The sequence below is a fragment of the Bacillus rossius genome, assembly GCF_032445375.1.
Source record: "Bacillus rossius redtenbacheri isolate Brsri chromosome 4 unlocalized genomic scaffold, Brsri_v3 Brsri_v3_scf4_2, whole genome shotgun sequence".
Lineage (NCBI taxonomy): Eukaryota > Metazoa > Arthropoda > Insecta > Phasmatodea > Bacillidae > Bacillus > Bacillus rossius.
Genome location: NW_026962011.1, coordinates 32,894,901 through 33,021,652, shown reverse-complemented (window position 1 = coordinate 33,021,652; position 126,752 = coordinate 32,894,901). Strand labels below are relative to the sequence as shown.

Here is a 126,752-nt window from a genome sequence, read left to right as displayed (position 1 = left end):
TAATACTTTGATTAATTAAATTTATATATAAATATTAATAATTTATAATGCAAATATACATTATACATACTGGAACATAACCTAACTTATTTAAAGACAATTGAAAATAAACTTGAAAATGTTTAAACAATTTGTATCACTAATATTTACAATAAATAAATATTTTTGATTTAAGGGACCAGTATTCAAAATCAATCACTAAATTTCTGAATGCGACTCACACGTAGTTCCCCACCCGCCGCTAGAATTCGCTACCGGAGCAGCTAGGTCGACTATCGAATCATTTGATTTGTAGAGGAACGGTTAAACTATAGAATGAAACTTCTCCGATAAAAACTAAAAAGACTTGAAAAAATACTAAACCTCGGCTTGGACCTGATTTTTGACAATGAATTTTTAAAATACTGCCCACCTTGGTAAAATTCATTAAAATGTTAATGCTATATAGTTTCCGCACACGTTAGATGACTATAAGTTATTTAGTATTAAAGGATAGTTGTACTATTATAAATTTATATTTTTAATACCTATGCAAATTCATGGAAATTCATTTCCTAACAAACGTTATTAATTTAATATTACTTTCAGTAAAAAAAAGTAAGATACCTATAGGCCTACCTAGTAAGGAATAATTAATCCAATGGACTGAGATATGTATTTGATAAGATTATAGCAATTCGATAAACAAATAAAATGTATTCATATATCAGTTTAAACCACATTTTGTAGAATCCAGTTATATGTAATTTTAAAAAAGTAAAAAGTTTTCAGATGCCGAGATTTTAACCACGTTTATATAGTAATTTAACCGCTCACTATAACCAATGAATATATATATATATATATATTGTTACGATTTCCCTGCGGGTTCGCAAAGGATAGCCCAATTAATAGATTTTATTCCACACACAGTTTTATTTATTACCACTACTTGTCACTTACAATTAATCTTCTAAGATGGCAGATAATTAATTACATGTAAAGAAATGTCAATTCCCCAGTCACTCGTTTCACACACCTCGCTGGGCCGCACTTCCGGCGCAACTCTCGCCGCAGCACCCCTCGTGGGTCTCCGCCGCGGGACTCCGTCGCCGCACTTCGCCGCCGCCGTCACACCCTTCGCCGAGATCCCACTCGACGACTCGCTCGCCACTTCACTCGGGACTCCGCCGCGCCCGCGAATCTATCGCCCGGAAACTCCCGACTCCACTGATCTCACTCACTCCCTGCCCTGGAACCTTCGTCCAAGGACTTCGCCACTCTGCCGCACCCGCGGCACTATCGCCCGGAAACTCCGCCGCGGGAGAACTCCCCACTCCGACTCTCTCTCTGACTGACTCGAAGGTCGGCCCAACCTCCTTAAATAGCCCTTGGGTTCCCATCCAGAACAATCGGGCATGTCTCCGAGATATCGCGCGACCTTCGCCGTCGAAATGCCCAGAAACGCATCGTGAGTTCTCGAAGGACGCGGTGGCTGCTCTAAGAACGCCGATAAAGGCGTCTGAGTCATTTTATTCCGCAGTGCGGCCTCTTTTAAGTAACCCGATCTGAGGCAGGTGCGCGCTGCGACGGTCAGGATGTAGCGAGATAGTATGACACGAGATACCAGGGAGAGGATGCGGGTGGAAGGGGGCGCAGACAGGCCGAACGAGTGCGGCGATGCCATGCACTGCAGCCAAGCGCGATCGTAACAATATATATATATTAAATGCTATAACCAATGCACTACAAGCTTAACGGTAGATAGTGAGTAAAATATGTATTATAGTTGATGTAATACTAGTATCCTTAGGTTTTTGAAACTCGAAATTACTCTTTACAATGGCTATTTTAATTTACCAAATATATTCCAGGGTAGTTTCACTATCATAACTTCTTATTTGACACACAAATACATTTATGTCCCCTAATTTTTATGAAAGTTAACTTTATATGTGTGTAAAAAATTAAATTGTTTCATGGTGCGCGGGTATCGTAAAAATTCACTCTCATCAATTGTCCATAACGCGCCTAAATAATATTAACTTCAAAAACTTTTTTTTGTGGCCACCACCAAATTATTTTGTAAATATGGCTGCTATGAAATATTTTTAGGTGACGACAAAATAAATTTCTAGTGCCCACGTGCGCCCATTTACTGAATCAACAGTCACAAGAAAATTTGTCGTATTAATAAATAGTTTCGTTGAGACTATAATGTTGTGTTGTTTACACCAAAATATATTTTAGAGGGTCTATATGGACAAAATATTTGACGCGGTCAGACAGAATACGTGATCATTCAGTGTTTTGTGCGCACACAGTTGCAGTGTTATAGGCCTACTGTTGCCTCAGCTCGAAAGGTAATGTTTCTGAATGAAGCAACATGAGTGCTAATGACAATATTGTAGATCATGTAAGCAATGATAGCGCATCAGCTGTTAGAAAGGTTTGTTAATTTATTTTAATTATTAATTTGTAACAATCAATCACGTAATCAAAACCAAGGATAGTCTGGTTGTTAAAAAAAAAAAAAAAGAAGATGCTTGAATCTCGCTCTGGCGCTCATTGCCGATACGTGTTCCCTGGCAACACGACAGATACGCCATCAGTAGTTAATGTTGGCGCCGCACACATTCGCATCCGCCCCGTCCACAACTCTGATTGGACGCTCGCGCTGTTAATCAGTCACGTGGCTCTCTGCCGCAACGAAAACCAGCAAGGTTGCCCCGAGGGTTGGGGGGGGGGGGAGCTCGCGGATAGAGTTAATGACGTCATTACTGTTGTTATCAAAGACGAGGTAACGACGATCTTGGAGCCAAGGTGCGTGAGAATGAGGTTAGGTCGGCCGCCATGCGCTGTTGATGTCGTTCTAATCTCTGATGAGATGACGCAACTCGGGAAACTCGTCACGAGCCAAGATGCCGCTAGCAGAAACTGTAATTAATATATTTTTCCCTGTAACTTAACAATGAACACACAATGCATCCATGTATGCACTAAATTTGAGCTTGGTACTTAGCTTCACAAAATTTGCTTAAAATTTGGTATAAATTTAAATACATAGAACGGTAAAATATATATATATTTTTAGAATTAACTCTTCCGTGCGTATCGTGGTGACAGAAAAAATCTTTTGGCTAATCCCAAGACTGCCTGTCAGTGACAAGTAAATCAAAAAGGCGTAATAATTCACTTTAAGCATCGTGACACTTAATCGTATTGCGGACTCAATTCAGCGAGGTGGGAGAGGGTGAGATGGTGGAAACAGAGAGAGAGGACTGAAGGACACGGGAAGCCCTTCTATTAGTTCTTTAATTTGAATGCAAATTTCTTGTGTAGAGAAGATCCGGGAAACCCTATGAATATGAAGTATGGCAGGCTCTCGCTGAAGATGGCAGCAGAAATGCAAAGAGGATCGATTCTATGCTTGTAAACTGAGTCACGTGTGTGACTGTAATGAAACCCACGACCCGCACTATAGTAATGTATGCCATCGCCGCCGGGTTCTACCTTGTGATTGGCGGCCGTCTGCAAGAGAAGCCATCGCCTTATTTGGCCGGCTCGTTCCGGACGCGTTCGCTTCCGCTGGAGTTTCTGTGATTCATGTGTCGACAGCCGACACGTACCTGGGAGCAACTCAACCAATCACGAAGCTCAGTCCACGGAACAGTGTTTTAACACACAGCTAGTCTCCAAGTCTTTTCGCAAAAAAAAAAAAAAAAAAAAAAATAAATACCGACAATTCACGTGCAATACAATATAGAGACACCACTTGAAGCCCGCATTTTTGATGCACTGTGTTGTGTCCAGGAATTCTGGACGGGATACATGTAGAAATTGATGTTTTATTGGAATTGACTTGATGTAGGCTTTTGGACATACGCCATTGCTTAGCACATGTATGTCTGTAGAAGACAACTACAAAAAACCACAAAAGACAAAAAACACAAATTAAGCAAAAAATTGCTGTTGTCAGGATTTAACGCCACACAATACTCCACAACAGGAATATGGTCAGCAAACAAAGTAAAACAAAGAAAAATGGACAAACAGAACGAAAAAAAAACCCACAAATGATGACAGCACAAAAATACCGAACCCAAAAAATTCAGCACAACAGTTGAAACGAGACAAAAACACAGCAAAACGAAAAGACGAAACAAACACAATAGTTTTCCAAAAACAAAAAGAAAAGAGAAACGAAAAAAAAAAAACACAAATGATGACAGCACAAAAAAGTTGAACCCAAAAAAATTCAGCACAACAGTCAAAACGAGACAAAAACACGACCAAACGAAAAAACGAAACAAACACAACAGTTTTCTAAAACAGAAACAAGCGACGTTTCGGGTACTGCTATCTGCTCCCGTCCTCAGGCAGAGACGCAAATGGTACGGAAACACAGGTGCGAATTGTTTGGAACTGTTTTGTTTGAACTTTATTTTAAATAACATATAATTATTTGGTTAGTTATAAGATATAATTTATTCATTGTGATTCGTTTGAGACGGCACACACGCTGATGCGTGGACAGGGTCTGTGCTCTGTGGACGGTGGTGCTGACTGTGCAAGACGCACAGCGGCCAAGCACGCAGACTTGCGGACATCACCCAGTGCGCGGTGCGAACTGAGCGCGAGTCTGCGCGTGCGCGCGACTGCAACGTAGGGAAGTTTCGTGCCACGTGACTCGAGGGCAGGGCCGGATTTAGGGGAGGGCAACCGGGGCGAAAGCCCCGGGGCCTCCACAAACGGAGGGGCCCCCCACAATAGAGACTTCGGAAAAAAAAAATCTTTCAAATTCCGACAAGTAAACACTAGTAAACATCCTTTCCTTTGATATTTTTTTTTTTTTTCGCTGTTTTACCTTTACCTACAGTACTTTGTACATACATGATTATATTATTGTTAAATATTAACAGAAATATTCATTAACACTAAAATTTAATTTCATATAATTCTTGTCTCCAATTATATCTATGTATGTTTTTTTTTTTTAACACTAAGAGAATCTACTTGATTTCACAATAAATTATTTATTGGAAAACTCGACTGAAAAAAAAAATTGTTCATTTTATTTGTAAAATAATTTGGGGCAAGGAGGCCTCCGCTCCTCTGTTGCCCCGAGGCCTCCAGACCTCTAAATCCGGCCCTGCTCGAGGGTGTGACGACATGAACTTTGTGTCGGGGGCGTGCCTGGCTTGGGACATACGCCAACGACGCGGGGGCCGGAGGGAGACATCTTGGGCAGGCTTCCGAACCATGTGGACGCCAGACCTGCTGCTGGCAGCGGCTCGGTGTGTGTGTGTATGTGTGTTACGTACAAGTTGAACTTGGTAAGCTAAAGAGCAGACGTAATTGCGTTAAATTCTTTCCCTGGGGTGCACATCATTTAAATTCGGCTCCGATGCAGTGCTCAGCTCGGCACTCGAACCCACACGTGTCTTGCGAGTGACTGGCCACCAGGGGCGTAGCCAGGGGGGGGGGGGGGTGTTTTAGATGTCCAAACACCCCCCGAAATATTATATATATATATATATGTGTGTGTGTGTGTGTGTGTGTTTGTACTTATTACAAAATTTACACTTGTCTGGATGTTGCAAATGCACTTAGATGAAACTAAGAAAGAACCCTTGAGCCGATAACCCTTAATATTCAGCAATGAGTTTTCAACAGTGTCTCGTTAAAAATATCATAAAGTCGGGACACAAATTTATGTTATTTAAATTCAATATTTTAATTACGAAAGTCCTTAAACAGCACCAAATTGCACATTAAAATCAAAACTTTTCCGGGGGAGGGTGTAAGTAAACACCCCCCGAAAAGAAATCCTAGCTACGCTCCTGTGGCCACAGAGGCTGCCGGACACAACTGACTGTACAGACTGGTTCGACCGATGAAAACGAGCTGAGGGAAAAAAAAAAAAAAACTAGCATCTGTGAAAAAAAAAAACTAGTAAAACAAATAAGATGCTAATAAAATAAAAGTGAGATAAAAAGAGAAGACGAAAGAAAACTCAACAGTGGACTTACGACACTGTCAGAAAATTTTCATTTTTCGATTTACGAAGAATGTTGGTTACAAATTATCAAATTATCTTCGTAAATTTACGGCTAGGTTCGTAAATTTACGAACACTGAGATCACTTACTTAGAACATGAATTCAAGAGTATGTTCTTAGTATAACAAAACATTCAAAAACTGGTTAAGTCTACAGCAAGAACTCTCTTCTTTTGTCCCCTTGTTAAAAAAATAAACTTACGGTCGGAATTAAAAATACAGAGTTGTTTCTACAAAGATTCAGTTACTTGAAATTACCAACTCTTCGTTTATTTCATTGAAATTCTTCGTAAAAAAAAGTCCGTATATTTACTGTAATTTTTAACAGTGTAGAATGAGTTGAACATTGTTTAGGAGCTGAAAAGCTACTTATTTATTTGACAGGCGTGAAGAGCTAACGACTGCAAAAACGCTTCTGGACTAATTGAATAACCGGACGTTTCCCTAAGCGAGCACCGAATAATTTCAGTCCCCATCAAAGTTTGTTCGTCGGTATCATGTCCACATCGACGGCTCTGGTTATTTCGGATGCTTGGAGATGGGCGAGAGAGATAATCCCCGGGTGTGTTTCCCTGAGAGGAAGATAAACACGCTTTACAGAAACGCGCTGTCACCGGGACCAGGTTGCCTTGCCCTCGTATTTGAATATTGATAAAATCACACGTGGCTCTCGCCGGGACCCGAGCGAAAATTTCCTTACGTCCGCAACGTTTAAAATCGACGTGTGTTTTCTTTCACTTAAATTATCGCTGTTTTATTCCTCCGCGCGGCTCCTCTGCCCCGACATTACAGCTCGCAGAGCGCCCTGTTGTAAATATTAGCATTTCCCTCGTGTGGCGCGGGCGACGCGCCGCCAGAGGTTCGCGAGCTCTCCGCAAACAGCGCTGCTCTCTCTGTTTGCGCCAGGGAGGAGGGAGGCCGGCAGTTGCCGCAGCAGTCTCGGCGTCTCGGGCACAGGCTGGCTGGCAGCCTGGCGGGAAACGACGAAAGTTCGTTCTCGAAACAACCAGTGCCACCAAAAGAAATGCGGACAGCAATTTCAAAGTTCCCGCCCTTTGTTTAGTAGTTCGTTTTCCAGGGGTGCCCCCCCCCCCCGAACACTATGAATCACCCCCCCTTACCTAATGATGTCCCCCCCGGAATTTTTTATGCTATTTTCTCAATGATTTACTCAATGATTTTATAATATTATACCTTTTTAGTATTATATTTTATCACATTTTGCATTAATTTAAACTGATTTTCTAATAATAATTTTGGTCATATCAGGTAATATTTCCATCCTGAACCGACAGATAACTGCTTTTGTTGAGGAAAGTGCGGGGTTGCCAATTTGATTTACAAGATCCCTTTCAATTATCAAAGCACCAGAAACGTATTTTCACATTAGAAGCTACAATTATATAAATAATATATACATTTTTCTCGTCTTTTAACCACCCCCCCCCCCCTGAAATTTTAATGACGCAGTCTGCGTAGTTACCCCCCCCCCCCCCCACCACCCTTGTGGCCACCCCTGCGTTTTCTACTCTGTCCAACTCTTCTTCCGGAACCAGGGCCGGATTTAGGGGAGGGCAACCGGGGCGAAAGCCCCGGGGCCTCCACAAACGGAGGGCCCCCACAATAGAGACATCGAAAAAAAAACCTTTCAAATTCCGACAAGTAAACACTAGTAAACATCTTTTCCTTTGATATTCTTTTTTAGCTGTTTTTGCCTTTACCTACAGTACTGTGTACATACATGATTATATTATTGTTAAATATTAACAGAAATATTCATTAACACTAAAATTTAATTTCATATAATTCTTGTCTCCGATTATATTTATGAATGTTTTTTTTTTTAAATACTAAGATAATCTACTTGATTTCACAATAATTTATTTATTGGAAAACTCGACTGAAAAAAATTGTTCATTTTATTTGGAAAATAATTTGGGGTCAGGGGGCCTCCGCTCCTCTGTTGCCCCGAGGCCTCCAGACCTCTAAATCCGGCCCTGTACGGAACCATCCTTCTGTTTCCTGTAACCAACCTGTTTGTAATTAATGCATGATATGTTTTAATCCCGCATGTAAGTGCCCATGGTTTTTCCCTGTGTCTATGCAGGGCCCTGGGCCTTGGGCCCAACTTATCTAGTCTTAGTCTAGTATAGTCAGTGAGGGGAGTTAGTCATGGCTTAAACGTTGCCATGGCTGGCCAATCCCCTCCTAGCACATGGTGCATGCGACCTCTCCTGTTTGGCTTAAACCCTGCGTATAGGCTTCGGCCTGAGACGCACTTAGTCTCTCCCTAACCCAGACCCCTCCCAAACACACTTAGGTTTTAGTTAGGTTAGGAAAAAAAATTGGTTGTCTGTAAAGTCGGTTTACGGACGATAGTTTAACGTGACAACGTCATAACAAAACATTGATGAAATGATTGCATACTTTTATGAATAAAATTGAATCATTTTATTGAATTATCACTATTTTGTATGGATTTAAAGAAGGAGTAAAATGAAATCTACAATTTAATTGATAAATTTACTTTTATTTGCACTCATTAATTCAAATATGTTTATTACTTTAACGAAGAGATTATTTTAACTATAACTTTTATACATGTTTGATATTTCACTTCTTCCAATCCGTGTTATTCTGTTAAGGATAGGACGATGATAGGAAAAGTAGGAAACGAATGGGAGTGTTTCAAGTTTAATGTGCCTCGGTAAAGTCAAATCGATGGTTGTTCCAATCGAGTGGAAGAGAGATAGATGCGGCGCAAGCGTACAATGAGCGTAACGGGACACTTTTTTTCGTGCGTGCAGCCGGCTTTCATCGATTTATTAGACGTTGTCACGTCAAAAAACGTCTCGAGCGGCCCCGGGTCTCCCTCGCGGACCTCCGACGGGAAGACTCCGGTGGCCGTCCTGACCGCTCCGGTGGCCGTCCTGACCGCTCCGGTGGCCGTCCTGACCGCTCCGGTGGCCGTCCTGACCGCTCCGGTGGCCGTCCTGACCGCTCCGGTGGCCGTCCTGACCGCTCCGGTGGCCGTCCTGACCGCTCCGGTGGCCGTCCTGACCGCTCCGGTGGCCGTCCTGACCGCTCCGGTGGCCGTCCTGACCGCTCCGGTGGCCGTCCTGACCGCTCCGGTGGCCGTCCTGACCGCTCCGGTGACCGTCCTGACCGCTCCGGTGGCCGTCCTGACCGCTCCGGTGGCCGTCCTGACCGCTCCGGTGGCCGTCCTGACCGCTCCGGTGGCCGTCCTGACCGCTCCGGTGGCCGTCCTGACCGCTCCGGTGGCCGTCCTGACCGCTCCGGTGACCGTCCTGACCGCTCCGGTGGCCGTCCTGACCGCTCCGGTGGCCGTCCTGACCGCTCCGGTGGCCGTCCTGACCGCTCCGGTGGCCGTCCTGACCGCTCCGGTGGCCGTCCTGACCGCTCCGGTGGCCGTCCTGACCGCTCCGGTGGCCGTCCTGACCGCTCCGGTGGCCGTCCTGACCGCTCCGGTGACCGTCCTGACCGCTCCGGTGGCCGTCCTGACCGCTCCGGTGGCCGTCCTGACCGCTCCGGTGGCCGTCCTGACCGCTCCGGTGGCCGTCCTGACCGCTCCGGTGGCCGTCCTGACCGCTCCGGTGGCCGTCCTGACCGCTCCGGTGGCCGTCCTGACCGCTCCGGTGGCCGTCCTGACCGCTCCGGTGGCCGTCCTGACCGCTCCGGTGGCCGTCCTGACCGCTCCGGTGGCCGTCCTGACCGCTCCGGTGGCCGTCCTGACCGCTCCGGTGACCGTCCTGACCGCTCCGGTGGCCGTCCTGACCGCTCCGGTGACCGTCCTGACCGCTCCGGTGGCCGTCCTGACCGCTCCGGTGACCGTCCTGACCGCTCCGGTGGCCGTCCTGACCGCTCCGGTGGCCGTCCTGACCGCTCCGGTGGCCGTCCTGACCGCTCCGGTGACCGTCCTGACCGCTCCGGTGGCCGTCCTGACCGCTCCGGTGGCCGTCCTGACCGCTCCGGTGACCGTCCTGACCGCTCCGGTGGCCGTCCTGACCGCTCCGGTGGCCGTCCTGACCGCTCCGGTGGCCGTCCTGACCGCTCCGGTGGCCGTCCTGACCGCTCCGGTGGCCGTCCTGACCGCTCCGGTGACCGTCTTGCTTCGGCGCGACTGCTGTGAGCCTCAGCCGCAGCTTCGAAACAATGCTTCACACTGACTGGCGATTCCAGTAGCTCGTAAATAAGGACGTGTGTGCATTGGCGCACCCAGGGGGGGGGGGGTGTGTTTAAACCTTATCTTAAATCTTAAATGGACATTCCCAGTCCCAGCAAAATAGGTACGATGGTCTATGGGCAGCGCTCAATCGACCAAACTTTGTGAGATGTTTTCATGTCAGTGTACACATTATGGTGTTAGTATTACATTTGTAGTCTGCTACCGTAAATTACTTTAATTTTGTTACAAATTAGTTTGTGTTATATAAAAACTAAGAATTGTTTGTGCGCTACGTTCATCTCAATTTTTGTATAATTTTGGACTGTATTTAGCAGTTTTAACTAGACATTATATGTGTGAATTTTATACCCTTTGTTTTTACTCGTGGAGTGAACTTAATTTGTGTGTGTGTGTGAATGCACTAAAAAGCAAACCATCATTGTCAGTGATTTAAGTTGCACAGAATGTAGACTTTTACGCCTGCTATTATTCTCATGGTATTAAAATAATACTGATTTTGAGCGGACGAGACTCTGGGGTTGATAAAGGTATCTTTGTTTGATTCTTGTCTTAAAAAAAATTTAGTACCGTACTAAAAATTATTCTTTTTTCTACCAGCAGTATATTCAGTAATTAGATACAAAAACTTCTTAAATAGCACCAATTTTCACCTAGAAATCCAATTTTTCCCGGGAGAGGAAACCGGTGTTCCTTCATAAAAAACAAACTTCAAACCCCCCCCCCCCCAAAAAAAATTCCTGGGTGCGCCTCTGCGTGTGTGTGTTCATAATTCGTGTTTTTGTCGTCATTTTATTACAGAAAACGTATTTTTATCTTGTGTGAATTGTGATTGGGGGAAAAAAAAGATGGCTCCAGCACCTCAGGCCGCTCTTGGATCCGCCACGGTTCAGGATCTGCTTTAGGGAATAACCTTGAAGCCACGAGAACTAGCATTTACGAAGTTATTGTGATTATCTCTGCACAACCAAGTGATGTAAATATATATATTTAAAAAAAAATCTTATTGAGGTGTTTTTGAGAAAAATTAAATTAAAATATACGAACACACTTCAAGCAAAAAAACACTTAAGTATTGTATGGCGCATTGCACTGAAGTATACAAAGATAGAGCTGTCCTATCTGAATAAGCAAGGACTCGTTTGCACGTGATCATGAATACTTGTTCAAATGGAATGAGTAAATATACATGAATGAAGAATAATGGACACACATCATCGAAGAGCATTTATGCGTCGTATAAAACTTTCAAACCACGAAAAAAAAATACTATATCAGCTATTGTCAAAGAATGTTGCTGCTATTCTAGGTTTGTATCGTGTGTTTTTAAAAATATACATAAAGCATATATTTTTCAGAATAGATTTTCATGCTACATACAAATGATTAGCAATGGCTTAAGTACTGTTCGTAATTTTTCTTCCAGTTAACTACCCTCACCGAAAGAACATTTCAAAGAACTCGTAAAGAAGTTTGTTTTGCTAATTATTTTACATTCTTTTAGAAGATGTGCAAAACGTAATTATTTGTTCTGTGCGTAGTTCATTACCAGAATCGCAGCTTATTCTGAAGTACATTCCACACAAATGTGCACGGAGTTCACGGGTCTCACCGCACACAACGCTGATTAAACAGGTCCGAATGAAGAATCGGCTCATTCCTAGTTCCGCCTAAGTATATGTTTTGTTCTCGTCTCGGTTCAACGGCCCGCCGCAGAACGCATGGTAATTAGGGGCCGTTCGGAACTAATTACAGTTCGGGGCCGAAGGGTAAAAAAAAAAGACAAAACACTGGAAGCCGGAAAATAAATAATCACAACATGAAAGTACACATAATTGCTAATTGCGAGATTATGCTTTGTTCTGCCGACCAGAAAGAAACCACATCATTTAAGGCTTCTTGCTTTTTTAATGTTCGCATCTATGTCATTAGGGACTCGTTGCCTAACTACGCTATAACTAACATATGCAGTGTTATCTCGATCAAGCTATGTCGCTTAGGTAGCTGCACTAGGTCTGTTATAAGGGATACACTGTTAGACATATCCACATTTAATTTACGAAGCACATTGGTTAAACATTGTTCAGGAATATTCATAAAATTAAAAATATATTCGTGAACTGAGTTACTAAGTTTACTTTCTTTGAACATGAACTCATGACAATCATTTTGCAATTTTAACAAATTCTCAGAAATGTTTACATAACCCAGGGCCTCAGAACACCCGTCAGACATCATGTTTGTCCAGATATCCTGTTCCAGCCGCCCAAACGCCGCCAAGATGGCGGAACTGGCAAGCAACATGGTGGGGAAACTATCCGCCAATCAGTGCCGAGGGCGTGGCCTGGTGACAGACACCAGTTCGCAGCGCGCACCGGCCAATCAGAGGCCACGTCCTTCCCGCTGTTTCGCGCAGCCAATGAACGACTGAGTTGTACCGTGTGATTCGTCGCGCCATTTCCCTACTCGGATGTTATCTTTACCATTCTTGAAAAAAAAAAAAACATTATTTTGGCACGATTAAAAATAATTTCTCTGGCATATCCTATTGCAGGTTACACTGGCTGGCACAGAGAAACCTCAACAATGGGCAACAAATATGAACACACAAACACACAGCGAACAAGCCAATATCAGGTAATGTCAAAAGTTAAAATCATAGAAAGCACAGAAAATCCCGTGGAAGGAATTAGAAAAAGAAAAAAAATGTTACAGCACAGCCGAACATGGCGGGCTGACAACGAGAACTCACTTGCAACAAGAGCATTGAATACAGAGCACAGCGACGCATAGAACTCAGCGATGAAACTTAACAGATAATTTGGACAGCACAAGGCGACAGCGCGGGTGAACAATGTATTTTGTCGTTGTTTTGTACAGATACTACTTACTTCCTTACCATATATTTGGCGATGGAAACTAAATAACTTCGAAGAGAACACGAAGTACCCTTTTCTTATACCTAATGAAATACAGGGACAGTTAGCGGATTAATTTCGCGGCAGATATAATTCAAACATGTTTTACCTTCGTGCTGCTTCTGTGATTAGGTCACCGATTACCTGAAGAACTCTTAGTCGGTGGGAAACCCTCAACCAAGGACCAACCGACCTACAGGCATCCCATTGATCAAGTCCCCCCCTCTCCAATACCCCCTCATCCAGACTCTCTCAACACCTCACTCTCGCCATCCCTCTCTCACTCCCCATCATGCCTTCCTCCCCCTATCTCCTCCCCATTAACCCTCTCACAACCTCCTCTCGCCCTCCTCTCACTCTTTCTCTTCCCCTTCACCCTCACAATATCCCCTCCCTCACTCTCACCATCCCTCTCTCACTCCCCATCTTGCATTCCTCCCCTATCACCGCCCCATTAACCCTCTCATAACCCCCTCTCACCCTCCTCTCACTCTTTCTCTTCCTTCACCCTCACCCTATCTCCTCCCTCTCTCTCACCATCCCTCTCTCACTCCCCATCTTGCATTCCTCCCCTATCACCGCCCCATTAACCCTCTCATAACCCCCTCTCACCCTCCTCTCACTCTTTCTCTTCCTTCACCCTCACCCTATCCCCTCCCTCACTCTCACCATCCCTCTCTCACTCCCCATCTTGCCTTCCTTCTCTATCACCACCCCATTAACCCTCTCACAACCCCCTCTCGCCCTCCTCTCACTCTTTCTCTTCCTTCACCCTCACCCTATCCCCTCCCTCACTCTCACCATCCCTCTCTCACTCCCCATCTTGCATTCCTCCCCTATCACCGCCCCATTAAGGGGCCCGCCTCGTCAGGGGTGAATGTGTGTTAGTGAGGCGGGATGATAAGCGCGACGCTCGCTGGTGCTTCCAGCGCGGTATAGCCTCTAAGCGCAAGTCTCTGAACTGGCGCGCATTTGTCTCGTCGTCACAGGATAACTGTGAAATTTGAGCGGTGACCGTAACATTATATGGCGGAGAAATAAAGATAAAGGTGTTATGCAAGCCCCTTAAGTGCTTTCAAGAATCTGTACTGATTGTTTTATGCCTAAAAATTACTCTGAAAACACGCGTTTTAGGCATTTTAACGCTTCTAAAAATACAGTTTAAAATCTTAATCCGAAATTAAAGGTACTTTTCGGTCCTCAGCGAACTCTTAAATGCTATTCGTAAATAGGCCCCACTCGGATATCTTGAGTAGTTTTGAAATCGCGTTGTTTTTCCTGAAGCTCTGCACACCGTATGTGTGCCCAGGTAGGCGGGCCCCTTAACCCTCTCACAACCCCCTCTCGCCCTCCTCTTACTCTTTCTCTTCCCCTTCACCCTTCCCGCAACCTCCTGCCGTACACCCCTGCGTGTTGGAGCGCTGACGGAGACAAACACAGGGCGAGTCTGGGCTCCGCCGCTCGCCTGTCGGTGCTAACGGGTTCCGTTTCCGGGGGCGCAGCGCGGTGTTTGCTCGGGCCCCGCCGCCGCGGCGCTGATCGGCCGCCGCTAATTATCGCCGATAAACAACTGGCCCGCCGCGGGCTCCCGGGGGAGCGGCCACGCCCACCGCCAGACTCGGGCTCCCACGGACCACCTCTCGGTGCAGGTGGCGCTTGGGGACTCGCGGGGTCTCGCGCGCCAACTCCTTAGAGTTCACTCGCCCTTTTTGAGAAACTCACATCACTGGCAAGCCAAGTTAGAAATATCTCAAGTAAGACACCAATGAATAGAGAGCTGTAAAATTTGCGATTTCAAATCCCTAAAGGATAGACTCCATGATCCTCTATGCACCCGTGCAAATTACATCTGCTGATTGGTTACCGACTCGTAACACCTGTTGACTGGAATGATCGTGATTCGCTAATTCTTCTGTTAAAGATTTTTTTATTGGCCCAGAGTCCTTCAGATAAACTGTGGCCCAATCACTGGAACAAAATAATGTCAAAAGTATTTGGAATCTATCCTATCACGAAATGAATCCGCGAATTTTACAGGTCTCTACCAACGAACAAGGACATGTTTCCCAAGTGTGCACAGGACTGTGGAATCTAGCCTAAAAGTAATTGAAACAGCGAATTTTTTTTTCCAGTCCGTAACTATCAGCTAAAGAAGTGCCGGATAAAGGGAAACCCTGTCGAACCTCGCACTAAGTAAGCAGCCAATGAACAGCCGACATCAGCCCGAAAGTGCGGAGGGGACTGTAGAGTCTATCCTGCAGGTCACTGAACCCGCCAATGTTTCAGAGGTTTCATATCTCTGTTAGTGATTGAGGTACAGGCATCTGTACACACCCTGTAGACCATGAGCCAGTAACAATTTAATAGAAACTGTGTGACCCAATGAAATGCAACCCAGTCAAAACGATTAAAAGCCTCTTAAGAAATCTCCCTTAAAAAAATCCTGCATAATGAGATTGGCTCTGTATTATTCGTGAAAAAAAAATTGAAAGCTTATTAGACTACATTAGGGCATTACCGTGGTAGAGACTGTTTCCTTGTGCTGAAAGAAACCCAGCCAATCACTACACACATACAATGCTACAAAGTTTTAACACATAGCTGGTTCGGATATCTTTTCGCTAAAAATACACGGCCTTACTTATAAATACATTTATTCTTTATTTAAATTTTCCTTTCAGGAAGTTAAAAATTATAATTTACTTACGAGATACTTAATAGGTATTTATTGTATTTGTCAACCTAATTTTTCTTTCTTGACACCATGGGCTGTAAAAAAATGCACTGTAATTTCTTACCCCAGTATCGGCCACGAAGCAAGCTGCAGGGGCTTCGTTACGCAGTATAAGACAATTATGTATAGCGCAGTAGAGTCTAGCCTGGAGCCAAGACAATATGCAAAATAGACGTGCTCCGCCCCTTAGAACATACATAACTGCTTCAGTCGAAGTGCGGTGAAGCCCCAATCAAATTCCCCTGCGACGAGTTACCGTCGATATTTAAGATGAAATTTGTGTTAAGTCAGGATATGCGGGAAATAAATATAGCATTGACTGCCTTGTATGTTTGGATTGTCGCTGTCGGGGAGCGGCGGGGCACTCGACACTCAGCCATAGTGTCCCATTAGCGCGTGATTACTGCGGGCTTCGTCGGGGCCGAGTACACACTCGACTCTCCGCGGCAAGTGCGGAGCACGAGTGGCAGCCCGTGGCTAGTCGGGGATCACGACCAGAGTGCAGTGGCGGCTGTGGAGTAGCGCTGCACGCCGAGCAGGGCTTGCTCGCGACTGTACACTCCAGCATCTCGCATCAGCCACCAGCCGCCAGCCACCAGCCACCAGCCACCAGCCACCAGCCACCAGCCGCCAGCCACCAGCCATCAGCCACCAGCCATCAGTCACCAACTATCAGCCATCAGCCATTAGTCACCAGCCACCAGCCACCAGTCACCAGCCACCAGTCACCAGCCACCAGCCACCAGCCACCAGCCATCAGCCACCAGCCATCAGCCACCAGTCACCAGCCACCAGTCACCAGCCACCAGCCACCAGCCACCAGCCACCAGCCATCAGCCACCAGCCATCAGTCACCAACTATCAGCCATCAGCCATTAGTCACCAGCCACCAGCCACCAGTCACCAGCCACCAGTCACCAGCCACCAGCCACCAGCCACCAGCCACCAGCCATCAGCCACCAGCCATCAGCCACCAGTCACCAGCCACCAGCCACCAGCCACCAACCACCAGTCTCCAGCCACCAGCCACCAGCCACCAACCACCAGTCACCAGTCACCAGCCACCAGCCACCAGCCATCAGCCACCAGTCACCAGCCACCAGCCACCAGCCACCAGCCATCAGCCACCAGCCATCAGCCACCAGTCACCAGCCACCAGCCACCAGTCACCAGCCACCAGTCACCAGCCACCAGCCACCAGCCACCAGCCATCAGCCACCAGCCATCAGCCACCAGTCACCAGCCACCAGCCACCAGCCACCAACCACCAGTCACCAGCCACCAGCCACCAGCCACCAGCCATCAGCCACCAGCCATCAGCCACCAGTCACCAGCCACCAGCCACCAGCCACCAACCACCAGTCACCAGTCACCAGCCACCAGCCATAAGCCACCAGCCATCAGCCTCCACTCCAGATTCGGGAAGACATTGGACCCGTAACCAGAGACCATAAAAATTCACGGATTCATTTCATAATGGGATAAAATCCTAATATGTATATTTGCAAGCTGCTTTCACTATTGGCACATAGCTCGAGACTTGCGTATTTAGCGAAAATATCTTGAGACTAGCTGATAGTTAAAACACTGTAGCATAGTCTGTGTTCCGTTACTGGGCGAATTTTTCCCAGGTACATGTCGACTGTTACAACCCCGATCACAGTGATTCAGCGTGGAGGCAAACGCGTGTGGCTCGGCCAAATAAGGCAACGACTTCTCTCGCAGATAGCCGCCAATCACAAGGAAGAAACCGCTGGTGCGTGTCTACTTTGTTGCAGTCTAATAGGTAGAGACCTGCAAAATTCGCGGATTCATTGACCTCTAGGATAGACTCCACAGTCCTTTAAATACTCGCGAAAAATGACCCCTGTTCATTGGCTACTGACGCGTGAGACGTCTCAACTAGGCTGTCCGTAATTCGGCACTTTCTTGGTTTAGTGTTTCCCATTGGCTCACAGTTCCCCGGATAAAATGTGGGCCAATCGCAGAAGCGGTACGAAGGTATAGTTGTTTTGATGCTAGCCTATCGCGAAATGAATCCGCGAATTTTGCATGTCTCTACTAATAGGGTTAAGAAATTTTCGCGAAAAATGCTTGCGCCCCCCCCCCCTCCCAAACATAGCTTATAGGTAGGGACGCATCTTTCCAGACCGTACTCATCATCGTCTGTTGTGACCGCGAAGTCAACGAGACTCTAACCCCAGTTGATTGATTTGTTGAATGTCCGTTTCCTCTTCCCAAGACTCGTTTGTCAAAGGCGTACGCAGAATTTAATTTGTAGGAGGAGGGGGGCGAATTTCTTGCAAATTTTTTTTTTCATTTGTGGGAAGGTGATGTATTTTTTATGATTTCCGTATTCCCCCCTCCATCACCCCTCCCTTCGTGCACCCTCGTCGTTGTCGCTGATTGGCCGAGCGGTTAGCTAGGGTCTCGTCGGCGGGGGAGGGGGGGGGGGGGGTGCGGGGAAGTGTCGCGCCGAGGATATTGCTCGCGACGCGGGCGGAAATGAAGAGCAGTTTTCTCCCTCCACTTCCCCTCTCATCAGCCACCCTGTCCGTGGCCGGGACTTCATTTCCTGGACCGCGATGGCAGCTAACTTCGTGTCCGGCGAACGGCTTCCCCCTCCACTTCCGCGGCAGAGACGGGCGTAGAGGCAGCTCGATAGAACGTTATTTCATCCATTTTTAACTATTTTAATTTGCGTTCAGAAGGGAGGGAGACCTCTGTCCCTATATTCCCCCCACCAACCAAACCATTTTGGGTCCTCTACAGCACAGTGCGACGCGCGCTCTAGCTGCCTCGCCGCAGACAATAAATAAAAACAACGAAACAAGCATTTTTAAAAAGGCTGAGTTCAAGATGGCTGCCTGTCTGGGCCGCCAGACAGTGTGTTGAGCTTCAGGTGTTGACGCGCCATTTTCAAACAGCTTGATATTTATTCAAAGTGTCTGATTAAGTATATATCATTTAATAGCTACTGCACGTGCCTATACAAGTTTCGTTTTACGGTTTCGTATTTAACACGTGTTATTTTGGACAGTGAAAAGGGATAATATGGGATTTTTATTTCACGTATGACGATTTTAGGTGTGAAAAATTCTAAACACAGTATTGTAAGTGGTATATGAAAGTGCAGGTAGTCCTTACCTTTAATATCCAGCATCAAGTCTCATAGAGCCGGTAGAGTGAAATAGTGTATACCGTGTCTGTCGCGCATCATGAATAGAAACCCGGAAATTTCGCAGATTGTCTGGCTTCAGGGTAGGATTCAAAGTCATAGTTCTGCTCACCCATGTTTGCTTCCCCACTGATTGATTTCTTAGCGAGAACACTTTTGTCCTTCCTTGTTAATTGCCACTACCTTATTATCGCACTTCTCTTCTAGCTGGGCGTCGTTGGCCCACGGTCGTAGAGGGGCGTGTCCGAATAACTGCGGTCCAATCACGAACACAGACCGAGTGTGTGAAGTTTTGAACTCTAACTTGCGACTAAACCAATGCGCCTAATTTCCGAATCGCTTATCATGGATTTCGAACAATGCGTTAACATTAAGGGGGTGCCTCCCATTTCAGGTCAAGATTTCATATTTATATTAATCACTGATCAACTTTTAGACTTTTTCAATTGTTTAACTGTCACGAAATTAAAAATATAAACAGCCCATACGGTTTGCATAATTAGCTGCCAAAGTTACATTTTTAACGTTTTTGGGCTGTACAAATAAGGATAAATTAATTTACTGCTGAACTGAAACTTTTTAGGTTTAAGTGCAATGCCACTGGCTACTTCAAGAAATGGTTGGAAATTCTTTCAGAAAATATTAATTAATTTTACCTGGAATTTCAAAATTCTCAAATTTGTTATGATTTTGACAACCAAGAAACATGAAATGAGTTTTTGTGATAAGTTTTGTTTGCGAAACGGAGACCAGAAAACTGGTTCGTGCTAAAAGGAAAAAGTTTTGTCGCCATTCCCGACATGTAGAGGACCTCGGCGGAGCAGCTGATGACCTTCCAGGAATGCTTCCAGTCCTGGAGTCAACCTTGGCATGAACGCGCATCGCTAGCTAAGGAACGTATTTTGAAGGAGCTTAGTTCAAAATTGATGGAAACGTATTACTGTATTCGTAATACAATTTTCCGCTGTATTGTTTGATCACACCTCGTATTCAGTCACACTGTTGGCGCTTGGCACGCGTGTAACTAGCTGTTCAACGAGTACAAACATGCCTCATCATTTCCTCTTGCACATGATTAAGTCGCTTTTCCCAAAAGTATTTATTAATAATAAACACTAAGTCAAAGGGTTAAAGATTCTTTATTCAGAAAATACCAACACCTCAACATGGTAATCAAACCTTGGCTACCTGTTAGGTACTGCAAAATGCCTCAGATGGACATGTAATATCAGAATGTATCTTGTAATATCATGCTGTATCTCCATAAGAACTTGTAAAGACGGAACGTAACACCGCAGAGGTCAAGGGTCAACTCCCCTCACGAAGCAGGGGAAGTATCAGTGGAACTTGGTGGGGGTCGTTGCACACGAACCCTGGGAAGCGTTGCACACGCACACTTGATCACACGGCCCTCAAGCAAGGGACAAAGGGCACTCCTGTGCAGCATATATCAGAGAGCTCATCAATAGGGGCAGGCATTTTTCGCGAAAAGCTCTGAACTCTTATTAGACTGCAACAAGGTTTACCCGCACCTGTGGTTTCTTCCTTGTGATTGGCGGCCGTCTGCGAGAGAAGTCGTTGCCTTATTTGACCGAGCCACTCAGGACGCGTTTGCTTCCGCATTGAATTACTGTGATTGGTCTTGTAAGAATCGATATGTACCTGGGAGAAACTCACCCAATCACGAAACGCAGACGGTGCTACAGTGTTTTAACTTTCATCTAGTCTGGGAATCTTTTCGCGAAATCTGCATGCCCCTACTCTTCAACTAGTTTGTCAGAGTTCTCCCGGCAGTGCCGGGCAGCAGCCACTAGGGGAATCGTGGTAAGACATCCCATGGCTGATAAACACCTCTTGGAGCATCGTGGTAAGACAGCTCCATAGGGGAATCGCTGTAACGCTGTAACGCATCCCAGGCAGTGTGCGACGTTCGTACACTGTGTGAACTCTCGTCTGAATGTGTATAAGTCCGCAGCAATACGTACAGTGTATCTAAGTGATATTGTATAAAGAACTGTTCAACAAAACGACCTCACTACCGGCATGAATTGTCATATTGTGTTATTGCACTTTATTATCACACCCCCACACTACCTTCAAGCAATTATGGACTGTATGCATCTTCCCAGCCGCTCGGGATAGTACATATTTGGTGTCAGTTTTTAATCTCTATTCCAATTACTCAGTTATGTGATATTGCAATAACTTTGCATAGGTATATACAACAATATGAATACTAAACACTACAACAAATTGTTAGACCTACAGCGTCTTTTGTACACACTCCTCTCCTCAGGCTATTCATCCCTTGGCTACTTGGTATTCCCATTTGCTACTTGTTTTTTACAACCGTGGTTACAACTATTTAATGTCCCTTCTCAGTTAAATTTTTTTTGCCATTCTCTTCATCGCCTAAGACTTAATTTTACACTCACTTTTAATGCAATGCGATTTTTAATTGACTTGTTAATGCCTCTTACCACATACTACAAAATGTTTATTACATACCAGAAAATTTTTATTTTCAGCAGAAAATAACCATTTAACATGGAATACGTAGCATTTTGAATATTCCTTCGCAGTTATGGGAATAAAAATTAATGGTTAGGGGGGTTAGGATTGATATCGTAAAAGGTTTTCAACACCTCTTTTTCTTGAGACGATTTACAAATTTCTTGAGTTCTGCGGGAGTAGGTTACTAAAAGGTTCGGTGCAGTAGGCCATAGTGCTATTACTCACACTTTAATGTAATTCACAGCGAACTATAAAAACGAGATCTATTTAATCATTTATGACAATATTTTAACCAAACTAAAAATACGTAATGTTAATCAACAACATGAAATTCATTATGACAGGTTCCGCAACGCCACGGCAGACATCCTAGCCACTCCGGAAATAAACCACACATCTCACATATTTTCAAATCCGGGAATTTACTAAAGCGACGAAATTCGCAGTGTTTGTAGAACTTCGTCCAGTCGCCTAGTGTTCTATTTTAAATATTTTCTTTATTATTTACGATAAAAATGTTTTCCAGCACCAACTTCAAAGATGCATTCCAGCATTGGAAAGCTCTTTAGTCGGTAAGTCGTATTAGAGGTTTCAAACTTAATTTGTCGGGATGAACCTGAAGTCGAATTTTGTCCGTCAAATTCAGACTTATTCAGTATGTACGTCCATTCACCCGCATATGCTCGAAGAGACGCGAGTGGACTCACTTTGCCGCGGTGAATAGTAGTTAGACAGTTATCCTTACAAGTTGCGATCAAACACAGGGTCTGTAAGGTCACACTTTACTAACAAGTAGAGAGCGGCCATGCCTCGTTCGCCATTGTCCCCCCAGGCTAGAGACTGGAATAATTTCGTGTATCCATTTCGCGGTAGTCTAGAATTCAAGCAGCTTTACCTTTGAACTGCCTCCTTGATCGGCCCGCAGTTCTTGTGAAGGACTCTGGGCCAATGAAAAACCCTGGCAAGCCAGGTTAGAAATATTTCAACCAAGCAACGAACGAGGAAGGTACTGTTTCCCAAGTGACTGCGGAGTCTATCCTAAAAAGTAATTGAAACCGAGCATTTTTTTTCCAGTCCCTACCCATAGCAAGAGACCGGAAAAGTTCGCGGACTGAATGACCTTCAGGATAGACTTCACGATACTTTGCACACTCGGGCGACTGACTGTCACTAGCTCATTGGCTGCTTGTAAGTCGTCTCGACTAGGTATCCTGTGATTCGTTACTTCTACAATTGATGGTCTCTAATTGGCTCACAGTCCTCCAGATTAACAGTGAACCAATAACAGGATCAGCACAAAGGTATAGTTATTTGAAATTTGGAATATCACGAAATAAATTCCTCGAATTTTTCCGGTCTCTACCCATAGCTAATACCTAGAGACCGGAAAAATTCGCGGATTCCTTTCGAGACACGCTGGAATCCAATCTCGTTTAGCTTAATGCTGCGTCAGTGATTGGACCGCAATTTACCTGAAGGACTCTGAGCCAATGTCAAACACTCTACAAAAGAAGTATCGAATCATAAGAATCGCAGCAAACAGGTGTCCCGAGTCGGTAGCCAATGACCAGGTGATAGTTGCCCGAGTACATGGAGAATCGTGGTCATTGAAACCGCGAATTTTTCCAGTCCCTACTAATACCTGCTCTCATAATACCTATCCCAAGAGAAGCAGGGTTGCCACGTCGACCTCGGGTAACAACAGAGGCTCAGCTCAGAATAATTTCTTGATGAAGCACCCCTCGAGCAGCCGTCACTGACTGCCACTGGGCTATCATCACAGTCATGGCGGACCAAGGACCGAGCACCAGACCAGGACATCGGTAACCCCGAGGTCCGGCCGGAGTGGAGCCCACGGCCTCCCGTGTCGAAGCTCGTGTTGCTAGTTTATTACTGAGGGAGAGCACGTCAGTTGAGAGGCTATGTTTGAGATACTGCGGGGTCGCGGTTCACGTCCCGACACAGCCATCACGATGGCGGGAGTCCGTGCTGAAATGTTTCTTTGCCACAGGCCGAGGTAAGGGATTTCTTACAGGCGAGTTTGGCGCAGGGAAGCTGTCTGCCGCTGGGTGCTCTGGCGCAGCAACGGTGGAACTTACTACCGTGTTTATGAGGATGGACGAGAGAAAACTGAATAGTTAAGTGACTTCCGTTTGCAGAAAACTGAAATGAACAGCCCTTAAAGGAAGAATATATGAACACCATCGTAGTGAGGTTTACGGAATATGATGGTAAGGTATGACTGGGGTAACAGGGTATTTATTTTTGAGTATTTATAAAGGTTTACATTACATTACAAGATCTACATTTAATAAACCACATTTTCTTGTACGTTGTAATTTTGTTTGCTTTAAATTATGAAAGTCGTTATTATTTTTCTTATTACTGGGTATTGGCAGGAAAGAAGAAAAAAAAAGGGGGGGGGGTATTTAAGGTTAGAGTGTACAATTTATATATATATATATATATATATGCTTTATCTTCGTTCATCTTCGGGATCTTTCTGTTGCATAATACTTTATTTTGTGGGGAAGCAGTTAATATTCTAATGTTAGTTTCGTACACTTTACTACACAGAATTTAGAACACGGACATAAAACAAAATTAAGCATATTTCAAAACAAAATTTAAAACCAATAAGAGATAAATATTTGATATTTATTATTCAAAATCTAAACGTACTGGAAGGTTTAGCGTATATTTAATATTTCAAGTTAAATATCGTAAAATTCCTCCTTGATAACATTAATACAAATGAATGTGTCCTTTCGATCGAACACCATTATGTAACTGAACTAGCGGTTTCATAGTCTTCGCTGGAGCCAGAGTTATTGCGCGGAATAGTTGGGTAGCAAAGTAGACTTGAAGCACATCACTTTGATGGATTGGACTAAAGAGCTCTCAACATGCCCTTGACTATAGCCCGTCTCACGCTTTGATTGCAGTGCACGGCTTATGGCGCGCGCTGTTGCCACATCTCTAGAGAATGGAAAAATTTTAATTTTCATTGACCTCCATGATATACTACACAGTTCTCTGTACACTCGGGCAAATAACGCCATTTCATTGGCTGCTGACTTGTGAATCGTCTCAACTAGCTTGCCTGTGATTCGATAATTCTTTGAGGGTTTCCCGCTAGTCCAAGAGTCGTCCGGATTAACAGTATAATAGCAAAAGCAGCTTAAAGGTATGTGTGTGTGAAATCAAGCCTATCGCGAAATGAACACGCGAAATTTTCCGGTCTCTAAACAACTCTGACACGTTGCGAAGAAGTTAAGGGTCGTGTACTCCTTTGGAATTATGATTGTACAAGAAGCATTTTAAAAATCCATTTTAGTAATTTATAATGTTTTAGGCCTATACCTACCATCACGCTCAAAAATCTGTAATAAATCGCCTCTTTTTAACTTAAAACAAGAAATAATTCAAACACATTCTTTGATACGAAAATTGAAATGTTCACTTGAACAGTAATTAATCAATGCCCAGTACCTTCAATTTCCAATAATAATTATTGAAATTGGCAACAGCGCACGCAGAAACAAGGACAGCGCTTACGGCAGTCGGCGTGTGTTGGAAAGAGAGAGAAAGCGCGCAATCTAAGAGTGGGGACGCTCAGTGTAAACAAGTGGAAGATGTGACCTTGTTTGAAAGCGCGCCGGCAAGAGTTGTCTCTGGCCTGGAACTGAAACTTATCCGTTGAATGATCGAGGCAGTACTCATCTGTACGTCGTGGCCATTTGAACACAGACCTCGCTTTCGGCGAGACTTTACGTCCCGATAAAATAATTAATAAATGAACAAAGGCCTTCCTCGGACACGTCATGCGCGTTTTTAGCTGGCGGCCAGCGTTCAGGAAATAAATATACAGTTCTTTCCACTCCACCTGCCTCTCTCCCAAACCCCCCCCCCCCCCCTCTCCCAAATCACCGGGCCGCGACCCTTCATTAATCAAACAAGTCCGCTTCTCTCGCGCCTTCGCATCTTCAGCCCCGCGCTGGTCTGCTTCGCCGGCCGCGCGAGAGGCATGGAGTTGGTATTGGAAGTATTGGAAGAGTTAACATATATTTAATATTACAATTTAAAATTCGAAAACGGCCGCCTTGATTACATTTTAAAAAAAAAATGAGTATGCCCCATTGGTCGAACACCAACATCTAGCGGCGAAACCAAACTTACAACACTGATCTTCCCAACTTGTAGTAGAATTAACCTTAACCCAGCTTTATGAGCCGTGTCTTGTTAGAGCGGGATCTTAGGCTAACAGACGTTGGTGATTTATAGCATTGACTGGAGAAATTCATAAATCCAAGATGTATTCTATCTCTTCGCTCCCCCCCTCACCGCACTCTTCTAACAGGCCAAACAACGAACGTGTGGCGTCACTTCGCCTGTATTCTCCCTGAGTGTCGACATTCGGGAAGTTTGTTTTTAATAACAAAAAAAAAAAAAAGAAACATTGTTGAAGCGAGCTTTAGAAACATAAGTAGTAAAAAAAAAAATATGGGACATTCAAAAGCTTTTAAGATGGAACGCTAGATCGCCGCGGCTGTTGTCCTGTCCACGCCACTCAGGTAGTTCATCTTCCTGCCACTGTGTTCCCGCTGGCGCTACCGTGCAGTGCAACATTCGGAAGATTAACGACGTCATAGAGTGATTTTCATCTTTCGCATATGTTCCATCCATGGTTGTGGTTGGCCAATACTTCTTTGTAAACAATTTAAGATACGCCATGAAATTTTTTTAAATCAATATTCCCCGCGGCAAGAATCAGCAATAGAACGATTTAAACGTTGACGCACGAGCTTGTCGGATTTTTTGTCCCGCTCACACTAAATTGCACGGGATGGCAAATGATGGATCGGCGGTTGTTGGCACACGCGCCTCCTGGAATGTAATTAAAGGTTAAGAGTCATTATTGGACAATATGATGCGGTATTACATTGATACCATTCTTCCACACATTTGCGCACACGTTCTTACAGTAGGTAAGCCGCGAAGTGATCAAGCTGAGTAGGTGTTCTAGAATGTTAAGTTATTTGAAATTACGAGGAACTCTTCGTTCATTCGAGTTAAACCCTAGGTTGAAAAGTGTGCAGATGTAAGGGTGTGGCCACTGTGTGCATGGGCGTCGCAACCGGGGGGGACGGGGGGGGACACGCCCCCCCCCCCCCAATAGTAAAAGTCTTCAATTTCGTCCCCTCCAATAAAATATTTAGTTTCGTAGTTATATTAAAAATATGATTTCTGTGATATAACCCATATGTTGCGCATGGTGAATTTAGTCCAATCGTGGTAATGTGAGCACTTTTTAATTCGATCTTCGTGTAAAATCAAATTCAGGTCCGATACCGAATACAGATATGTTAACTGTGTGTTTACAAATTTGTTCTCTGAAAATATTTTTTAGAAAAAATAAATTATATATTGCAACCAACTATAATTAGAATATTTAGGAAAGAAAAATGCCTAAAAACCATCCTTTTTGCACCTTCAAACCCCAAATTTTCCCGGGGGAGAGCACCCCCGCACCCCACGCTTTTTTTCCCCAGGGGATGGATATTCCTCAACAACTAAATCAATTCAAGTCCCCCCCCAAAAAACTATATCCTTGCGACGCCCATGCTGTGTGAGTGTCAGGGTGAGCTGTCGGTGTTGGCAGGCCTGCCGCACACCTGCCTCTGGTCGGGGCCCCGGCTCCCGGCACCGGAAGTGGAGACCCGCGCGGCCGGCAAGATGGCGATGACAGTGGTTACCGCGCGGAGTCAGCGCTGGTAATGACACGTGTGCTCAACACGCCCCGCCCCTTCCCTCTTACACTACTCGCTCTCTCCCGTCCCCGCTGCTCCCATTTCCCGCTCGAGAACCAGCCGTCGGCCGACGAGGTGGGATCACGAAACGATCGTTTGTACGCACAAAGCCGCATTCATTCCAACCTCAGTCTCGGAACACTTTTTTTTTGTCTTATTTTATCCGCTCGGGGTAACGGCTCGTTGCCCAGGACGAAATGCCGAACAGAAATAACGGCTGTGAGAGATCCCATCTCCGCCGAGGAGACAGATCATCATTCATCCGCAGGTTTTGCAGCCCGTCTTCTCGTGAGACGCTCGCCAAGTGTCATTTTCCGACAACACGAGGTATCCTCCTTTGTTTCTTTGCTTCGCCGTCTTGCAAGGAGTCGGCGCGCATCGTTTCTCGTTACGTTAGTTCCTTTTTTTATACGGAATGTGAGTCTGCTTTCGACCGAATAACTCCGGCTGCAGGTTCGACACGAAGCATAAAGTTGAAAACTTACATACGTGAAGTTGGAGCTGACCAGCTAGCTGGTTTATTGCAAATGATAAATTATCTGGATAATAATTACTTGGATAATATTCTATAACCACCGCAAAACTTGCCACGGTCGCAAAATAACTGTGGATAACACCCTATTTCACATACTGTTTTCATAAGATCATTCTACGACAGCGACAAGTAGTATTGCGATGGTTGTAGAAGTTTGTTAAATTAAATTTTAACGGATTCTCAGTGTTTCCACTATTACTACTTTCCCTGTTATTTTAACTTACCAGATCTCCAGCTCCAACTTCGAATGCGTATCTCAACTTTGGGAAGCAGTTTAAATCGTAAGTCGTGTGTTTTTTCAACTCATTGTTTTCCCTAAGAACTTGCAGCCGCAGGTTATTGGTCGAATTCTGACTCATGCAGCAAAATTTTAAAATATACTTTTATTTTAAAATAATATTTTGTAAGGGAAATAGAGAAGAAGCAATTTTTTTTTATTTTAGATTTTAACAGTAACTGTAAGTATACGTAGTTTTAAATTTTCTTATTTTGCTGAACATTTTAACACCTCTGTTTTTTTTTTGTGCCAGAGGACTAATTAGAGAATGGACTACAATTTAACGTAAAATAAACACTCGATTAAAAACAGCTTTGACACTCATGCTATACCCGGAACTCAAACCTAGAATCCCTCGTTTAAAAGTTTTCTCTTCGTCCCACCATTGCCACATGTCGGTAAACTGTGGTGAATATTGGTACAACCGTACGGAAGACTACAGTATTTAACTGCAGTATTTCCACCGGCATGATGATGAAAGAAGTCAGTCGCCATGAACGTCAGGCGCCCCGTTGTAATAATTTATGGCACGCCCATTAAGCGTCCATCGCCTCTACACGCAAGGCACTAAACCTTTATTCGCGCCGTGGCTACTAAATTACACGAGTCTTAATTTTATGGTCCTTAAATGAGAACTTAGTTGAATGGGCGGGCCTTTCGTAGCAGACCCATCCAACTAGTAAATTTATATTTTTAGCGGGAAAAAAACTTTTATATTGAAAACCTAGATTTCCAAAAATCTTATTTCAAAATGGAAAAAGCTTTGAAATTTTTTTCCCTCCAAACTAGTATGAAGTTTATATTCTATTTTTTTTCTCGGAAAAACTGACTGTTTGGTTTCCTGTGTATTTCAAACACTTCAGCGTAGCTCACGGACTAGATGAAACTACATTATTGGACTGTTCCGTGGATATATATGTATATAAAAAATAGTTCATTAAAATTACTTCTTTTACCAAGTCTCTTCATGTCTGATTTAAACACTTTCTTCAATAGTCAATACAAAAGGCTTCTTGAAAAGCTAGCTCAACTTCTCCGTCGTAGGTCTAGTACGTGACACCTAGCCTACATGTATTGAAAAGAAATTAAGCTATTTTAAGAAACCTCATTTGTAAGTGTATTGTACGACAAAGTAATTTGTCAGAGAGAACTTACAGCCGTGAAGTAGCGGTGAAAATGTGATGGAACTTCTCAGGAAGTATAACTTGAGTTGCAGCTCTGCTTGATGACACTCGCTTCCTGTGTCGGCCCGGGAGAGGGGAGGAGGGAGGGAGATACAGCGTGTCGCGATAATCCAGTGGGTGGGCGGAGCAAAGGGGAGGGTCTAAAAATACGGCGGTGAATCAGAAAGTGACGACACCTAGCGCCAGAACGCGCTCAGACGTCAAGAGAGAACTCCGTAGCTCGTCGCTTCCGCGCTGTTAGAAATCACGGTATTAATTTTACTGACTTTCAACCGAAGAATTTAACTCAAACGAAGAGTTCTTCGCAATTTCAAATAACTGAATCTTCGCGGAAACTATACGCCGTATTTTGACTTCCAAGTTGCATGTTTCGTCCCAAACAAAGGTAAACACATATGTGGACGAAATGAGCGTGTTATTCTTATCGTAAGCCTAACAGTTTTTGAATGTTTAGTTGATATAAAAAAATATACATTCTTTTGGATTTATTTTCAAAAAAGGTGAACTCAGTTTCCGCAAACTTACGAAGATAGCTGTAAATTAAAAAAATATATATATTTCTTGATAATTTGTAACCAGAGTTCTTTGTACATTTAAGGAGAAAATTTTTAACAGTGCGCGTTCTCATGTCTGCCACCGGTCCATCATTTCTGCTCTGTCTGCAATTCAACACAGTTCATGCGAGGAGTTCTTTACACCGAGAGTCGAGACTCACACGAAGTCAACAGCCAATGAGCAGAGAGCGCAGGTGACTGTGTAGTATATCCTGCAGGTCATTGATCCCGATAATTCTTAGTCCTTAGTCATAACCAGGGACTGGAGAAATTCGCGAGTTCACTGACCTCCAGGATAGACTTCGTGATCCTCTGCATTATCGGGCCAAAGTTTCATTGGCTGCTGGGTAACTTGTGATTCGATGCTTCTTTGATTGAGGGGGTGTCTAATTTGCCCACAAACCTCCAGATGAGCAGTGGGCCAACAGCACACAAGCAAGAAAACGGTATAATTACTTGAATTTTAGCATATTGCGAAATCAATCAGCGAATCTTTCTCGTCTCCGGTCATAATTATCTTTGGTCCAAATGTGATGTTGCACGGTGCCTGTTGCCCAATGGCAGTCCCGAACTGAAGGAAGGAGGCCGTGGACAGGAGCCGGCAGTTAGCTGACCCACAGCCGGTTGAGGGGGAGTGTCGATAGAACTGCGAGCCGATCATCAAAGCGATTCCCCGGGTGGGAATGTCTGCAGTGCGCTCCTTAAGTACAGGTGGGCCGGGTGAATAACACACCGCGATAGGGCCTCGCCCCCGTGTTACGCCCAGAGCGAGGCACCGACGCCCGGGCAGTCTGCAGGCGGCCAGACCTCCCGGGTGTAATGGCACTGTTTCCGCCCCTCTGTTCGCCGACCACTCGGCCCGGCCGCCTCGCCTCGGTCAAGATCACCGTGGACCCCCCGGGGGAGGGGGGGGGGGCACCACGTCCTGCAATCTGCATCAACACACGTCCGCCGCACACGGTCCCAAGTGTACTCCTCTGAATCAATGCAAAATAAGAAGCTAACCCATAGAGAACACGCTTAAATCAGCTGATGTCGAACAGATGGACTCAACTACGAATCTAAACAGTTACAATGAACAACAAAACGACGATAGCACAGATCAGACAGCAAAAGAAATTTCCGTGCAAGGGATTTAGTCATGAAGGATTAACAGCACAGACGAACACGAGTATAGTAAATGCAGACAGACATCAAAACCTTGGAAATCGCAGCAAACACGCGAACACAACGATGAAACCAAACAGGTATTATGGACAGCACAGCACCGACCAACACTGTAGGTTTCCTGTGACAAAACAACTGTTATGACGTTTCGCGAACTGGCATCTGTTGCCGTCATCAGGCACGTCCCGTCATGTGTGCTGCCTGACATTTGAAGTTTGAATGTGTTCGTATGTTCTGTCGTCGTTGTGTTGTCCACCAATACCTGTTCATTTTAATAGTTGGGTCCACCCTTTAAGTCAAACTGAAATCAATATTTACATCTCATAAACTTCTCATCTTTTTCATATTATTTAAAAATCTAATTCCTCAACATCATTGATAGTGGTAAGGGTCATTAAAAACAACTGAAGATAAGGCATAGTTTCAAGAGTTGTTTCTGAGGAACCTACTCTCGCTATTAGAGACTTGATATAATGTGGACCCTTACCATTTCGACAAATTATAACAAAAAATCTGATCTTCAGTAGCTTTACATTGTGTAGTCTTACTCAAATGTACCAAAAAAATACACATTTATAGACACATTCTGTGTAAATAAGTGAAGAATAAATTGTTAAGTAAACGGGTTCTCGGGAACTCGAGTTGATAAATGGCACACAAAGGAAGCACAAACAGAAACTCGCTCACAAAAGAAGGTGATATTTTCAGTCTTTCTTCCCAAAGAAAGCCAGTTGAAGATCAACCCCAGGGCTGGCTGGGGAGGGGGGGGGGGTGATGGATGGTCGACCACTGAGCATATCTATTGTCGCGACGACTCCTGCTGCGCCCTGCGGAATCCTGGGTAATCTGGTGGCCACCCACGCTTGCTGAGAAGCACAAGATGGCGACCTCCCGACCCGCAGGGGTGTAGCGAGAATGGTCTCCAGAGAACGGCGAGGAATAGTCTTTTCCTGGAAACCCAACCTCTATATTCATTTGCATTTCTATTTTTGAAGTTATACTTCCTTAGACGCGTTATGAAAAAAATGATAAAATAATTTTTACGATGCGCGCGCACCATAACGAAATTCAAATAAAAATATGTGCTTTTAAATCTTATACTTTAGTGATTGATATTGTATACTGGTCCTGTGGTCCATATAATTAAACACATTTATTTATTGTGAATGTTAGTGACAGAAATTGTGTTTATGAAATTTTTCAAGTGTATTTATATAAGTGAGGTCTTTTAGAGACATTTATTGACGTCACATTGACTGACAATAATATGAAAGAAAGAGTAAACGATTGGAAGATACACCTGGACAGTTCAAGTGATCATAGATTGATGACATATGAAATTCAACTGCAAAGAAATGAGATGCCTCCTATAACAATAAGACCTCGTTATATACATAAGAACGCTAATTGGAAAATGTTTGATGAAATAATAATAAGTAAAATAAATGAATTACAACATGAAGAAGATGTATATAATTCCGCAGAAGCACTTGCTACGAGACTAACAACTATTTTACAAAATATTAGTGAGGAATGTTTTAAGAAACAAACAAGAATAATACCTGGAAACCCCTGGTGGGATATCGAATTGGAAGAAACTAGAAGAGACCTAGAAAGACTAAGAAGAATCATGAAGAGAGCGAAGAATGGATTTTATAAACTTTTAATTCTACAACAGTACAGAACAAGAAAAAAGAAATATAAGAAAGATATTTTATCAAAGAAGAAGGCATATTGGGAAAAACTTGTCCTTAACAAGGGGAATATGGACCCTTGGGGATATGTGTATAAGGTGATGGCTGGCAAATCACGAAGTCCTTTTGAGATTCCTGGGATGGTGACAGCAAATGGACAAATTACTGATATCACAGAAAATCTGGAAATTATTTTACATGATTTACTACCTGATGACAACTCTGATGAAGATACGAATATACAAAAGATGAAGAGCGACGTGATGGAAGAACTGCCTGATACACAAGATACAAATTTATTTACTCTACAAGAGCTTGACAAGATAATTAAAGAGCTTAAACCACGAAAAGCACCAGGAAAAGATAATATAACAATTGAGTTAATCTGGCGAGCTTACCCTCGAATTAATGAAACACTGTTACATTTGTATAACTTATGCTTAACCTCAGGAACATTTCCAAGAATATGGAAGGAAGGTGTTCTCAAGATTATATATAAGGGAAATGCCAAGGATCCTAAACTAACGAAATCTTATAGGCCTTTAACTATGTTGCCAAACCTGGGGAAAATCTATGAACGGCTTATTAATGTAAGACTAACTGCTTATCTGGAAGCTATACATGGTATAGATAAACAGCAGTATGGCTTTAGACGAGGGTATAGCACAGGAAAAGCACTATACGATGTAAATCGATATATTACAAATCTACAAGAAAAATATGTGCTTGGAGTGACAATAGACATAGCAGGAGCATTTGACCACGCGTGGTGGCCTCAAGTATTATGGCGTTTAAAGAATCTTAATGCACCTAAGAACCTGTATGCTGCCATAAGGGGTTTCTTGCAAGAAAGGAAGTGTGAATGCAGATTGGGCCACATAGTTGTGGAAAAGATGCTCTCCATGGGTTGTCCACAGGGATCAGTGCTCGGTCCACTGCTGTGGAATATAATATTTGGTGAGCTACTAAAAATTGAGCTACCGGTTAATAATATCATATATGGCTATGCAGATGATGGCCTACTCATTATACCTGCCACTTCGCGGTACGAATTAGAGCAGACAGCAGAAGCAATTTTACGCACTATTAACACTTGGGCAAGCAGTGTTCGACTTTGTATCTCACCTGAAAAAACAGAAGGTGTATTACTCAAGGGTAAATTACATAAAGATAGACCACCACTAATAAGATTTCAAGAACGAATAGTGAAGATAAAACAAAAAGTTAAGTACCTAGGGGTACTGATAACAACGGGAACAGGATATCAAGAACATATACAAGAAGCATCTCAAAAGGCCCTACTGTTTTTGCAGAAAATAAGAAGTCATAAACCTACGAAAGTGGGATTGAACACCAACACTATGATCACCTTGTACAATGGAGTATATCTGGGCATACTTACCTATGCGTGCTCAGTTTGGTATGAATTATTACGCAATCAACATGTAAGAAGAAAATTATGCTCATCCCAACGTACGGCCTTAATTGCAGTAACAAAAAGCTACAGAACTACATCATTAGAAGCACTGCAAGTAATTACTGGAACTTTACCTATATACCTATTAATTCAAGAAAGAGCAAAAGTCGCAATATTGAAGATGAACAAGGAATATACTGACTCAAAACATCGCAGAATCCACTCAGAAAACACTGTAATCTGGCAAGAAAGGTGGCGAAACTCAAACAAGGGAAGGTATACATACAACATATTCCCCTCAATAGAAGAACGAATGAAATACTCATGGGTTAGCACTGATCACTACACTTTTCAATTCCTAACAGGACACGGGAATTTTAAATATAAATTAAATACTTTTAACTTAGTGGAAAGTCCTATGTACCCTGTATGCATGGAAGAAGATACAGCAGAGCATGTTCTAAATGCTTGCATTAAATTAGAAGACATACGAGACAAGTACACAAGGAAGATGGCCATGGAAAATGCAGATATTAAGGACATCAATCGAATTGTAAGAAACAAGAAGACTTATGAAATATGGAGGAGTTACACTTTTGAAGCATCCAAGAGACTAGAACGCTTTGACAGTTGGATGCATGAACAATCCCTGATGGAAGACATGCTTCCCGACACGGAATAACTAACTACAGAAAACAAAATAACTCTTCGAATTTCCTACACAAGTTTCTTTGGCTGTTCTTCTTGTGTATGTGTAATCGAACAGCCGGATATTGAATAAGATAATTAAAATCAAAAGAACTAATTAAGGTAAAGAGAACAAGAAAAATACACCAGATCTCTCTCTGCAAACGAGAATAAGAATTATGACAAAACTATTCCCCGGAAAATTGTATAAGCAAGGCAAAAGGAAATGAATTATTATATAATATAAACTGTATTATATTATATAATATATAAATATATTTATGTGTGTTAATAATATAATCTGTGTGCAATAAATATAAATAAACTACTCTTGCAAACCTTATAAAAAGGATTATATCCAGAGTAGTCTTTAAGTAAATATATATAACCTACAATATAAATATAAATTTATAAAGCTACAAGATAATCTGATTCACAATAGCGCATAGGACGGTCGTGTGCATGGGAGGGAGATGAATATATTTTTATTTCTGTCACGGACGCATGGCGCAACAGCGAATGAGAGTAGAGTAGGATGCAAATCTGGCGGGACTAAGGAACTGTTTATAATCATCAATAATATTGTGGCGAGAAATTGTCGAGATATTACAATGCTCCGGTATATGTAATTCCTGCCTTAAAAATTAATTATTGCTCGTTTAGTGGCTAGAAATTTTACATGACCCATATTAATTTATATGTTGAAAAACTGTGTTCATAATTTGCTGGTCAGATGTCGTGGGATAATCAATTGGTAGTTAATATAGTTAATTAATAACTCTGCCAACAGATGTCGGATACATCGCGAAATTTCGTTGTCTGAAATTAACAGTAAGATTTCAATTGTGGACCGATTTCGCACAGGTCGTGTGCTTGGCCTGCTGTGCGCTCGCTTATGTTTTTTTTTTTTTAAATTGTGAACACAGCCTTACGACCTGAGTGTAGGCAACTGGGGAAGCGTGTCTCTGCGCTGCTGCTTGTACCTTGTCGCTCCACCTTTCACCCGTCTCCGTGTGACGTCATGAGTACTGCGGCATGCGATCAAGCCTGCAGGCCTACCGCTATTCGAAAACAAGCGAAGAAAAAAAATTAAACTTAGAGTGATAGTTTTCTGCTCGGTCCTAAACACCGTGATGACCTCTTTCCATTTTTTTTTTTCATTACTCTGTGCAGGGAGAATTTGTAGTATTTTAACTTTATTTCTCCCTTGAATTTTTTTTATTTTAGCAAATATTTTCAAAATATTCACTTTGTATAATATAGTGGATGTGAAAAGGCGAGCAAATTGTGATAATTATGTAGATTTGCGTGCATTTTTCCATCCAAGATATTACACTATGTGAATAGCATAGGGACAGGAAAAATTCGCGGGTTCAATGACCTGCAGGATGAACTCCATAGTTCTATGTACACTCGGTCAAATGTCACCCACTCATTGACTGCTGTCTCGTGAGACGTCCCAACGTAGCAGCCTGTGATTCGATACAGCTTTGGTTTGAGTGTTTCTCATTGGCCCAGAGTCACCCAGGTGATTTGTGAGCCAATACCAGAGGCAGCACTGAGGTATAACTATTTGTATTTTAGCCTATCGCGAAATGAATTCGCGAATTTTTCCGGTCTCTAGCAGAATAGCCGTTGAAAATATTCGTTGCAGAACAGCAAATGCAAGGGGTGTTTCGAGTTAAAATTCTACAACTTTCCCTTAAATAAAAAGTAATGACGATAAACAAATGAAGATGGCGTGCGAGACGGAGCCATGAGGCGGAGAGGCGAGACGTGGCAACACCGCGCGCCGCCTCCAGCGGGAGGGCGGCGGCAGATGGATGGTGTGTCGCCCCGCCGCGACCTCCAGGTCCTCCCCGCGGGGCGCTGGGTGTGTTGTGGAGGAGGGGGGGGGGAAGAGAGAGGCGTCGCGGCACACAATGGCAGTCGGGCACAAAGCGGCCAGCCGCCCCCGCCGTGGCCGCGAGCTGCGACTGTTTGCCGGCGCAGCGACCTCTACCTTCCCGCCGTGGAGCCTCCACACCTCCTCTGTGGTCCACGAGGACAGAGTCTGTCCGTGCGGCGCTCACAGCCAGCAGGATCAGGAGCGGCAACTCAGTGTTAAAACTAACTACCTTTGCAAGTACGACAACTGTGGGGGGGGGGGGGGAGATATTTAGAGGCAACCTAACAACCTGAATATCGTTAACTTGTTTGTTAGCAACCTTGATTTTTTTTTAATGTACTACGTTTAAGATGGAGCCGCCCCTGGCGACAACCGCCCAGAGATCAGGGAAATACACACATGGAGCATAAGGTCCGATTATTGACGAGGCGGATGAAGCCAAAATGGGAGTGGGATTTCAGTGTACTACACGTACCAATATGGCGGCCGTTTGTTTACAAATGTATCCGTTGTACGTACCTGTATTGGCGGTTAAATTGCAGTAAAATGTCAACTCATATCATTATAATTATATTATGAATATTATTTTTGGACTTTTAAAATATATAAACATATATCCCAATAATATTTTGATCTAATTTTCTTCCAAACAGCTTAACTACAATCGTTAATAAAAACAGGATAGAAAAGCTGATACAAATCTAAACAAACGTTCGCCATATTGGTATGTAAAAACCAGGGGGGGAAATGGGGGGGGGGGGAGGGCAACGGTTTCACGTCAGGCGGCTTTCGCTTCATCTGTATCCTATCCTAATGTCTGCAACCGCCGCACCGCCTGAAGAGCAGCACCTCTTCATCTTGTGGCGGGCTCCTGACAGCAGTTCGGCGGTCACCGCAAACACACCTTGTCACCTTCACGCCGAGCCCTGTGTTTACGTGGCGACGGCGAACTAGTGTTGCAGTGGCTCCACAATCTGTCTTATTAACGGCAGGTTATTTTTGCTGGAGGTAATGAATGGTTTCAAGTAAGTGAGGTCGTTCGGCAGGATAGGTATACGTTGACGAAACACTAACGTGGTGGCCACAAAACAGTTTGTTTTGTGAAGCAAACTAAATTGTGCAAAAACTTTAAAACCCGGAAATTTCGCGGTTCATTTAACAAGCTGAACTAGGAACACTTGTATTTTTTTTTGCACCGTATTCAGTTGGTCCACAGTTGTTGTTCTGACACGCTTCCAAAAAAAAATAAAGGTATTCTAAACCAGCAGAAACTGAACGGACGAATCGCATTCAAGTAATTCAAGACTAGGATGTCTTCTCTCACGGGTAACTGCCAGAGATCAAGACTCGGAGAAGCACAACAGCAAGTCCAGCTCACAGGTCATCGAACCCGCGAACTTCCCGGGCCTCTGCCTCTAACGCACGAAGGTCATAAGTCATGGAGTCAGAGCCGTCTTGGCCAGGTTTATGATTGAAGTCAAAATGAGAACGGAAAAACCTTCCTCCCCCCCTTTTTTTACAAGCCCTTTCCCATCTGTGCGGAAAAACTTTATATATATATACTTATATATATAAGTATATATATATATAATGAAGTTGAACGCTTTCTTATATGTTGTTGACGTCTTTGTTTAACATTACTCACCTTATAATGGAGTTTTCACTCTTATTCCTAGCGAGTTTCTTTCAAGCTATTAAATCATCTTATAACATTAGCCTCATATTTTATTCAGATGTTCATTATAGTATTAACTGATGCAAGTTAATAGGTAATCTTGTGATTTCACAGTGAAAAGACATAAAATATGCACTTTCAAGGGAACAAAAAACTTTGAATATTTATATGCGTTTTAAAAATCCATTTCAAATGTAACTTAACGCGAATTGAACAAATGAAAAAAAAAAAAAAAAAAGGCCATGATGGCATTAATCTAATAAGCCGGGCTGCCAACATAACGTAAATCATCTCGTCTGGAAACAGCAATCACCGACCTTAAATCAGCGCACCGGGACAGTCCGTGACGGAGAGAAAAAGACCCCGCTGGTAAACAACCTATGCTAACGACGGTTGCTTAATAAGCTACCTGCGGAGCGGGCCGTTTGCCCCCGGTAATTGCTGTTTGTGGACCGCGCAAATGACCGGGTTCAGCGGACAGTTGTCGGCGATTAAGACCTCGCCGCCCTAAGAGCGCGTGGTTGTAGGGTTGGGGGGGGGGGGGTGTCCCCCCTAATCTCTGAGTGGCCTCGTCGTTCAGCGCGCAGCGACCCCGAGGGACATCGTTACGCAATTGTTTTCCTAATGGCGTGGTTAGAGTCGCATGCCTCCACTGCCCAGGGCGTGAGATCTGTTTTTGAGCTAACAGCGGATGAAGCCGTTACAAGCGTGTGATTACGGGACCGTCTAAAGACATAATTTTGAAAAAAAATAGACATGGATTTAGTGGACCGGAATTATTGTTCACAAAAGATAGCAGCACATGCGGCCGCTGACCCAATTTTTATAACGACTGAAAACACGCGCTGCTGTTTAAAAGTTAATATAAAGAAAATCAGCCTGAAATATTAATAAGTTTCGACTAGAAAGCCTCTATTTAATATAGAAAGTAATTATGACGAAATGAAAACCATTAAACAAAATAGCAAGCATTTCAAACTATTAAAATAGGGAATTTCACTTAAGAAGTGGTTGGAACATTAGAATAAGTAGGCTAGCAGTTTTTTGATAACTGTCTTATGAATAATCTAAAATTTTGTCAAAAAAAAAAAAAAAAGCTCTAATATTTACGTCGGATTATAATAACCTGCATAAATTCCGAACATGTCTGCTCACGCAGTGTTGATCTGAGATCATTGTCCATGAACCTCCCAGAGTGTCCGTTAATATAGAGGTTCCCTGTGATCTTCGTTCAGCGCTAAGAACACAATAGTGCAACAGGAATAATTGTGGCCGAACCAAGATCAGACCGGTTTCTGACGGTAGATCACGCTCGAACTCCAATGGTGCAACTGGCCATGAGAGATCTGTCCCTAGTGTCAGCTCTCACCGGCGAAGGCCGGCTTCATTCTTCCTAGTGCCAGACAGATATCGTGTCTGGAACTGATCCGTGGGCTAGGTACATGTGAAGAAATATTACATTCCTTACAACAGTTTTTCACGTCGTATTGCTATGTAGGATTGCTAATGAATGTATGTAGGATCTGGCATGCGATGCATACACGAAAAACACTACTTTTAAAAGCAGTATTTATATTTAAAAAAATAGTCTAAGAATATTTAGCATAACACTAAAGTTCAATATTTATGCGAGAGTATAATTGCTTCCGAACCATGTCCGCAGATTACTTATTCTACAAGTGTAAAACACCAACACGCGACAGAATACCGAAGGATATTTATTTGCCGTAAGATTATTTAAGCGGTTCTCCAGTCGTCATCACTAACCTAGACAACTGTGTGGCACATTTACCATTTCCTACGCGTTTGACTGTTTCCTAATAAAATTTAGGATTGATATCACGGATCCATGGAAAATTTCCCATATTACTGTATCGGGTACGCCTAAGCGAATATTACTGTAGCTTTTTGATTCGAGACGAATATCAAATGTTTAAATTATTCGAGAAGTCTATTCGAATTGCAAATATTGTTCTCAGAGAAGCTGTCTTGAAAAATTATTGACATCTAATATTATAAGTACAACTATCATAAATTACAGTGACGAACATTTTAATTCACGTCTTTTGAGTATATCGTGTAGTAGTGTGCGTAACTACATGTGATTTTGTTAACACATTTACCATGGGTGTAAACAATATTTGTGGAAGGGGAGGACAGAAGCCAGTCAATCATCTGGAAACTCTTTTACAAAGATAATGCTTGAAAATAAATTTTTAGGCTATTTGACGATCCCTTAAGTGCTTTTGAAACTTATGCCATTGTAAATTTTGTAAAATAAAATTGTTTTGTCGAAACAAATCTGGACACCCCCTTTTTTTTACTACGTTCTTGACACTTATTGTTACAGAAACAGTTTCCTCTTTTGAGTAAGCTTCTCTGCACTTATACCTGTGCCTTGTTAATAGAAGTGTAAACAAATATACACATAAAACAAATCAAAATACAAATCTGTTTAAAGAAAATCAGTATCTAAGTGAATTTCAAAAACAGTGTAGTTCATTAAATAAAATTTAAACCGACAAACAACATCTTAAATAATAGGTAAATGAATTCAAGAAGTAGTTTCGGACATACACTATTACTCATTAAACTGTATGTATTGAGAAACCTCAGTCTGTTTGTACCTTAAGAAGGGAATAGATCTCTCTCCCGAAACGTCGCAACTGTTGTCTTGGGAAAAACATTCTGTGTCATTCTGTGCTACCATCGTTGTGGTTTTCAAAATATCTGTTTTGTCGCTCAACTGTTGCTTACAGCGTTCATCTGTGCTGTCGTCGCTGTTTTGTAGCATCGCTGGGTTCACCTGTGCGTCTCTGTATATCCGTTTTATTTTTTCAATTTTTATCTGTTAAGTTTCAGCGTTGAGTTATTCGGTTTGCCGTTGTGCACCGTAAATTTTCTTTGTAAATGGAACAGAAATATTCATGTAAACTTATATATTAAGTTAATTTGTACGTTTACATGAAAATAACAGTATCACTACAAAATAGTTTTACCATTTATGCTTCGTGTTGCCCCAGTACCTCCAATATCTAGTTATTTGCACACAGTTGTTGGAATAGCTTTCCAGTATTAGCTGCACAAGTTAAGAACGGTAAAACGAAAGAAAGCCAAAAGTAATATAAAAAAGTTAACTTTTCTGTGGCTTTAAAACAAAATAAGTAAAATGTTTATACAATAACTTCATGCTTGTAAGCACACCCATATTTTAACTAAACACACGCATTTAATATCTAACATTTATTTCAAAATAACTTTACCATCATCGACAGTGCAAGCTCTTACATATGTTTTTACTAGTCTATATTTCTATATAATTATTGTTCAGCTGGAATGTAAGTTTGTTTGCAGAAATCAACTAAAAATTGCCAGACTAGTTATACAAATTATATTTCAATGTTATGAAATTACACTATTCATGTTGGACGAAGAACATAAGAACACATAAATTTGTTCGCTATCGAGGTTAGATGTTACTGCACGTACTGCACGTGTTGATGACACACGAAACTACAGTAAACTCGTGGAATAACATCATGTCAGTGTTAAGAAGACTGCAAGTTGTCGCTCTACCACTCTGGTTCTGGGGGTAGAGCGCCTGCCTTGTGACTTGTAGGACCCGGGTTCGCGCCCCGGCTCCTCCAAGGTGGATTGCCCAGACAAAATGGTGGCATTTTCTCTGGTAGGAATACAATCCCTTGTAACAAGTCAGGCTACCAAAGAAACGGTGGGTGGAACAGAAAAAAACCTTCCAGGTGGCTTCCAAATGGGGAGCCCGTTTCTTTTCTTGGGCTCCCCATGCGGTGGCCATTCCGGGGGTTTCTCCGGGGGAACGGAGTTTTGCAAAAATATTATATATTTTTTTTTTTTTTTTTTTTTTTTTTAGTTTTTAGTAACTGTAGGATTATCATTCCAACATTAATGTTGTGTGTTCAACCATTAATCGGTATATATTTTCTTGAAGTATTATTGACAGTTAAATTTTAGTCACTAACTATTGACCTATACCTCTGTTATGTAGTATTTTAGACGTTTTTGACGAAAAAAAAAATTTATAGCCACATGAATTTTATTCCTAAAAATATTATTTCTGAAAAACCACGTAGTTTTCAATCAGGAAGATCGTCTTTAACACACACAGTATTATGTGTATGTATATGTTTTAATGATCTTAAAATATGCACTTTGCAGTCAAATTTGCAAATGCAATTTCATGGTATTAGATGTTCCACAGAGTAGTAGTTTATCTCAAGTACTCTTTAATATTTAAGAAATGATATCCCAACTGTAATCGAAATTGATCAAGAAAAGATGCTAAAGGAAATATGTTTGTGAAACTATTCAGCAAGATATTTACATACGTCTCTGAATTACATTAGCATCTATTTTATAACATTTAGTAAAAAAAACTAATTCAATTAATTAGAATTATCACATAGTAAGAAATGACATTTAACGTGGTGTTCACATTTTTATTTTTCACCAACATGTAGATAATACTATTATTTGCACTTGAAGATCTTAGGTCTAACTAAATTTATAACTTTCTCTGCATCAATACCTGATTGTATAGGCCTACTTTGTTCTTCAAATTGATTAGCTATGAAGTAGAATATTGTGTCGTAATTTGGAATTAAATAACTAATTTTGTTGTAATAGAGTTGAAAGTATTCAGAAAAAAATTATTAAATTAATATTTTAAAATTTCAGCCTTTTAAATATGCTACATTCCTATAAAAAATTAATTTGCATGTTTTATTTACTAGACGTTTAATCAGTGATACACATACGTTTTATTACCATTTTTGATGCTTCAGACATATCTCGGTTTGGATTAAGAATTTCAACTTGCAATTGTGGAATCAGTGACTTTTGAAACAATTAGTAACTATAAAATTTGTAAAAAATTATAACTTTTTGAATAATCTAGAAACATTCATTGGTAAAAAACTTAAGCAAAACGTTATTTAAAATATTTATTTTTTATACTCCATTTTAGTTTCTTTTTTTTTAACCAAAGTAACCAATTAGTTAATATGAACTTTATCAATATTTATTTATCTGTGTGCTGTGTTGTTTTTCTGTTTTGTCGTAAAGTTATTGATATGCATCAGGGTATGTCTTGTGTTAATGTGTCGTAAGGCACGAAAAAACTGAAATTCAATTTGATTCGACAGTTTAAAGGATTTTTTTTTGGAAACATTTCGTTTTTCTCGTCCGCTATCTGGACGTTATTTGTAATTGCAACCATCACCGCCAGAAGCGCTATCTGCAAGCTTTAAAGTTAACCTGAGAAACAGCTAGAGGGTTAACAGCGCTACCTACCAAGTGTTCTATAGGTACACAATTTCGAGGGCAATGCCGCTGTACTCTTTCCATGGGAGTGTATATACGAAAATATGGCGGAATTCCGTCTCGTCCTTTGAACGTATTGGCAGATTTCCGTTATGGTTCTTTTCCGCCTTTTCCGAAGAGGCCAGGCGGAATACTTACATTAGAGGTGGGTTGTTACAGCAATTTTCGGTATCTGTTCCTACAAGTTACTGATACAGTAATGTACTGGTTACAAGTAGCTGATACTTCTGTATCAGCTACAGCAGTAGCGGTCCCAGGAAGCAACACGGTATCAGCATTCTCGTTACAGGTTACACATCCTCTGTGCCGTCATCACCAGCGTAAAAAGGTATGTTTTCTCTTTCCACGTTCTTCGTAAAAAGGTATCAGTTTTCTCATTCTACATTCTTCGTAGTCGAAAAAAGGTATCGGTGTTCTCTTTCCACGCCTTTAGTAATCTGGGTCTTAACTATTCGCAAGAAGCACGCACTGAGTACTGAGCGTACCTACATTCTTTCCCTTCTTTATCCCTTATTCGTCGCGCCGCCAAAGTGACCGTCGTCGGGTTCTGCGCACATTGGCCGTGGTGTTGTTCCAGGTGAATTCTAAACTGATACTAAAGTACTTGATACTTGAATAGTGTACTCGTTTGCAGTACTTGATACAGGCATGTATCAGTTACTTGATACTCTGCAACCCACCCCTAACTTACATTATGGCAGTCTTCCGCGCCCCCCCTGCGCCGGTACGTCGACCCCCCCGCGGCCAGATCAAAGCGCCGGCCTCGTGACCCCGCGGATGACGTCCCTGGGCGGGTAGCTCCGGCGACAATGGAGAGAGCCTTCAAGGTCTCTGGGCGCGGAGGGGGGATACATACTTTCGACAGCCTCCTCCACCCGCGCTCGCCCCTGACAGGATCCAGCCAGCTCAGGGGCGGGCCGGATCATCTCAAGCCGTCCTTCATTATTATTACAACCATGCACATTTCGTGATGTGTGCTTAAACTATGTAGAATTGTATGTGTATCGTGGTTGGCTAGGTTTATTTAAGGAGCATGTGTACTGTCAGCGCACCTATCATAGCTTTCCAGTATTAAAAGGCACCGTAAAGCAAAAAAAAAAATCGATTGTCTTTTCAATGGTTTGAAAAATCTTGCTTGAATGAAACATCAGTTAAAAAATAAAAACATGCGACAATTTTCGTAAGAAATAATCATTATTATCTCGAAAAACGTTTTTCATATATGCAAAAATAACCACAGCCGTGTGCTGTATAAATTTACAATATCTTTCTTGTAGTATCACGAACTGTTTCCAAAGGAATCTTTTGTAAAAGTACATACAATTTTTTTTTCTGTGTACTGAGTAGGGGGAGTTTTTTTTTTTTTTTTTTTGCCATGAGCGAGCCAGTAAGGATCTACTCTGTGTTTGCACCTCCTTCTCGCTTCTCCCTGATTACGTTTTACGAGTTAAGTGACCTTGAAAGTTCGCTGGGCATTCATCAATTACACAGAATCGCACGGACTGTAATCGCTGCCACGCCAGAGCTATACGCAAAGGTGGGTTCGGCGAGGAATTAACAGCCTCATAAAGATTACACGCATCTCCTCGAACCGATGTGATGAAGAAGTTCCTTCGAGGCACACGTCACGGAGAATACGCACGTGTTCTTGTGGACGGGTTATGAATGGTTTTCCCCTGAGGGGAGACTGCAAGCTCTCGCTACTTCATCAACCTTTCAATAACACCAAGCGATAAATTCATTCCAAGAATCGAGCGGTTGGATTCGAACAAACTGATACACAAACCATTAGAAATATTTCTTTTTTTTCTAAATTGTATTGCTTGTTCTATATCAACCGGCGACAATAATTATACATCTGAGGTGGGTGATTAAATATAGAGGAATTAATAATATGTATTAAATTTAGCCTACTTTTCTCGGAAATATAAGCTCTCTTTTTTATATGTGGACTTTTATATTTTGGTATATGTTATTGAAAAACAAGAATAAATTTAGTTAAAAAAAATTATGTGAACGAGTTCTTCAGTACTCGCCAGTGACATGTAATATCTAACCTCGGTAACGAACAAATTCTTGTGTTCTCAAGTTTAAAAACTCTTATAATACGAAACTCGGTCACGAAATTAAACGTAGAATTCTTTAAAATTTTGCCGAGCGTGATAAGTACGTATATCTACGCAAATTGTGTTTTCAACTAAATTTCTTGACGCGAATCACACGTAATTTTCGCACCCGCCGCTAGAATTCGCTGCCGGAGCAGGTACGTCGACTATTGAATCATTTTATTAGCAGACCTAATATATATATATATATATATATATATATATATATATATATAATGAAACGGCTCCAATAAAAGCGAACAAGACTTGAAATAATACTAAACCGGGCTTTGGATATATATTTTTTAAATATTGCTTAGCTTGTTAAAATTTATTAAACAGTTAATAATTTAAAGTTAACCCTTGTCTTTGTGAACATTTGTTCACGCCATTCACCACAGATGGCAGCAACAAGGTTGTTACACATTTACTTCCGTCGCACTTACGAAATTATACCTACCAAAGGCCGTGTACCGAGAGGTAAGATGTTACGAATCAAAAAAATAAACGTGGCTGATACTATATTGCATGATTTGCAATTCATCTTTAACATTGCCATTGTTGGCTTGTGGAGGGTCGTTACCACAACGCAGAAATACCATAACGCCGAATGTCAAAATTAACCACAACGCCGACTGCTAGAAAACTCCTGTGTACCAGAACGCCGAAATAACAACTGAATGAATTTGTGTGTGTTTCTTAAATGTACCTTAACGCCGAAATACCACAATCAAACCTAACCTTACTTAACGTAATATAACCTAACCTAACTTAACCTAGCCTATCCTAACCTAACCTAGTCTAACCTAACCTAGTCTAACCTAACCTAACCTTTGTGGCAGTCCTGCAATGACATTTTTCGGAGTTAGTGGTACACAGCAGTTTTCTAGCTGTCGTAGTTGTCAATTTGGCATTTCGGCGTTGTGGTATTTCGGCGTTGTGGTGCGTCCCTGCTTGTGGAGGGTTGGTTGCAGAGCGAGGTAAGCAGCGGGAAGCAGTTCTGCATTCGATCACACGCCAAGAGTGCAGCTGTCTCCTCGCCGCTTGCTTGAGACTGGTCGTGTACAGTCCGGTGTCTGCGGGTGTACAGTCGCGAACAAGCCCGGCGCAGCTGGCAACACTACACACGGCCGCCGCTGATACACGTTATACCTGCCGGAGAAGCCTCAACTTTAGGCTCAGCACTTGTTTCACTATAACTTTACTGACGAGACAGTGGCTTCATAGAAAACCAAAAATTTGTGTACGTTTTCACTCGGAAGTGTTTCGGAAACTAGTTGCCGTAATAATTTACTGTAATGCTGTACAAGTAACGCAATATATTGCAAATTTTCTACCACAATGCTGAGGAAAATACGAAATTAATACGGTTTTTAAGTTCATGCTTTTCATAATTTGGGAGACTACAATATTAGCTTGTTCAGATAACCATTAGTTTTATATAGGTACATAATGGGATCCACACATAACTTAGAACAGTCAAACTTAAAATCTCGAGAAAAAAAAATCCACATAACTTTTTAAATTAGAATTTAGAATTTCTTTTACTTATAAACACACAACTAAGATCTGCCATAGCTTAGAAAAACAGAAAAAGGAACGCCTAACCACACAACTAGAATCGTCATAACTTAGAAGCATGTAAGTTAGAACAGGCACAACTTAGAAACTTATATCTTGAGTGTTTTTTTAAGTTCAATGTTTCTAAGTTATGACAGCAACCCGTATATCATCACACTATAAAGTAGTTTACAATTTACATATTCTTGTTGGTTTACCAGAAACTATTTTCGCAAATAAAGTCCAAAGATATTAGTTTATAATTTTAAAAAAGGCCACCTAACTTAGAACTGTCATAAGTTAGAACAATCATAACTTAGAAACACGCAACTTAAAACTGTCAAAACTTAGAAACACTTAACTTAGAAACACACTACGCCGAAACACGCAATTTAAAAACGTCATAACTTTTAGATTTCATAACTTAGAAACACACAACACCGAAACTCACAACGTAGAAATATCAATATTTATAAAGCCGTCACTCAGAACTGTCATAACTTAGAAACACGTTTCTTTAGAAACATACAACGCTGAAACACACAACTTAGAAACGTCATAACTCAGAGAGTTATTGCATAGAAAAGTTGATCCTGTGTGTTACTAAGAAGTGTGTTTCTAAGCTGTGACAGCACCTCGGCCGGAAATAGCACAGGTGGTCTCTGCACACCGCAGGCATGCCAGGTGGCGAGGCCGGCAGAGGAGACCCTAGTTCACCGCTGACAGTAACGTGACAGGCTCTTACGGCACCGCGCACGCCGCTCTATCATCTAAGTATACATTAAACACTTTTTTTTTGACGTGATAACGTCTTATAAATCGATGAACGCCGGCTGCACGGACGAAAAAGTGTCACGTTACGCCTGAGCCGAGCGTGCAAGAACCGGCCAACCACCGTGCGAGAAAATCTTCTATAATATCAAACAGGTTAAGGCGGGCTTTTTAACTAATTGTTCGTGATTATATTTGAAACAAATTATTGAAAATTAAATTTGCAAAAACTGTAAATAATATTTGAAAATTAAAAAGTATGCAATTTTTCATCAATGTATTCTTATGACGTATTCACGAAAAATTATCGTCCGTAAACCGACTTTACAGACAACCCCCTTTTTTTTTGATTTCTCAAAAAGTAGTGATTATTAAAATATTTAGGTCAAAGGGGTGGAAGTTAATTTGTCAACCATTGTAATACAGGTACATTCGGATAAATAATAAGAGATACATTCCATCGTTTCGGCAGCCATAAAAGCTGTATTCTTAAGAAACTCAACGAGCAAGATAATTTTCCCTCATCGCTTGACAAGTGTAATATTATTTTTTTTCTAAGATACGCACTGATATGCGTGTAATATTTTATATAATTTTTGTACAGTCATTGGCTCTAAGGTTGCATCGATCGCGATCGAATACCTAACGCACCTTGGAACCAATCATTGCCACTTGTATCCCTTAAATGCAATTGAAACAGTGAGTGATTTTATGGAGAGTCTTGTAAGTAAAGCCTCGTCAGTGCTTTATCGCACTGTTCTCTGGCAGTTACAACTGGAGGCCTTGAACAACCATCACGTGGGCGTTTCCCGGAGAGTGCGCCGCCATATGCGGCGGGCCGCGGAACTTGTTATTCGAGTCGCTTTGACACGGCGCGCGTATGCTGATTGGCGGCGCGTTGTTTACGAGCAGTCCTGGGGCACGCATTCGTTAACAAGGCGAGGCGCTCGCGTGCGTGATCTCTGCGCGTGCGTGCTCACAGCTCGACACAGCTCAGCACAGAGCGACAGAGTTCAACACAGAGCGGCACAGCTCAACACAGAGCGACACAGAGCGACATATCTCAACACAGAACGACATAGATCAACTCTGAGCATCACAGCTAAACACAGAGCAGCACAGCTCATCACAGCGCGACACAGCTCAACACAACTCTACACAGAGCAACACAGAGCGACACAGAGTGACATATCTCAACACAGAGCGACTTAGAACAACTCAGAGCATCACAGCTAAACACAGAGCAGCACAGCTCAACACAGCGCGACACAGTTCAACACAACTCTACACAGAATAACATATACCGACACAGATTACACGAACGTGTGTTTCCCACACGCTGTGATTCCTTTGCTTAGGTTCAATTGTGTGGCATTACTTAACTACCGAATTTACAGAAATAAAATGTTTGATTTATTATATCATAAAAGCAATGCAGTTTTGAGGGATTGTAACCTACTTGAATTAAAGAGGTGTTTTCATCAGTGACTGTTGCCCCAGCAACCAATACCAGTTTGTGTGTTTGAAGTTTAAGAATTGGTTGAATTTGAAAAGTTCATAATGTAAATTTGGAGAATAATTCTTAAACGAATCCAGTGGTGTGATTTGGGGTTGGCCGTTTGATCGGCTCATTTTCCGAGTATTCCCCGAATCCTTGAGCTGCTGTTGCTTTTTCATTAGTTGATTTGTTTGCGAGAGCAGAGGGCTCTTCCCAGTGCTGTACGTGCTTCGATAACGTCAGCTCTGAGAGAACGTCTTGGTTGCAAGGATCATACAAGGTCATATTGAAAAAACGTGCCAAGGGAATAGTCTTGTAGCCACCAGAAAAAAACACAAAGACATTCACGTGTAAGTATGCTTTTCAACCAAATAAATTCTAACAATTCGTGGCTTTTAGATGGAAGAGAAATGTAAAAGTTAAGAGACGAAAAAATACGGTAACACAGTCAAGACTGTGACTGAGACTTTCAAGAGTTTTCTACGTATGCATAATTCGTAAATCAAGCAGTTCTAAAAATAAAATAAAACGTTTGCAGTGAATAGCTATACGTTAGTCTCAGTTTGCGTAGGCAGACGAAATCTTTGAACCACGTCGTTCATTTGCAGATTTCTTTCCCGCAAGTAGCTAACATTCATGGCGTATCCGGTTTCAACCGAGTTCTCTCCTGCATCAAAAGCTCGGGAAATAAGTTGGAAACGGAGTCTTCCATCAAAGTTTCATTCGTTCTTCTTCTTTATTTTTTCTGTCTCTTCCCCCCGCTAGTCCGGATTTGCAGTTCTACCTTATCTCCTATACCGACGTACTCATGAATCATTTAAAGTGTTCCTTGCTACCTCGCTGAGCCTCGCAGGGAACTTCTCGGAGCCGCGCGCACCTGCTTTCCGACAGACCGGAGGGCGAATTTAAATATTAACACCGGAGCCTCCTACAGCAGACCCCGCCCGGGCCACGCCCGGTAATGAATTCCGCGACACGATCGCTCGGATTGTCATCTCGGGAGATCCGTGGGAGGCTTCGCGGCTCTCTCTCTCTCTCTCTCTCTCTCTCTCTCCTCCACCCCCCCCCCCGACACACACACACAAAGCGACAACTCGCTCTTCGAGAAGCTGTCGGTTTATTCCCTGGCACGCCCGGGCGCTCTCGCTGGTCACAACTTCCGAGTTAAAATTTACCCGACGACGTTGGTTACACTGTTCCAAATTTTCACATAGAATTTACGAAGATCCTTTGATAATTTGTAACCAGTGACGGTTAAACTTCAGAAATTTACGGTAGTGTGTTGACTTATTTTTGAACATGTATCGACAAAAAATAAACTTATTATATGAACTAAACATTCAGAATCTTGTTGAATATACAGCAAAAAAAAAAAAAAACTTTTTTGCTTCCACCCTTATGTTTATCATGATTACAACGAATCATTCGACTGGAAGTCGCATTCAGGTGTAGTTTCTACGAAGTTCAGTTATCTGACTTAACGAAGAACTCTTAGTTTGTTTCAGGGGTAAATTCTTCGTTGAAAAATCAGTAAATTTACTATAATTTCTAACAGTGTTCAAAATAACCAGGAATATTCGTAAATTATTCGTTATCTTCGTAATTAACAGGTACAGAGTTCACTTACTTCGAACATAAAACCTACAAGAATAATCTTGGTATACAAGTAAAACATAAAAAAAAAATTCTAAAACTGATTGGACTCGTGAAAAAAGTACACCTTATTTCTTCCACGCGTGCTTTTTACCCTGTTTACACAAATAAAATTGAAGTGGAAGTTGAAATACGGCGTGGTTTTTCACGAAGGTCCAGTTATCTGTAATTACGATGTCTTTGAAATTTTTCGCGCTTGCGCTTATTGCGTAGTTTATAAATACGGGAAATGGTGTGTGGTCCAATGGACAGCTTCCAGCGCTGTCTCCCGACTGAGGCTGAACAGCGATGCTCGCCCCTCACACCCCTCAGTGGTTTGCCCGGAATAACTACCAACGGTTCTAAATCTCCCTTCAGTCCAACCAGTTTTTTTTTGCAAAAACACACGGGTCGCTCTTTTTTTTTTTTTTAATAGATTGGTCGCCACTGCCCACATCTATTCGTTCTGGAAAAAAAACACAATGAAAAAGGCATTTGATAAGAAATCCGCCAGTGAAAAAAAGCATTTTTATAAGAGAACCGTCAATGAACAAATGCATTTGATAAGAAATCTGCCAATGAAAAAAGGCATTTTTATAAGAAATCCTCCAATGAAAAAAGGCATTTGATAAGAAATCCGCCAATGAAAAAAGGCATTTCTATAAAAAATCCTCCAATGAAAAAAGGCATTTGATAAGAAATCCGCCAATGAAAAAAGGCATTTGATAAGAAATCCACCAATGAAAAAAGGCATTTCTATAAAAAAATCCTCCGATGAAAAAAGGCACTTGCTAAGAAATCCACCAATGAAAAAAGGCATTTTTATAAGTAATCCACCAATGAAAAAAGGCATTTCTATAAAAAATCCTCCAATGAAAAAAGGCATTTGATAAGAAATCCGCCAATGAAAAAAGGCATTTTTATAAGAAATCCTCCAATGAAAAAAGGCATTTGATAAGAAATTCACCAATGAAAAAAGGCATTTCTATAAAAAAATCCTCCGATGAAAAAAGGCATTTGCTAAGAAATCCACCAATGAAAAAAGGCATTTTTATAAGTAATCCACCAATGAAAAAAGGCATTTCTATAAAAAATCCTCCAATGAAAAAAGGCATTTGATAAGAAATCCGCCAAAGAAAAAAGGCATTTTTATAAGAAAACCGTCAATGAAGAAAGGATTTTTTTTAAGAAATCCTCCAATGAAAAAAGGCATTTGATAAGAAATCCGCCAATGAAAAAAGGCATTTTTATAAGAAAACCGTCAATGAAAAAAGGATTTTTTTTTAAGAAATCCTCCAATGGAAAAAGGCATTTGACGATAAACCCGCCCAGGAAAGCAGAAGACCTTGGCGCTGACGGAAATGCGCGGGGGCAGCACGCGCGGGTGTCGGGGAATGCCTTGTCGCAGCAGCAGCAGCAGCAGCTGTCCGGGAGCAACACGAGCCGCCCCGACCCCTCGACACGTGACCCGGGGAGCCGCGGCGGGACTGGTTCTCGCGCGCGTGCGAGGCAGCGCGTCACGTGCGTCGCGTCGTGTCGCGAGCCACCCGGCCTGCCACGTGTCTTCCTCGTCCGGCGGAGAGGCCGTCATCCCGCATGAATGTGCCCAGGGTTTTCCCTGTGTCTATGCAGGTTTTACCTGGGCCCAACCTATCTCTAGTTATAGTCTAGATTTAAGAGTGAGGGGAGTTAGACATGGCGCCAATCGTTGCCATGGCTGGCCAATCCCCTCCTAGCACACGATGCACGCGACCCTCTCCCTGCATGGCTAATCCCAGCATGACTAGGCGTATAGGCTTCGGCCTGAGACGCACCTAGGTCCCTCCCTAACCCGGACCCCTCCAAAATACACTTAGTTTTAGTTAGGTTAGGGAAAAAAAAAAATCTCTCGTCCGGTGCTGGAACCGAGATGACGAGGCATTCGTCATTGTCAGCCCACCGCGTTCGCCTGCGCCGTGATACCCCCTTCCACGGAATTCTCTGCGCTGTCCAGGCATTCACACATTTGACATCGCCTGATTTTGGCTTGTTTTCCCGTGTGTTTTTGTATTGATTTTTACAGGGCCGGCGCGTCCATATAGGCGAACTAGGCAACCGCCCAGGGCGCCAAGTAGCTGGGGGGAGGCACAGCACGACACATAACAGCTCATATGATATGTTTAACGATTATTGAAACTGGATGAAAATGGATTTTTGTAACAGTTTGGAATGTTTATATTGATATAAGTAATTATTTTAAAGTCCACGGTGACCTGTTTATGATTTGTAATAAGTAAAAAAAAGAAGAAAAAAAACACAAGCCTGCTTACATTTGATTGTTGACAAAATCTTAGGCTTACGTGATGTATTTTGAGGCAAGGAAAAAAATTTTTCGGGTGTCCGCCGGGCGGGGGGCATTAAGGTTTTTCGCCTAGGGCGTCAATTTACCTTGCACCGGCCCTGGATTTTTATTGTCCATGTTGTGACGTACAGGGGAAACAAAAAATGGTTGATGTCCATGAAAAGCTCTTTAATCAATCCTCCCTATTGTAAGAAATATTCAGAGAATGTATCAGTAGAAATTGTTTCAAATGAAAAGCAATGGCGTGGAAATTCAAGAACCGACCATGCAGGGATTAAATGAGCCTAAAAAGCATTTTTTTTTTTTTCACGGAACCTGTCGGCGTGACAGTGGCTGGCCTGTCCAGTAGCTGGCCTGTCCAGTTACTGGAAGACGGTAGCTGGCCTGTCCAGTTACTGGAAGACCGTAGTACATAGAACGGCAGCGTGTATGGGAGATATGTCGTTCGCAAATGAAGGAAATTTATATACTTTATTTCTGTTACGTAGCCTACGCATGGCGCAACAGCCAATGAATGTATAGTAGGATGCCACTGGAGGTAATAGAGATCTGTTTATATTTATCAGTGTGGCAAGGGTTGGTTTAGATATTATAAATACTCAAGTGTGTTAATACTTTAAAATATAATTAATGCTATTACTTATAAAAATCACTAAAATATAATGTAATTAAAACTGCTTCTTGTGGAATGGTTAACAAATATTTTACATAGCCTAAATTAATTTATAAGTTGAAAAACTGTGTTGACAAATTGCTGGTCAGATGTTATGGGATAATCATTTGGTATTGACACTGCCAACAGATGTCTCATGCATATTGAAATTTCATCGGATGGAATTAACAGTAATATTTCAATTGCGAACAGATTTCACATAGGGCGTGTTCACAGCCGTGCGCTTGGCCTGCTGTGCACTCGCCTGTGAACCCAGCTTAAGAAGCGAGTCGCTCAGCAATGTCGCACAGGTGGGCTGCACATGCCGCGTGTGTGTGTCGTGTCGCGGCGGTTGGCCGCGCCCCTGGCGGCGAACAATGCAACCTGCTGGAGGTAGGAGGGCGCGCCCACGAGGCAGCGCTGCTGTCGCCCCGGTGCCTGACACGAGAGGGTCGTCGCAGAGGGCAAGGCCATCATCTGTGGGCTGGGGTCGTCACCGGGGCGACTGGCGCGGCTCAGGGGGGGAAGGGAATATGGCCGCTAAAAAAAAAAATGTGCGGTGGAGAATTGCCAACATCGAAAATTAAATTCTAAATACTAGGTAAACTTAGAAAGTTATCAAACACTAGCTGCAGTACCCAGCGTTGCTCGGGCTGAACACAGGGTGAAGGGGAACTGTTTAGAGATCAGATTTAGTTAGTAATTGTCTTCTTAATTTGAATGTCAAGTGTGCAAAATAATTTATATCACTTTCAGATCCCGACAGACGTTCTGACAGTTTATAGTTATTTACCTGGTCTGTATGTAATCTAGACTCTATAAAGCAATATAGAAAAAAAAACTGAAAAATAAGGGAATACTAATATTGAAAAGATTTCATTATCTAGCTAATGCTCGGCATGCATTGCAATGCCTCATTCAGTTTTGTTTTGTAATATTTTTGAAGTAGTTACACATATACAAATAATCTATCCATGTCTCTAAATATATATTTATCTCTATCTACATCTATAGTCCTATATATCTATGTATCTCTCTATCTGTATTTATCTCTTTATATCTACATATATACCTCACACTATCTCTATGTATTCTATTGAGGGTACTGATTGCTTTGTTGTTAATATCACACAGGTGTTTTTTACTTGTATGGGAAAATTAAGAATGATAAGGCATCTAGTGCGTGGCAACAATGTTAATAGGCAATAGGAAATAAACTTCTAGCGCCTGCGGCATTGTCAACACACACTTCGTACGTGTACTGCATGTTGTATCTAACCCCCTCCAACGCATTTGATTCTAAATTGGACTTTTAGTAAGGATCCCTAATGTTATTGAGCATATAGCCTTCCTCGATAAATGTACTATCCAACATTGAAAGAATTTTTCAAATCGGACCAGTGGTTCCTGAGATTAGCGCGTTCAAACAAACAAACAAACTCTTCAGCTTTATATAAAAAAAGTAATTTTCAGAACATTATTAGTTCAGCATTTATGGAATGGTGTATTAACGGGGTGGCGTATTGAGTATGATTACAAACTTTTATATCCTGCAAAATTTTATGACGGAGTTGAATTATCTTGGTAGCAATGAAATTAGCATGGTTGCCATATTTCAAGTTAATTTTCAAGTGTATTTATCTAAGTGAGGTTACGTTATTGTATTTCTATAATTTTATTTGCATTATAAATTATTACATTGTTATTTAATTAATAATTAAAATTAATATATTAGAGTAAACACTAGCAAATCTATTGATTTTTATTTGATAATTAAAATTTATCTCAATAATCTTTTAAAATAAATAATAAATTTTATTCGCGTGTTTATATTAATATTGAACACTGAATATTTATTAAAATGGTTTTATTTGTGGAATTTATGGTATCCCAACTGCAGTCCTTTTATTATTTTATGTCTAATAATTATTTGCATGCAAAATTAATGTTAGTGTTTTATTACGCCGAGTAGGCCTATATATATAAATTGTAACGCGCGTGCATAAGTATAAAATTCATGTTTCTGAACTCGCCTCCGCACACGCATCCATCCATCAGGCTGACGAGCCAGGCTTCTCGGAGGCGCTACGCCCGACTGGGTTGAGTCTCCGAGCCAGTGAGTCTGATGGCTCCCCGCCGCGTGGAGAAAGTTAATGGTAGCAGGTGGCAAAAAAAAGAATAATTCTCTGGGCGCCGAAAGCAAAGAGGAAATACGGCGATAATGGTCGGCGACTGAAAAAAAGGCACGAGGAGCTGTGTTTACGTTTAGGTTTCACCGTGAAGAAGGAGACCTCCATTTGGCCCATTATTCCTGAGACGCATCGCCGCAGCGGGCCGCATGGACTGCGTTCCGAAACTTCGTGCGCTCGTGACAGAGTGACGGCAAAACATTGATTAATGATTATTGAGAACACACTTTTTTTTTTTTTTTTTTTTTTTTTTTTAACCACGCGACAAGCAGAAACAAACATGTTCATTGCCATTACATTCGCATTCGCACTACAAACACGACAACCATCGATGCTTACAATTTAGTTTCAATGGACCTTTTTGGGAAAATATATTTTTAGTCAAAATTTAATTTTTATTCCGAAAGAAATCGCACTAATGTTTCACAAACATATTTAGAAAACAAAAAAAAAAACTTAAAAATAAACAAATTAATTATATAGTTATCATTGGAGAATAAATTTCTGACGCTCACTTCAGCTACTTCACGACCCAACACAATGGAAACACATAAACTTGCTAACCGGGGAGTCTATCACTTTGTCGTCCCAGATGTGTCGAAAGTGTTAGGTTGGGAAAAAAAAAAATATTCGTGTCGCGTTGATCGCGCCTGTCGCACTGTTGTGAGCCCAGCAGAAATCCCCTGGCGAAACTTTACTATTGGCTTTCTCAGGACATTCCGAGTGAACGTCTCACTTTCTCGTGGGACTGTCCCAGCTAGTAGCATAGTTGCTCCGTGTACTCTCTTGGGAAGAGCGTGTGACCCACAGTAAACTGCGCTCCGGGAGAAAAAGTTACGACTAAATGAACGAGAAATTGAAACAAACTAACTTTTGAAGTAAAAGGAGATCATCCTCATAATGGTTACAAGTAAAACACTTATAATAACAACCACTATATTCAATTTTTATTTTTACATGAAAAGTAAAATATCTGCGTTCTGTTGACGTTCGTACGTGATGCTTGTTATTTGGAGTGTTATGGCACTCAACGTGGCTCAGACAAAACGAACGCCATGTTTTCGTAACGTCTCGGCCATTTTCTGGAAAATAATCTTTTTCCAGTTCTACGAGTTGTTTAAGTTTCCGGCACAAAGTCAACTAAGGAATAATTTCTCGCGTCGGGAATAGCCTAGAGAAAAAGACAAACTACAGTTGTTCGAGGGAAATATCTAGTCAGAATAAAACGTCCATCGTAACTGTTTTATTATTTATATATGCCCACATAATAAGCTTTATATCGTTATCGGTAATGTCTTCCCGCACGTAATGGCACTTAAGGGGATTGGTGCAGGACAAAAAACAGTCATTCGTCAGAATTTGTTGGAAATGAGCTTAAGTGTTTCATAAATGCTTGTTTATTACTACTGTATGGCCAGCCAGCACGTATATAAGCTAGCGGGTGAGATTTGGCAGGTTAGTGGCGAGAGAGCTTCTGTGAGGGGAGGTTGTCAAATGTTGCAGCTCTGAGGCCTGCCATCTAGCGGGAATCTTTCGAAGGTCTTACACAATATCGCCTTTCTCTCTCTATCTCTCTCTCCAACACGGACACCCAACCAGCTCTTATCGCTTCCCATCTCGCCTTATCCTTCATTCTCGGATCAGGTAGCCGCCCTTCCCCGCGTAGACTTTCGTGTTCTCCAGGAAACCAAGACAACCTGTGAACAATTTGTCCAAAGCTGAATTTTTGTACTGTGGTAGAGTTGCCTATGCTTAATAACATACCGAAAGTTTACCACTGTAGACCTTGTGCGTTATCACCGAAAATTTGCATTTAAGTCCTAGGTGACAGCAACTTACATCAGTCCATTAAAATGCTACCCATTTATACAGTTTTTAATTTAGACTGTCCATAAACTTACCAAAATAATCTAGAAACTTTAATACACCCATTAATGTTAGAAAAAATTTAAATTTTTAGTATATATGATATAAAGCGATTAATTCACGACATATTTTTTTTTTATCTTTGCCACCCAGATAAAAATACGATTTACACCGATTTGAAGAGCCCAATGCGAAAAAATGTCTAAATACATGTTTTTAATTATACTTTTAGCTTTAATATAGTATATTTATAAAGAGTCTAGCATAATTAGTTGCCTCATTAAAGCTGCCCGAGCGTTGCAGTGTACTGCGGCCGTACTGATCTTTCACGGCCGGCGGGCTTTGAAACACGCTGCGTACTGCGACACTCAATAAACTTGGTCTTATTTATGGATTACTTAAAATATATTTAATGCATATGATAGGGTGTATTCATGTTACATCTATTGAGATATACATATTATTTTTTTATATATGAATGATTTTTGATACAATAAAATTAACAATAAACAATTTCTGCTTGGAACTTGTAAATCAAAATTCTAGAGGACCTCTGATTTTATATATGTGTGTTCGTATTTTGTTACAAAAATTTTATTATTAAAAATTATTTTTTATTTCTAATACATTATATTATTTTAGATCAGAACTGTGCAAAATTTTAATGTAGCCTATATTATAAAATATATATATATATTTAATTGTATGAAATTATTTTACTATATAACAATTGAAGAAAACGATACACCGTTAATGTGCTTGTTGAGTTTTGTCACTTTTATAACATAATTCGGATGATAATATTATTTTTTTTCCAGAAAATAAATAATACATAAGTTGTGTTGTAAAATGTATTGATAGAATTACATATTTAGTAATTTTTTTTCTAAGTTAATTCATTGGAGTGCTGCGCCTAGCTTACTTCGTTGAATTGCTAGTGGCAAAGAGCGTTGGTGGATGTTTTTGCAAGAGTTTGACCGTATTTTATGACCCCAGCTGTGAGAGGGTGTTCGTCCCAGAAATCCTAACGGTCAAGGAAAATAGCCTTTCTCTGTAGTCACGTACGGGTCTGCTACTCGCGCAATATCGTCAGTTTATCACAACTTTCCGGGAAGTTCTATTGTTGTTATTTATTTATAATTTAGAAATTAAAGAGTCGATCATACTAACCTTTTTACCTAAGCAAATTGCATCCTGGAAGATTTTTATCTACGTTTGCAGCAAAAATCACTTGCAGTTAGGAAACTTTTATTCTTTCAGAGTAAAATTCAGTCTGGAATTACCATACATTAAAAACCTTAGTTTTCTGGAGCAAAAAACGTCCCAGCACGAGCGACTTTAACACTGCTGCACCACACACTACGCAGCTTGAAATACATCAGTGGTCAGACTATTGTACCAGACACTCAAAATATACACATTTAAACCTTAAAAAAAAAAACACAGACAATATTTATGAAGTGATTTTGACGTTACGCTCAACATATTTATGTAACATGTAGTCAAATTTCTATAAAAAAATATATTTATTTCTTACCTTTTATGATTAAAATTACCAATTTAATAATAGGACGTTTTAACTTTGAGGTGTTTATCACAGTTACCATGTAGGACATTATTTTATATTACTTTGGTGCCATAATGAGAACCGACTTAAAAAAGTATTAAAGTTATTAAATTTACGAAACATTTTTGTGGATCATTGTAGAAATTATCATTAAGGACTCAACTGCTCATTTATTGGTGTGATCACAAGGTTTCATCGGTCAACTTTTGACGTGTTACTAAGAAATGTTCATTCTACTACTGTAAAAAATTTTTTCTTTGGGATAATTTTCCATGTATTAAAAATTTTTGTTTCTTAACAGCGAAATTCGTCTCGACCCGAACCTACTTCGACAACCTCGCAGTAGTATACACTACGCGGCTCGGATCGCTTTAGTGGTCAAACTAATTGTATGAGACACTTAAAAAATATACCAATTTAAAGATGAATAAATATGCAACAACGATTACTGTAAGCGATTTCCACGTTGGGCTCTTTAAGTTTATGTAAGATGTATTTATATTTCCTTAAAATTGAATGAAAGTGAATTCGTTAACTTTAATGATTTAAAAGGTCTATTTTATAGAAACATGTTAAACTTTGTGCTTTTTATCACTATCCTCAGATAGGGCAATGTTTCTAGATTATTTTGGGTTCCATACTGAGGTCTATTCCATAAACTGCATTTGCAATATCCATTATTGTGGATCGTTGCAAAAAAAATTAATTTTGGAATTAACTACTCGTTTTCGGTGTGACACACAAGGTTTGCGGCAGTACTTACACTTTTGACGTGTTACTAAGAAATGTTCATTCTACTACTGTACAAATTTCGGCTTTGGGATAATTTTCTATGTATTAAAAACCTTTGTTTCTTCACAGCGAAATTCGTCCCGACCCGAGCCTACTTCTGCAACCTCGCAGTAGTATACACTACGCGGCTCGGATCGCTTTAGTGGTCAGATACATTGTACCAGGCTCTCAACAAATAAACTAATTTAAAATTTAAGAACTAAATCGTGATCGTAAATTGGCCGCCATGGTGATTTGCGAATTTATGGAGAAATAAAAGCAGTTAAAATCTTATGTAGTTTCCAAGAGACATTATTACATCACCAATCATCTTAAGTAACAGGTTTACAAAATTTCAACATATTCATTAACTAGTCAGTTTTTTTTTCAAATGTGTTAGTATTAACAATCTGGACCATATCTAGTCGGTGAGGTCTGTATTGTTACAGACTATCTGTATTCCGGTATTTGGATTTTGAAGCTACTTAATGATTCGCTTTCAATGTCTATTAAAATATACCTAATGCTAATTGCAGGAATATTTCTACTCGATTTCAAAATTATAATTCCTGAACATTTGTAGCGGACACATTTCAATGTAACACTCACTGATTTTCGAGTTGTGTTGAGGTTTCGCATGCCACTTCGTGTACACGAGATGGCCCCTGCTCTGGTAACAATGAGTAGGGACACCTGTATTTCGCGAATACATTTCGTGTCAAGGTATTTCACAAAATACTGTAGCTTTTTATAAGAGGAAAGGCAAATTGTGAGGGTGCAGCAGTACTGTGACCACATTCTCATTGGCCTCGTCAAGAGCGGGACGACACCTCTCACCGCTCTCAGCCAATAACCACAGGAGAAAAGCTACAGTATTTTGTGAAATACCTTGACACGAAATGTATTCTCGAAATACAGGTGTCCCTAACAATGAGTCATCACAACCGGTGCCGTCTGTACGAGCGTCTTCACAAGTTATCCTGAAATATGTTCTTAAATATTAATTCAAGTGAATTCTTAAAATCCTACACACCTTATCTTAAGTGTCGTAAGTGAATCGTTATATTTTGTAAATCCATATAATATAGGAGCCACCATGGCGCGAAGCGATGGACGCGATACGAATATTTTTTTTTTACCAACCACTACATCAGTAAATATTTGTGGTTTCCATTCGCTATGAATTCAAGCATGTAACATTTGTACTGCTTCTTCAATTCGGCCACAGTTAAATGGGAGGCTCTGAATCCCTGAAAACTCCTCAACAAAATCAACGATGAATCACAGGCATTATAACAAACAGTTGTCACAAGTCAAGTAGCCAATGAGCAGGTGACATTTTTCGAGTCCGTAGAGGATTGACTATCGTACAGGTCATTAACAACACGCCCTTACGCGCATGGTTAATACCCGCATGAGTAGAGCATAGGTGCCCACCTCTCCCCCCCCCCCCCAAACACTATGACTCAACCCCCCCTAAACTAATTATGCCCCCCCCCCCCCGAATTTTTTTATGCCATTTTCTAAATGATTTACTCAATTATTTTATAATATTATACTTTTTTAGTATTATATTTTATCACATTTTGCATTAATTAAAACTGATTTTCTAATAATAATTTTGGTAATATCAGGTAATATTTCCATCCTGAACCGACAGATGCCAAACTGCTTTTGTTGAGGAAAGTGCGGGGTTGCCAATTTGATTTACAAGATCCCTTTCATTTATCAAAGCACCAGAATCGTATTTTCACATTAGAAGCTATAATTATGTAAATAATATATACATTTTTCTCGTCTTTTAACCACCCCCCCCCCCTGAAATATTAATGACGCAGTCTGCGTCGTTACCCCCCCCTTGTGGGCACCCCTGAGTAGAGTGTAAAGGCGTAAGCATGATACACATCTGGTCCTCATCTAACCGCGCACACTTAGATTTAACTCAGGATAGGGTGAAAAATGTTTACTAATTTTGCAGTCCTAACAGTCACCAACGAAACGCCAGCAAAATAAATAAATAAGGCCACGAATATTGTTCGTGAATGAAGGCGAAGCTGATACTTTGGAAACGTTACCAGCATATATTAAATAATGTTTAACTATTATTTACGTAGCTTACTTCTTAAAACTGCATTCATGTAAACTGATTTTGTGTGAGACTATGTTGAGTGTTTTCTGCTACACTTATTTTTCTGAAAAAAAGTATATTGTGGCTTAATAAACTTGTTAACATTGATGCCTGTCATAAAAAATATTCAAACGTAATCATACGGATACATGTTGAGTATAGTTTATGAATGGTTCACGCATTGCTGGAAAAAAAAAGCATGTTTACAATTTTACACATCTTTATGTTGTCGCATCGCGTCCATCGCGTTGTACATACGCAACTCTGAAAAATAAATGTATGGTAAAAAAGCTATAATAAAATAATCTCTTATCTTTCTTTATTCTTTTTTCTAAGCGCTCTAATGGCTTTCGATAGTTTTGTTCTTTTGTGTACTATGCTTGGTGGAGGTTTCTTCGGCATTTTATTCCTGAATAAATCTCACGCTTACAACAAAAAACATCTAGCTAAATCACTGTGCTAAATAATAACAGAGAATAACCATTCAATTATACGCCGAGCTAGACCAAACACGTTCTCTTATCTACTGAAAATGAGTACGTTGACCTTCATATCAGTTTCGCGCGAAATCCCGTCTCCCCTTCGTAAACAGCAGACAGCTGAGGCAGGGTGGGAACGAGAGAAAACACTGGCTGCAAACAGTTCGGGAAACTGTCGCAAGGTGTCACTACTGTCCAGCGCGCTCCATAATTTCTCGTATCCGAGCTTGCACGCTGCTCAAACTTCTACAGTTACGTTTTTACTTTAGGTCCGACTGCAATAAGCTAAAGACTAAAATAAAGTCAATCATTCAGCCGACAGATATATTGGCGTTTGAATTACAAATGAAAACGCGAATGTTATTAAATTCGCAAATGAATATCACGCAATTTCGTAGCAGCTCATTTATTAAAATTCAAATTGTAAATACGTTAAATTAATAATGATTACAGATAAAATAATGGTCACAGTCATATCTCCCGTGTCTGAAAATTTATCTGCGAAAGTTTTACCACTGAATTCTTTATAGTTTATTAATAAAGCTTGAATTAAAGAAATTCCCGAAAATCAGCAATAACTTAATTAAAATAAAAAAATAAAAAAAATAATTTTACACCAGAATGGTTCAAATCTTCTCTAGAAGCTGAATCATTAACAAATATATTGTTTTTTTTAATACGATGCTGGTGCACCAATCCCCTTAAATCAACGAGGTTTAAGAACTTCCGATGGTTTGAAGTACGTTTTCATCAAAAGTATATGGTTCTAGATTTGCTCGACGATTAAGAACTTCCCAAAAAAACTGTATAATCGTGCAGTCTAAAAAAAAAAAACACCTTATTTCCCAAATGGATACCACTAACTTTCCTCTCGTAAGCATCGGAGTGTTTTGCGGCTGTAATTTTGCTTCCACTTTCTGACCTAATGGAAACACGATACGATGAACAGTAATTACATATAAATAGTACATCAAAGTCGCCAAAATACCACGAAGTTGCAAACGGTAGCTTATAAACCATGTCGTTAAATATTGACGCAAAAATTATTTGGCCTTCGGGTATAGAAAGTAAAGCGTATACTTTAGTGTGGATTTTTTTTTTCGCACCTACTTACGCTGCGTGAATAGTTTGTAATTCTTATTCGTGCGCGCGTCTCATGTCTGGTCGCCGCGCGGGGCTGCCATTACCAGGTGATTGGGCGAGCGACGGTGCAAGTAGAGGGAATCAACGAGTTCGGGACCAGCCCGCCACGCTGCCGCCTGGTGGCCGGAAACGAAACTACGGGCGCGGGAACACGGCACTCCCAACTACTTCAGGCAAACATGTTCAACTTTGGCGCGCGGTCACACACAGTTGAACATGTTTCACGTGAGGCCATTTCTCATTTAACCTAAACACGTTGGTAAAGTATATTGTTCTGAACGATATCTCTTCTACTCAAGCCTCTGATTGGCTGTTGAGTGTTCAGAGAAAAAAAAACAGTCCTTTTCGAAAGAAAAAAAAATGCAAGATGAAGAATGTTCCTGGCACAAGTTAGTGCAATATCTTGCTGACTGCAACAAAAATAATTAATTTAAATTTTATGCTGACTGTAATTCTCTAGCAGAGGTAAACTTGCTCATTTTTTTTTCGAAGGCTATTTTGCTGACGACGTCTCACAACTGTTTCGTCAGCTGTTTCTGCCTTGTAAAGTTATAATTAAACAAAAACAATGCGGATTCATTATCCATCTCTGCTTACATTACCGTACAACCAATTAAAAGAAAACACGATTTTTTTTGATACACCTGATACAAAATATACACATGATACAAAACAAATAATATCGACAACACATTCTTTCGATGACAGTAGACATTCGGTTTTGCAGTTGAACACACTTCGTACCAACTGCCGTGCAAACGTACACTTTCGCGTCTGTGAACATGCTTACTTAAACGCGTGTTCACCTGAAGTAGTTAGGCGTCCCGTGAGACCGCGTCCTGAGTCTGCAGGTGCATCGGGGCCCGTCGCCTCTAGCATGGCCCAGAGCCTGCCTAACCTGCGGCGTCCCTCAGCGAAACAATCACTGCTCCGTTAGAAGTTACGGTGAAATCACTGCTCTGTTAGAAGGTACGGCACAATCACTGCTCTGTTAGACGTTACAGAACATTGAATGCTCTGTTAGAAGTTGCAGCACATTTTATGCTCTGTTACACGTTACAACAGTTTTAATGCTCTGTTAGAAGTTACGGTGAAATTACTGCTCTGTTAGACGTTACAGCACATTTAATGCTCTGTTAGAAGTTACAGCACATATAATGCTCTGTTAGACGTTACAACAGTTTTAATGCTCTGTTAGAAGTTTACGGTGCAATTACTGCTCTGTTAGACGTTACAGCACATTTAATGCTCTGTTAGAAGTTACAGCACATTTAATGCTCTGTTAGACGTTACAACAGTTTTAATGCTCTGTTAGAAGTTACGGTGCAATTACTGCTCTGTTAGACGTTACAGCACATTTAATGTTCTGTTAGAAGTTACAGCACATGTAATGCTCTGTTAGACGTTACAACAGTTTTAATGTTCTGTTAGAAGTTACGGTGAAATTACTGCTCTGTTAGACGTCACAGCACATTTAATGCTCTGTTAGACGTTACAACAGTTTTAATTTTCTTTTTTAGAAGTTACGGTACAATTACTGCTCTGTTAGACGTTACGGTATTATTATTGCTCTGTTAGACGTTACGGTATTATTATTGCTCTGTTAGAAGTTACACTGCAATTACTGCTATGCTAGAAGTTACAGCACATTTAATGCTCTGCTAGATGTTACGGTGCAATCACTAATCTGTTAAAAGTTACGGTATAGTCATATACTTTTCAATAAAGAATGTACCTCACATAAACGAAAGTTTCTACTTAGCTCCAGAGATAACTGGATCTTCGCAGAAGCTACGCTGGATTCAACTCCCAAGTCCTGTGCTCGGCAAGAGTTGGAAAATTTTGTAAAAAAAATCCAGGGCGATTTTATGAGGTCATGATCAAAGAAAGTATACCCCGTATCAGTAAATGGATAATTATAAACTAATGTTTTTACGGTGTACGAGATCATGCAGGACAGCGCGAGAAGAACGTGTGTGACAGTTGACTCGTGTGGAACTTACGTGCTCGGAGACAACGTGTCTTATATTTTTAAATATAATATTATAAATCGGAATAAAACAACAATATGTTGTGATTAATAATTTAAAAAAATATGTAAAGTAGAGTCTCGATTAACCGAGCTTCAATTATCCGAGGTGTTCCGGCAAAAACTATGGAAACATTTACTTGAGGACATAGGAAATGCGCCAACAGCTGTCGAAAGCTTAAAAAGAATAAAAAAAGTCTCAAAATATCATTTACTGGTTGGGCGAAAATTTTGGAGAAACATCACCCCAAAAACTGTAAACCAAGGCTGTTATCTTATTTTATACGTGTTATCCGAGATTTTGCTTAACCCAGGTATACTCTATTGTAATAAAAAAAAATTGAAACTAATAGCAAGCGTATATCCATTTTTTTTATCCTTCAACAAGTATCATCAACACTAACCATTTGTCGGGTATAGTCCTCCAGAGCTTGGTCTGGACCGTCAAACAGTGACGTGTTTGAATAGTAGATAAAGAAAGCTTCAGAATGAATCATTCCAATATTTATATCCTTCTCTGTAATTTCAGACCATGTTATATTTTCACCAGTTAATTCACAGAACTAATAAATCAAGGCTCAGAGACTTCAGTGTAAAATGTTATTTATATAAGATTTAGTATTCAGATTGTTACTTTCAAACCGACTAACTTTCGGATATAGTGACTTGCCATTTTAATTCGGGCTATGTTCATTTTAAAATTGAAATTATAAATACCTATTGCTCAAATGAGTGTAATTTTGTGAGAGGTGGTTTTACAGTCTGTAACAATCTTTCTGTAAGCAGACTACCCACCGAACACGGACTATTCTGTCCTTGTTCTTAAGGGCTGGAGACTGCCTCCCCTAGATTCGCCCTAGCTCGCTGAACCTAAGTCACGATATTTACTCAGGACCTCTAGCCGTCATAAAATTCTCTTTCGCCCGTACTCCGTTGTTTGCCTTGGGCAGTGGTCGTTAATCAAGTCTCGAGTCCGACTGAAACTCATTCGCTTCCCTCGCACAAGCAATGAGGCACCGAATTTTGCCGTGTTTTCCTGTTACCCGTTCTAACTTGTTTTAGATTTACGGCCAATTTGAGACGAAAGCAGCTCCTCATTAAAAAATAAATGTCTGAATACTATTTCAAAAGCAAATACCATGACAAATTTCTCTTCACACACAGTTAAAATGATTGACGGTAAAAAAAAAAAAGGGAATTGGTTTCTAAAACAATTTTCAAATATGCTACAAATAAATTATTGCAAATGCACTCGATCTTTCCCCTTCATTGGTAAGGAGTCACATAAATATTAATTTCACAATAATAAAAACAAATCAATAACATTAGCATCTCAAACCATGACCTATCCTGTCACTAAATCATCGCTGAGACAGCAAATTAGTTACACTATTCCTTTTAAGTAACACAAAAACCCGTCTGTAATGTGATTTTTTTTGCAACAACTTATTTTTTCTTCCAATGACTCACAAATATACTAAGGATCATACATAATTTAAAAATGTATGAGGAAAACGTATAAAAACAAACATTTTAAATAAATACACATTTTTCATCGCGTGTAGTCTTACCGCAAAAAATGAGAATTCCAGAGATAAATTACCCTACACTAGGGTTATTTCTTACCTTCATTTATAATATCTATTCATGGATTGACTTTCTAAAGAAAAATGTACTCTAGGGAAGCCCACGTCCTTGTAAACCGCCATTTGGCCGGCGCGGGGATGAACACGGTCGTCACATCGGAGAAGAATGTTTGCCATAGAAGCGGGAAATTTCGAAAGTAGGCACACAATGCTGTCTGGAACAATTAAATAATTTAGCTTTTAAGTGTGGTCAGAAAAATAAACTTGAAGTGTGTCTACACGCCACGAGGATACTTTGTGACAGTTCGACAGCGTTAAGTCATACAAGTGTCAGGCGTTGGTCTTCAGCGTATTCAAGCCGAACTGAAAACAGGAGCGTTTTATATATTTTTTGGGTATTTCAACATGAAAAAAGGAGGGGGGGGGGAAGGGGGTAAAAAAAAAAAACTCACAAGCCGTCTCAATTCGCGCGGGAGTGTGTTGTGCGCCTAGGCAGGGAGTGCACAGAGAAAAAGGTTTGTTTGAATAAAAAAAAAATATCTGTTTATATGTGGCGAAACAAATCTATACTTGGTGGAACAAAATATTTTGTTAGTTTAACCAAACTCGGTAAGTAACAAAAATAATTTGTTACACCTAACCAAAGATACATTTGAGTTGACAAAATCATTTTGTTGGGTCGACAGAATTTTACTATACTACAAAATATTTGTTTGAATTAACAAAATATATTTATTTCGCCATATATAAACAAATATTTTGTTGAGGCAAACAAACCTTTCTCTCAGTGGTGGGTTGTGCGCCTAGGCCGGGAGTGTGTTGTGCTCCTAGGTCGGGAGTGTGCTGTGCCCATGGCCGGGTGGGAGGACTGCCAGTGTGCTCGCCACATTCTCCGCCGGCGCTGTGTCTCCTGCCGGCTCATCTGCATGCCGTCCGCCGAGGCCCGGTATGTGGAGCGGCCGCCTGCGCCAACTGGGTGACGTGCATGACTGCCTCGCACTGCACGCGCGGTGCGACACTCCTCATTGGCGCCGACAAGCCTGCAAGACTCTGTAACCTCCCCTCCACCCTTCACGGTTACTGTTTCCGCACATATTAGATTACTAGGGACTGGAAAAATTCGCGGTTTCAATGACCACTAGGATAGACTCCACGATTCTCCACGTATTCGGGCATCTATCACGTGGTCATTGGCTACCGACTCGTGACACCTGTTTACTCCAATTCTTATGATTCGATAATTCTTTTGTTGAGTGTTTGCCATTGGCTCAGAGTCCTTCAGGTAATTTGCGGTCCAATCACTGACGCAGCATCAAGCTAAACGAGTTTGGTTTTCCAGCCTGTCTCGAAAGGAATCCGCGAATTTTTCCGTTCTCTATAGATTACTAAATTATCACAAAGTATTAAAAAAGAATCATACTATTATACGGTTAAATTTTTTAATATCTATGCAAATTAATGGACATTGATTTCCTAATAAACTAACTAAAATTTATTATAAGTAAAAATAAAAAGGAAATTGGGCCTGCCCAGTAAGAAATAATCAATCCAATGGACTGAGCTATATATATGTCTGAGAGAAACTCAACCAAACACGTTAAAAACCCCAAGATGTTACAGTGTTTTAAGATACACAGTCTCGAATAGTCCTAGGTAGAAAAATTCAAATTCGGTGGATTCGTCTCGCGGCCGGCTGAAGTACAAATTCCTTAGTTCAAGTTCTGTTTCTATGATCGGCCTGCAATGCACGCGGGGCCTCTTTTAGTCGAGGAGAGAACGTCAACGGAAGAGTATCGACTCGCAACAGCCGGTCATTACGTCCCCTCGAGTCAGAGGTCAGGGATCAGACGACATCTCCCCCGGGTGGACCGGAGCTGCGAGCAAACACGGTCACGTGGTTGGGGTGCAGTTGGCGAGGGAGGGGGTGTCCACAGACGGCCGCGCCGGGTACGAAGACTCGTTACTGCCGAGCCTGATCGGCCTCTTGATTGCGGGTTAGGACCACGTCGGGCTCCAGAGCCCCGCCAGGGGGGGGGGACACTCGGGGGGGGGGAATAGGGATTGCGGCTAGGGCAGGCACGACGAGAAGGGCCGAGATAAACAGCCCCGATACGAGAAAGAGAGTGTGTTTTTTTTTTTTACACTGAAGTGTTTCGGTCAGGCCATTGAGTCCATGCCGCGAGCCCAATTAGAATTATTATCCCTCATCTACTACGACTAAAATAGGGAGAAGAACCCCCCCCCCCTCTCTCTCTCTCTAGTCTTCATACGCGATGGTCGCAGTTCCAGGAGACTTTGCCACGGGAAAAGAGATTACTCGATGCGTGAGGATCTCGTAGATTCATATGTAATGAGGTCTAGAAGCGCGTTTTGACGCACCGCGGACGAGGATACCAACCGTGTGTCTGAATCGAACGGAACCAGCCAAAAGAACGGGAGCCTCTGACCTTGTTCTAGGGCAACGGACACACTCGCTTGGGGAGGATATGCAGGACAGAGGAGGCTTGGGGTGCTGTCATAGCTTAGAAACACAACTTAGAAACACATAACTTAGAATTTTCTAAGTTATGACAGTTCTAAGTTGTGACTTTCTACGTTATGACGTTTCTAAGTTGTGTGGTTCTGCGTTGCGTGATTCTAAGTTACGTGTTTCTAAGTTGGGTGTTTCTAAGTTGTGATAGTTCTAAGTTATGACTTTCTACGTTACAACGTTTCTAAGTTATGTGGTTCTGCGTTGCGTGTTTCTAAGTTACGTGTTTCTTAGTTATGACAGTTCTAAGTTGTGTGTTTCTAAGTTATGATAGTTCTAAGTTGCGACTTTCTACATTATGACGTTTCTAAGTTGTGTGGTTCTGCGTTGTGTGTTTTTAAGTCATGATCTTTCTAAGTTGTGTGTTTCTAAGTTACGTGGATTTTTCCAAGTTTTCTAAGTTATGACAGTTCTAAGTTGTGACTTTCTAAGTTATGTGGTGTTCCCAGGAGGCTTTGTTGGAGGGACCGTCTGGCTGGCTGAGCTGGAACACTGGAACACGGGTGGCATGCCTCACGTGACACGGCGCCAGAGGCGCGCGGGGCCGCCAGCCAGCCGATACCGTGGCCCGGTCTCTCGCGATCGTAACAGTACCACAGCCACTCCGCTCACTAGCCCTCACTAGCGTGTTGTGACTGTTTGTTTTATTAGACGTGAACTGGTTATAACTGGTTCACAATCGTGCAGAACCTGCCCAAATAACAACACCGTGGACCAGCGCACCTATGAGTGTTAGGATTCCACACAGAAAACAAATGAATTAAAGACACTATAGGTATACTCGTCGGTTTTTGCAGAAATATTTGGAGAAGCAGTGTCGTGTTTTAACTCCATATTCTAAGTGAAATAATAGTTGAAATATAGTGAAATCAATATGGGTATGCTTTACTAACATAATAGAAAGAAAATGCGTTGCATTTACAAATTTATTCTTCTGATAATTTCAAAGATTCTCGCTTTAGATGAAATGATTAACAGAATTACCACTCTAAACCTCATCACATCTTACAACTATGAGAGCCATGGACTTATCTTCGTTCCGCCAGGTTACTTTTTTTATTTTTTTATTTTTTATTTTAAGATAAATATCAGAGTCTTTCTATGTATGTCACTTCGTTTCGTAACTCCCAGAATATCTGAGCGAAACTCGATTTATATCCACGAACATATAGCTACAGCTTAGTGCGTCAGAGGTGAGTGAGCTGACATTGTCAGTCCTGAGACTGGAGACAGAACCAATCACGAAGCACGAACTGTGGTTCTCACCAACTCCACGGGGAAAGTCCAAAGTTATGATAATGACCGCTTGGTTGGTATATCACCCCCCCCCCCCTTCCCCTCCCCGGAAGGGTCGTGACCTGGGGAATGTGTTGAGGCTGCAGATGAAGGTGTTTTCGGGAAAGTCGTGCGTACGTGCATTTTCTTTCCCCCGCAAAACATTACAAATGCAAATTGCAAACTCCTGATACTTCCTACTAAAGACCAGAATTTCGAACGGCGCAGAACAATAGCTGCTCCAGATACGCGAGCGCTTGAAGGTGCTCGGAATGTCGCACCTCGTGAATTATAAACACAGATGGGAGAGTTAACGCTTCGTGAGTGCCTCGTTCAACGACACAGGCACCAAGGCGTACCTACCTAGACGCTAAGGTGGGCCAAATTGAGCGAGGCGTGTAATTGACCTCTTTGAAACATTTACAGCTTCGATTCCTTATGAAATATGCATGTTGGGGATGTATTATTCATCGGGCGTTCCTTTGTCGCTTCGTTCACCAGCTCTATTGCTGGTCGTGCCAGAGAACACACGCCTGTACAGAAGCGCGATGGTGCGGCACGGGTCTAGCACGCACCGGCAGCACTATTGTGAGAGAGGTCCATATGCATCAAGGACACTGCGTGCAGAGCTTCAGGGGAAAAAATTCAAAGCATTCATGAGGACTGCCGACAAAAAATATTATCACACAACAAATTTGTTTCATCACGTTAGTAAAATAACTCCCAAATTACTATAAAATACGCATTGCATAGTAATTATAGGTATTAAAAAAATAAATAATGATGTTCTTAATTTTTAGGTTATATTGCTACAAAGACTCAGTTTTTCTTCGTTATTCAGTGACCATGTCGATCACGACTGACATAAAATTTACTCCCTATCCAAACATTCCTATAGAAGTTTTCACTTCAAAAATCATGCGATTTTAAAACTGTTCAAGACACCAGAGCGGAGTGTGTTTAGGGAAAGTGTTTAAGAATGAGCTCAGGGCGGATGAGTGGTTCTGTTACAGTACTTCGTTTTTTTACACTGCATTTTTAAGAGAGGGAAAATTACTAAAAACGGGTACGTTCAGAACAATCTTTAGTCATGAAATACCCGGGGAGAATCTGGAGAGCACTCAAGGGGACTTGCATTACGCAATAGTATAGTGTTGTGGTTACCACTCAGATCTCATATTTGGCCTGTGCACAGTGGCGGATCCAGGATTTTGGTTTGGGAGGGGCTTGACCCAGCTGAGGCTAGGCTTTATCAAGGCAAACACTAAAACAATAGTGGACCCAGATGCTTTTGGAGGGGGCTTGAGCCCCTTAGCCCCCCCCCCCCCCCTCTCTGGATCCGCTACTGCCTGTGCACGACGAGAAGACTGCGCGTCTGTCCAGAGGCGACACCGCGCTAGAAGCACCAGCGAGCGTCGCACCTATCATGCCGCCTCACCGACACAGATACACGTGTGGCTGGGCTGGTCCACGAGTTGCAGATCCGGTAAGAAGAATATGGGCGTTTGCCAGCAGCTACGGCTGGCAGTTCGCGCTGGAGACGAGGAGAGGCCGACCACTGCCTGCCAGGAGGAGAGAAGGCCAACCACTACAGCGTACAAGGCCAGGGTGTTAACACACTACACCTGAGACCCACTCCGACTCCGGCAGTAAAGAAGTCGAGGCTTGTTTGTGGCGGAGGTGACGACTTCTTCGAGTCTCGAGGCGGCATCTGCCCCGCACACACGCGCGCACACACACACACGCACGCACTCCGTGTGTCGGTTTCTACGACACATTCTCGGAATACACAGTCGTGGCATCCGAAGCACCTCCCCCCCTCTCCCCTCGCCTACCGGCTGGAGATCAATAAACTTGATACATACAGCCGTTGAAGCGAGTCCCTGTCTAAACACCCGGCTGTACAGTCTGGTCTGGACAGGCACGCGTCCACCAAGTACAGTCAGGGCAAATTGTGAGTCAGGGGTATCCTGGGAGTCTTCTAGAGGTGTAAAAGTAACGAAAAAAAGTGTACCCGTATGTATTCGTTACTATAACAATTAGTACTCGTTACTTTCGTATCGTTACTCGTTACTTCTGATACCGCATAACATGCTATGTTATGTAACAGCAACGAATCGAGTCGTATTTCGTACGCGTACAGTATGACGTCGCGTAAATAATAATAAATCGTATTTAAACAATTTAAATATTTGATAATTAACAGCTTTTGTTAACCAAGAAACAATTAAATCTCATTAGAGCGGCTTTATTATAATATATCATTTAAGATAAGAACATAAAACGTGAAAATACGCGATAATAAAAAACAAAAACATACATATTTCTAATTTGTAAAAAATACTTTCTTACGTTGTTTCTGTTCCAATCTAAAACTTTGTCTACACACACAATACCTTTAATAAAAGTAAAAAACTTGGACGACGAATTTCCAAATTATACTTCTATTAATAAACAAACATCGTTCTTTGTATCGAATAAGCGCGCGCATGCGTAAAACATACGAAAGATGCGAGTAACGAAATGCATTCGTGTGTAACGTTTCGTTACTCGTTACTAGATGCCGGACCCGTTACTCAGTAACGAATACATACGGTTTGCTACAGCTCTAGAGTCTTCACTCAAGCATTGGCAGAGATCGTGGAAACACATGTCTTATAGGTAGGGGCATGTATTTCTCGCGAAATATCTGCTCGCTCATTAGACTGAAATAAGGTACGTCTGTGCTAGCGATTGTTCCCTTGTAATGGTGGTCGTCTGCAAGAGAAACCATTATCATATTTGGCCGGGTCAATCAGGTCGCGACTGATTGGTGTGTTGACAGTAGACATTTAGGTACGTTGAATAAATCAAGCCAACCACGAAACACAGAAAATAGTATAAATGCCTAAATATGCTGATGTGCAGAACACCTAGAATTGTATAAATAAAATACAATGAAAGAAAATACACATGGGGAGAAAAAAATTCTAAAACCAAAGTGACCATAGAACAAAAAAAATATGGTAAGTTCCGCCTAAATAATTTTATCTTCAGCTATTCATATTGCACTGATTTTCAAGGCATTTTTTTTTGCATTGAATAAATTATTTTTTTCTTTACAATCTTTACAAGAATATAATAGCATTAGGTAATTTATGTGAATTGATTATGTTATGCTGCAGAAATGCATTTAGGACAATGCAAAAAAATAGTTTTGAAAGAAATGTGTTTGATAGAGAAAAAAAAATGTAAATGAAGATTGTGTGCTAGTAGAATTTGCCAAAAATATTTTGTGCAACACTGTACCCGAGCATGCCCGCTACATAAGAACCTGTCTATTACATTATCTTTAACTAATGACTACATGCCCAAAAATGTATCTTGTCGGGAATCAGGCGTTATAAAATTAAAGGTTGGAGAAACTTAACATTAGCTTAGTTCTGATCAGAAACCAGTAATACGTGTCCAGGAACAAATTACAAGTTCATTTTTACTGACGAGTCCTCATCGCTCAGGCTGAAGCGAAGTGAACCCAGGCAACGATGTGGTGTAGGAAGCCTGGTATTCTCGTGGCTGGGTGATTCAACAGTGGTCTCCAATTGCCTTTCGCAACGACACAGCACCGCATTCTGAACCTGCGAAGGAGATTCTCCACACGTGAAAATCTTCCTGTCCGGCCGACACACGTCTGTTCGCGTGTTTTATTATTTCCAACGAACTTCTCTCGGCGATACAATTCACAGAAAACAATAAAGCTTCTAAAGCCCCATTTGCTATGGAGAATTACAAGAGCACAGTGTAGCTCCTCAGTGTTTTTGGCAAAGGAGAACACACACTGTGAAGCTGAAACTGTTGCGGTATAACTAACTCGGTGATGGTTTATGGTTATAAATATGCTTAAACAAATTAATGGGTGCAAAATAATTTAGGATTCTACCTCCTTAAACGTCCAGTGCTGAAGACTAAAAAATTCAATCAAGAAAATTCAGAATATGCTCTAAACGAAAATACTCGAAGGAATTGGAGCATAAATCCTTTTGAATGCCAAAATGTCGCAGTTCTGGCATTTTAGTAACACGGCAAATGCAATTAAAGGGATTTAATTCGATAAAAATTAAATATTATTTCAAGAAAAATTTTATTATGTGAAATTATTTCAAGATTCAGTACGATAGAGATGGGGCACGAAACCATTTTGTCTTGCTCGGAACGCACGCAGCGAATCCCATGAGATAATCCTTTCATGCTCACTGAAGATAAGGGGGCACATGCCAGAGGTTTATCGTGCGTAACATAACTATAGTGCGAGTCAGATAATTGTCGTACGCCCGGAGCCGCTGTGCTGGTGCGCATGCGTGTGCCTCCAAGGTGGCAGACCTAGTCGGTGTTGGTCAGTCCGTGGACAAGAGTCTAGCGACAGCAATGCTACCGTCCTGCAACTGGCAGCAAATGCCGATCCTCTCCGAAGTTGGCCGATCGGGAGCGCCTACCCCCTGGATGTTTGATTTCCAAGTATCTTTAATGTAACTATCCTAACCAAATCAACCGTCCACAAAGTTTTAAAGTATTTATAATGTAGCTAACCTAACCTAATTGACCATTAGTTATGTCCTTATCTGAAAATTACAATTTAATTAATAAATTTACTTTTATTTGCATTCATTATTCAAATATATTTATTACTTTTGAAATTATACGTGCTCGTATTTATTTTTACAAGTACAAAAAAAATTCGCACCTGCCGGGGTTCGAACCGGTAACCTTACGATTAGATGATAGCGCCGCTTAGCGCTCAGCCACGAGGCCATATTTGACCAATTAAAAGTTTCAGATGACATATATAATCGTGCCGCCGGCCCCGGAACGAGCGTGAGCGATGCGGCAGCCGGCCCCGGAACGAGCGTAAGCGGTGCGGCAGTTGCAGGAAGGTAGTTGCTGTCGCTAGACTCTTCTGTCCGTGGCTGCTGATACTGTCGTCGCCGAGGCCGCGACTGAGATGGGCAGCAGGCGGTTCCGACACAGGCCAAGTAAGTGATCCTGTAATGTAAAATCCGCACAAGAACCTCGAGAGATGCCCAAAATCTCGTTTTAGTTCTCAAGAGAGATTCTTATAATTCACTTTGTAAGGCTGTACGCGAAATATTAGGTGATAGTTGCAAAATGAGCTAAGAGTCCGGACAGCATTACGTAAATTATGATTAAGAAGAATTTATTAAGTTATTTTTCCAGTAAACGTTACGTACTTATAAAAATAGACATTTTAGACGAAACGCTGGGCGTGAACCTCGGGAAACACAGCACGTGCTACTTTTGGCGGGACCACATGTTGTCAAGGCCATCTCGGCGAGCGGCAACTCGGTAGCGCGAGCGCTTCGTGAACGCGACTTGCATGGGAACTGTGCGACATTCTCTCGTGCGGCTTGGAGTGTGGCACGACTGGAGCGCAGCCCGGCGCATCAAGGTCAGATAGCAAGTGTCGCGGAAGTTATCAAGGCCATGACGCAGGCGATAACGCCATGCATATCGGCATCTGCCGCCACTCACATGACGCCCGTGTACCATAAATACCATATACCACAATACAATATACCATAAATACCATATACCATAAACCATAAATACCATATACCATCAATATGAATACCAGACACTCGTTCCAAACTGTGCGAGAATCTCCAGAAAATAAACTGTGTATGATATAGAGTCGCAGACGAAGTGTTAGGGTCGTAACAGGAACCGCAGCGTGGCTCGCAGGGTCGTAGCATGCTGGCAGCACAACGAGGCTGGCTCGGACCAGAGCTGTATTGTCATCGTCAGAGCCGGACTCGAGTCTCAGGAGACGGATGGCCCTCGCTGCCTCTTCTATTGTCACCTGGACTCTAGGGAGTCGTGGCAAACATGTGGCATTGTTAATGTACGGGGCTCGACGGCACATCATGACGTCATCGGCAGGATGTTCGGGAACACGGGTTGGAATCCCAGGAAATGTTTGAGCTCTGCTGTCTTCCAGTGCCTTCTGCCAGTGGCTGTACATATTACCTTTTAGCCGTGATAATTGGCTTTGTGCTGAGAATGAGGGTGACGTGTGAGTGAGTGGCCACGCCCCTCTTACTACTATACAATAACAACTAGCCAGTCAGCGTTGACCGAGACACTACGAGGATCAAAACAACGGAATAAAACTATTTTGTTTTTTTATGTATGTAGTAGTTACGTATGTATACAAACACATATGTTTCTTACTACCGATTGATTATTTTGTATTACGGATGGTTTTTGTTAATGTAGACTGCCTTTTCTAAATGCACGGCAAAAATCACTACTTTCACGACTGTTTACGGACTACCAACTCAATGTAGACCAAGCTTAACAGTTTCAAAGGCAAAACATATCTAATGTGTAATATTAATTAAAGTGTAGAATTAGTCGAAATTAATCATTTCTGTCTCTTTAAATTGCACATTTATAACTTCAGTACTAGGGCATAATCTTATAATATCATTATTATTTGGATTAATTATAATTCTTATATAAAATATCAAAGATAAGATAAAGTTTGTTGAGACAAAAGCGTGATAAACTATAAACTGTGTTTGAAAACGAAGTTAAGAAAATTTTGTTGTGATTTGACAAGAAGATACCTGCAATTACCCGGTGAAGTATTAAATAGTTACCGGTAGGAAAGCACTGTTGATGAATGCTTTGTATTATATATATATATATATATATATATATATATATATATATATATATATATATATATATATATATATATATTCCTATTTACATAACGCCCTCTAATTATGAAAGCTTGTTCTATAATGAGTTAGCAGGGCTTAAACAATGAAAGAAGTCGCAATGATATGCGCAGCACATTAATAATAAGTTTGAATTATCGGGTAAATATATGCGTGAACCGATAGAAAAAAAAATTAGTAAAAGCCATGGAACCAAAAGTTAGTACTTTTTGAAGCAGGAAAACTGTACATTTTAGCGGTGTATTCGCTCGGAGTAGCTGGCTAGTGAAGCAGAGCCGCCGTCGTCACTAGCTGTGGGTGTTGGCAAGGAGGGGGGGGGGGGGAGGGGCTGCCGTCACCGCAGTAGCAGACCCCGGGGCGGAATGCCAGGCCAGGGCTTCGAACCCCGGAGTCCGGTAGGGGCACCAGTGGTTTAGCCAGGATTTGTGTATGGGGGGTGTTAAGAATCATGGCCCCCCCCTCCCGTATTAAAGCGGGTGGTCCGGAGGTCCTCCCCCGGGAAAATTTGGATTTTAAGGTGTAAAATATGGCTATTTTAGCAGTTTTCGGTTCTTAAATTTAAATATTGTAATGGTAAAATTTTTATTAATATTAATATGAAATTTGTTTGAGTGATGAATAAGAAGTTAATTAAAGATTTGGTGCTAAAGGGGGGGGGGGGGTTGAACCCCTAACCCCCCCCCCCTGGCTACGCCCCTGAGGGGCACCACGCACACTCCAGTTCGGAGGCCATGAAGGGGTTTATCATTAAATTATACTAGGTAGCTTTATGCCTGGTCTAAATCATTGCGTATGTTAGGCCATCACTGAAGAGTTACTGCGTAAGTTAATGTTTAAAATTTAGACTTTTATAATTTAACATCGTAGGTGATTTTTTTTTTTTTAATTTTTATCCCTGTTTTTTTGTGACCAGACGTAGACACCACAAATCAGTAACTTGTTTTGATCCTCAGAGTTTTGTCTCCGCTGATTGGCTAGTCTTGTACAGCCGTAGTCTGTTACGATATTACGATTTTTTCTGCAACTGTCATCATATAAATATTCAATTTCTGTAATAGTGTATTCATATAAAGGTTTAACAATATCAATATGATTTTTCTATATGTTTATAGATATAAGTTACTTTAAAACGATTACTTAAATACTTTGCTTTAAATAAATGACTGCGATCTTCATAAAAAATAATAAAAAATTAGTAGTTATTACGCATGCGATTTGAATAAATCAGAGCCTTGAATCCCCGACTTTACAGCTTAAAGAGGAATAGGTGTACTTTTATGATATAGCAATCATTAGAGCATGTCTATAATAATGTGGTGAAAAACTATCCATAGCATTAAGGTAGATTGGTGCAACTTCCGGAAAACATTTACACAGTTTTTCGTCTCATGGTACATAGACCACAAAACCATATTCAACTCATGAGTTTATACACACACACACACACACACCTACACACATAATGGAAAATCTGGGCCGGGTTCGTAAATGGGCAAAACCCGACCAAAATGATATATGACAAATAACATCCGTATGAAGTTATTATATCTTGTTAGAGTAATACCAAAACCCCTGTAAAAATTTCTGATACGACCAAATATAACTGCAAGAGGTGAAAAAAACAAACAAAGGTCGCTGGACAAAAATTCCTAATTCATATCTCCCTTAGTAGGAACACCATAAAATCCGTTCAAATTGTTTGTAAACCTTATAAATATCATCTAAAACTTTGTCTTAAACAATTTTAAATAAAATTAACAATTGACACAGTGGTTAAAAATAGAGGGTTAAAAACCATAAAAATATTCATAATTTCCTTACCATGTAAACTATCAAATCCGTTCTTTTTTGTTTTAAATACTTACTTGATTATATCTGAAAATTTCATGTAATAAATTTTGTTGTACTACCAACTATTATTACAAGGAGTAAAAAACAGCGGTTCAAGAAAAAAATCATAATTAATAAGCACTCTATAAAATACTTTCACATTATTTTTAACCTTATAAAAATAATCTAAAACTTCTGTCTAAAACAATTTTTGATGCCACCATCCTTTGCTGCAAAGCGTAGAAAAAACCGAGGTTTACAGACAAAAAACTCTCTTTTTATATATATTATCAAATCGGTTAAAATCTATTGTAAGTATTCTAAATATTATTTAAAACATTTGCGTAAAATGCTTTCGATACTAGCAGCCATTACAACAAGGGGTGAAAATAATAAGTGTTGAAGGACAACAAAATCATAAATTATTTATTAGATATTATATAAAATCCGTTAATTTACTGTGAATTTCCTAAAGATTTTTCTAGATTTTTCGTTCAAACAATTTTTAGTGGGACAAACTGTTACTGCAAGAGGTTGGATAAAACAGTTGAAATAAAAATAATCATAACCTTTTTACTAGGTAAGAAAAATTCGTTAAAATCTTCTTGTAAACCTTCTAAATCTTATCTCAAACTTGATCCAAAACAAAAATTTTATAGATGAAACACAGTGTTTAGAGGTCAACAAATTTTTAATTCCCTGAGTAGAGATAGTATGATATTCTTTCTAAGTTATGCAATGCACAATGCTGGAATATAAAATAAGTGTTTAACGTTACTATAAGTTTCCAGGCAATTCCAGAAGAATAGGAACTCGAAACCTACGATGCGATTGTGTGTCTCCTAAAGGAGTTATGAATTACTTTTGTCCCCAATCTTTGTTTTTTCTACCCCTTGTAGTAGTGGTTGTTTGTATAAAAAAATAATTTCACACGAAAATTGTAGATAATATTGTTACAAGTTGGGAAAACGGATCCGTATAAGGTTACCCCAATTAATTTCATACAGTTTTATTTGATACTAATATATACATTACTATTAAAACCACCACACTTAATGTCTGTTCACAAATCAGTAAGTATCTGTCATGTCCACAGTCCGCACTCCTCACTGGAGCTAGGCTCAACAGTGGTTCGCCCATCATCTCGCGCCTGTCCACACACACAGTCACGCGTCACTCGGTCACACTCGCACGGTCCCGTCGCTTCGCACATGCGCCGTTCGCCGAACTCGCACTTCACTCAACTCGCCTGTTATAACCCCATGCGGAGGCCGGCGTCACCACTTTTATACCCGTTGGCCGTCTTTCTGGAACCGACTGGAGTGGTTGTGACGTGTCGCGTCATCCCGGGTCGACTTGACGCTCGAAGCATCCAGAACAGGTGCGTGTTGTTCACGCCACTCCACGCAGTGGCCTCTGTAAGCCCGCAGAATTCCCAGGTTGCCAAGGGATAGATGACAGCGTCGAGGAAGGAGGACGCCGGGGCAGGGGGTGACGAGGCTGGGCCGCCCTAATGCCCGAAGGTATGCGCGAGTGACGTCAGTGGCCGTGCGGGGCCGACAGGCCGCTCAGATACCTGAGTGCGTCGCCACCTTGTCTTCCACAATATTTCAAGATTCTACAACAAATAGGAACGGATTTAATAGTGTGCATGGTACAGATTTTATGATTTTTTTTAAATCCACTCCAGTTTTTTTTTTCATTCCCTTGCATCAGTGGTTCGTCTTATCAAAAAGTGTTGTTGACACAAGTTTTAGATACAAAATATAATATTTACAAACAATTTGAACGGATTCGATTGTGTACCTACTAAGGAATTTATATTTTTTTGTCCTTCAACCCTTGTATTTTCCACCCCTGGCAAATATGGTTAGTCGTATCAAAAATATATTTAGACAAAAGTTTTTGCTGTTATTCCTATAGTTATAATACGTGTAAACGAATGCGATATTCGTCATGTTATGGTAGTTATAGCGATTATTCTGTTTTTCAAAAACCTTCCCCATTTTTACCCATTTTGCTTTGATTTTGCCCTTTTAAGAACTAGATAGATATTTTCCATTACTTTTGTTTTGCATTAGTTTGGACGTGATTTTTTTTTGCAAAACTACGGCTGTTATTGTGTCAATAAAAATTTGTGTCCATATATATAGTTACGATAGTTTTGGTGTCTATGGACCATGAAACGAAAAGCATATAAAATGTTCTGGAAGTCGCACAATGATAACGACTACAATATGTAGTTTTTCTTAGAAATCTACCTAAAATTTGCCTGTTCAAAAAATAATAATTTTTTTTATCATTACAAAGTGTTGAGTCTCATCTCTCATGACCAGTGTCTGTACTATGGCCTGATGTGCACTGATGAGTGTCGATGTGACGGCTGGCGAGCGACCTTGCTGTGCACGTGTCGTGCTGCCTCGTTCCAGGTCCCGTGTTGCCTCGTTCCAGGTCCCGTGTTGCCTCGTTCCAGGTCCCATGTTCCCTCATTCCAGGTCCCGTGTTGCATCGTTCCAGGTCCCGTGTTGCCTCGTTCCAGGTCCCATGTTGCCTCGTTCCAGGTCACGTGTTGCCATGTTCCAGGTCCCATAATGCCTTGTTCCAGGTCCCGTGTTGCCTCGTTCCAGGTCCTGTGTTGCCTCGTTCCAGGTCCCGTGTTGTCTCGTTACAGGTCCCGTGTTGTCTCGTTCCAGGTCCCGTGTTGTCTCGTTCCAGGTCCCGTGTTGCTTCGTTCCAGGTCCCGTGTTGCCTCGTTCCAGGTCCCGTGTTGCCATGTTTCAGGTCTCGCGGAGGACAGTTCCGAGGCTTCTGCGGAGTGGATGCTTCGAGAGCACTCAGGCGAGGAGTGGCCAGAGTCTTACAAACGAGCTACAGATGGCAGCACACATTCGCTACACAAAGTTTGAAAGAATAGCCCAATAATAATGAATATTTTTTATCAGCTAAGTCAGTTTGGAACTGCAGTTCTGTGAACAAATACGAGGGCTTTGTCAAATATAAAAGAGATTAGCTGAGTATTAACATCATAGTTTTAAACATGTTACAAATTATAGTATGTTGAATATAAAAAAATAGATATAACTGAGAAAAGAATACAAAAATAATGTTTTAAAAACTTTTTTTTTCTAAACAAGTATCTGCTTCACCTTTATTTATTTTTGTTAAACTTTAACGTTTTTTTTATCGGATGAAGTCTAAAATCGTATTATGAAATGAATCCACAGAACATTACAGTCGAAAACATTTCGCGGGAGCGAACTATCACATGAAGCAACGACTCGCTTGAAGCAGCATGGAGGGTCGCGCCGTCGCGGACAGACGTGAAGACAGGAGGAGCACCGTCAGCGACGGGAGGACGTCGCCGGCGACCGTGGAACTGAGCGGGGCGCTGGCCGCTTCGCTGCGGACGAGCTCCCGGGTAGTCCCCGTGGACCTGCCGCTGACCGAGGAGCAGAGCAGAGTCCTGTCTGTGCCCGACAGGCAGGGCAACACGCCTCTCCTCGCGGCCGCCGAGAGCGGGGACAGGGACAGCCTGGAGTTCATCCTGCGGCACGGGGTCGACGTGGACTTCTGCAACAGGAACACCGGTCGAAGCGCCATAGACGTTGTCTGGGAAAACGAGTCCTACGACTGCATGCTGTTGCTGCTGGAGGCGGATTCGAACTTTCCGAAGGATTTCTCTCCGCGCCACATCGACGAAATAGAACCCGAACCTGTCGAGTTGAAGTTGTTCGTCCAACAAAGGGAAGACCTGCACAGATGGATTAAAGAGGGCAATGCCCAGGAAGTAAGAAGTTACATTTCGCAACACAGATTTTCTAGATTTTTAAATACCGAAGGAGTACCAGCTGTATTAACTGCAGCAAAATGTGGCGATGTTGATGTGTTGGCAGCTTTATTGGATATTCCTGTTCCTGTTGTGCCTGAAAAACTTCTTCTGACAGAAAATATGAGAAATATGTTGAAACTCCAAGACAGCAATGGAAACACACCTCTTCTGTTAGCAGCAAAAGCTGGCAATGAAGAAATTGTGGATTTTTTGATCAAATGTGGCACTGAAATAAATTTTACTAACAAGGTAGATAAAAAAGCAGTAGACTTAGCCTGGGAATGTGGAAATTATAAAATGGTTTTATTACTTCTGAAAGAAGATTCTCATTTTCCGAAGAGTTTCACTGTCGATGATTTGTCCGAAAACGACGATATTGCAGAGCAATTGGTGTCGTTTGCTAATTCTAGAAATGAACTACATAATCACATTAAAAACGGAAATCACAAAGCGGTGGAAAGTTTCATTAATAACCACGGGCAGTCATCGAAATATTATTTTAATAGTAAAGGCGCATCAGCACTTCTGACAGCTGTAACACATAGCCAGTACCTAATATACCCATTCCTGGTGTCTAGAGGAATACACTTCAAGGATCAACAGGAATCCGAATGCCTCGCAAACCTGAACCACGAGGGGAAGACAGATTTAAACAATTATATGTTACAATATTTTTCTGGAGCTGAAAATTCACATATACTTTATTTAGTTTCAAAATCAAAAAGTATGAGGCCTCTTGAAAATTTCGAAAATGAAGTCAAAGGATTTTACTGTGAACTCAACCGCATTCCAGAGATTTCAGTTGCTCTCCAAGTCCTGCAGTACGCGGACAACATTGAAATAGCGTTCGACTTTGACCGGGAAGACGTGTCGCACTTGGATCCTCGCCACACAACCACAACGAAGGGCACAACTGAGTTCAAATCAAGAAGACTGTATGTTGGTTTCAAGAGGGAAACCCCACTTCAAGAGTCAGAACGATTAGGCACACTTGCACACGAGCTCGCCCACTTAACAATGCAAATTATATATCAAAATGATTGTAATCCATATGGAAAATATGATTTAGATGAACAGAGAAGGTTCGCAGAACTCGTTTGCAATGTTAAAAAACACTGCGATCGTTCTCCTGGCGTGGACGATATCATAAAAAGAGTATTTATTGACTACACGAACCCAGATGACTGGCCTGCTGAATTGATTGTGAGAATCCCTCATGTGTTAGCTAAGTATGGAACAGATGAAGGCATGGACATCATACAGAAACACACCCCATTGCTGTATTGTTTCTACAAAAACCATGTGATGCACAATTGCACAGAATTCACACGCAGTAGTTTTCTTATCAAGCCCAGAAACATGATCATGCTACTGAATCAGCATCTAGGCGTGGTAAATGAGTTTCAGCGAGCAAATATCTGGTTCACTCGATCTTACGATCCCCAAAGCTTTCTTCAAAGCGAAAATCACAATGTTTTGCTCTTAGGTACATCTAGTACTTTGTTGAGTAGCTTATGTGTTTACCAGACACTACAAAAGCTACTACAGATCTCGTTTGAAAACAGTTCCCTGATGCTACGAATAAGCCCCTCTGAAGATATCCAAAATGACATTATCCATACATTCAGTTCACAAGCATGTAATTTGATGATTGTAGAATGCCCAAATGGCATTGAACCTCAATTATCAAAAATTTTGGCGGAACTATATCACGTGTTTCGTTCAAACAGGAGAAAGAAGGTCATATTTATAATAAAATCAAACCAACTTTCGCACCTAAAGTTAGCCTGTGACCGATCTAAAATCACACCCAGACTCGTGGAAGACTATGACCAGGAATTTACATTAAAAGATTTTAGAGAGGAATCACAGAAAATTCTGCTTGAGCGTACAGTAATATTTCAAGGGAGTACTATTGCTGTAAGTGACTTATTTGGTGACAAATATAAAACCTTGGTAGACTCAGAAACGTTAACGAAACTGGTGAAGAAAGAAAAAATCGAAATAGGTAACATACTACCGGAGCTGGGTGATATTGGAAACTATTATGTTACTCGAAATCTAACTATACGTGAAGAAATATCAGTAAAAATTTTTGATGATAACGAAATAAACGATTTGTTTTTTGTAACTGGTCAAAATGATAGTCTAAGGAGTAGTCTTAAAATACACAAGTTTGTACCGAACAGTGATGATTTAGAGGATGAGCAATTTTCAAAATTTTGTGCGCAAAATTCAGAAATGAACATTCATTGGTTAAAGTGGAAGGAAGAAAGGTTATATTGGATACTGACCAAAGGTTCTTTTTCTGGTCTAACTAAGTACAGATTTCATAGATTTCAAACATACTCGGTAAATGAATCACTATTTCAAGATGTCAGACAGAAAGCAATTATCATTTCTAGCACAGCTGGAATGGGAAAATCGACCATAATAACGGACATCGCTCAAAAAATGAAAAACAACTCACCCAGTATGTGGATAGTGCGTATTGATTTAAACAACTTCAACGATGAACTGTCAAAACTAAACGTTAGAAACAATCTTCAGCTCGATGAGAATACAGCTGCTGAGTTTTTGTGTCACAAAATGTTAAAATTGAATAATGTTTTCGAACGAAATCTATTTACTGAGTACATTAAAACAGAAGGCGCCGTGACCCTGTTCTTTGATGGATTTGACGAGATCAGTCCAGTGTACACGGATGTAGTAACAGCTTTATTGAAGGCTCTAAAACGTTGCCCAATAAAAAGGTTATTTGTTACTACGAGACCTAGTATGACAACATTATTAGAAGGAGAATTAAGCACATTTTCTCACAATTTAGTGCTATTTAGTGAAGAAAATATAAACCAATTTTTAGTTCGATTTTGGAGGCATAAGTTCAATTTAGTAAGAGAATCAGAAGGTAAATTATTAGAAGACTATGCCACAGCAGTATTAAAAAAACTCTCAGTTTCACTTAACGATGGAGGAAGAGCATTTACTGGGGTTCCTTTGCAAATGAGAATGGTTGCTGAAATTTTTCCAGAAAACCATAATTTCGATGAAATAAATTTGCCAGAAGTAATTGATCTACCCAAACTTTATGAACTTTTCATTGATAAAAAATATTACATTTACAAGAAAGATAAAGTCAAACCTATAACGGTAATTGCCGAAGATGTAGTTGAACAATTTCGCCCAATTTCAATTAAAAAACACCAAAAGTTAGCTATGTTTAGCTTATTTCCAAAGGAATTCATTTGTTTCGTATCCGATGATGAATCAGAAGATTTGGAATCTTACATATTAAGAATAAATAAAGGTCAAGAACGTACCGGATTTATTAACAAAGTTCAAGTAATTGAAGACACTGCTAAACTGCTCTTCATTCATCGTTCGTTCTCTGAGTACTTTGCTACTGATTTCATATTAAGCAGATTAAGAAAAAAGAAGCAGATTATTTTGGAAATACTTGAGCTCCTTTTAACCAAAATTTTAACTATGCCATCATATGAATTAATTCGTATATTTTTCAATGCCAAGTTGACTAGACAGCCGTTAGAAGGTGTTGTATCAGAGAAGTGTGGCGAAATCATTAATAATATTTGGTTATCAGCACCAGAAAATATATGCACTGTAAAAAATGAAACAATATTACATTTAGCAGTTAAAGAGAGGAATTTTGAAATTGTAAGTTTTATTCTGTCTAGCTTAAACAGGCGACAAGTTCTCAGAAAATTTATAAACTATGAAGACGATGAAGGCTTATCGGCAATACAAGAAGCAGTACAAATTGAAAATGTGCAAGTGTTACAGTGGTTAGTAGAAAGAGGTGCTAATGTAAATGCTGTCGATAATGATGGCAAATCAGTATTATTCTATGCTCTTAAATATCAACAATTAAAGTTTTCAGATTATTTGACTGAACATGGAGCAGATGTTAAGTTAGTAGATATCCATTCTTTATATCGATGTCTGGACGATAAGCCACAAAGATTGGAGGTGTTGAAGATGTTGGTGGATAAAGGTGCTAACATAACGATGGAAGATAATTATGGCGAAACATTGTTGCACTGCGCTGCTGAGAGAGGCGATTATGAATTTATTAAGTGGTTAATAGAAAATGGAAAAGTGTGTGTTAACTACGAAGACAGCGAAGGAACAAAGCTGATTCATTTAAATGCTTCGTCTGGTCAATGGGAACTGGTTAAGTGGTTGATACAACATGAGAGTTGTGATGTAAATGTCAAAGACAGAATTGGTAATTCAGTTTTAAATTATGCTGCTTTTAAAGGATGTTTCGATGTAGTACAATGGCTTGCCAAACCTAAAGCTGATGGTGGAGGTGGTGCTGACATTAATGCTAAAGGGGAGCTTAATTCAAGTGTGCTGCATGATGCAGCTATATCTGGAAACATAGATCTAGTAGAATGGCTCGCTACACCGGTAATACAAGGGGGAGGTGGGCTTGACATCAATGCTAAAGATGATGATGGTAGAACACCTCTTCATGAGGCAGCATTCTATGGGCTCTTGGATTTAGTGGAATGGATGGTTAAAGCACAGAAAGATGGTGGTGGCGGTGCTGATGTTAACATTAAAGACAAAAATGGTGAAACAGCGCTGTATAGCGCAGCTTATTTTGGTCAGTTGGAGCTAGTACAGTTGCTTTTGAATAAAACGCACGATGTACAGATCCCCAATAAAGACGGGAAGATGGTTCTTCATGTAGCTGCTGCCTTCGGGGAAGTGAATCTCGTGGCCAAGCTGTTAGATGATGGCATATCGAGCGTCGATACCAAGGACGCATTTGGACGCAGTGCACTGCATTATGCTGCTGAACACAACAACCACGAAGTGGTAAGCTTATTGTTGGATTATGGAGCTAGTGAGGACTGTAGGGATAATGAAGGTGGACTAGCGATCCATTATGCTGCATCTACAGGTAAACATGACATCGAAAAATGGCTGGAAGACAGATATGTAGATATCAACGTGGCTATTAGTCTTGATTGTGATGGAGCCATTAAGAAACTCAACTTCACATTATATCCACATAAAAAACACATGATCACATTTCTAAGGAGAAAAAAGTTTAAAATTGAAAATGATAACAATGACAATATTAATTTAACAATTGATGCTTTAGCTACACTCAAAGTGTTAATACACCGAGGATCTGATGTAAATGAAGCAGACTATACTGGTAAAACTGCATTATACAATGCTGTTTTTCTAACCCATCGAGGTGTTGAAAGCTGGGATGTAGTTCGATGGTTAATCAAACCAGCCACCAATTGTGGTGGAGGTGCTGATGTCAGTGCAGTGGATATGTGTGGTAGGACAGTGTTACACGAAGTCGCCAAATATGGCGAAGTAAATACACTGAAAAATTTGCTGGAACTCCTTCAGGATGACGCACGAATAGTCAATAATAGAGACAAGGATGGCCGTACACCACTACACGAGATCGCCCGGAATTCTTCATTCTCAGGCGTCGATGTGATCAAACTGCTGGTAGAGAACGGAGCTGACATCAATGCTCCAGACAATAATGGTCGTACAGCACTGCACGAGGTATCAAAAAGTGGTTTTACGGATGCAGTAAGGGTTTTATTTAATCCAGACATGGATACTGAAAGACGAGGAAATGTTTGTGCAGAGGACAACTGTGGCAGAACGCCGTTGCATGAGGCCTGTGCGGCTGGAAATCTGCAGGTTGCAAAACTCTTGGTATTAAACAATGCCGATGTCAACAGCAGGGACAAAGATGGCCGTACGTGCTTACACTATGCTGCTTTGTCCAATAAATTTAAGGTTGTAAAATGGTTACTCGAGAAATGTGATATCAATTATAAAGACAATTTTGGTAAAACTGCTTTCAACTTAGCACAAGAAAACGAGAGCGAGGAAGTCGTCAAGACCATGACTGAACATTTTGTCGCTGAATGAGGATTATAAAAGCTATAGTGGGAGTTGATAATCGTAACATGTACGATGTACAAAGATGTTCAGTGATTGATGATGAATAAACTTTCCCATACGAACAACAAGAAAATTATGGTCTAATATACCTGTTTCAGGTGCTTTAACATTGTAGCTCATGTTTCCATGATAGTAATTAATAAAAAAAAAGTGGCAAGAAATTTGGCTTTGTTAGAAAATTAATGGACAATATAACAATTTTTTTCAATGGATTGACCAATTATTTTATGATGTATTGAACTAGCAATTTAAAGTTAAAAAGAGGAAAAAAAATACTGCATTGTGAATATTACACACGTTCTTCTAATAGGGAACGACTACATCAACATGAACGATGGTTCTTGAAAGTTTCAAGAAGGACAAGAGACATAGTATTGATCAGGAGGAATAATCCCAATGGATGCCTTGAAAGACGCTATAGGGTGAAGGGTAATGATGTGGGAAGCAGGAGAAGAGTGCGGGCGGCTCGTATGACCAGGACCTCGCAGACAGAGAGAGAGGGCACTGCTGGGGGGACGTAGTCGCTCACGAGGGCGGGAGGTGGAGACATCGCAGCAGCCGTCGGCGAGCCCTAGCCCGCAGCAGGAGTACCTCTGCGGCACCTGGGTCTGGTGGACCAGGCGGCGAGGAGGGCGCTGCTCGTGTGACCAGGACCTCGCAGACAGAGAGAGAGGGCACTGCTGGGGGGACGTCGTCGCTCACGAGGGCGGGAGGTGGAGACCTCGCAGCAGCCGTCGGCGAGCCCTAGCCCGCAGCGGGAGCGCCTCTGCGGCACCTGGGTCTGGTGGACCAGGCGGCGAGGAGGATGCTGCTCGTGTGACCAGGACCTCGCAGAGAGAGGGCACTGCTGGGGGGACGTCGTCGCTCACGAGGGCAGGAGGTGGAGACATCGCAGCAGCCGTCGGCGAGCCCTAGCCCGCAGCGGGAGCGCCTCTGCGGCACCTGGGTCTGGTGGACCAGGCGGCGAGGAGGGCGCTGCTCGTGTGACCAGGACCTCGCAGAGAGAGGGCACTGCTGGGGGGACGTCGTTGCTCACGAGGGCAGGAGGTGGAGACCTCACAGCAGCCGTCGGCGAGCCCTAGCCCGCAGCAGGAGTACCTCTGCGGCACCTGGGTCTGGTGGACCAGGCGGCGAGGAGGGCGCTGCTCGTGTGACCAGGACCTTGCAGAGAGAGAGAGAGAGAGCACCGCTGGGAGGACGTCGTCGCTCACGAGGGCGGGAGGTGGAGACCTCGCAGCAGCCGTCGGCGAGCCCTAGCCCGCAGCAGGAGTACCTCTGCGGCACCTGGGTCTGGTGGACCAGGCGGCGAGGAGGGTGCTGCTCGTGTGACCAGGACCTCGCAGAGAGAGGGCACTGCTGGGGGGACGTCGTCGCTCACGAGGGCGGGAGGTGGAGACATCGCAGCAGCCGTCGGCGAGCCCTAGCCCGCAGCGGGAGCGCCTCTGCGGCACCTGGGTCTGGTGGACCAGGCGGCGAGGAGGGTGCTGCTCGTGTGACCAGGACCTCGCAGAGAGAGGGCACTGCTGGGGGGACGTAGTCGCTCACGAGGGCGGGAGGTGGAGACATCGCAGCAGCCGTCGGCGAGCCCTAGCCCGCAGCAGGATTACCTCTGCGGCACCTGGGTCTGGTGGACCAGGCGGCGAGGAGGGCGCTGCTCGTGTGACCAGGACCTCGCAGAGAGAGGGCACTGCTGGGGGGACGTAGTCGCTCTTGAGGGCGGGAGGTGGAGACATCGCAGCAGCCGTCGGCGAGCCCTAGCCCGCAGCGGGAGCGCCTTTGCGGCACCTGGGTCTGGTGGACCAGGCGGCGAGGAGGGTGCTGCTCGTGTGACCAGGACCTCGCAGAGAGAGGGCACTGCTGGGGGGACGTCGTCGCTCACGAGGGCGGGAGGTGGAGACCTCGCAGCAGCCGTCGGCGAGCCCTAGCCCGCAGCGGGAGCGCCTCTGCGGCACCTGGGTCTGGTGGACCAGGCGGCGAGGAGGGCACTGCTCGTGTGACCAGGACCTCGCAGAGAGAGGGCACTGCTGGGGGGACGTCGTCGCTCACGAGGGCGGGAGGTGGAGACCTCGCAGCAGCCGTCGGCGAGCCCTAGCCCGCAGCAGGAGTACCTCTGCGGCACCTGGGTCTGGTGGACCAGGCGGCGAGGAGGGCGCTGCTCGTTTGACCAGGACCTTGCAGAGAGAGAGAGAGAGCACCGCTGGGAGGACGTCGTCGCTCACGAGGGCGGGAGGTGGAGACCTCGCAGCAGCCGTCGGCGAGCCCTAGCCCGCAGCAGAAGTACCTCTGCGGCACCTGGGTCTGGTGGACCAGGCGGCGAGGAGGGCGCTGCTCGTGTGACCAGGACCTCGCAGAGAGAGGGCACTGCTGGGGGGACGTCGTCGCTCACGAGGGCGGGAGGTGGAGACCTCGCAGCAGCCGTCGGCGAGCCCTAGCCCGCAGCAGGAGTACCTCTGCGGCACCTGGGTCTGGTGGACCAGGCGGCGAGGAGGGCGCTGCTCGTTTGACCAGGACCTTGCAGAGAGAGAGAGAGAGAGCACCGCTGGGAGGACGTCGTCGCTCACGAGGGCGGGAGGTGGAGACCTCGCAGCAGCCGTCGGCGAGCCCTAGCCCGCAGCAGGAGTACCTCTGCGGCACCTGGGTCTGGTGGACCAGGCGGCGAGGAGGGCGCTGCTCGTGTGACCAGGACCTCGCAGAGAGAGGGCACTGCTGGGGGGACGTCGTCGCTCACGAGGGCGGGAGGTGGAGACCTCGCAGCAGCCGTCGGCGAGCCCTAGCCCGCAGCGGGAGCACCTCTGCGGCACCTGGGTCTGGTGGACCAGGCGGCGAGGAGGGCGCTGCTCGTTTGACCAGGACCTTGCAGAGAGAGAGAGAGAGAGCACCGCTGGGAGGACGTCGTCGCTCACGAGGGCGGGAGGTGGAGACCTCGCAGCAGCCGTCGGCGAGCCCTAGCCCGCAGCAGGAGTACCTCTGCGGCACCTGGGTCTGGTGGACCAGGCGGCGAGGAGGGCGCTGCTCGTGTGACCAGGACCTCGCAGAGAGAGGGCACTGCTGGGGGGACGTCGTCGCTCACGAGGGCGGGAGGTGGAGACCTCGCAGCAGCCGTCGGCGAGCCCTAGCCCGCAGCGGGAGCACCTCTGCGGCACCTGGGTCTGGTGGACCAGGCGAGGAGCAGCCCTCGAGTCTGGAGGGACCTCACCACAGTCGTCGATGCTATTGGCTCGGCTCTCGCTAGAGCCACTAATGATTCCAAACTGGCACACTCATTGGATTCGTTTCTTTTCTAGTGATGCTCACACGAGTACCATTATTTTATTGCTATTGTGTTTCCGATAGATTATTTTGTACTTAATAGAACACTAATGGAAACTAACTGTCAACATTAGCATTCAAATTATAAGAAGGTACTTATAAGTTTAAGAATGATAGTTTTGCATCAATGGAAATATGATAAATGCCATATTACTTTACATGGTAATTTCAAACATATGTAGGAATTCCCATTATGTTTAATCCTAGTGTATATATTCTTTAAAAATAAAAAATATACATTTTCAAACAAAACTAGTTTTATTTACTTTTTTTTTTAAATAACCCATTCCTTTTTATTTGAGGACACCGAAGATGTAACACGAATGCATTATAATAACATAACAATTTAACATCGCGACCATCCTCTTTACTTGAACGTCATGGCTTGCTGTCGAAGTCAAGGTCGGGAGGTTGGAACGCAAATAAACGGTCGACGATGTCAGGTGTGACGTCCTCCAGCGTAGCCCTCCAGCGAGGACGTCTGTCCTTGTCGATGAACATCGCTCGCACTCCTACAAGCAAAACATTATATGCTTAAATGTCGTCCATGGGTTTATTTTTCTTCACATAGCTGAGGGCCTGTGCCTGTGTGAACATCAACTTTGCTTAGCTTGAATGTAGATTCGCCAATTTTTTTTTGTTGTGATTACTTGTTGACTCAATATTTTAGTAACTCATTCTTGTAGCTTATACGTTATACATTATTGTTCTGTCGAAAATTTGTTTCGCGTATTTATATTAATATTTCTTTAGAGACTTTCAGCAAAAATATTTCTTATAATCATAAAGACAAAACGTGTGAAAAATTTTTAACTTTTAGATGTAAAATTTTTTGTAACAACAAAAGTGGAATTTCAGATTTTTTTCTCTAAATTTATGTTATTTTTGAATTACTAACCGAATTATTTTGATTTAAGATAAAATAAAAAAAAGATCTAAATTGCAACCACTGGGAGAATTAATTTTCTTTGTTTCGCGTTACCGACTGCAAACATATTGCAACAGTTGACGTGTTAGGTCATGTAATACATTACACTCCGGGTGGCTGAGCAGAACCCGGAGACAGTTCGAGACGAGAGCTAAGAGGACGTCGCGCGCCCAGAATGGTACCTTCGTCGAAGTCGCAGAACTCGTGGTCCGCGAGGCGCGCGACCAGGCCGTGCTCCAGGCTGAGGCAGCGCCTGAGGTTGAGGCCCGCGCCTTCGGCCAGCAGCCTCTTCGTGAGCCTGAGCGCGAAGGGCGACGCGGCGGCCACGTCCCGGAGCGCCCGGCGCGCCCAGGCGCGGTCCAGCCGCCGCAGGGCCAGCGTGACTCCCTCCACCGTGGGCGGCGAGAAGCAGCGCTCGACCTCCTCCAGGTCGGGCAGCGCGGAGGGACAAGGGTCCCCCGGGGGCTGGAGCCCGTCCAGGAGTCCCCGCACTGCTAGGGTTGACGGCGAGACCAGCCCCAGTAGGCGGTCCTGCAGCCCCGGAAGAGCCGCGGAGCAGCAGTAGTGCGTGGCCAGCCCCGCCTCAAGCACCGCCCCGCCCTGCAGCCGGTGGCCCGTCAGCCCCAGCAGGAGGCCCAGGCGGCGCGGCAGGCGCGGCAGGAAGTGGCTGGCCCCGGCGTCGGGGAAGTGGCCCACCGCCACCTCGGGCATGGCCAGCACCGTGCGCTCCGTGGCCACGCGGAAGCGCGCGTGCACCGAGAGGCCGCAGCCAGACCCCATGGTCGCGCCGTCCATGAGGGCGACGTATGGCGCGGGGTGCGAGGCCGCCAGGTAGGCCAGCAGGCTCGTGCACCGCGACATCGCCACCTGCCACAGGTGGCACAGTCATCCAGTGTGTTACAGCATTACGATAAACAAATAAAATGTATTCATATATTTGCTAAAAGCACAATTTAAATAATTCAGTTGTCTGTTAATCTTTTGCAAAACACGAGTTTTGAACCAAGTTCGTTCAGCTTGTTCGACGACCACTACGCTACGAAGCCTACAAGGAAAGCCCATATTATATTTGTAATAATACTGATATTCTTACTTTTTTAAAACTTGAAATTACTCTTATGACTATTTTAGTTCATTAAATATATTCCACGGTAGTTTCACTACCAAAGAGTTTCATTTTGCACACTAATAAGTCCCATAATTTTTATGAAAGTGACTATACATGGGTTTATGTTCATACACATGGGTCCGACATCTTCCTGTGGAAGATGGTTCGTGTATGGTGCGCGCGCATCGTAAAAATTCACTCTCCTAAATACGAATAACTATAAAAATCACAATATATCAAAGCAGTCCTTTTGGTAAAACAAGCCTTTCAACATTCACGTATTTGTTACTGGGCATACAGCGTGAGCACTGTGCATGTGACGGAACGAAGTCGCTACCACGCGTAGCGGCTCGACCCACCTTAATGGACATGGCCTCCTTGATGTCGCGGCTAGACTGTAACGCCCCTCGTGCCCTAAAATTATATTATTTTAAATTAATTAAAATGGCATTGGAAACTGCTGGGGAAAATATTAAGAAAATTAAAGTTAATTACCAGAGGGGGCACGAGGCGGTGAACAAGACAAAATTTACACTCCCTGCACACTAGCAACTTGGGAGTTCGTGGATCGTTAAATAGAAGAAAGTATGTGATAAATAAATACACTACATAAGTAGTTTGGTCTATAGGTTTCCCTGGTTTATTATGAAGAAGTTTTGTTTTCGCATTATTCTGATATCACAATCAAGATCTTAGCATGTAACAAAAAATATGGGGGCGCCCCGAAATTATTTAAAACAACATATATTCAACTTTAACAAAGGAACGATTACATGAACAAAAATTTAAAAATTTGAAGTATCACACCAAAATTTGATTCGTCCAATGATTACATAGATAATAAGTTTCCATGATTCTACATGTTCTTGAGGATTAAGTGCTTAAACCACTGCTCGCTGGTAGGCTACTGATTCTTTTAATGTAGTTCGTAGATAGAAAGGGGGGAGATGTTTATTTAACATTATCACCCGGGTCTTCACGGTAAGACGTCGGTTCGGGAAAAATCTCTTCTAACGTGACTCGGAGTTCGAGGTCCAGGAGCTGGGAGCAATTTGTCTCCCCAGCACTTCGACCCTGTCTGAAACACAAGTCAAATTCAAAACGAATTAGACCTGCTTCCAGACAGTCATACACAGTCGGCGCGAAAGGCCAACAAATGGGAATTTGGTGAGGAGAAAAAAAAATGCTGGATTACTCACCAAGCAGGGTGTGGAATCAGGGCTCCCGAGGTGTCTCGCGCCGACATCAGGATGGCGCGCAAAGAGAATTCGCGGATGACGCGAAAGAAACCAAATTTTTAGTGAAAATAAAAAAAAAATTTAACTAAACATGACTTTTTCTAATGACTACATCTGACTGGCTACTGTACAACTGGGATCACATCCCTAAACACAGCTGAATACATCTTGATTCGAACGAGTACGTCGTTGCCGAAAAGCTCTTAGCGCAGAGGATGCCAAGAAGACGTGGTCAGTAGCCGAGGTCAGAGTACTGAGTGCCGGCGATGGCGGACAAAGCTTCTAATTAAATCGGGCGGTCGGCCCTAGGGAAAAAGAGGGGGAAGGTTCGGCTCAGGACCGAAAATTTCCGAAGGAGTCCGAGGTGGTCGTGACAACAACACTACATGCGCGCTCTCTACCGGCAGTAACAGGAATCTACAAAGAATCGACTTTAACAGGATGCGACTAGAAAGCATAGTGCCATATGGCGTCGCGGTGCTGCTCTCTAGCGGCGTAAAGGGGAACTAACTGAGGCGGTGAGCTGACTTGCCACCAGGTGTCACGAGCGTGTGCTCTGCACGCTGGCGACCAGGCCCGAAGTTGAATTTTCTGCCGCTAGATGTCGTGGAGGTCTCTGTAGGACCAGGGAGAATGTCCTTGAAGCAGGCCATCATCTTGGCTAGGTTCACGTCAGGTCACTGCTCCTGGCTTGATTTCTCAGAACTATGGTGGGAGGGGGGGGGGGAGAGAGGGGAGGTTGGACAGAAAATGCCACTACGCTGGGAACGGAGGTCCACTTGAGACCCGTTCGTGACGAGACTCGCTATTCTCAGCAGGCCTCTAAGAAGTAGCAGCTTGCAGCCCACAAGCTGCTCTATGCAATTTTGGTCATGCAGGGAATTAATATTACAAACCCGGGACGTGACTCCAGGCGAGAGAAATTTCAACCGGGCTGCCCACGTCCACATTAGACTAGCAAAATATCATATTGGCCCCTTAGAAAGGTGCTTCAGACCACTGGCACAAAGTTTAAACACGAGGCGTACACTGGCCTAACCAAGAGTAATTCACCCCATCAACCAGATAAATTAAAAAAAAACTAAAATTTCCAAAATTAATTTAAAATTATATTAAAAAAGGTGTCGAAATGCCTAATTACCGACACAAGACCTACCTTCCTTGACATGGCCTCCTTGAGGTCGCGGCTTGACATACCTTCCTGGAAACGGCCTCCTAGAGGTCGTGGCTCGACGTACCTTCCTGGACACGGCCTCCTTGATGTCGCAGGTCAAACCACCTTCCTGAACACTGCCTCATTGAGCTCGTGGCTCGACCCACCTTCCTGGACATGGCCTCCTTGATGTCGGAGGTCAAACCACCTTCCTGGACACTGCCTCATTGAGGTCGTGGCTCGACTACCTTCCTGGACACTGCCTCATTGAGGTCGTGGCTCGACCCACCTTCCTGGACACGGCCTCATTGAGTTTGTGGCTCGACCCACCTTCCTGGACACGGCCTCCTTGAGGTCATGGCTCGATGTACCTTCTTGGACACGGCCTCCTTGATGTCGCAGGTCAAACCACCTTCCTGGACACGGCCACCTTGAGGTCGTGGCTCGACCCACCTTCCTGGACACGGCCTCCTTAATGTCGCAGGTCAAACCACCTTCCTGGACACTGCCTCATTGAGGTCGTGGCTCGACCCACCTTCCTGGACACGGCTTCCTTGATGTCGCAGGTCAAACCACCTTCCTGGACACTGCCTCATTGAGGTCGTGGCTCGACCCACCTTCCTGGACACGGCCTCCTTGATGTCGCAGGTCAAACCACCTTCCTGGACACTGCCTCATTGAGGTCGTGGCTCGACCCACCTTCCTGGACACTGCCTCATTGAGGTCGTGGCTCGACCCACCTTCCTGGACACGGCCTCCTTGATGTCGCAGGTCAAACCACCTTCCTGGACACGGCCTCCTTGATGTCGCAGGTCAAACCACCTTCCTGGACACGGCCTCCTTGATGTCGCAGGTCAAACCACCTTCCTGGACACGGCCTCCTTGAGGTCGTGGCTCGACGTACCTTCCTGGACACGGCCTACTTGATGTCGCAGGTCAAACCACCTTCCTGGACACTGCCTCATTGAGGTCGTGGCTCGACCCACCTTCCTGGACACGGCCTCCTTGAGGTCGCGGCTCGACGTACCTTCCTGGACACGGCCTCCTTGATGTCGCAGGTCAAACCACCTTCCTGGACACTGCCTCATTGAGGTCATGGCTCGACCCACCTTCCAAGACACGGCCTCCTTGATGTCGCAGGTCAAACCACCTTCCTGGACACTGCCTCATTGAGGTCGTGGCTCGACCCACCTTCCTGGACACGGCCTCCTTGATGTCGCAGGTCAAACCACCTTCCTGGACACTGCCTCATTGAGGTCGTGGCTCGACCCACCTTCCTGGACACTGCCTCATTGAGGTCGTGGCTCGACCCACCTTCCTGGACACGGCCTCCTTGATGTCGCAGGTCAAACCACCTTCCTGGACACTGCCTCATTGAGGTCGTGACTCGCCCACCTTTCTGGACACGGCCTCCTTGAGGTCGTGGCTCGACCCACCTTCCTGGACACGGCCTCCTTGAGGTCGCGGCTCGACGTACCTTCCTGGACACGGCCTCCTTGATGTCGCAGGTCAAACCACCTTCCTGGACACGGCCTCCTTGATGTCGCAGGTCAAACCCCCTTCCTGGACACGGCCTCCTTGAGGTCGTGGCTCGACGTACCTTCCTGGACACGGCCTCCTTGATGTCGCAGGTCAAACCACCTTCCTGGACACTGCCTCATTGAGGTCGTGGCTCGACCCACCTTCCTGGACACGGCCTCCTTGAGGTCGCGGCTCGACGTACCTTCCTGGACACGGCCTCCTTGATGTCGCAGGTCAAACCACCTTCCTGGACACAGCCTCTTTGAGGTCGTGGCTCGACCCACCTTCCTGGACACTGCCTCATTGAGGTCGTGGCTCGACCCACCTTCCTGGACACGGCCTCATTGAGTTTGTGGCTCGACCCACCTTCCTGGACACGGCCTCCTTGAGGTCATGGCTCGATGTACCTTCTTGGACACGGCCTCCTTGATGTCGCAGGTCAAACCACCTTCCTGGACACTGCCTCATTGAGGTCGTGGCTCGACCCACCTTACTGGACACGGCCTCCTTGAGGTCGCGGCTCGACCCACCTTCCTGGACACTGCCTCATTGAGGTCGTGGCTCGACCCACCTACCTGGACACGGCCTCCTTGATGTCGCAGGTCAAACCACCTTCCTGGACACTGCCTCATTGAGGTCGTGGCTCGACCCACCTTCCTGGACACGGCCTCCTTGAGGGCGCGGCTCGACCCACCTTCCTGGACATGGCCTCCTTGATGTCGCAGGTCAAACCACCTTCCTGGACACTGCCTCATTGAGGTCGTGGCTCGACCCACCTTCCTGGACACTGCATCATTGAGGTCGTGGCTCGACCCACCTTCCTGGACACGGCCTCATTGAGTTTGTGGCTCGACCCACCTTCCTGGACACGGCCTCCTTGAGGTCATGGCTCGATGTACCTTCTTGGACACGGCCTCCTTGATGTCGCAGGTCAAACCACCTTCCTGGACACGGCCACCTTGAGGTCGTGGCTCGACCCACCTTCCTGGACACGGCCTCCTTAATGTCGCAGGTCAAACCACCTTCCTGGACACTGCCTCATTGAGGTCGTGGCTCGACCCACCTTCCTGGACACGGCTTCCTTGATGTCGCAGGTCAAACCACCTTCCTGGACACTGCCTCATTGAGGTCGTGGCTCGACCCACCTTCCTGGACACGGCCTCCTTGATGTCGCAGGTCAAACCACCTTCCTGGACACTGCCTCATTGAGGTCGTGGCTCGACCCACCTTCCTGGACACTGCCTCATTGAGGTCGTGGCTCGACCCACCTTCCTGGACACGGCCTCCTTGATGTCGCAGGTCAAACCACCTTCCTGGACACGGCCTCCTTGATGTCGCAGGTCAAACCACCTTCCTGGACACGGCCTCCTTGAGGTCGTGGCTCGACGTACCTTCCTGGACACGGCCTCCTTGATGTCGCAGGTCAAACCACCTTCCTGGACACTGCCTCATTGAGGTCGTGGCTCGTCCCACCTTCCTGGACACGGCCTCCTTGAGGTCGCGGCTCGACGTACCTTCCTGGACACGGCCTCCTTGATGTCGCAGGTCAAACCACCTTCCTGGACACGGCCTCCTTGATGTCGCAGGTCAAACCCCCTTCCTGGACATGGCCTCCTTGAGGTCGTGGCTCGACGTACCTTCCTGGACAAGGCCTCCTTGATGTCGCAGGTCAAACCACCTTCCTGGACACTGCCTCATTGAGGTCGTGGCTCGACCCACCTTCCTGGACACGGCCTCCTTGAGGTCGCGGCTCGACGTACCTTCCTGGACACGGCCTCCTTGATGTCGCAGGTCAAACCACCTTCCTGGACACAGCCTCATTGAGGTCGTGGCTCGACCCACCTTCCTGGACACTGCCTCATTGAGGTCGTGGCTCGACCCACCTTCCTGGACACGGCCTCATTGAGTTTGTGGCTCGACCCACCTTCCTGGACACGGCCTCCTTGAGGTCATGGCTCGATGTACCTTCTTGGACACGGCCTCCTTGATGTCGCAGGTCAAACCACCTTCCTGGACACTGCCTCATTGAGGTCGTGGCTCGACCCACCTTACTGGACACGGACTCCTTGAGGTCGCGGCTCGACCCACCTTCCTGGACACTGCCTCATTGAGGTCGTGGCTCGACCCACCTACCTGGACACGGCCTCCTTGATGTCGCAGGTCAAACCACCTTCCTGGACACTGCCTCATTGAGGTCGTGGCTCGACCCACCTTCCTGGACACGGCCTCCTTGAGGGCGCGGCTCGACCCACCTTCCTGGACATGGCCTCCTTGATGTCGCAGGTCAAACCACCTTCCTGGACACTGCCTCATTGAGGTCGTGGCTCGACCCACCTTCCTGGACACGGCCTCCTTGAGGTCGCGGCTCGACGTACCTTCCTGGACACGGCCTCCTTGATGTCGCAGGTCAAACCACCTTCCTGGACACAGCCTCATTGAGGTCGTGGCTCGACCCACCTTCCTGGACACTGCCTCATTGAGGTCGTGGCTCGACCCACCTTCCTGGACACGGCCTCATTGAGTTTGTGGCTCGACCCACCTTCCTGGACACGGCCTCCTTGAGGTCATGGCTCGATGTACCTTCTTGGACACGGCCTCCTTGATGTCGCAGGTCAAACCACCTTCCTGGACACTGCCTCATTGAGGTCGTGGCTCGACCCACCTTACTGGACACGGCCTCCTTGAGGTCGCGGCTCGACCCACCTTCCTGGACACTGCCTCATTGAGGTCGTGGCTCGACCCACCTACCTGGACACGGCCTCCTTGATGTCGCAGGTCAAACCACCTTCCTGGACACTGCCTCATTGAGGTCGTGGCTCGACCCACCTTCCTGGACACGGCCTCCTTGAGGGCGCGGCTCGACCCACCTTCCTGGACATGGCCTCCTTGATGTCGCAGGTCAAACCACCTTCCTGGACACTGCCTCATTGAGGTCGTGGCTCGACCCACCTTCCTGGACACTGCATCATTGAGGTCGTGGCTCGACCCACCTTCCTGGACACGGCCTCATTGAGTTTGTGGCTCGACCCACCTTCCTGGACACGGCCTCCTTGAGGTCATGGCTCGATGTACCTTCTTGGACACGGCCTCCTTGATGTCGCAGGTCAAACCACCTTCCTGGACACGGCCACCTTGAGGTCGTGGCTCGACCCACCTTCCTGGACACGGTCTCCTTAATGTCGCAGGTCAAACCACCTTCCTGGACACTGCCTCATTGAGGTCGTGGCTCGACCCACCTTCCTGGACACGGCTTCCTTGATGTCGCAGGTCAAACCACCTTCCTGGACACTGCCTCATTGAGATCGTGGCTCGACCCACCTTCCTGGACACGGCCTCCTTGATGTCGCAGGTCAAACCACCTTCCTGGACACTGCCTCATTGAGGTCGTGGCTCGACCCACCTTCCTGGACACTGCCTCATTGAGGTCGTGGCTCGACCCACCTTCCTGGACACGGCCTCCTTGATGTCGCAGGTCAAACTACCTTCCTGGACACGGCCTCCTTGATGTCGCAGGTCAAACCACCTTCCTGGACACGGCCTCCTTGAGGTCGTGGCTCGACGTACCTTCCTGGACACGGCCTACTTGATGTCGCAGGTCAAACCACCTTCCTGGACACTGCCTCATTGAGGTCGTGGCTCGACCCACCTTCCTGGACACGGCCTCCTTGAGGTCGCGGCTCGACGTACCTTCCTGGACACGGCCTCCTTGATGTCGCAGGTCAAACCACCTTCCTGGACACTGCCTCATTGAGGTCATGGCTCGACCCACCTTCCAAGACACGGCCTCCTTGATGTCGCAGGTCAAACCACCTTCCTGGACACTGCCTCATTGAGGTCGTGGCTCGACCCACCTTCCTGGACACGGCCTCCTTGATGTCGCAGGTCAAACCACCTTCCTGGACACTGCCTCATTGAGGTCGTGGCTCGACCCACCTTCCTGGACACTGCCTCATTGAGGTCGTGGCTCGACCCACCTTCCTGGACACGGCCTCCTTGATGTCGCAGGTCAAACCACCTTCCTGGACACTGCCTCATTGAGGTCGTGGCTCGACCCACCTTCCTGGACACGGCCTCCTTGAGGTCGCGGCTCGACGTACCTTCCTGGACACGGCCTCCTTGATGTCGCAGGTCAAACCACCTTCCTGGACACTGCCTCATTGAGGTCGTGACTCGCCCACCTTTCTGGACACGGCCTCCTTGAGGTCGTGGCTCGACCCACTTTCCTGGACACGGCCTCCTTGAGGTCGCGGCTCGACGTACCTTCCTGGACACGGCCTCCTTGATGTCGCAGGTCAAACCACCTTCCTGGACACTGCCTCATTGAGGTCGTGGCTCGACCCACCTTCCTGGACACGGCCTCCTTGAGGTGCGGCTAGACGTACTTTCCTGGACACGGCCTCCTTGAGGTCGCCGCCCACGCAGAAGGCGCCCCCGGGCGTTGCGCGCACCAAGACGGGCCGTGCCTCGGACCGCCAGGTCCTCAGCTGTTCGCCGATGGCCTCCATCATTGCCAGCGACAGGGCCTGCATGGTTCGCGGCCGGTTCAAGGTCACGACGCCCCAGGCGCGCTCCTCCTGCAGCAGCACTTCGCCGGCCGCGCGCAGCATGGCGACCCCTGACCCCAGCAGCTGCGCAAACCACTTCTCGGGTACCAGCAACACCACTCGGGTATTCGTCATTCAAACCGGGAATTTCGGAACTAACCTTCAACGGAACAGATAATTCCCGATACTTTCAGTACTGAGTAGTTTTTTTCCATTAATGGTGCAGCATTCGGTTATTGAAGTAGTAATAGTTTTAATCACCAGAAGTAAAAAGATAAACCATTTTTATAGCTAAAAAAGCATCTAACTAACGTGAACAAATCACTTTATTCTCAGTCTTACTCTCAAGCTTCAACTTTGGAAGGAAAAAAAAAGCATTTACACAAGTAATCTATTAATCGCATGCAAAATCGCATCTTGTATAGTGGCTCCGAACCACTTGGTGCCGCTTTAGTGCTCAAACTTTAGGGGAGGAAGACCCATAACTCTTCGTGACCACGGCCACTGAGGACCCTATTACATGTAGGGTCCATCAGCAAGGCACATCGATGTGAATAAGTGTCATTCAGGATCTAAACATCTCTTTCTGGAAACCACGGTGCACGGAAATCAAGATTGCTGGCCCGGAATCCAACCCGCGTCGTCAGACATTAGAGTTCAGTTTATCGCTTACATGCAAGCCAACCCAGAGAACAATGGGTTCGTCTCAGGGTTACTTGTAGTCGGTGGTGGACACGAAAATTATTTGAGAAGGGGGCATTTTTGAAAAAATAAATATAACAACATTACTACTACATTAACACACTGGCAAATGGGCCTACAGTAGAAGCATTCACTGATATTTCGCCAATATTTTTATAGCTTCGCGGAGGGCGGGTATATCCCCCTATCCCCCCATCACGCCCCTGAAACCGCCTTATAAATATTCCTCTTCAAAACACAGGACGCATATTAGATCCATCCGAACTGTTATCAGAGTAGTTCAAACTGAAATGACTCCCTACGTTCCAGGACCACGTGGCTATACACTCGCACGAGACACCGCCATCCTTACCAGAGTCGCCAACTGCACGTCAGCGCGCGCTTGTCAGTTGTCAGCTCCAACCCGGCGACGAGGAGAACCGCCTGCCCACTGGCGCGGCGCTAGTTCTGGCACAAGGCGACTCCCTCGATAGCCGCGCGCTTGTATCACCGGCAATACATTTCGGCAGCACAGAGATAGCACTGCGTGCGCGCGGCTGTTCGACACACACACTTTTCTTGAACGTGACTGGACAATCGACCCTTCGCCACACGCAATGGTCGAGCTACACCAGGGAAGTGACTTCCTGCTGAGAACTGGACTCCCGAGGTCGGAGACCATGTTGTTTGGACCCCGATGTTATCCAGACGGTCTCGTCGCCTTCAGGGGCCCGCCTGGTGCTGGGCGTATCTGTGTCAGCGAGGCGGGATGATAGGTGCTACGCTCGCTGACTCTTCTAGCGCGGTGTCTCCTCTGGACTGGCGCGCAGTCTTCACGTCGTGCACAGGGCAACCATAACATTATACGGCGGAGAAATGATAAATTACTTTTCGAGTCCTTTAAGTTCTTTCAATAATCTGTACTGTGTGTTTCATGCCTAAGTATTATTCTGAAAACATGATTTTTTAGTCATGTACACTCATCTAAAAATACAGTTCAAAAACAGAACTACCCGTGTGTTGTACGTGAATACGTGTACGTAACAGATAATATTTTCTATACAAGATATAAAACACGATATTTTTTATTTTAACACCATATATATTCACTGTAACTATTTTACACTAATGTTTTATGTATGCTATCGATAGATTTTGACGAGATCGGACGATTGAAACTCAATGGAACGTCGTAGCTTCTCCGAGTCAAAAATTCTACTAAATGGAAATCTCGAAACGCAGCAAAATGGCCTCAAAATGGCGGCGCTTCCCCCTCCACCGCGCGATGTGTCACAGTTTTTTTATTAGCGTAACGAATTGTTTTTATCCTCTAGCTATCCAGTGGTGTAATTAAATTTTGGATGGAGATGATAGCTATGTAACTGCAACACCAAGCTGTATCCCCCGATTTTGTTATAATTTTTTTTTTTAATTGCCTCCCACTATGGAAGCTATTTTGAAGACGTATTCACGTCAAAAATCAACACCCAGCATTGTAAGTGGCATAGGGACGTGCAGGGAGCCCTTATTCTAGCATACAGGTCACTGCTTAAAGTCCCATAGAGGCGAAGACTGCACGCCAGTGCCTGGTGCGTAGAGGCGAAGAGGCGTGCTATGCGCCAGCCAATGCCGCTATTAGCGCCCCCTTAAATGCTTTTCGTAAACACACACCACTCGGATAAATTGGACAGTTTCTAAATCACGTGTTTTTTTTTCTGAAACTCTGCCCACAGTTTGTGTGCCCCGTAACACATTGCTAATGGATGAAATGTGCAGGATAAATGACCTCATGATAATGAGGTGTTGAATTACTATAATGCTGAGAGAAGCTTCAGATCAGAAGTGTCAGTAGAACCAACCAACAAAACTGTAACTGGATATTTTGACTCAGAATTGAATGGTCAAATACGTAAGTGACCGCAACACTGATACGTTATTGCATTGGTCATACTGCCAAACCTGAACGTTTTTCACTTTACGGCTGTGTATGTTGTTCCTAGAAACAGTGGATACGACGAATATGAATACTTCTATGGATTATCTGTCGTATATGTATTTCACGAATTAATAAAAAAACTTAATCTATAAATTTTATTAAGATGAATAACAACTTGTTTCCGCATACGTAGATCTATTTATTGCAGATAACTTTCTCCTGGAATATTGTTTTATTTTGTTTTCTTTTGTAGCTAATACAAGCTAAAATATGCTCTACCTCGGTGCTTTTCCGCATGTTGTAGTAGGCGGTGATGGCATTGTATTTATAATATTATATAATTAAGTAAATAATCGAGGTAAATTTTATTTAGTAGTGAAAAATAAATAAGTATTCATTAATTATACTATTTATTAAATAATAATATTATAAATTAAAATTTATAATGCCAATAAATTTTACATACAGGAACATAACCTCAAAAACACTCCCATGAAAACTGCCAGTAGAATACTAAACTTCCCACAGACACTTCCCGCCAGAGACAATTGAAGTTTACACGCAACCTGACATCATCATACATACGGGAATATAACCTCACTTATATAAATACACTTGAAAATGTTTATAAACAAAATTTAATTGTATGGACCAACACCCTTGGATTACTCGCTTTCTTACTACTCGTTCGGCGATTAAAATGTGTCACATCGTCGGCAAGTCTTTTTAAGTACCAGCTGCTATTCTGATCACTTTGCTGTATTCAAAACCAATGAGCGAGTTTATGGAACTTACTTACTCATCGAGTGCCAATTCGCAGGACGAGTTGAGCAATGCCTTGAATCTTGTATTTGCTACCAGCGTGCTCGCGTTCCTCCTTGTTCAACCAGCAGCGTAGAGAGCGCTGTTGAGACAGTTCCTGCATTTCCCGCATAGATAGCGCTACCTATAATGAATTTCATACTTCGTTCGGAGATTTGGCGTGTTCCAAATTGCAGAATTGTTTGAAGAAACAGTAGCACGTACAGTGTTTCTTTATGGTGTGAGTATTTCGGTTTGAATTTCGAAAGACGTTTCACTTCTATAACGTGTACTGAGTTACACGCGCTTTTTTTCTTCTTAGTGAGAATGAACCTGCTATCTACGAAAGTCAAGTGAATTCTGATTTTTCTCCATCGTCCTATTCTCCCCTCGCTTCCTCCCAAGGGCTGTCCCCCCTCGCTGGGGCTGGGTCTACAAGGGGAGCGAGGAAGTGCCCCATTTCCTGGTGGGGAGGACCTCTTCTGCCCTGCAGTCTGTCTGGCGCCCTACAGCCCTTACCCCCGACTTCAAGGGACGGACGGGGAGATAGCTTTTATGCCCCTACAATATTCTATCTTTCAGTATTGAAAGTTTGCCTTCGTGTTTGAAGAGATTACACATAAATAAGTTTTCAAATGCCATAACATAGTTTTTAACCACAGAACGTATTACTATAGTTGTAGTCAGCTACAAAATGGAGTTCAATGCTAAACGCCAATGACTTCATGGGGGAAAAAATTTGTAAGAGCAAGACACTATTATCTTTAGGTATTCTATTAAATTTTATCCAAAGCTTTAAGATGCCGAATATCGAAAATCAAAAGACAGAAATTTGATATAGCTTAAAAACTGTTGGTACGAAAATGGTTCTTTCGATTCCCGACTCTTCCCCTCACTGCTATCTCTGGAATTCACTGGGTGGCCTGTTTAGGAAACTATTAATTACTGACCACAAATTGTGCTGATACGTAATAATTATTCTTACTGGACAACGAATGTTTTGTCTAGCTCCACACCTAGAAACAACCGTTGAAGGGGGTTAGGGGATAGAGGTGTTATGTTAAGAGGGGGGACCCCAAAAAAACCTGACTGAGAGCGCGCTGGCATTAGTAGACGTAGTAGAGAGTTCTCTCGCTAGATGTGGTTAGTAGATACCTCCACTAAACAGCTGCCCAGAAGACGTCAGTTTGTATGTTAAAGTTTGATCATAGTATTGTTTTTCTCTTACTATTCTCGTGTTCTGCCTGCGAAGTGGCAGATTTATAAGAAGAAAAAGAGTGTGTTTGAAATTTTGTTTCCAGCTTGAAAAATCAGCAACGGAAGCTTATCAAATGCTTCAACATGCTTTCAAGGAGGACGCTATGAGCCGTACACAAGTTTTCGAGTGGTTTGGGCGCTTTAAACGTGGTGAGATGAGTATTGAAGACGATGCTCGTTCTGGGTGCCCTTCAACATCTCAAAACGATGAAAACTTTGAAAAAATCCGCCAAAAAATCAACAAGGATCGTCGTTTCACGATCGCCCAAATTTCAGAAGAGACAGGAGTGAGCTGGAGCTCGTGCCAGCGGATTTTGACTGAGGATTTGCAAATGAGACGTGTTGCCGCTGAATTTGTTCCTCGCCTTCTCAAACAAGAACAAAAAAAAATTGATTGAATTTGAGCTTGAACTTAAAAAAAGAGACTGAAAGTGATACAAACTTTTCTATCAGTCATTACAGGTGATGAGAGTTGGTGTTACGGGTATGACCCAGAAACCAAGCAAGTGTCAAGCCAATGGAAAACTCCCAACTTTACCAGACAAAAAAAATTGGTTGTCTGTAAAGTCGGTTTACGGACGATAGTTTACCGTGACGTCATAACAAAACATTGATGAAATGATTACATACTTTTATGAATAAAATTGAATCATTTTTTGAATTATCACTATTTGTATGGATACAAAGAAGGAGTGAAATGAAATCTACAATTTCATTGATAAATATACTTTTATTTGCACTCATTAATTCAAATATGTTTATTACTTTAACGAAGAGATTATTTTAACTATAACTATTATACATATTTGTTATTTAACTTCTTCCAGTCTGTGTTACTCTGTTAAGGATAGGATGATGATAGGAAAAGTAGGAAACGAATGGGAGTGTTTCAAGTTTTAATGCGCCTCGAAAAAGTCAAATTGATGGTTGTTCCAATCGAGTGGAAGAGAGATAGATGCGGCGCAAGCGTACAATGAGCGTAAAGGGACACAGCGTAACGGGAAAATGTGCGTAACGGGACACTTTTTCGTGCGTGAAGCCGGCGTTCATCGATTTATTAGACGTTGTCACGTCAAAAAAAGCAAGATAAGTGAGGTCGAATGTTAAGACGATGATCATTATGTTCGTAGAATTGTGCACCGGGAATTTGTCCCCCCTGGCCAGACTGTTAACCAGCACTTTTATTTGGAAGTTTTAAGACGTTTGCAAGAGGATGTGAGGAGGAAACGCCCGGAACTTTGGCGATCAGATGCCTGGTACCTTCATCACAACCACGCCCCGCACACACGGCCTTACGAGTGGACCGCTATTTGGACTCTCATTTCAGGGGTGGTCTGTCGTTCCCCACCCTCCGTATTCGCCAGACCTAGCCCTGTGCGACTTGTTCCTGTTCCAGAGAATGAAGAAAATATAAAAGGGAAGCGTTTTGATGATGTGGAGGCGGTAAAAAAAAAAAAGCTTCGCAAAGGGCACTGGAGGATATCAAAGTTGAAGAGTTTCATAGTTGCTTCAAACAGTGGGGGAAAAAGACCTGACAAGTGCATCGCAACTAATGGAGAGTACTTTGAATGTGACTGAAGAAATATTGTATAAAATATAAAAAAGGTTTTTATGACAAAAATCCGTTTTTTTGGGTCGCCCCTCGAACAAATGTCATTTTTTTAGGTTACTAGAGATATGAGGAATTAATCTTGCAACATACTTCGTTAGGTTCCAGCAACTCTTCACCTTACGATTCACTAAAGTAAACAGTGCAATGTGTAACAGCATCGCATTAGCTTACACCTTTACCTATTGGAAAAAAAAAATCGCAAAAGTCACAAACACTTTACATTGTCCTTATTTAAGAGTGCAGAAAATAAAATGTAAGAAAACAATTTTTATATAATTGGAAGTACGTGGCAAAATCATGGATTAGCCATAATAATAGCAACTCTCTCAGAAGTCCTAGATGTATAAACTTTAAATATACCCTGATTAAGGACATTAACACAAACTATAACCCTCGGTGTGAAAAATATTGTGGTTATTTATCAAAATGGTTTATAACTTGTGTAGTGTTTTGGTTTTGTTATGATCTGTAGTGATTTGTAATCTTGATTTTAGTAATGAGTTTGAGGTAAATGTATATGTGTGTTTTGTAAAATAATACAATTTTTTTAATTTTCAAGCTAATTAGAATTTTTATCGCAGGTACTTATATCAATACACATACACATAATCTAATAGATATAATAATTAAGTATGTATATTTAGTATTTGTATTTATTTCGGTTTAACTACTATGGCATCTTGTGTGCGGTACACGACTCATTCAATCACGAGGATTTTATTTATAGAACGGCAGCAGAATTGAAACTTTTGTGAATGCAATACAAAAATTCAAAGATTTATGTTTGAACTACAATTTTTCGAAGAAACAAGTTTTATTTTTATGTTTATAATCATTAGGGGATGGGTGGGTTTGGATCGAGGAGTTAAAAGTTCGAGTGAAAAATATCGTCCATTACACGAAAATCGAAATTTAAAGTGCGCATAAAATGAGCCAATTTATCTAGCAAGTTTTTTTTCGAGTCTAGGAACTCGACCAAAATCTTCGAGGACGGTATTTTTTATTTCATTTTTTTTTCCGAGTTGGCGGAAGGGCAATGCCGGGTAACGAAGTTACGTAAGTTCTGACTTCGTGGCGAATGAACTGGGGAAAGTTTTAAAGGCGCGGAGAATTTCCGTCGCCGTTAAACTCTTGTTTGCCGAAGTTGGCGGAACTGTGATGAGATGAACGAGGCTGAAGTTTTATACGCCGCGCTTCAGGAATTCCGCCCATTTCGCCGCCAGCCAAGGCGAGTTCCGTAGGATGGGGAGGGGAGGGGTGTGTGAAGTAATTCTCCTCGACTTCATCAATAGGATGGGGGTTATTGCAAAAACGTTCCAGAGCACTATTTAAGTCGTTGTCAGAAACATTATTTCCAAGATAACCGTTGGGATGATACAGAATTCGTATTTTCGAAGTTATACTTCTTTAGGCGCGTTATAAAAACCGATGAGAGTGGATTATTACGATGCGCGCGCAGCATGCAACAACAATTGACAGAATGAGAAAAGGATAGGCCTACATAAAAATAAAAATTATAATTGTTCTTTTAAGTAATATACTTTAGTGTTTGATATTGAATACTGGTAAATATAATTAAAACATTTCTTTATTGTGAATCTTGGTGATAACAATTCTGATTGTAAACTTTTCAAGTGTTTTTTTTTAAGTTTATTGATATATTGACGTTATGTTCCAGTATGTGCAATTTATTTACATTATAAATTATAACATTATTATTTAATATACAATTAAAATCAATAAATGGAATTAAACACTGAGCATATTTATTAATAATATTTATTAATTGAAATTTATCTCGATTATATTACTAAATTAAATAATTAATTTTTACAAGTGTTTATAATACTATTTAATACTGAGTATTTATTATATTGTTTAATTTGATTAAATGTGTACTTTACCAAACGTATTTATAATATCACTCCAGTTCTTTTATTTTATTTCTAATAATTATATGCATGCAAAAATAAAGTTAATGTTTTTATTACGCCAAGTAAGTATAACGTCTAACTCGCGTGCTAAGTACACGCACCAATTTTTTTTTTAAATGTCTAGTTGATAAGCCAACACAGCCAACAAAGCCAAAATTAATTTTGGAAATCAGTATTTTTAATTTTCCCCATAACTCTCTAAACGGTGAACAGGAATCTTTATGCAATAACCCATTCAACTGTATGCATTTATTTAAAGGTTATAACTCGTAGCATTGGCTGGCATAAGTCATTAAAAAATGTTGACACAGAACAATAAATTGTCATTTTACCAAACATTCCTTTTTTATAATAAAAACGTTGAAAATATTGCGGTATTACTGTAAGTTTCCAACTCAGTCTTTTATTTTCAAAAGTGGTCTTCACAACATCTTTATTTAGGAAATGTTGCCATATTGATACAATCCGGCTTGTTAACATTTATAATTATTAATTCATGCACCTTCTTCGACTATAAGTTTTAATATATATTAATTACATTATTTCTCGATTTTTTAAGATCATAAAATAGTGTCTACTGACAGTATTATTAATACAGTGTGGTCATTCTGGCAGAAAAAAAAACCTTCAATGCTAAACACCAATAATGATTTCACAAAAGAAAATATTTCTAACAGTCAGTCATTATTAATAACAAGGCATTTCAAGAAAGTATGATATGAACATATTTTTAATAAGAACTGTTGAAACCAATATGGCGTCTTTCAATTACATCTCCTTAGAAATTAAAAAAAAAATGCAATTATATTGATGACATACAACAGGATAATGCATTTCCATAAATATCATTCCAGATTTTGCCTTGCAAAATACAGTTCACCCGACACATTAAACAAATTTTCATTAAATTACAAAGTTGTGTCTGAAAAGTTTGCGCTCTATGGCGGGCATTTGGCGACAGTGCGCAAGGATAGCGCTAATGGCAGAGATCGTACGTTGGAAAGAGAAAGTAAATGCCTGCCCGATGGAACAGTCGGCGCGCCTGTGAATTCGCGCCAGTATCCTCGGGAACCTGTTACTCTGTCGAAACCTTCCTCTCAGAAGCATACCACATACCGCTGACAAAGACACTCCGTGCGAGGGCTGGTTGTTCAAGGTGATTGCCCACCTCTATTAGTGCAACGTTACTCTGACTTGCAACATATCAAGCACAATAACAGAGTGGTACAATTGCTGCTATTCTAGATTAACAAAGAGAGGGTTAAAAAAAAGGACTGCAAAAGTTTTTATTATTATAATAATGCAAATATAATACAATACAAAAATTAGGGACCGGAAAAATTCGCGGATTCATGACCTCTAGTATAGCCTCCATTATTCTCTGCATTTCTCAAATAAACACGCGTGTTCATTGGTTACTAAATTATGAGTCGTCTCCACTGGGTAGCTTGTGATTCGACGGTTCTTTGGTCGATAGTCTCTCATTGGCCCAGAGAGCTCCAGTTAAACCGCGAGCCAATAGCAGAACCAGCAAAATTATACACGTGTTTGAATTTCAGCCTATCACGAAATGAATCCGCGAATTTTTCCGGTCTCTAACAATAATACATAATAATACAATACTCTTATATTTTAGCTCCACATAATTTTCCCACCAAATCCTGAGCCCTTAAATATAATATATCCGCAGGCATACGGTTGAGCAATGAGCTCATTTATAAGCTTCAAAAGATGAAAAATTAAATTTCTTAAAAAAAAAGTATAGAAGTGTTATTTGGCTGTTGGATAGTTCATACATAAAAAAAATCGCAGGTTGCCCGCATTTTCCCGGCCTTTACGCGCTGGATAGGGCATCATCTGTTGCTAGCACGGAAGCAAAGTGCGCATTATCTTCCTACTTAAGTCACGAACTCATCTCTGACAGGAGCAACTGAGGTTAAGAGCTGCCAGCTTTCATCACAAGCAGTGACGTACGAGTGCTTGAAGTTGTGCTTGCCATGGAATCAAAGGTTAAATCATCTGGTCCTCATAGACTCTTGTCAACATGAACATTACATTTCTGCGGATATTTTTAACATTCTGAAACTATCACCGATTTATTTGGCAAAATAGGCTAAATTTTACAGTCGTCTGTATGGTTTAGCGTTCTAGCCGCAATTTATTTCCCTTTTGGAGATTTTACTCTCTACAAAATCCTCGTTCGGCTCTTGATCGTAGGAAACGCAACAAAATAGCCGAAGTCCAAAAATTAAAGTGACGCCAGGGTATTTGGCATAGTCTAAATCACTACTAATTCCAACTCGTATTATTTCCGATTCTCTAATGAATAAACCACTCTGATTTGAGCTGTTTACTATTTGTTCAGGGATGCAAATAGCTTGTCAAAACAACTGCTGTCCGGTGATAAAATTAGCACAGTTGTTAGATAGTTTGAAGTAAAACCCGGCACCATAAATTATGTTTAGAGACCTGAAAAATTCGCGCATTCATTTCGCGATGGGCTATAATTCAAAATAAGCTTGCCTTTATGCTGCTTTGGTGATTCGGTTACAGTTGTATCTGAAGGACTCTGAGCCAATGAAAAACCTTTCAACAAAAGAAATATCGAATAACGAGCATCCCATTTAACAGGTGTCATGAGTCAGTAGCCAATGAGCAGATGTAATTTGACTGAGCACATAGAGAATCACTGAGTAGGTATATCCTATAGGTATAGACCTGCAAAATTCGCGGATTCATTCGGTGATAACCTAGAATTCAAACACATATCATCTTAGATAATTTTGCTATTGGCTTACTGTTCATCTGGACGAATCTCAACCAGTTATAAACCCTCAACCAAAGAAGGATCGAATCACAGACAAACCAGCTGAGACGACTTTACAAGTCGGCAGCCAATGAACTTGCGTTATTTGCCCGAGTGTACAGGGGTATGTGCAGTCTATCCTAGAGGTCATCGAAAGCGCGAATTTTTCCGGTCTCTACCTATAGGTCACTGAAACCACGAATTTTTCTGGTCTCTCTATTAGTTCTGAGGTTATCGGTGCGTGGTAAAGGCGGTGACATTGACGGGAAGCGACTTGGTCGTCGAATGGGACTCGGCAGAGGGTGACGCCCCATCTGAACTACCCCGCACGCATACCAATAAGGAAGGAGAGGGCCAGCCTTCGGTGGGAGAAGAGACCTTTCAAGAATAACATCGGCCGCCAAAATTGATCACGTCTCCTCTTCGGGACGACAGATTCTTATATATCCCGTGTTGATACTGGGGGGCAAGTAACGCGAGACCTCGAAGCGAGGAGGGAATGCCGGGTCTTTGTTTGTCAGCGGCAAATGGACAATTTCTCTTCCCTCTTCTCTTCAACTTCTCCCCCTCGCCCCGTGCCACTCTCCGGCTAGGCGGAGTGGCGGATATTACTTGGCGAGTGCTTGGAGGGAGGGAGGGGGGCCGTGCCTTGTACATTTCCGACAGACAAATCGAATCATTGCTTCCCGGGTAGGGGGCCCGGGGGAGGGGGTGGTCGCTGATTGCTCCGGGGGAAGACGGCAGGCCTGGTCTGCGGGGAGGGTCTGAGACGGTGGTTGGAGCCCCGCCAAGCACTCAGCTCGTCTGTAGCTGGCGGTTCTACGTGCGTGTTAGGTTCAGTTTCGCCGTGGGCATTCAGTTGGCGAATACCTATACAATCCAAACAACATTTACAATAGTTTTAACTGTCGGACACGGTTATTTTTTTTCACGCCCTGGATGACCGTTGACCAGTAGCGAACGGAGGGGCGAAGTGCGATCCACTCACGTGTAGGGACTGGAACCATTCGCGGGTTCAATGTCCTCCAGGATAGACACGATCCTCTACATAACCGAGCAAACTTCACCTGTTCATCGGCTCAAGATGGCGGACCCACGTTAGGCAGCATGCACACGTAGCCTAAATATTCGCTTTCGAACCTCCAGCAAAGTGTATCGGCATGCCAGATTAAACTTTACAATTTTGAAATAGAAAAAATCGCGATAATACTTTAATAACACTGTTACGATTTATGTAATGTGGGGAGAACTGGGTTCGTAAGAGATAGCTTAATTAAGTTTTGTTACAGTATTATTGATTACTAATATTTACATTGACAATACCTATATAATTGTACTTAAAAAAAATTGGTTGTCTGTAAAGTCGGTTTACGGACGATAGTTTAACGTGACAACGTCATAACAAAACATTGATGAAATGATTGCATACTTTTATGAATAAAATTGAATCATTTTTATTGAATTATCACTATTTTGTATGTATACAAAGAAGGAGTGAAATTAAATCTACAATTTAATTGATCAATTTACTTTTATTTGCACTCATTAATTCAAATATGTTTATTACTTTAACGAAGAGATTATTTTAACTATAACTTTTATACATGTTTGCTATTGAACTTCTTCCAATCTGTGTTATTCTGTTAAGGATAGGACGATGATAGGAAAAGTAGGAAACGAATGGGAGTGTTTCAAGTTTAATGTGCATCGAAAAAGTCAAATCGATGGTTGTTCCAATCGAGTGGAAGAGAGATAGATGCGGCGCAAGCGTACAATGAGCGTAACGGGACACATGGTAACGGGATTATATGCGTAACGGGACACTTTTTCGTGCGTGCAGCCGGCGTTCATCGATTTATTAGACGTTGTCACGTCAAAAATGTTCGATCACAAGTCGCTGGCATTTAAAAATGCGTTTATCCTCAAGTCACTCCGTGTCCGCCAAGTTCCGCAATCCGCACTCTTCACTGGGCCGCACTCCTCGCGCAACTCTCGTCGCCGTCACGTAGACAGACACTCGGATGTCGAAGCACACTCAATTGCGACGACTCAAACGGCTGTCCGTCAGCAGCTGTTCACGGTCCGGTGGCTCCACAATCTCCCCCGATGTAAATCAATCCGAGGTTCAACGGGCTCTGTTCGTGTGACCAATGCACCGATGATCACTGGAGCGTGCGAGGAGCCCCGTTCACAAGGTCGCTAACTGCGGCGGCCGGCCAGAGCGGTGTTCACACTGGTGCGAAGTGCGGAGGCTAGGTCTGCCACGGCTCCTGGAGGCCTGGCAAGTCCGCGCACTAGCAGCGCTGAGACTTGTCACCCGTCGATCCACGCAGGGTCGAAGACAGGGGGGAGGAAGGGGGGGGGGTGGTTTAGGGGTTCAACCCCCCCCCCTTTAGCACCAAATCTTTAGTTAATTTCTTATTCATCACTCAAACAAATTTCATATTAAAATTAATAAAATTTTTACCATTACAATATTTAAATTTAAGTACCGAAAACTGCTAAAATAGAAACTATTTCACACCTTAAAATCCAAATTTTCCCGGGGGAGTACACCCCCCGCTTTAATTCGGGGGGGGGGGGCATGCTTCTTAACACCCCCCATACACAAATCCTGGCTACGCCACTGGATCCACGAGCCTCTCACGTCCGAGCATTCAGCGACGCTGCACGGGGAAGGTCGAGCCAGCCCCGCCGGCAACAGAGTGTTTTCGTTCCCACGACGCGGAGCAGGCTTGCCGAGCCGCGCGTTAAGGGCGACGTTGGCTCGCGCATCGCACGTCTCTTCGCCTCTACGCGCCAGGCACAGAACTGGCGCGCAGTCTTCGCGCTGCTAACACGTCTCTGTGAGACTTTCAAGGGTAGCACCGTGGTTCTGAGCTGGATTACTGTACTTCCCTATACCACTTACAATACTGTGCTTGGAATTTTACGTTTCTGAAAACACGTGAAAACCCCGTTTGAGTTTGTTTTTTTACTGTCCGAAAAATACACGTTAGAGACGAAACTTGTATCGACAAATTAAGTGGCTCTTAAATATTGTTCCAAATAAAACACTTTCAATGACTCTTAAACGGTTCGTAAATTGAGCTCTGCGTGCCCTTTGTTTGCCCGGTCAGGTGGCCACCTTAATATTGAGACTGAGTTAGCTTTATGCCCTTGCTCTCCTCGGTTGGGTCTTCACAGAGCATGAGGCGGGGACCTTCCTACACGTGTCTACCGCCAACTGAGCCCGTACTACCAGGGCACAAGTGCAGGTTGCCCAGGGACTATTTTATAAATCTCTACCACGGAGGTATAGGACACCGTGTCACGAGGCAAGTTTTCCATTTCGTCCAACTATATATATTTTTAAAGGTTTCTTCGCTAGTAATTTGAATTTTCAACACGTTGTGCTTGGACTTCTTTGCTAGACAAAAATTCCAAGATTAACAGTTCAATGTTTTCATTAAAAAAAAGTGTTAAATATTGAGAAATAGTGTTGTAGGCCTTTGTGTGTAAAATGACTCCTCGGACACAATGCCATGATTGCTGCATGCCAGTACACGTGTGTGGGGTGCCAAGCGCAGAGCTAGATGCCGGCGGGGACGCACCACAACGCCGAAATACATTAACGCCGAAAAATGTCATTGCAGGACTGCCACAAAGTGTTAGGTTAGGTAAGGTTAGCACACAAATTCATTTAGTTGTTTTTTTAATGTTGCTCTTAAGGCACGCCCTCCCCGCAGCAACATTTTTCGGCGTTACCGTATTTCGGCGTTGTGGTATACAGCAGTTTTCTAGCTGTCGGCGTTTTGGTATTCAGCGTTATTGTACGTTTCGGCGTTGTGGTATTTGGGCGTTGTGGTAACGACCCGATGCCGGCCAGCCCCAGCGCACGAGGTGAGTGTGTCGAGCGCCCCACGTGCCGGGTCATGGGGGTCGGGCACCCCACTGCCCCAGCGGGCGCCACTATCGTGAGCTCCTGTTCGGGGCGGACCGTCCACCAAGCACCTCGCACCTCGTCTCTGCGCCTGGTCGGACTGCACTGGTCCACACGCTCCTCGGCGAACAGTGTTTGTAGTAACTCTACACCGTCTGTACACCTTCATCATCACTAGAGACCCGTGAATTTCGCGGATTCAACGACCTCCAGGATAGACTCCAATATCCTCTACACACTCGGGCAAATGCCAAATGTTCATTGGCTGCTGACTTGTGAGTCGTCTCGAATGGGTGGCCTGTGAATCGACATTTCTATGAGTGAGGGTCTCTAATTGGCCCTCAGTCCTCCAGATTGACAGAGAACCAATGACAGAAGCAGCACTAAGGTATAATTATTTGAATTTTAGCATAACACGAAATGAATCCGGGAAATTCACGGGTCTCTAATCATCACGTCCCGGAAATTTAGCGGATTCCTCTGGCCTCAGGATAGAATTCAAAGTTATAGGTGTGCTCGAGCCATGTTTAATTTCCCATTGGTTGATTTATTAGCGAGAACATTTTTATCCTTGTTATTTGGCACTACCAGATTCGCTTACTTCTCTCCTAGCTGGACATCGTTGGCTCACGATCGTAGAGGGGCGTGTCCAGATAACTGCGGTCCAATCATGAACACAGTGCGACAGTGTGGAGGTTTGCATTCTAGCTTGCGACTAAATGAATCGCGCGAAAATTCCGTGGCTCTAAATATAAGTTTTAAACGACATTTATAGTCTAATGGTAGAGACCTGCCAAATTCGCGGTTTCGATGGCCTTCAGGATAGACTGCACATACCCCTGTACACTCGGGCAAATAGCGCAAGTTTTTTGGCTGCCGACTTGTAAGTCGTCTCAGCTGGTTTGTCTGTAATTCGATCCTTCTTTGGTTGAGGGTTTATAACTGGTTGAGATTCGTCCAGATGAACAGTGAACTAATAGCAAAATTATCTAAGAGGTATGTGTGTTTGAATTCTAGCCTATCACCGAATGAATCCGCGAATTTTGCAGGTCTCTAGTCATCACGTATATATAAGTTTTAAACTACATATATAGTCTAATGGGCAATGTCGCACAGAGTTATACAAACACTGTAAATATTTGGGGTTGAGGTAAAATTTTTTAATTGAAATCATTCTCATAAATGTTTGTGGTTTTTAAATGATGATGAGACATCTAAATAGCAAAATTAATTTTATAAAAAGATCACCTTGCACTCGAGAAAAACCAAGACTATCTCACATATATGTATGTATGTATTTTTTTTTTTTTTTTTTTTTGCAAAACTCCGCGACCCCGGAGAAACTCCCGGATGGCCTCCGCACGGGGAGCCCTAGAAAAGAAACTGGCTCCCCACCGTCGAATCGGATTTGGCGATATCCACAATTCCGGTCTTCTCGAATCTCCGTCTTCTTTACCTCACGCTATGTTAGAAACTTAGATTAATATCAATTTATACACATTTATTTCCCTCAAATTTTACACCTTTATGACTAGCTGTACTATTTAAGTCTGTAAAAAAATAAATAAAATTATCTATGTACATAATGCATGTGCAGATTGTATGTGCGGGAGAGAAGGGAAGAATGGAACAGAGTGAAGGAGAAGGAATGGTGGAGGGACAGAGGACCCGGCCGCAGACTGGAAGCAGTTGATGATGATGATGATGATTATGATGATGATGATGATGATGATGATGATAGTTTATGTATATAAATACATGTTGGAGTTTGAGAGGAGGCCCTCAAATAGGGCGAAGTTCCAAATCATTAGGCGTCAATAAAAAGTGTAAATTTGAGGCGAAGACTCCTATGAGTAATGATTTTGTAGGTTTATCCCATAAATAATGGACATTTAGGGACGAAGCATCGAACCAGTGAAACCACGTTTCTAAAGTAGGGGAGTTTGTGGGCGAAGCGGATTTATGATTATATTCATTGATAAGCTGACATGAAGACTTTTTTTTGGTCTCAAACACAATACTTATAATACTTAAATGGGTTTTCGACTGCAAAAACCACCGAACATTAATTTTTTGAATAATTTTTATATTCCCACTAGTATTTTATTATGCGCAAATATGTAAGAAATAATTTAGAGGAATATAACATAACATGTTTATTCTTAGAAAAAAAATATTACAAATTTTTTTTAACATTATCCCAAAATATGAACACAGCTACAGTGTTTCTTAAAGAAACGGTAGATTAGTCGAGGTTTCTTCTACATGGTATTCGTTAAAGTTTTCCCCGGCATTGAACTTGTTTCCCGGTGCCACCGCGCGGAACAGCCCCCAGCGCGCGGCAGGCCTGTGGTCCCGCCCGACGCCGCCCGACGCCGCCCGACGCCGCCCGAGGCCGCCCCAGCCGCCGGCGAGCCCTTAACCCCTTCCCCCTTCTTGGCAGCAGCGGTTAACGAATCTAAACTGGTTATGATCTGTGCGAGGGATTAGCGCGGGGCGTGTCCGGCCGAGACAAACAGATGAGTCACGGCTCGCCGCAGCGCCGGCAAGAGGGCTGTGTGTTCGCGTGCTGGGGAGGGGGGGAGGGGGGTGCGGCCTCGCGAACAAGAAGTTAATCAAGGCGCCCCCAGAGGTCCATATCGCTCTTCCGCGTTCGTCCCTCCAACCCCCCCTTCCTCCGACCGTGCGGGCGGTGGAGCTCCAGTCGAGACGACCATCGCCCGGGCTCCTTCACAGCCACACAGCCTACCCGAGTACACTCTGCACACAGCTTAGAACTAACCACGCGATTTAAGAACACTCCTCATAATATCCGAGTGGCAGGGGCGTAGCCAAGGGGGGTTAGGGGTTCAACCCCCCCCCCTAGCACCAAATCTTTAATTAATTACTTATTCATCACTCAAACAAATTTCATATTAAAATTAATAAAATTTTTACCTATACAATATTTAAATTTAAGTACAGAAAACTGCTAAAATAGCATTATTATACACCTTAAAATCCAAATTATCCCGGGGGGGGGGGGGGCCTCATGCTTCTTAACACCCCCATACATAAATCCTGGCTACGCCACTGCCGAGTGGGGCTCGTTTACGAAAAGCATTTAAGAAATACTCTGATGGCGAATGAGTAGTTCTGTTTCTCGGATTTCATTTTCAAACTGTATATATATTTTTTTTTTTTTTAGGAGAGTGAAAATGGATAAAACGCAGTGTTTTCAGAATAAATTTTAAGTTTGAAACGTCCGGTAGAGATTCTTGAAAACACTCAAAGTACTTGCAACACACTTTTATCTTTATCGGTTATGGTTACCGCTAAGATCTCACATTTGCGCCTTTGAATATATATACTGTATAGAAGTCGCGAGTGGATAGGATTTACTCTACGTTTTTCAGAAGCGTATGATGAGCAGCTTGGGAACTTCACCGCTGCAGTGCGCTGCCGTAACGCCCTGTATCGACTTAGTTGTTATTTACACGTTAGAGCGCAGCGCTGTCGCCCGCTGTCATTCCCCGCACCCCCCATCTATCATTAACTGCAGTTCAAGGTCGTTCAAGGGGAGGGGGAAGGGGTGTTTGAAGAGTTTGACACTTGTCCGCTAGGGACCACCACAAGTCGATGCCCTAGAGATGGTGGCGATTGCGGCGGTGAATTAACCAACTAACTCAAAACCGTATTAGAAATTTTAACCTGGGCTGGCGACTTCTATACAGTATATATATTCAAAGGTTGCGCTATGCACGACGAGAAGACTGCGCGCCAGTCCAGAGGAGATACCGCGTTAGAAGCACCAGCGAGCGCCGCGCTTATCTTCCCGCCTTACTGACACACATACGCCCCTGACTTGTCGGGCGTGTCACACGTCATGTTGTTAATTTCATTTTTTGTCACACCTTGATATTTCTTAACATACTCACTAAATGCTAGCTAATATCGGTCAATAGTCACGCAGTTATTATCACTTGCACGACCTTTCACAGATCGACCATAAAGTAATGCAGGGGATCCATCGGAATCAACTCACCGGAAAAGCCCTTAGACAACAGCAATGGCAATAAAAACACAGGACTATTGGGGCAATGTTCGTCCTTGGGGACGCACCCAACGCCGAAATACCACAACGCCGAATTACCACAAGCCGAAATACTTTAACCCCGAAAAATGTCATTGCAGGACTGCCACAAAGGTTAGGTCAGGTAAGGTTAGCACAAAAATTCATTCAGTTGTTTTTCATTTTGCTCCTATGCGCCCCCCCCCCCCCCCCCCCCCCGTAGCAACAGCTGGTACACAGCAGTTTTCTTGCTGTCGGCGTTGCGGTCAATTTGGCATTCGGCGTCATGGTATTCGGCGTTATTGTACGTTCGGCGTTGTGGTATTTCGGCGTTGTGGTAACGACCCTTCGTCCTTCTGGACGTGGTTTATGGGCTTCCCTGTGAGTCACAATCGGAAGGCAGTCATCCGCGCTGTTATTGTGGAGGGTTCCATCTCCCTCGCAGTCGTCTCGTTTCAGCGACCCCCACAATAGAGACTCCGTTCAGAGCTTCCGAAACTTCCCCCTATAACGGTCTCGGTAACTGCCTCCTCCGCGATCCTCGGCCGAGACGCGCAACTTAACTTCCTTCGCGTCGCGGGTTCAACGTGTCTTGTTATCTCCGACACGCTCTCTCGCCGCACTTTTCGTTCCTCGCTTTCCCGCGTCACGCCTTCTGCCTTGAGCAAACACTCGTGTGTCTACCCGCACGAGAACTCCACTCCACAGGACTCGCGGCTCTCTGTTCCGCAAGGAGAGAAACACTTGGTGGCAACCCCACGGCACGGCAGATTGTCTGGCGAGCTCTGTGTTTCCCTAGTCGAGCCGCGACACAGGGGTGTCAATTAAAAAATAAAAAATAAATTTAAAAAAAAAATAATTATCATAAAATTCTTACTTAACTAACTTATAATAAATCTAGAAAAAAACAGATTACATTAAAATGACTAAGTAAAACTATTTTCTCTAAAAATTTGATAAAAATTAACGACCAGGGCGTACCTACTAGTAACCTGTGTCACAAATCTCCCCACTAAAAAAATTTTTTTTTACAAACTTCCCTGAAAAAAAAAGTTCATAAGTTTCTCCGCATAGTTTTTCAACACTTTACATTAAAAAAGACATATATCAAATCAGAAAAAAAAAAGAATCTAAAGAGAAGTTAAGAATAAAAGATATGCTCCAAAACACCTGGCCGAGATAGCTTATCACAATATAAATGTTGGAGATGTTCAACCTGCTTTTGGTTCGTAAAAAAATAATAACTTTGTAAGTGATCTTTTAAACTGCGTTTTATCAAGACATAAAAATGTCGATGGTCAGTACAAAGCTACTGCCAACGATATGGCGCGGTAAAAAGAGGACTGCACTCTTGAACGGCTATCCTAACCTCAACCGTTGTCCTATTAACGAACTCGTTACATTTTTACCCCAATACGGGAGACTATTTGTCATTTTCAAAGTTTTACTTGCGCTTTGTCGAGTGTCATATCAAATGATTCTCAAGCGCAATTTAATTCCACAAATAATTTTCCACCTAATGTTAACCTGGAACAGACTGGTTGCCCTAGCCGATGCGCCGTCGTTGCAGCTAATGCGCTCGTGCCACAGCGCGTAGCGGAACGGACCGCCGCCCGTGCGGCATCGTGCACATCGTGCGAGGAAGGTCGTCCAGAACCCCCGCTGTGTCGCGTCGTTACGCGCGGCGGGCTGCCTTATCTCCCCCTCCACCTCCCCGCCCGGATTTTTAAAGTGTTTTATTGTTTATGATCGATGACGCCAGCAGCTAGGCGCCGTCGGTCTGTCTTGCCCCGCCATTCTGTTTCTGGAGGGGGAGGGGGAGGGGGCTATATATAACCCACTTATGAGCATCCAAAGTTCCTGCCTCGGTATAGTGTGTGTGCGCTTATCTGTGACACCCCGCAGCACTTCAGGAATCAACATTAGAAACATTGACAAATAGCTACAGCCTAGCTGACAAACGTACGGAGACCCGCCTAGCTAAGGGTACAATTGTGTAAGGAGAAATCATAAAGTCGATATTCTAATCGCTTATCACAAGCATATTCGTCTTTGTAGTTTAAACACGCGGTCGTTTTAAACAGTCTTTTTTGAGGGGAATTAAAATCGGTGACCGTATGAACATATTAATGAGAATAAAATGATTGTTTGCGGTCAGATATTTGCTTCCCGGCAATGGATTTACACTCAGCCAAGTCTAGGACGTTGTTTTTATAGCTGTTAGTCATTCACTAATTACAGTTTAATAACCATGTTGGCTTTGGTTTGGACGGATTAACCTAAAAATTCCATATAATTAAAACCCGAGATGGAAGTAATGAGTCAAGTACTAGAAAATAATTTTCAGCTGAAAATCTGCACACGCGTATCTTAAGTGTCGACAAGTTTACATTATTTATTGGAATTTGTTTAAAATCAATCACTTAAACATTCAACGTAATACTTTGACGACAATACTCGATGTCACATATGTTTAAGTTTTAGAGAATCCAAAAAAATACTTATTTGGCTAACACTCGGCATTTTTTAGAGTAAATATTATTAATACCTACCTAAGAATAATAAAATAAGTTCTCTGGAATAAATAATAATGATATAATTAAATATCCGGTAACTTTGCCTCTAAAAATAGAAAGTTCCGGTAGTTAATTTGGTATCTCCTATTTGTACATAGCCTACACCCCAAACACATTGTCATTAAAAGCATGACATTGACAACTAACAAAGACAAAAAATATGCGACAGATATGTATGTGTATGTACATATTTGTTTATATATATGTATATAGTTTAAACTTGTTACTCGTAAATGCCAGGTAACTAGTGGCAGCTCAGTGACTTCTCTAAAGGCGATGGAGCAGTTGCAACGCACGGCGGTATCGCCTCTATGTTTGCCGTAGATAAGTGGAAGGCTGAAGGCAGAGAGAGAGTTCCCAATTTTGAAAATTTTGAAAATTTTTTAAAATAATTTTTCATGTTCCTTACTTTACAGGTAATTAGGAAATTTTGATAGTAAAAACTTCGCGCCTTGGCAAGGCGCACGGTTGTGTATCTCAGGGGAAATTTTTGACGTGATTCAAATCTCGTCAGTGGAAGCCTTTTTACTTTTTTTTTTTTTTAGTAACAGATTACTGGATTATACAAATTGTGCTTTAAGCAAATATGTATTAATGTATTTTAATTGTTTATCTAATTGCTATAATATTATTATTTAATAGCTCAGTCCATTGATTTGATTAATTCATACTAGAGAGGCCTTTATATTTACTTAAAATAAAATATAATTATATGTTCACAAGTATCAAATTAAAAAAATAATCTCAAATTCAAACACTTATGTTATAAGGAAATGAATGTCCATAAATTATTAATGAATAAATTATCACTTCATAGAAACTACCACCTGTTAGTATAAATAAAAATGCGAGATGATTTTCCTTTAATTAAGATTTTTTTTTTGGGAACCACTACTAGCATAAACTATGAGCGTTTCTTTATCTCACTTGGTAACAAAAAAGTAGTATATTAAGTTTGTTGTAATCAATTAACATACGAATTTAAAATATGTGAATCGGTAGTATTTATAACTGTAGCACAAATTATACTGTGAACTAGCTAGATGAACTG

At 42.9% G+C, this 126,752-nt stretch overlaps 2 protein-coding genes across 2 annotated transcripts; both read left to right on the top strand.

Annotated features, from left to right (window-relative positions):
* The first annotated feature begins 5,151 nt into the window (after positions 1-5,151).
* Positions 5,152-73,584, top strand: LOC134541825 (mucin-2-like). The gene is made up of 9 exons (XM_063385520.1): positions 5,152-5,276; positions 8,897-10,185; positions 16,435-17,332; positions 27,250-27,472; positions 52,775-52,958; positions 68,982-69,096; positions 69,984-70,144; positions 71,130-71,251; positions 73,471-73,584. The coding sequence occupies exons 1-9, from the start codon at positions 5,152-5,154 to the stop codon at positions 73,582-73,584; spliced, it is 3,231 nt and encodes a 1,076-aa protein (XP_063241590.1).
* Positions 73,585-76,333: 2,749 nt separating this feature from the next.
* Positions 76,334-91,146, top strand: LOC134542151 (uncharacterized). The gene is made up of 3 exons (XM_063386165.1): positions 76,334-76,449; positions 76,769-76,964; positions 83,307-91,146. The coding sequence occupies exon 3, from the start codon at positions 83,818-83,820 to the stop codon at positions 90,289-90,291; it is 6,474 nt and encodes a 2,157-aa protein (XP_063242235.1). The 5' UTR covers positions 76,334-76,449; positions 76,769-76,964; positions 83,307-83,817; the 3' UTR covers positions 90,292-91,146.
* The last annotated feature ends 35,606 nt before the right edge of the window (positions 91,147-126,752 follow it).

Coding starts and splice junctions, on each gene's coding strand:
- LOC134541825 (XM_063385520.1), top strand. CDS start 5,152: ATGAACTTTGTGTCGGGGGCGTGCCTGGCTTGGGACATACGCCAACGA. Junction 27,473..52,774: donor ACCAGCCGTCGGCCGACGAG/GTGGGATCACGA, acceptor GCGCGGGGGCAG/CACGCGCGGGTGTCGGGGAA. Junction 71,252..73,470: donor CCAGCCGATACCGTGGCCCG/GTCTCTCGCGAT, acceptor GTTTGCCAGCAG/CTACGGCTGGCAGTTCGCGC.
- LOC134542151 (XM_063386165.1), top strand. CDS start 83,818: ATGGAGGGTCGCGCCGTCGCGGACAGACGTGAAGACAGGAGGAGCACC.